General features: G+C 49.0%; 7 protein-coding genes and 2 pseudogenes across 12 annotated transcripts; 5 read left to right on the forward strand and 4 right to left on the reverse strand.

The window, feature by feature from the left end:
- Positions 1–14,071: 14,071 nt before the first annotated feature.
- LOC116478521 (phosphoglycerate kinase 1-like) lies at positions 14,072–16,237 on the forward strand (annotated as a pseudogene).
- A 5,177-nt stretch (positions 16,238–21,414) lies between these two features.
- Positions 21,415–24,758, forward strand: LOC116478523 (deoxyhypusine synthase). The gene is made up of 5 exons (XM_032169798.2): positions 21,415–21,733; positions 22,659–22,823; positions 23,058–23,179; positions 23,261–23,357; positions 23,437–24,758. The coding sequence occupies exons 1-5, from the start codon at positions 21,527–21,529 to the stop codon at positions 23,533–23,535; spliced, it is 690 nt and encodes a 229-aa protein (XP_032025689.1). The 5' UTR covers positions 21,415–21,526; the 3' UTR covers positions 23,536–24,758.
- A 9,153-nt stretch (positions 24,759–33,911) lies between these two features.
- ZNF490 (zinc finger protein 490) lies at positions 33,912–65,850 on the reverse strand. Of its 4 annotated transcripts, XM_032169797.2 has the most exons (6): positions 65,601–65,676; positions 64,912–65,016; positions 64,180–64,224; positions 39,711–39,837; positions 39,126–39,186; positions 33,912–37,993 (listed from the first exon to the last, which is right to left on the reverse strand). In XM_032169797.2, the coding sequence occupies exons 3-6, from the start codon at positions 64,222–64,224 to the stop codon at positions 36,754–36,756; spliced, it is 1,473 nt and encodes a 490-aa protein (XP_032025688.1). In that variant the 5' UTR covers positions 64,912–65,016; positions 65,601–65,676; the 3' UTR covers positions 33,912–36,753. The 4 variants fall into 4 exon arrangements, with proteins under 4 accessions (XP_032025688.1, XP_032025687.1, XP_058281183.1 ...); XM_032169796.2 differs by lacking the exon at positions 64,912–65,016 and having other exon boundaries at positions 65,601–65,850; XM_058425200.1 differs by lacking the exons at positions 64,180–64,224; positions 64,912–65,016; positions 65,601–65,676 and adding an exon at positions 56,533–56,756.
- Positions 65,851–65,974: 124 nt separating this feature from the next.
- ZNF791 (zinc finger protein 791) lies at positions 65,975–89,196 on the forward strand. The gene is made up of 4 exons (XM_032169799.2): positions 65,975–66,119; positions 78,588–78,714; positions 79,545–79,605; positions 82,627–89,196. Exons 1-4 carry the CDS (start codon positions 66,117–66,119, stop codon positions 84,164–84,166), a joined length of 1,731 nt encoding a protein of 576 aa, XP_032025690.1. The 5' UTR covers positions 65,975–66,116; the 3' UTR covers positions 84,167–89,196.
- A 9,348-nt stretch (positions 89,197–98,544) lies between these two features.
- Positions 98,545–119,639, reverse strand: MAN2B1 (mannosidase alpha class 2B member 1). 2 transcript variants are annotated; one of them, XM_032169802.2, is made up of 24 exons: positions 119,437–119,639; positions 118,596–118,698; positions 118,244–118,417; positions 117,682–117,875; positions 116,600–116,732; positions 116,213–116,358; positions 113,537–113,653; positions 110,402–110,484; positions 110,198–110,318; positions 110,037–110,115; positions 109,430–109,539; positions 108,932–109,039; positions 108,555–108,671; positions 107,680–107,865; positions 104,689–104,786; positions 104,479–104,596; positions 102,119–102,237; positions 101,926–102,027; positions 101,361–101,448; positions 101,156–101,236; positions 100,190–100,417; positions 99,450–99,605; positions 99,240–99,342; positions 98,545–98,765 (listed from the first exon to the last, which is right to left on the reverse strand). In XM_032169802.2, the coding sequence occupies exons 1-24, from the start codon at positions 119,596–119,598 to the stop codon at positions 98,653–98,655; spliced, it is 3,039 nt and encodes a 1,012-aa protein (XP_032025693.1). In that variant the 5' UTR covers positions 119,599–119,639; the 3' UTR covers positions 98,545–98,652. The 2 variants fall into 2 exon arrangements, with proteins under 2 accessions (XP_032025693.1, XP_032025692.1); XM_032169801.2 differs by having other exon boundaries at positions 110,402–110,487; positions 119,437–119,630.
- A 1,303-nt stretch (positions 119,640–120,942) lies between these two features.
- WDR83OS (WD repeat domain 83 opposite strand) lies at positions 120,943–122,360 on the reverse strand. Its single transcript, XM_032169824.2, has 4 exons — positions 122,221–122,360; positions 121,996–122,101; positions 121,390–121,487; positions 120,943–121,295 (listed from the first exon to the last, which is right to left on the reverse strand). Exons 1-4 carry the CDS (start codon positions 122,268–122,270, stop codon positions 121,229–121,231), a joined length of 321 nt encoding a protein of 106 aa, XP_032025715.1. The 5' UTR covers positions 122,271–122,360; the 3' UTR covers positions 120,943–121,228.
- On the forward strand, positions 122,307–128,602 carry WDR83 (WD repeat domain 83). Of its 2 annotated transcripts, none has more exons than XM_032169821.2 (9): positions 122,307–122,760; positions 122,844–122,964; positions 123,047–123,152; positions 123,442–123,490; positions 123,574–123,700; positions 125,721–125,788; positions 125,882–125,990; positions 126,075–126,189; positions 128,477–128,602. In XM_032169821.2, exons 1-9 carry the CDS (start codon positions 122,658–122,660, stop codon positions 128,489–128,491), a joined length of 813 nt encoding a protein of 270 aa, XP_032025712.1. In that variant the 5' UTR covers positions 122,307–122,657; the 3' UTR covers positions 128,492–128,602. The 2 variants fall into 2 exon arrangements, with proteins under 2 accessions (XP_032025712.1, XP_032025711.1); XM_032169820.2 differs by having other exon boundaries at positions 122,317–122,760; positions 128,410–128,559.
- A 7-nt stretch (positions 128,603–128,609) lies between these two features.
- On the reverse strand, positions 128,610–130,648 carry DHPS (deoxyhypusine synthase). The gene is made up of 4 exons (XM_032169822.2): positions 130,177–130,648; positions 129,994–130,097; positions 128,903–129,028; positions 128,610–128,820 (listed from the first exon to the last, which is right to left on the reverse strand). Exons 1-4 carry the CDS (start codon positions 130,229–130,231, stop codon positions 128,725–128,727), a joined length of 381 nt encoding a protein of 126 aa, XP_032025713.1. The 5' UTR covers positions 130,232–130,648; the 3' UTR covers positions 128,610–128,724.
- Positions 129,006–130,183, forward strand: LOC116478530 (uncharacterized; annotated as a pseudogene).
- Positions 130,649–130,697: the final 49 nt, after the last annotated feature.

Genomic DNA, 130,697 nt, shown 5'->3' on the forward strand with positions numbered 1-130,697 from the left:
GGGAGAGGGGTGACAACGGGGGGGGGGGCTGGCGGTGGGCGCAGCTCCCCACCTTACCCCCCCCCGGGGGGAAAAAAAAAAAAGTCTCAAAAAAAAAAAAAAAAAAAAAAAAAAAAGAAAGCTAGACAGACTCTCCAAATTCCCACTGTTTACTTCATAAACAATTGGCTGGACAGTTTTGTCTTCACTGATCAGTCAAAACAAAATATCTGTAAATCCAACCTTAATGGTTAAGTTTCTCTCCTCCTTTCAGGCCCTGAACTTTGACCCACCCTCCACAGCCTAAGGAAGCACCCACCCAATCCCTCCTTTATAAACCATCCTAAAAACAGACTAACCTCAGGAAAAATATTCTCTGATCTAGGATCCGATTTTGCACTTTCCATTCTGCCCTCTCTTCCCACCTATTCCTAATCTTATTTGTTCCTCCCTGTGAAGGAAAAACTTTTTTAGGGGAAGAGGAGGAGGGGAGACAGGGTCTTGCTCTGTTGTCCAGGCTAGAGTACAATGCCAGAATCATTGCTCACTGGAGCCTTGATCTTCTGGGCTCAAGGGATCCTCCCACCTCAGCCTTTGCTGGGACTACAGGTGTGCACCACCACAATTTTTTTTAATTTTGTAGAGAGGTGGTCTTACTATGTTGTACAGGTTAGTCTCAAACTCCTGACCTCAAGCAATCCTCCTGTTTTGGCCTCCCAAAGTGCTGGGATTATAGATGTAAGCTGTCACTTCTACCAGAAAACCCTTTTCTGCCTAACCTCTGGGATGCTTGCAGATCTTGTATCTACTACTTTCACCCTTTCGTTATACTCCTTTCACATAAAGTTACTTCTTACCTAACTCCAGATTTCTTGTATTTGAGGATGTCTAGAAACAGCTCTCTCAAATCATGGGAGCCCATGGTTTACTGTTATTATCTGAACAATAACAATTACAACCTCAGACAGGGTATCACTCTCCCAACTATACCTATGTGTGCATCCCCAGCTTTCCAGTGGTCTGTAGCTTCTCTCAGTATAAAGGGCCCCTCCCCTGGTTGGAGTGATCAGGCTGGGATGCCTGCCAAGTTCTACCCAGGAAGAACCAAGTGGAACTTCAATGACCTCCTTTTGCAGGCTCTTAGTTTGGAGTCACTCGGAGGCACACTTGGCCTCAGACCTCTGCTTCCTCAGACAAGACTATTCACTTACTTTTTTTTTTGAGACTGAGTTTCACTCTTGTTGCCCAGGCTGGAGTGCAGCCGCACGATCTCGGCTCACCGCAACTTCCACCTGCTGGGTTCAAGCAATTCTCCTGCCTCAGCCTCCCGAGTAGCTGGGATTACAGGCATGCGCTACCACGCCCAGCTAATTTTGTATTTTTAGTAGAGACAGGGTTTGGGTTTCTCCATGTTGGTCAGGCCGGTCTCAAACTCACCTCAGGTGATCCACCCACCTCAGCCTCCCAAAGGACTGGGATTACAGGCACGAGCCACCGTGCCCAGTTTCACTTACTTTTAAGTAAGAAAATATCTTTTGTTTGAAGAATCCAGCAAAATCACTCAAACTTACTGTTTATGTATATAGGAGGAAAGGAAACTGTAAGACATTTGTATTCTTTTTTTTTTTTTTTTTTTGAGACGGAGTCTAGCTCTGTCGCCCAGGCTGGAGTCCAGTGGCACGATCTCGGCTCACTGCAACCTCCGCCTCCTGGGTTCACGCCATTCTCCTGCCTCAGCCACCCACCAGCTGGGACTACAGGCACATGCTGCCACGTCTGGCTAATTTTTGTATTTTTAGTAGAGACCGGGGTTTCACCGTGTTAGCCAGGATGGTCTCAATCTCCTGACCTTGTGATCCGCCCGCCTCGGCCTCCCAAAGTGCTGGGATTAAAGGCGTGAGCCACCGCGCCCAGCCAATTTTTTGTATTTTTTAGTAGAGACGGGGTTTCACCGTGTTAGCCAGGATGGTCGTGATCTCCTGACATCGTGATCCACCCACCTTGGTGCTGGGATTACAGGCGTAAGCCATTGCGGCCGGCAAGACATTTGTATTCTATCGCTTAAACATGAAAAGCACATTTATCTATCCCTTTCAGACAATAGAGATGTCACATTGTTATTACTTCCATGACAACTTCTTTACTAATATTTAATTCACTAATATTTAATATTTCAAAGTCCCATCTGATAGGATTTAGCATTAATCACCAAAGTCCAGATGAAAGGATACAGAACACTTATCCATTATGACAAAATCTCTACCCTGCAAAGAGAAGATATTTTAGAGAATCTCTGTATTTCACCAGTTATCTACTATACTTTCTTGTGATGTCACATTATTGTTACTTCCATGACAACTTCTTTACTAATATTTAATTCACTAATATTTAATATTTCAAAGTCCCATTTGATAGGATTTAGCATTAATCACCAAAGTCCAGATGAAAGGATACAGAACACTTATCCATTACAACAAAATCTCTACCCTGCAAAGAGAAGATATTTTAGAGAATCTCTGTATTTCACCAATTATCTACTACACTTTCTTGTGGAAATGTATTCGTTTCTCTGTAGCCATAATGGAAGACTGAATTTCCCTACTTATCTGAGGTTCTTATCCCCAGTAGCATTCTCAAGGCTAAGTTCTGGGATTGATCTGAAATCACCCAAAAGAAGAAAATAGACCTGAGAAACCTACCATACATGTTATGGGGAAGAAACTACACAAATAAGATTTTTTAACAAATTGAATGTAAGACTAGATAATTGTTTTCCCTCAAATCTACTTTCTGCCTCTTTCTCCCCCTTGTGACCCTCTCTTTGTAAACACTTTATCTTGTCTTTCAAGCACTACTGATAAAATACATTTTTTTTTTTTTTTTTTTTTGAGACAGAGTCTCGCTGTCGCCTAGGCTGGAGTGCAGTGGTGCGATTTCGGCTCACTGCAGGCTCCGCCCCCCGGGGTTCACACCATTCTCCTGCCTCAGCCTCCCGAGTAGCTGGGACTACAGGCGCCCAACACCTAGCCCGGCTAATTTTTTTGTATTTTTAGTAGAGACAGGGTTTCACCGTGTTAGCCAGGATGGTCTCATCTCCTGACCTTGTGATCCGCCCGCCTCAGCCTCCCAAAGTGCTGGGATTACAGGCGTGAGCCACCGCGCCCGGCCTGATAAAATACATTTTACGTTTAATGAAAAATAGGATCAAATAAGCAAATAAACCTTTTCAAGGGTTTACAAACCCAGGGAGGGGCAGTGCTGACCTGGAATACAGACATTTATCTGATTCCGATGTCAGGTGAGGTCACCCTATCCCCTAGGACATCTCCCAGCCCCATCCTGGCTGAGTGCTCAGTGACCAACCTCCCTGAAGACAGTGAATTGTGCCCTGCTCAGTCTGCCCCAAGCACATTTTAACTTTCAGGTTCTCGCACCATTTCAACGGAGTAGGTTTTCCTTCTCCTTTGAGGTTTTTCTCCCTTCACTAGACTAAAAACAATCCAGAGGTCAGGAATCATTTGTGTCTTTTCCTCTCAATAACAGCCTAAGATTGGGTAACCATCAATGTGACCCTAAGGAACGGAAACTGGGGTTGAGGAAGAAAAGCTGAGCGTCCCAAAGGGTAAACTTTTCAGAGGAAGGGGATACCGGGAGACTCCTCCCACCTCAGGGCATGCAGCTGCTCCCGTAAGAGGCCCCACCCCTGCACCTTAAGCTGTCCTCTGGGAGGAGTGACCCAGGGGTTGATAATCACTAGATCCTCCAAGAGAAGTGGCAGCTGTGGGTATCCTGGGTCAGGCCCAGGCAGTTCTGAAAATCAGGACCAGAAAAAGATGGAGGGCCACATCACCTTGTAAAGTTTCCAGAGGGGAAACTCCACCCAAAGACATTCTGATTAGGCGTCGGGGCTTAGGAAGGATAAAAGGAGGGGAAGCACAAAAATTTTTTACCATGGCCGGGCGCGGTGGCTCACGCCTGTAATCCCTGCACTTTGGGAGGCTGAGGGGGGCGGATCACCTGAGGTCGGGAGTTGGAGACCAGCCTGGCCAACATGGAGAAACCCTGTCTCTACTAAAAATACAAAATTAGCCGGACATGGTGGCGCATGCCTGTAATCCCAGTTACCCGGGAGGCTGAGGCAGGAGAATCGCTCGAACCCGGGAGGTGGAGGTTGCAGTGAGCTGAGATCGCGCCATTGCACTCCAGCCTGGGCAACAAGAGCGAAACTCTAGTCTCAAAAAAAAAAAAAAAATTTTACCGTAGAGTGTCAGGTTCTTATTCTCTGTTTCCCTCTCAGGTTACAAGTACACAAACAAGAGGCCGGGCGCGGTGGCTCACGTCTGTAATCCCAGCACTTTGAGAGGCGGAGGTGAGCGGATCACCTGAGGTCTGGAGTTTGAGACCAACCTGGACAACGTGGCGAAACCCAGTCTCTACCAAAAATACAAAAAGTAGCCGGTCGTGGTGGCGCATGCCTGTAATCCCAGTTACTCGGGAGGCTGAGGCAGGAAAATTGCTTGAACCCGGGAGGCGAAGGTTGCAGTGAGCTGAGATCTTCCCACTGCACTCTAGCCTGGGCGACAGAGCGAAACTCTGTCTGAAAAGAAAAAAAAAATCCACAAACAGAAAACAAATCCTTTCAAAAGAGTATGGTGAAAGAAACTATAAACAACTAAAATACTGTGCCTTAAATGTAAAACAAAAAACAGCTGATAATGTTGATTTGGCGAGGGGAGGGAATGTGGGGAAGGAACCGGAAATTTAGGCATTTATTCCCAGCCCTAGAAAAAGCTAGGCTAAAAAAACGGGAGTCGTAGGTTTGAGATTCTTTTTCCAGTACGTTTGGAAGACTCGGAGGGAGACCAGTCCCCCGGAAAAAAAGAAGATGTACTGGGAAGGCCACAGCCCACAGCTCCTCCCATGCACGAACCCCACACCCGAGACGGGATTCCGCCTTGTGACCCTCCCGTGTCCCAGCACAAACAATCTGGAGAGAGGAGGGGCTGCGAGCGCGGAGCTGCGCAGAGAGGGCTCCGAGGCCGGGGCCGCAGTCGCCGCGCAGGGACGGGACAGGACGCCCGCGGTACTGGCTACGGCCCAACCCACCCTGCGGCCGAGGGGACAGAGGGCCGAGCTGCGCCAGGGAACTCGGGTCCCAGACCCTGGAGTCGCTGCAGGGAGGCCAGGGTGCTTCCACAGCCGGTTCCGGCCGGTTCCCACAAGCCCCTCCCCCAGTCTCCAGACGCCCGGCCCCGCACACGCACCATTTCCTGGCTTCCAGAGTGTCCCGGGGTCCTGCCTACGGCTCTCTCCGGCCTGTGCAGGTCCCGGCGCGCCAGACGCTGCGGTAGAGTCACCCGGGTCACTGGAGAAGCGGAGACCGGAACCCAAACGCAGCGGACACGAAACAGGAAGACCCCGCGGAGTTGTTGAACGTTACCCCCCGTCCCCCTTGCAGAGTTTCTGATTGGATGGTTTGCAGGTCCCCGCCCCAGTGCCCCTGATTGGGTGATGATCCAAGTCCTGCCCCGTTGGTACTGAGTGACAGGAGAAGCAATGCGGTATGTGGCTGAGTAAAGACAGATTGACAGGGCCTTGGCCACTGCCCTTCGCGGGCCGGGCTTCCTCCCTCTGTAACCTTCTGTGCCGGGGGGGATATTTGCATTTTAGCAGAAAGTGTTTCAGGCTCTGCAGGGCTGACACTGGCGTGTTTCTGCGCTCAGGGTGCCCTTCCTGCCTTTTCCTCCCGGACACAGAGTCACAAGTGTGCACAGGGAATGACAGACTCGGCGTCCAGTGGAGCCATCCCCTGGCCTCCTCAGAGTAGGAGGCGCGCCCAGGCCAGGCCAGACCACAGTGTAACAGGAGGGAGGAGGGCTTGCTTCTTTCAGGCAAGAAAATTAAAATGGACAAAGAAATAAAATTATTAAATGCATAGGAAAAACTGGAGTTTTTATGACAGCGATCATCTATAAAGAAACCAAGAGAAGTAAGCAAACATTTGAACTAGCTCAGACAAGCAGCCTGCTTCACCCGCAGTTCACAAGGAAAACCCACAATCATAACGTTAAAAATATTCCCAAGCGCCGGGCGCGGTGGCTCACGCCTGTAATCCTAGCACTTTGGGAGGCCGAGGTGAGAAAATTGCTTAAGGTCAGGAGTTCAAGACCAGCCTAACCAACATGGTGAAACCGCATCTCTACTAAAAATACAAAAATTAGGCAGGCGTGGTGGCAGGTGCCTGTAATCCCAGCAACTCGGGAAACTGAGATACGAGAATCGCTTGAACCCGGGAGGGGGAGGTTGCAGTCAGCCAAGATAACACCATTGCACTCCAGCCTGAGCGACAGAGCGAGACTAAAAAATGAAAGATGAAATGAAAGGAAATGAAATGAAATGAAATATAAAATAAAATAATCCCAAGCTTGGGACCCAGACTCCAACTGCTGAAATGGAACTCCAGTGTGGATCAGAACCTGGTGATGAGACAGGGACACTTAATTCAACTCTGGGGGCTCAAGGTGCCCTCCAGTCCTTTCCTCACAGTGTGGAAACACTCTTTCCTTCAAAACCTTCATTTGTACCAGCAGGAAACTCTCACCTGGAGTCATTGTAAAGTTGTGACCTAAATAAACTGTCATGTTCCCAAACCTTTTCTCCAGGGGACAATGCAAACAAGTCTTTCACTGAGCCTGACCTTCACAGATTTTCTTCATGTATACAAATTACAGCCTGACCCCAGCTACCCCATGAATGCTAAAACCAAAACACTGCCCAGAAAATGGCCCCAGGCCCCAAAGGTACAACCTCAGAAAAGACAGAATCCTCCGCCCCCAACCCAACCACATCTGCACATGGGTCTCCTGCTTTTCACAGCTCTGCAGCTTCTCAGAATCCACATTCCTGGCCAGGCGCGGTGGCTCACGCCAGCACTTTGAGAGGCCAAGGCGGGCAGATCACCTGAGGTCAGGAGTTCAAGACCAGCCTGGCCAAATGGTGAAACCTCCTCTATACTAAAAATACAAAAATTAGTCGGGCGTGGTGGCGCGTGCCTGTAATCCCAGCCACTTGGGAGGCTGAGGCAGGAGAACCGCTTGAACCCGGGAGGCAGAGGTTGCAGTAAGCCCAGACTGCGCCACTGCACTCCAGTCTGGGCGCCAAAACAGTGAGACTCTGTCTCAAAAAAATAATAATAAAAATAAAAAATTAAATAAAAATTAAAATTAAAAAAAGAATCTGCACTCCTTCTGAGCAGCTGGAGGCCACCTGCAAGGGAGGGCAGGCTGCCCAAGAAGCACCCTTTTCCTCCCTTTGCAGGCTCCAGATTGGTTTCAGGCTCTCCTGCCCACTGCAGTTTATTCATTTGCTTCTCACCAACACTGATCACTTAGATAAGAAAAAAGACCTTCAATCCCCTTTGCTGTTTGTTTATTTGTTTTTAAGAAACTAGCAGAGTTCCTGCTTTCCTTCTGTGGTTATGTATAAACTGGAAGACAAAAAAAAATTCTAAAATACTTTATATGGATTTTAAAACTGGCAAGTAATGATTCCTTTGAGAAAACAAAGATATCAGCTATGCTATTATGATTTATACATTGGTTTCCATCCATGGTTCCTGACTCAAAACTCCCACAGTCCTTGTTACAGTAAACAAACTCTCTCTCTCTGACCTTCTCCTGCCCCCCATTCACCTGTCCACTGCAGAACTCTAATGTGATTGTGGGTCATAAGACTCTCATTCCAAAGAGTGTCCTGTCCTGTACGCTGGGGAAAGGAATGCTACACAGAAGCCAAAAATTATCTGGACAGGGGTTGGATGCAGTGGTTCACGCCTGTAATCCCAGCACTTTGGGAGGCTGAGGAGGGAGGATCGCTCGAGCCCAGGAATTCAAGACCAGCCTGGGAAAGATGGCGAGACCCCATCTCTATGAAAAATAAATAAAAAGGCCAGATGCGGTGGCTCATGCCTATAATCCCAGCACTTTAGGAGGCTGAGGTGGGCGGATCATGAGGTCAAGAGATCAAGACCTTCCTGGCCACCATGGTGAAACCCCCGTCTCTACTAAAAATACAAAAATTAGCTGAGTGTGGTGGCGTGTGCCTGTAGTCCCAGCTACTTGTAGTCCCAGCTACTTGGGAGGCTGAGTCAGGAGAATCACTTGAACCCAGGAGGTGGAGGTTGCAGTGAGCCGAGATCACTACTGCACTCCAGCCTGGGCAACATAGCGAGACTCCGTCTCAGAAAAAAATATTTTTCTTTTTATTTATTATTATTATTATTTTGAGACAGAGTCTTGCTCTGTCGCCAGGCTGGAGTGCAGTGGCGAGATCTCAAGTTGCTCACTGCAACTTCCGACTCCTAGGGTTCAAGTGATTCTCCTGCCTCAGCCTCCTGAGTAGCTGGGATTACAAGTGTGTGCCACTACTCCTGGCTAATTTTTGTATTTTTGGTAGAGACGGGGTTTCACCATATTGGCCAGATTGGTCTTGAACTCCTGACATCAAGAGATCCACCCGCCTTGGCCTCCCAAAGTGATGAGATTACAGGCGAGAGCCACTGTGCCCAGCCTAAAAATTTTTTGTTTCCTTTCTTTAAAACTGTTTTAGGCCAGGCCTGGTGGCTCACGCCTGTAATCCCAGCACTTTGGGAGGCCGAGGTGGGCGGATCACGAGGTCAGGAGATCGAGACCATCCTGGCTAACACAGTGAAACCCCGTCTCTACTACAAATACAAAAAATTAGCTGGGCGTGGTGGTGGGCGCCTGTAGTCCCAGCTACTCGGGAGGCTGAGGCAGGAGAATGGCTTGAATCCAGCAGGCGGAGCTTGCAGTGAGCCGAGATTGCGCCACTGCACTCCAGCCTCGGCGACAGAGCGAGACTCCGTCTCAAAAAAAAAAAAAAACAAACTGTTTTAGGTGTGGCATCACATGGCGTGGCAGCACATGGTGTGGTGGCACATGCCTGTAATACCAGCTACTCAGGAGGCTGAGGCAGGAGAATTGCTTGAACCCGTGAGGGAGAGGTTGCAGTGAGCCGAGATCGTGCCACAGAGCAAGAGAGAGAAAAAAAGAAAGAAGAAAAAAAAGAAGGGAAGAAGAAGGAAGGAAGGAAGGAAAAGAAAAGGAAAGAGAGAGAAAGGGGAGGGAGGGAGGGGGAGAGAGAGAAAGGGGAGGGAGGGAGGGAGGGGGAGAGAGAGAAAGAGAAAGAAAGAAAGGAAGAAAGAAAGAAAAAGAAAGGAAGGAAGGAAGAAAGAAGGAAAGAAAGAGAGAAAGAAAAAGAAAGAAAGAGAGAGAGAGAAAGAAAGAGGGAAGGCCGGGCGTGGTGGCTCACGCCTGTAATCCCAGCATTCTAGGAGGCCGAGGCGGGCGGATCACGAGGTCAGGAGATCCAGACCATCCTGGCTAACATGGTGAAACCCGGTTTCTACCAAAAATACAAAAAAATTAGCTGGGTATGGTGGCGGGCACCTGTAGTCCCAGCTACTCCAGAGGCTGAGGTAGGAGAATGGCGTGAACCCGGGAGGCGCAGCTTGCAGTGAGCGGAGATCGTGCCGTTGCAAGAATCATTGAACCTGGACGGAGTTGCAGTGGTCAAGTCCTGCCATGATCTAGCCTGAGTGACAGAGTGAGAATCTATCTCAAAAAAAGAAAGGAAAGAAAGAAGGGAGGGAGGGAGAGAGAGAGAGAGAAAGAAAAAGGAAGGAAGGAAGGGAGGGAGGGACGGAGGAAGGAAGGAAGGAAGGAAGGAAGGAAGGAAGGAAGGGTGGTTGGATGGATGGATGGATGGATGGATTACACCAGTGCTGGGGAGGACATAGAGAAACTGGATCCTACTCCTACTCCTACGTTGGTGGTGGAAATGTAAAATGGTACAGAGAGTGCGGTGAGACGCAGAGCGCGGCAGCAGTCAGATGAGCTGGAGGGCGGGGATGTCCCGGGACAGGCCGCGGCCCCTGCCCCGCAGACACCGGGGCCCTCACTGTGCCGTGCACAGACGAAGCCCCAGCCGAGACTCAGCGCCTCCAGGTGGCTGCGGGAGAGGGGGGGCGGGAAGAGGGGCAGTCGCGCTGGGGCGTCAGGGTGCAGAGGGCGTTGGAGGCGGTCTAGGGACACAGGCTCGGCCGCCTTGCTTTAGACCAGGAAGCCGCGCAGATCTGGGACCTGGCGGACCTCTCTGTGCCAGTTGGGCGAGACCTACCTAGCCCTGACGACAGTGGAGAACAGCCTTAACCGGCCTGGGAGGTGAACGAGTCCCCTGACGACGAGTGGAACGGCTAGCGGCCATGCGGCGGTTCGTCTTCGTTCTACCAGACCTTCATGTGGAAGAGAGAAATGGTAAAATGGCCTGGCACATGTGGTCCTGGGAAATCCCCAACACCCGTTGGGAAGATTTACTGACCGTCTATAGAAGGCCTGTGTAGGCCAGGCGCGGTGGCTCACGCCTGTAATCACAACACTTTGGGAGGTCGAGGCGGGTGGATCACCTGAGGTGAGGAGTTCAAGACCAGCCTGACCAACATGGTGAAACCCGGTCTCTACTAAAAATACAAAAATTAGTCGGGCGTGGTGGCAGGCGCCTGTAATCCCAGCTTCTCGGGAGGCTGAGGCAGGAGAATCGCTTGCAGTGAGCCGAGCTCGCACCATTGCACTCTAGCCTGGGCAACAAGAGCGAAACTCCAGCTCAAAAAAAAAAAAAAAAAAAAAAAGAAGAAGGCCTGTGTATATAATAGGAAAAAGCTGCTCAACTTCCCCCTCAACCTAAATTTTTATTTATTTATTTAATTTTATTTTTTTGAGACAGAGTCTTGCTCTGTTGCCCAGGCTGGAGTGCTTTGGTGCAGTCTTAGCTCACTGCAACCTCCACCTCCCGAGTTCAAATGATTCTCCTGCCTCAGCCTCCCGAATAGCTGGTACTACAGGCCGCACCACCACGCCCGACTAATTTTTGTGTTTTTAGTAGAGACAGGGTTTCACTATGTTGGTCAGGCTACTCTCGACCCCCTGACCTCGTGATCCGCCTGCCTCAGCCTCCCAAAGTGCTGGGATTACAGGCGTGAGCAACCGTGCCCGGGTTTGTTTGTTTGTTTTGAGACAGAGTCTCACTCTGTTGCTCAAGCTGGAGTGCAGTGGTGCAATTTTAGCTCACTGCAACCTCCACCTCCTGGGTTCAAGCGATTCTCCTGCCTCAGCCTCCCAGGCAGCTGGGATTACAGGCGCCCGCCACTACGCCCCACTAGTTTTTGTATTTTTGTAGAAATGGGGTTTCACCATGTTTGCCAGGCTGGTCTCAAACTCCTGACCTCAGGTGATCTGCTGGCCTCAGCCTCCCAAACTGCTGGGATTACAGGCGAAAGCCAAGGCGCCTGGCCTTTCCTAGGAATTTTAAAACAAAATGTGCAAAATATATTCATTTACTAACTCTACATTTGTCATTGCACTCCAGCCTGGGCAACAAGAACGAAACTCCATCTCAAAAATAAATAAATACATACATAAATATAAATAAAAAATAAAATTCCAGGGCCGGGCGTGGTGGCTCACGTTTGTAATCCCAGCACTTTGGGAGGCCGAGGCAGGCGGATCACGAGGTCAGGAGATCGAGACCACGGTGAAACCCCGTCTCTACTAAAAATACAAAAAAATCAGCCGGGCGTGGTGGCGGGCGCCTGTAGTCCCAGCTATTCGGAGAGGCTGAGGCAGGAGAATGGCGTGAACCCGGGAGGTGGAGCTTGCAGTGAGCCGAGATCGTGCCACTGCACTCCAGCCTGGGTGACAGAGCCAGACTCCGTCTCAAAAAAATAAAATAAAATAAAATAAAATAAAATTCCTATGAAATATTGTCTTCTGAAAAATTTGAGCATTTTTGCCCACCGGGTTGATGGAGACAGAAAGGGTTCTAAGCCAGAATGTTCATATTTGGAAGACTTTCAAATTATAACTATTGTTACATGTTTGCAGTTTATCCAAGACTGCTGTTACATAGTGGAAAAATTAACTCCGTACTTCAAATGTCTCGTCTACTTAGATGTTTGGAAGTGTCCCATGTATATTAAATGTAGAGGTAGTGAAATATCACTTCGTAAATATCTTTTTGTTAAAATTTATAGGAAACACTGCCTTTTGGAAACTGAATTGTTTAACCACCTTTGTGAGCAGTGTAGTACTGTGTATAGTTGTTTGATAGTTTAGAGGAGGTGGGAGGGAAGAAATTGCAAAAGTAATAGGCCAGTGTGTTCATACTTGGACATTTTCAGACACTATTTTTCTATATGTTTTGTGCATTTTGTTTTGCTGTGTATACAGCATATATAATGGGCAAATGCATCCTAATTTTGCAACTTCTAATTGCTAGATGTTAAAGAGGTTGCCAGTGTGTGATAAAGTACTTAGTAAATTTAGCATATTTTGTATACTTTGTGTTGAAATTCATAGGAAACTTGTCTTCTGTGAATGACTTTTGGATAGGAGTTTGTTCAACCATCTCTAAGCATTACACATGCCTGTACTTGTCCACTGGATTGAAAGCAGAGAGAAGGGCCGGGCGCGGTGGCTCACGCTTGTAATCCCAGCACTTTGGGAGGCTGAGGCGGGCGGATCACGAGGTCAGGAGATCGAGACCACGGTGAAACCCCATCTCTACTAAAAATACAAAAAATTAGCCGGGCGTGGTGGCAGGCGCCTGTAGTCCCAGCTACTCAGAGAGGCTGAGGCAGGAGAATGGCGTGAACCCGGGAGGCGGAGCTTGCAGTGAGCCAAGATTGTGCCACTGCACTCCAGCCTGGGTGACAGAGCGAGACTCCGTCTCAAAAAAAAAAAAAAAAAAAAAAAAAAAAAAAGAAAGCAGAGAGAAGGAAGTGAGGAGGGAATGGTTCAAGGCCAAAATGGTCATATTTAGGAGATACCTCAGATTATAACCACGGTTACATGTGTGGAATTTTATTTAACAGTGCTGTGTACATGGTGGACAAGTTATATCAAATATCTAGTATTTCTAGATATCTGGAAGTGCTTCATGTATTTAAAAGTAGTAGTAGAATAACACTGATTGTTTTTTGTTTTTGTTTTTATCTTTGAGATGGAGTCTCACTGTTGCCCAGGCTGGAGGACAGTGGTGCGATATCGGCTCACTGCAACCTCCCCCTCCCGGGTTCAAGCAATTCTCTTGCCTCAGCCTCCTGAGTAGCTGGGATTACTGGGGTGCACCACCATGCCCGGCTAATTTTTGTATTTTTAGTACAGACAGAGTTTCACCATGTTGGCCAGGCTGGTCTTGAACTCCTGACCTCAGGCGATCCACCCACCTAGGCCTCCCAAAGTGCTTGGATTACAGGCATGAGCCACTGTACCCGGCGAATAACACTTTTTGTAAATAACTTCTAAAAACTGATGGGGCTGGGCACAGTGGCTCACGCCTGTAATCCCAACACTTTGGGAGGCTGAGGCTGGTGAATTATTTGAGGTCAGGAGTTCCAGAACAGCCTGGCCAATATGGCGAAACCCCATCTCTACTAAAAACACAAAAAGTAGCTGGGCTTGGTGGTGAGTGCCTGTAATCCCAGCTACTCAGAAGGCTGAGGCAGGAGAATCTCTTGAACCTGGGAGGCAGAGACTGCAGTGAACTGAGATCGTGCCACTGCACTCCAACCTAGGTGACAGAGTGAGACTCTGTCTCAAAAAATAAAAAAAGAAAAGAAAAAAGAAAAAAACTGGAGGGAAATACTGTTTGGAAGTAGAATTGTTGAACCACCTCTGTGAACAGTGTACTCCCTGTACTTGTTCATTGGGTTGACGGAGGTGGGTGGAGTGAAATTTCCTGATTGGGACATTGTACTACAGCTATGCAACATGTTACCATTCGGAGAAAATGGCTGTATTATTTCCTACATGTGAATCTGCAATGACCTCAAAATAAATTTTTGTTAAAAAGTACACCACTGGCCGGGTGCGGTGTCTCACACCTGTAATCCCAGCACTTTGGGAGTCAGAGGTGTGTGGATCACAAGGTCAGGAGATTGAAACCATCCTTCCTAACATGGTGAAACCCCCATCTCTACTAAAAATACAAAAAATTAGCCGGGTGTGGTGGCGGGCACCTGTAGTCCCAGCTACTCGGGAGGCTGAGACAGGAGAATGGCATGAACCTGGGAGGCGGAGCTTGCAGTAAGCCCAGATCACGCCACTGCACTCCAGCCTGGGCAACAGAGTAAGACTGCGTCTCCAAAAAAAAAAAAAAAAAAGTACATCACTGGATTCTGCAAGCCTCCCAAGCACACATCGGTAGCGGGCTCCCTCGCTGTCTGAATCACCGCGCTCTCTCCCCAGCTGTATTTCCAAAATGTCGCTTTCTAACAAGCTGATGCTGGACAAGCTGGACGTGAAAAGGAAGCCGGTCGTTATGAGAGTCGACTTCAATTTTCCTATGAAGAACAACCAGATAACAAACAACCAGAGGATTAAGGCTGCTGTCCCAAGCATCAAATTCTGCTTGGACAATGGATCCAAGTCAGTAGTCCTTATAAGCCACCTAGGCTGGCCTGATGGTGTCCCTGTGCCTGACAAGTACTCCTCAGAGCCAGTTGCTGTAGAACTCAAATCTCTGCTGGGCAAGGATGTTCTGTTCTTGAAGGACTGTGTAGGCCCAGAAGTGGAGAAAGCTTATACCAACCCAGCCGCTGGGTCTGTCATCCTGCTGGAGAACCTCCACTTTCATGTGGAGGAAGAGGAAGGGAAAAGATGCTCCTGGGAACAAGGCTAACGCTGAGCCAGCCAAATTAGAAGCTTTCCAAGCTTCACTTCCCAAGCTAGGGGATGTCTACGTCAATGATGCTTTTGGCACTGCTCACAGAGCCCACAGCTCCATGGCAGAAGTCAATCTGCTACAGAAGGCTGGTGGTTTTTTGATGAAGAAGGAGCTGAACTACTTTGCCGAGGCCTTGGAGAGCCCAGAGCAACCATTCCTGGCCATCCTGGGAAGAGCTAAAGTTGCAGACAAGATCCAGCTGATCAAGAATATGCTGGGCAAAATCAATGAGATGATTATTGGTGGTGGAATGGCTTGTACCTTCCTTAAGGTGCTCAACAACATGGAGATTAGCACTTCTCTGTTTGATGAAGAAGGACCCAAGATTGTCAAAGACCTAATGTCCAAAGTTGAGAAGAATGGTGTGAAGATTATCTTGCCTGTTGACTTTGTCACTGCTGGCAAGTTTGATGAGAATGCCAAGACTGGCCAAGCCACTGTGGCTTCTGGCATACCTGCTGGCTGGCTGGGCTTGGACTGTAGTCCTGAAAGCAGCAAGAAGTATGCTTAGGCTGTCACTCAGGCTAAGCAGATTGTGTGGAATGGTCCTGTGGGGTTTTTTGGGGGTTTTTGTTTGTTTGTTTGTTTTTTGAGATGGAGTCTCACTCTGTCACCCAGGCTGGAGTGCAATGGCACGGTCTTGGCTCACTGCAACCTCCGCCTCCCTGATTCAAGTGATTTTCCCGCCTCGGCCTCCTGAGTAGCTGGGACTACTGGTGCGTGCCACCACGTCTGGCTAATTTTTGTATTTTTAGTAGAGACTGGGGTTTCACCATGTTGACCAGGCTGGTCTTGAACTCCTGACCTCATGATCTGCCCACCTTGGCCTCCCAAAGTGCTGGGATTACAGGCATAAGCCACCACGCCCGGCCTTCTGTGGGGGTTTTTGAATGGGAAGCTTTTGCCCGGGGAACCAAAGCCCTCATGGACGAGGTGGTGAAAGCCACTTCTAGGGGCTGCATCACCATCGTAGGTGGTGGAGACACTGCCACTTGCTGTGCAAAATGGAACATGGAGGATAAAGTCAGCCATGTGAGCACTGGGGGTGGTGCCAGTTTAGAGCTCCTAGAAGGTAAAGTCCATCCTGGGGTTGATGCTCTTGGCAATATTTAGTACTTTCCTGCCTTTTAGTTCCTGTGCACAGCCCCTAAGTCAACTTAGCATTTTCTGCATCTCCACTTGGCATTAGCTAAAACTTTCCATGTCAAGATTCAGCTAGTGGCCAAGAGATGCAGTGCCAGGAACCTTTAAATGGTTACACAGAATCTCAGCTCATCTTTACTGCAAAAATTCAAAAAGTGAGGCGGGAGGATCGCTTCAGCCCGGGAGGTCGAGGCTGCAATGAGCCATAATCTTGCCACTGCACTACCTGGGAGTGACACCCTGTCTTGAAAAAAACAACAACAACAACATCAAACTGGCACTCCATATTCAAAGGGAAGAGAATTAAACTCCACTATTTAAAGGGACTAAATGTTTGTCTCCTACCTCCAATAAATTAATATAATAAATCCCTACCCTCCAGTGTGCTGGCATTTGGAGATGGGGCCTCTGGGAGATAATTGGTGAGGTCATGAAGGTGGGGCACTCATGATGGAATGTTAACTTTTCTTTTTTTTTTTTTTTTTTGATACGGAGTCTCGCTCTGTTGCCCAGGCTGGAGTGCAGTGGTGCGATCTCGGCTCACTGCAAGCTCCGCCTCCCGGGTTCACACCATTCTCCTGCCTCAGCCTCTCCGAGTAGCTGGGACTACAGGCGCCCGCCACCACACCTGGCTAATTTTTTCGTATTTTTAGTAGAGATGGGGTTTCACCGTGGTCTCGATCTCCTGACCTCGTGATCCGCCTGCCTCGGCCTCCCAAAGTGCTGGGATTACAAGCGTGAGCCACCGCGCCCGGCCAGAATGAGTTAACTTATAAGAAGAGACACCAGGGCCGGGCGCAGTGGCTCACGCCTGTAATCCCAGCACTTTGGGAGGCCAAGGCGGGCGGATCATGAGGTCAGGAGATCGAGACCATTGTGGCTAACACTGTGAAACCCCATCTCTACTAAAACTACAAAAAAATTAGCCAGGCGTGGTGGCGGGCACCTGTGGTCCCAGCTACTCGGAGAGGCTGAGGCAGGAGAATGGCGTGAACCTGGGAGGCGGAGCTAGCAGTGAGCCGAGATCGCGCCACTGCACTCCAGCCTGGGCGACAGAGCGAGACTCTGTCTCAAAAAAAAAAAAAGGAGACACCAGAACACCAGGCTGGGCACGGTGGCTCACACCTGTAATCCCAGCACTTTGGGAAGCTGAGGCAGGAGGATCCTTTGAGCCCAAGAGTTTGAGGTTGCAGTGAGCTATGATTGTGCCACAGCACTCCAGCCTGCGTGACAAAGCAAGAACCTGCCTCAGTAATAGTAATAACAGGCCGAGTGTGGTGGCTCACACCTGTAATCCCAGCACTTTGGGAGGCCTAGGTGGGTGATCACCTGAGATCAGGAGTTCGAGACCAGTCTGGCCAAAATGGTGAAACCCCATCTCTACTAAAGATACAAAATTAACTGGCCATGGTGGCGGGCACCTGTAATCACAGCTACTTCAGAGGCTGAGGCAGGAGAATCACTTGAACCCAGGAGGTAGAGGTTGCAGTGAGCCAAGATCGCGCCACTGCACTTCATCCTGGACGACAGGGTGAGACTCCATCTCAAATACTACTACTACTAATAAATAATAATAATAATGAAAAGACACCAGCGACCTCTCTTTCTCTCTGTCTTTCTCTCTGTCACCCCCATGCCCTCTTCCCAACTTGAGGACACAACCAGAAAGTAGCCATCTTTGAGCCAGGAAGAAAGCCCTCACCAAGAACAGAATCTACTGTCATTTTGACCTTGGACTTCATGGTGTCAAGAATCATATTTTGTTATCGTATTGTATTTTGTTATTTTGTAATTGTATTTTGTTATAGTGGCTCAAGTAGAGTAAAAGACAGAAATGGCAAGAAAGTTAAACCCATCTCACTAGAGGTTTGTCATGGAGGAGACAGAGCGTTGGGTTTAGGCCTGAGCTTTGGAGTTGGAAAGAATTGAGTTCACACCTAGGCTGGGGACCTTGAACAAGTCCCTTGAGTTCTCTGAACCTCAATAGCCCCTTCTGTAAAATGAAGATAATAAAGCTGTTGTGAATGCACCTTGAAACTGCAAGACACATGTCTAAGCACCAGGTAGGCACTCAATAAATAGAGGTAGTGCTATTCTTTTTATTAATGTCTTTCTAGTTGGTCATGCTAATGATATAGTGGGACAGGCAGAACTGGGTCTTCAAGACTTCAGGTGCCAGGCTGAGGAGCTTGGACTTGTACTTGAGAGCACTAGGGAGCCGTGGGAGGTGTGTGAGCAGGGAAGAGACAGAAAAATGTCCCTTTGGTACTGAGGTGAATGACTAGGAATTGAAGTTTAGGAGACCAAGGACACTTTGACAAGTACCCAGGTGAATGTCTAGACCTGGATGGTGGCAATCGGGATGATGGGAGTGAGAAGAAATAAGTAGGCCAGGCTTGGTGGCTCATGCCTGTAATCCCAGCACTTTGGGAGGCCAAGGTGGGTGGATCACCTGCGGTCAGGAGTTCAAGACCAGCCTGGCCAACAATGGTGAAACTCTGTCTCTACTAAAAATACAAAAATTACCCAGGTGGGGCCAGGCGCAGTGGCTCACGCCTGTAATCCCAGTACTTTGGGAGGCCAAGGCGGGCAGATCACGAGGTTAGGAGTTCGAGACCGGGCTGACCAACATGGTGAAACTCTGTCTCTACTAAAAATACAAAAATTAGCCAGGCGTGGTGGTACGTGTCTGTAATCCCAGCTACTCGGGAGGCTGAGGCAGGAGAATTGTTTCAACCCAGGAGGTGGAGGTTGCAGTGAGCCGAGATCATGCTACTGCACTCCAGCCTGGGCAACAAGAGTGAAACTCTGTCTCAGAAAAAGAAAAAAAAATTATCCAGGCATGGTGGCAGGTACCTGTAATCACAGCTGCCTGGCAGGCTGAGGCAGGAGAATCACATGAACCCGGGAGGTGAAGGTTGCAGTGAGCCGAGATCGCACCACTGCACTCCAGCCTGGGTGACAGAGTGAGGCTCCGTCTCAAAAAATAATAATAATAATAAATAAATACATACATAAATAAGTAGTTAAGTAGTTCAAGATGAGTATTGGGTATAGGGCTTGAATGGTAACTCCACGACCCAGGTCGGAAGTAGCAGTTAAGAGGGGTTGGGGTCAGGGTATCAATGTCAGTTTTCACTTTGCCTAGAATGTTTTTTCTCGTTGTGTCTTCCTGAAATATTCTTACTGGTCCTTGGAGACACTGCCCAAAGATCCCTCCTCTGAGAATCTCCCTGGAACATGTGTGGTCCTGCAAAGCTGCTGCTCATGATGTTATCCTACAAACATCCAAATCCCGGCATATGAGTTTCTCTAGGGCGGTCTCTGGCTGGTTCCATTGTAGGATCTGTCCACGCCCTGCATATGCCTGGTACCAAAAAAGGAAACTGGGTCTGCAGGACGTTGCTGCAGTTCAGGTGCTGGCCGCGTGGGGGCAGAAGTGCACAGGTCAAAGCGTCTGGAAAAAGCCCTCAGGCTGCAGGACCAGCAGAGCATCACCCAGGACGTCCCTGGTTGAGAACTACGTCTTTTTATTCGTTTTAAAGGGGCGCGAGGCACTAGGACCCAGTTTTGTCCACCTAACTCACCCACCCAGCGACACAAGCCCCGCAGCCCATAGCCAGAGGATATTTACGCAAAACCTAAATCAGATCAGTCTTTCCTCTGCTCAGAACATTTTTTTTTTTTTTTTTTGAGGGAAGGAGTCTTGCTCTGTCGCCCAGACTGGAGTGCAATGGTGCAATCTCGGCTTGCTGCAACCTCCGCCTCCCAGGTTCATGTAACTCTCCTGCCTCAGCCTCCCGAATAGCTGGGATTACAGATGTGGGCCACCACGCCCAGCTAATTTTTGTATTTTTAATAGAGACGGGGTTTCACCATGTTGGTCGGGCTGGTCTCGAACTCCTGACCTCAAGTGATCCACCCGCCTCGGCCTCCCAAAGTGCTGGGATTACAGGCATGAGCCACCATGCCCAGCCTGCTCAGAACCATTTGTTTGTGGCTCCCACTTAACCCAGTGGGAGTGCTGAAATAATCTAAACATTTTACATGGCATTTACAGATGCGATATTTTATTCTTTAATCCTTTAAAATCTCTCCATCAATAAAACTCTTCAGAAGTCCTTAGCAGTTGTTAAAAATCTAAAAAATAAATATACAAATAAGTGGTAATGTATGTTCTCTCAAACATTCTGAAACTACTTCTAAACTCAACCAAATTGTGACACACTTTTCCATTTAAAATTACCAGTCTTGGCTGGACGCAGTGGCTCACACCTGTAATCCCAGCACTTTGGGAGGCCAAGGCTGGTGGATCAACTGAGGTCAGGAGTTCAAGACCAGCCTGGCCAACATGATGAAACCCCGTCTCTACTAAAAATACAAAAAAGTTAGCCGTGTGTGGTGGCCAGCGCCTATAATCTCAGTTACTTGGGAGGCTGAGGCAGGAGAATCGCTTGAGCCTGGGAGGCAGAGGTTGCAGTGAGCCAAGATTGTGCCATTGCACTCCAGCCTGGGCAACAAAAGCAAAACTCCGTCTTTTTTTTTTTTTTTTTTTTTTTTTTGAGACGGAATCTCGCTCTGTTGCCAGGCTGGAGTGCAGTGGCATGATCTCAGCTCACTGCAACCTCCGCCTCCTGGGTTCAAGCGATTCTCCTGCCTGAGCCTCCTGAGTAGCTGGGACTACAGGTGTGTGCCACCACGCCCAGCTACTTTTTTGTATTTTTAGTAGAGATGGGGTTTCACCATGTTGGCCAGGATGGTCTCGATCTCTTGACCTCGTGATCCACCTGCCTCAGCCTCCCAAAGTGCTGGGATTACAGGCGTGAGCCACCGCACCCGGCGAAACTCCATCTTAAAAAAAAAAAAAAAAAAATTACCAGTCCTGGCCAGGCGTGGTGTCTCCCACCTATAATCCCAGCACTCTGGGAGGCCGAAGCGTGTGGATTACTTGAGGTCAGGAGTTCAAGACCAGGCTGGCCAATGTGGCGAAACCCCATCTCTACTAAAAACACGAAAATTAGCCAGGGATTGTGGTGCATGCCTGTAATCCCAACTATTTGGGAGGCTGAGGCAGGAGAGTCACTTGAACCCAGAAGGTGGAGGTTGAAGTGAGCCTAGATCATGTCAATGCACTCCAGCCTGGGCGATAGAGCAAGACTCCGTCTCAAAAAAAAAAAAAAAAAAAATTAGCTGGGCGCGGTGGCGGGCGCTTGTAGTCCCAGCTACTCGGGAGGCTGAGGCAGGAGAACGGCGTGAACCCGGAAGGCGGAGCTGGCTGTGAGCCGAGATCGCGCCACTGCACTCCAGCCTGGGTGACAGAGCGAGACTCCGTCTCAAAAAAAAAAAAAAGAAAAAGAAAAAAAGAAAAGGCCCAAAGGCTCCTCGAGGCTTCCGTATTACGGAACACACGCGCAAAGATGGCGGCAACCTGGTTTACAGGCCCTTAAATGGTCACGTGATAAACCAACTTCCGGCCTTTCTCCCAAAGCGTTTCCCCTACTTCCTGTGCCCTTGCAGAGACGCGTGCGTCTGGGTTTAACGCGTTTCTGGGCCGTCGTAAGCCCGGCCTAGGGGCAGCTCTGACTCGAGAGCTGGCTACAGGCTCATGGAAGGTTCCCTGGAACGGGAGGCGCCAGCGGCGGCGTTGGCCGCCGTGCTAAAGCACAGTTCGACTTTGCCGCCCGAAAGCACCCAGGTCCGGGGCTACGACTTCAACCGCGGTGTGAATTACCGCGCACTGCTGGAAGCCTTCGGCACCACTGGCTTCCAGGCAACCAACTTCGGGCGCGCTGTACAGCAAGTCAATGCCATGGTGAGGACGGGGGTGGGACTTCTAGGGACGCGGAGGGGCGTGGCTTGTAGAACCAGTGAGGTACTAGACGGGGGCTGCGTTTCCAGTGAAGGGTATGTGTCTTTTATTTGAGCGGCCCAATAGTTGGAGGAAGGCGGGACCTATTCTGGGAGGGAGTTTCTGTCCTGGGAAGGGGATTTTGCACTCTAGTAGTTACATGCTAGTACGGTAACCTGAGGAGGCAAGGACTGATTCTCGGTGTGGGGGCGGGTTCTAGGTTAATTTAAAGCTTTCTGGAATGGGCGGAGCCTGGGGCAAGACGAGGGAGGATATGGGAGGAGGAGCCTAAGTCTGGGCGGTTATTGAATTTAGATTTGCTTTTCCCAGCGGGGAAGGGACGGAATCTGAAAGGAGATGCTCTCTGATTCCTAAAAGGGTGGGGGCTGGCTGGGCGCGGTGGCGCATGCCTATAATCCCAGCATTTTGGGAAGCCGAGGCGGGTGGATCACGAAATCAGGAGTTCGAGACAAACCTGGCCAACATGGTGAAACCCTGTCTCTACTAAAATGCAAAAAATCAGCTTGGCATGGTGGTGCGCGCCTGTAGTCCCAGTTACTCGGGAGGCTGAAGCAGGAGAATCGCTTGAACCCGGGAGGTGGAGGTTGCAGTGAGCCGAGATCGCGCCATTGCACTCTAGCCTGGGTAACAAGAGTGAAACTCCGTCCAAAAAAAAAAAGGGTGGGGGCAAATCCTGAACGCGTGTCCTAAGATCTGGTCTGGGAAGGGGTAGAGTTTACACAGGAGATGTTCCTTGGTCCCCTGTAGAGCTGGTCCTGTATCCCTGAGTGTGCAGGGCCTGGGGTGAAATCTGTTTCTGGAGCCCACCTGGAGTCCTGAGTCTGAGACTGAAGGCCAGTGCTTAACTCGACTTGGCCCTTACTCCCAGATCGAGAAGAAGCTGGAACCGCTGTCACAGGATGAAGACCAGCACGCGGACCTGACCCAGAGCCGCCGCCCACTTACCGGCTGCACCATTTTCCTGGGATATACATCCAACCTCATCAGTTCAGGCATCCGTGAGACCATTCGCTACCTTGTGCAGCACAACATGGTGGGGACCTGGTGGGGCCGTGGCCTTGGCCTCTGGGTCAGTGGGCGATGCAGTTATTGATCGTTTGAGATGGGGAGATGGGGGTCTGTTATAAGCAGAGGAATAGAATCAAGTTTTGTTTTGTAGCAGAGCTCCTGCATAAGAGTCACTGGACAAGGATGAGGTTAGAAGTCCTGCCCAGAATGAGGGCTGGGGCTTCCTTCTTGGGCCAACTTCACTGCCTTGTGGCTGCAGGTGGACGTATTGGTGACCACAGCTGGCGGCGTGGAGGAAGACCTCATCAAGTGCCTGGCGCCCACATACTTGGGCGAGTTTAGCCTCAGGGGGAAGGAGCTCCGGGAGAACGGGATCAATAGGTGAGAACTCTGAGTGGTGTTGGGCAGGGGAGCTGGACCAAGGGTCCTGGGGCCTGATGCCTACATGCCTCCTGTCCTCAGGATCGGAAACCTGCTGGTGCCCAATGACAATTACTGCAAGTTTGAGGACTGGCTGATGCCCATTCTGGACCAGATGGTGCTGGAGCAGAACACAGAGGTGGGGCTGGGGCAACCTGGAGGGGCCAGTCCAGTGGGAGTCAGGGGAGGCATGGCCTGAAGCTCACATCCTCTCCTAGGGTGTAAAGTGGACGCCTTCTAAGATGATCGCCCGGCTAGGCAAGGAGATCAACAACCCAGAGTCCGTGTATTACTGGGCCCAGAAGGTGAGGACCTAAGCGGGAGCAGAGTAGCTAGACTTTGGCATGTGTTAACTTATTTCATCTTTCCACCCTCCTGGGGATTCACTACTGTTATTCTTAGCATCCTCACTCTTAGATGAGGAGACTCAAACACAGATAGGCATGGTAATTTTTTTTTTTTTTGAGACAGGATCTTGCTCTGTCACCTAGGCTGGAGTGCAGTGGTGCGATCACAGCTCACTGCAGCCTCAACCTCCTGGGGCCAGGCAGTCCTCCTACCTCAGCCTCTCGAGTAGCTGGGACCACAGGCACATGCCACCATGCCCAGCTAATTTTAAAAATGTTTTGTAGAGATGGGGGGTCTCCCTATGTTTCCCAGGCTGGTCTTGAACTCCTGGCATCAGGCAGTCCTCCCACCTTGGCCTCCCAAACTGCTGGGATTACAGGCGTGAGCCACTGCACCCGGCCAGGCTAGGTAATTTTGTCTGAAGTCACACAGATAACTGGTAGGGCCTCAGCATCCTTATGCTCCTCCCAGACTATCTCTAGAACAGTAGGGGCAGCACTTAGCAACTCCACTGGGGCCTGGCTCAGGGTCCCACACTCCCAGACGCTATAAAATAAGAGCTACCCACTCCCTTTAATTAGAGAATCAGAACCTGAAAAAAAAAAAGAAAGCTACGTACTCTTATTTACTTATTTATTTTTTTGAGACAGAATCTTGCTCTGTTGCCCAGACTGGAGTGCAATGGTATGATTTCAGCTCACTGCACCCTCCGCCTCCCGGGTTCAAGTGATTCTCCCGCCTCAGCCTCCTGAGTAGCTGGGACTACAGGCACCCACCATCATGCCCGGCTAATTTTTGTACAGATGGGGTTTCACCATGTTGGCCAGGCTGGTCTCGAACTCCTGACCTCAAGTGATCCACCCACCTTGGTCTCCTAAAGTGCTGGGATTACAGGTGTGAGCCACCACACCCAGCCTACTCTTTCTTTTTTACGAGACAGGGTCTCATTCTGTTGCCCAGGCTGGAGTGCAATGGCACAATAATGGCTCACTGCCGTCTTGGGCTTCTGGGCTCAATCGATTCTTCTGCCTCAGCCTGCTGAGTAGCTGGAACTACAGGTGCGTGCCATCATGCCTGGCCAATTGTTTTTGTAGAGATGGGAACTCACCATGTTGCACAATCTGGCTTTTTTTTTTTTTGAGACGGAGTTTCACTCTTGTTGCTCAGGCTGGAATCCAATGGCGTGATCTTGGCTCACAGCAACCTCTACCTCCTGGGTTCAAGCGATTCTCTTGCCTCAGGAAGTTCCCAAGTAGCTGGGATTATAGGCATGTGCCACCATGCCTGGCTAATTTTGTATTTTTAGTAGAGACATGGTTTCTCCATGTTGGTCAGGCTGGTCTCGAGCTCCTGACCTCAGATGACCCACCCGCCTCGGCCTCCCAAAGTGCTAGGATTACAAGCGTGAGCCACTGCGCCCGGCCACAAGCTGGCTCTTTAAAAAACAGATAGAGTTGGTCCGGGCGCGGTGGCTCACGCTTGTAATCCCAGCACTTTGGGAGGCCGAGGCGGGCGGATCATGAGGTCAGGAGATCGAGACCACGGTGAAACCCCGTCTCTACTAAAAATACAAAAAAATTAGCCGGCTGTGGTGGTGGGCGCCTGTAGTCCCAGCTACTCGGAGAGGCTGAGGCAGGAGAATGGCGTGAACCCGGGAGGCGGAGCTTGCAGTGAGCCGAGATTGCGCCACTGTACTCCAGCCTGGGCAACAGAGTGAGACTCCGTCTCAAAAAAAAAAAAAAAAAAAAAAAAATTAACCAGATGCGGTGGTGGGCGCCTGTAATCATAGCTGCCCAAGAGGCTGGGGCAGGAGGATCACCTGAACTTGGGAGGTGAAGGTTGCAGTGAGCTGAGATCTTGCCCACTGCCCTCCAGCCCAGGCAACAGAGTGAGATTCTGTCTCAAAAAAAAAAAAAAAAAAAAGTATTGAACTGTGGCTAATGATGTGAGCAATGAAGAATTAGGCGGGAAGTGTACAGATTTGTGTAATTTATATTAACATGCATAAAAATCGAGATGGATGAAGCGATACCTACAAAGAGATTAAAACAAGCTGGGCGCGGTGGCTCACACCTGTAATCCCAGCACTTTGGGAGGCCAAGCCGGGCGGATCACCTGAGGTCAGGAGTTTGGACCAGCCTGACCAACATGGAGAAAACCTCTCTCTACTAAAAATATAAAATTAGCCGGGTGTAGTGGCGTATGCCTGTAATCCAAGCTACTCAGAAGGCTGAAGCAGGAGGAGAATCCCTTGAACCCGGGAGGCAGAGGTTGCGGTGAACCGAAATCATGCCATTGCACTCCAGCCTGCGCAACAAGAGTGAAACTCCATCTAAAAAAAGAAATAAAAAACACACAAAAATATGTTCAAATATTAATTGCGTTATCTAGGGGTATGTGAGTGTTTAAGAGAACCTAAATCCTGTTATCCATAATAGCTACACCATTTTACATTCCCACTAGCAATGAAAAGCATTCCAAATTCTATGGATCCTCACCAGCACTTGTTATTTTCTGTGATTTTGATAAACGTGAAGAATTATCTCTTTGTGCTTTTGATCTTCATTTCTCTTATGAGTTGTGATGTTGAACATCTATTCCTATGGGGGGCATTCTTTTTTCTTTTGCATATTTTAGAGACAGGGTCTCACTCTCTCACCCTGGAGTGCAGTAGTGCAATCATAGCTCACTGCAGCCTCGAACTCCTGGACTCAAGAGACACTCCTGCCTCGATCCCAAAATGCTGGGATTACAGGCATGAGCTACTGTACCGGCCAATATCAAGACACTTTTCCAAGTGATGAGACCAGCCATTTAGTCTATCCTTAAAGAACTGAGTCATGGAAATTTAATCATGTCAATAGTCTTTTTTACATTATTAACCAAACAAAAATGAGTTCCTTTTAAAGATTTTTTTAAGATTAGGAAATAGCTGGGCTTGGTGGCTCAAGCCTATAATCCCAGCACTTTGAGAGGCTGATTGCTTAAATCCAGGAGTTTGAAACTAGCCTGGCCAACATGCCGAAATCCTGTCTTCACAAAAAAATACAAAAAATTATCAAGGTGAGGTGGCGCATACCTGTAATCTCAGCTACTGGGGAGGCTGAGGTGGGAGGATCACCTGAGCCTGGGGAAGTTGAGGCTGCAGTGAGCCCTGATCCTACCACTGCACTCCAGCCTGGGCAACAAAGTGAGATCCTGCCTCCCAAAAAAAGTTGGAGCAGGGAGGCCAGGCACGGTGGCTCACGCCTGTAATCCTAGCACTTTGAGAGGCTGAGGTGGGCGGATCATGAGGTCAGGAGATCGAGACCATCCTGGCTAACATGGTGAAACCCCGTCTCTACTAAAAATACAAAAAAATTAGCTGGGGGTGGTGGTGGGTGCCTGTACTCCCAGCTACTCGGGAGGCTGAGGCAGGAGAATGGCGTGAACCTGGGAGTCAGAGCTTGCAGTGAGCCTAGATCGCGCCACTGCACTTCAGCCTGGGCGACCGAGCAAGACTCCGTCTCAAAAAAAAAAAAAAATTGGAGCGGGGAGGAGGAGCCACATCAAGATGGTACGGTGGATGCCTAATGATTTTGGAATAAAACTCTCCAAAATTGTTCTTGTTCGACAAAAGGAATGTGCAGGAGCACTGTCGTGGTGGTGAAGGACCCTCTGGTGGAGCTTTCCTGGATATTTTTCTGCCAAAGCTTTGGCTGACTTTCTCAAAACATTCATAATAAGCAGAGGTTTTTATTCTTTGACCTTCCAGAAGGTCACACGTAGAACTATGTTTTTTGTTTTGGCTTGTTTTTTTTGAGACAGTCTCACTTTGTCATCCAGGCTGCAGTGCAGTGGCCCGATCTCAGCTCACTGCAACCTCTGCTTCCCAGGTTCAAGCGATTGTACTGCCTCAGCTTCCCAAGTACCTGGGATTACAGGCGTGCGGCACCACGCCCGGCTAATTTTTGTATTTTTAGTAGAGATGGGGGTTCTCTATCTTGGCAAGGTTGGTCTCGAAATCCTGGCTTCAAGTGATCCACCCACCACGGCCTCCCGAGGGGCTAGGATTACAGGTGTGAGACACTGTGACCGGCTGGTACTATGTTTTGAATATAGGAATTGTGAGGCCTCTAGCTTTGTTCTTGTTTTTCAAGATTGTTTTGGATATTTGAGATCCTTGGAAGTTTCATATACATTTTGAGATTCTTTTTTCTATTTTTGCAAAAAAAATGCCATGAATTTGTTATGAATTGCATTGAATCTGTAAATCACTTTGAGTAGTGATTTACAATTGGATAATTTCACAATATTAAGTAGTCTAATCTATGAACTTGGGATGTTGTGAGAATATAGAGAAAAACAAATCAACACAATACCTCTGAGTGTTAGGCTTTTCCACATACACCCAGAAAGCGATTTTGCAGAGGATTCTCCAGCGGACACCAGCTAGATATCCTCAAATTCTATTCAATTCCAATACTATCTATCTGGAGATAGCATCACATCCCAAAGATTAAGGACAATGTTCCACAAGACTGTCCCTCATTTTAGATGCCAGTCACAAGCCAGGGCCTCTAGAACTTCTGACCAACCAGCTTAAACATTGGGGTTCCGAAAACCCCTTCCTTGAGTTTAATTAGTGTGATACTTGAGTGTCAACGTGATTGAACGATGCAAAACATTGTCCCTGGTTGTGTCTGTGAGGGTGTTGCCAAAGGAGATTAACATTTAAGTCACTGGACTGGGAGAGGCAGACCCACCCTCAATTTGGGTGGGCACCATCTAATCAGCTGCCAGCATGGCTAGAATAAAGCAGGCAGAAGAAAATGCAAGGAGCTGACTTGTTGAGTCTTTCCGTCTTCATCTTTCTCTTGTGCTGGATACTTCCTGCCCTCAAACATCAGACTTCAAATTCTTCAGCTTTTGGATCCTTGGACATACACCAGTGATTTGCCAGGGTCTCTCGGGCCTTTGGCCACAGACCAAAGGCTACACTGTCGGCTTCCCTAACTTTTGCGGTTCACTCTTGTTGCCCAGGCTGGAGTGCAATGGCGTGATCTCAACTCACTGCAACCTCTACCTCCCAAGTTCAAGCAATTCTCCTGCCTCAGTCTCCCAAGTAGCTGAGATTACAGGTGTGAGCCACTTGCCCAGCCTAGCTTAAATTTTTAAACAAAACTTCTCTCTTCCTTTTTTTTGTTTGTTTGTTTTTGAGATGGAGTCTCGCTCTGTTGCCCAGGCTAGAGTGCAATGGCGTGATCTCGGCTCACTGCAACCTCCCGGGTTCAAGCCATTTTCATGTCTCAGCCTCCCGAGTAGCTGGGATTACAGGCGCCCACCACCGCACCTGGCTAATTTTTGTATTTTTAGTAGAGAACGGTTTTCGCCATGTTGGTCAGGTTGGTCTCGAACTCCTGACCTCAGGTGATCCACCCGCCTCGGCCTCCCAAAGTGCTGGGATTACAGGCGTGAGCCAGCACGCCCGGCCTTACTTCTCTCTTCCTTAACCAATTGCAAATGTGATCTTTGAATCTACCTGTGACTTATGAGCCCCACTTCAAAGTATTCCATCCTTTTAAGCTTATACCACTGTGTAACCTCCATGTACTGACTTATGATTTTGCCTGTAGCCTCTGCTTTCCTGAAATTTACCCCTGCTTTTCTGTGTCTGTGTGTGTGTTTCCTCTGCTGTCTTTACAATACTCCTGCCTTTAAAAACTCTTACCTGCAGCCACGTGCGGTGGCTTACCCCTATAATCCCAGCACTTTGGGAGGCCAAGGTGGGCAGATCACCCAAGGTCAGGAGTTCAAGACCAGCCTGGCCAACATGGTGAAACCCCGTCTCTACTAAAAATACAAAAAGTTAGCCAGGCTTGGCGGCACATGCCTGTAATCCCAGCTACTCGGGGTAGGGGGAGGCTGAGGCAGGAGAATTGCTTAAACCCAGGAGGCAGAGGTTGCAGTGAGCCGAGATTTCACCATTGCACTCCAGCCTGGGCGACAGAGCAAGATTCTGTCTCAGAAAAACAAAACAAAACAAAAAACCCAAAAAACTCTTACCTGCAAGCTATTGGGAGGTCAAGTCAGGCCAGGTGAGGTGGCTCACTCCTGTAATCTCAGCACTTTGGGAGGCGAAGCGGGTGGATCACAAGGTCAGGAGTTCGAGACCAGCCTGACCAACATGGTGAAGCCCCATCTCTACTAAAAATACAAAAAATTAGCCAGGTGTGGTGGCACGCACCTGTATTCCCAGTTACTTGGGAGGCTGAGGCGGGAGAATAGCTTGAACTCAGGAGGTGGAGGTTGCAGTGAGCTGAGATCGCGCCACTGCACTCCGCCTGGGCGACAGAGTGAGAGTCTGTCTCAGCACTTCCGCCTGGGTCATAGAGCAAGACTCTGTCTCAAAATAAATAAATAAATAAATCATAGAGTGTACCTTCTTACATTTAGTGGGATTCCCAGATATAACTGATTCCTGGGATTGATTAATCCCATGAAGGATTGTCAGTTAGTGCATTACAGAGATGTTAAAATTAAAAATTTTAACCCGGGAGGCGGAGGTTGCAGTGAGTCGAGATCGCGCCACCGCACTCCAGCCTGGGCGACAGAGAGACTCCATCTATAAATAAATTAATTAATTAAATAAATGGGGCCTAGCTATGCTGACCAGGCTGGTCTCAACTTCCTGGGATAAAGTAATGCTCTCACCTTGTGTCCTAAAGCACTGGGATTACAGGCATGAGCTACTATGCCTGGCCTCACGTTGAAATCTGATCTCCAAAGCAGCTGTTTTGAGAGGTGCGGCCAGGTGGCAGGTTTTTGGGTCAAAAAGGCAACTCCATCACAATAGATTACCGCCCTTCTGTTATTGCTTTCACAGGAATGGTTCCCACGAGAGTGGGTTATTAAAGGGTCTGTCTTCCTTGATGTCCTCTTACTTCCTGCCTCACAACGTGATCTCTGCACACGCTGGCTCCCCTTCTGCTTTCTGCTGCAAATGTAGGCAGGTGAAACCCTCACCAGATGCAGCCTGAACAAGATTTTACTAATGAGAAGAGCACCAAGTCTTTCATGAGGGATCTACCCTATGACTTAAACACCTCCCAGTAGACCTAAAACCACCACGCTGGACCACATTTCAATGAACTATGGAGAAGACATTGAAACCCTAGCAGGAATTTCCTGGATGACAACAGATGCTTTACATAATTTAAGGATACTGGGATTTATTCAGGTTTAAACTAATACATTTGTTGAGCTACAGGAATGCCACGGGGGTTGTCCCTTATAACCCAGAGGATCAGGGTCTCTGTTGAGATGGAGGCATGGGTGGCGGCAGCAGCAGAGGTACTTAAAGGTCCAGCTGAGTGTGAACTTCAGGACACCATCTAATGGTAGCTTCCCTACCTTCTCTTCTTTCTTTTTTTTTTTTTTTTTTGAGATGGAGTCTCACTCTGCTGCCCAGGTTGAAGTGCAGTGGGGAAATCTTAGCTCACTGCAACCTCCACCTTCCAGGTTCAAGTGATACTCCTGCCTCAGCCTCCTGAGTAGCTGGGATTACAGGTGTGAGCCGCCATGCCCAGCCTTCTTTTTTTTTTTTTTTTTTTTTTTTAAGACAGAGTCTTACCCTGTCGCCCAGGCTGGAGTGCAGTGGTGTGATCTTGGCTCACTGCAACCTCTGCCTCCCAGGTTCAAGAGATTCCACTGCCTCAGCCTCCCGAGTAGCTGGAATTACAGGCGTCCACCACTATGCCCAGCTAATTTTTGTATTTTTAGTAGAGATGGGGTTTCACCATAACGGCCAGGCTGGTCTCAAACTCCTGACCTCAGGTATCTGTCTGCCTTGGCCTCTCAAAGTGGTGGGATTACAAGCGTGAGCCACCGCTATCGCGCCTGGCTCTTTCTCATTTTCAAATGACTGCTCTTTCAGGAATGACCAATAATGGGGCCCCAACATGCACAAGATAAAATCTCACCACCAGACCTATAGGACAAGGCCAACACCTAGCATCAGTCCCAGCTTCATTCTACATAGAAAGGCAAAGTGAAAACTCCTAGCCCCAGACCATTTTAAGGAGGGCCCAAATCCAATACTCCTGCTCTTAAATGCCAAAGACTTATAGAAACTGCCATCTTTGGTTGGCTAAATCTGGAACAGAATTTTGTTCGGCCTCAACAATGGAACACAGAGCAGCAAGCAGCAGCAGCTCAAAAAGCATGCTGGCCACCAGGTAGCAGAGCAAGTTAGCACCTGAGAGAAAGGGAAAGCTGGCCCATTGCGTGGTGACCAACATCTAGACATCCTGCTGACAGTGCCAACTGTTATGGTTGCCTGAAAAGGTGTGCTTCAGATGTTGACACAGAGGGCTATGTGGTGCACATACACACTGAGAATATGAAAAGACTTATTACAAAAATGAGGTCTCAGGGAGAACAATGCAGGGCCCTCAAGCAAGTGTGACATGACGTGAGAGCAAGAAAGATGGCATTCCTGTCCCTTACGAATACTGATGCCAAAATCTTGAAATAAATGCCAGCGAAGCATATAAAGCAATAGATTCAAAGCATTATGCAATATAGCCAAGTGAGATTTGTCCCTGGAACGTAAGGATGGTTCACCATATGGAAATTGATCAGTGGAATATACCATTTTAGGTAATGATGGAAAAATGACAGTCTCGACTGATGCAAAAAAGCATCTGACATAATTCAACACCCATTTATGATTAAAAATCCACAATAAACTAGGAATAGAATTTACTCGAATTGCTACAAGGCATATATGAAAAACCCAACAAAATCTCTGATAGCAAAAAACCATATTTTTAATATCTAATATCAGAAACAAGGATATTTGCTCTCACCAGCTCCATTCAGTGTTAAGGGGGGTGCTCCCAGGGAAATCAGGCAAGAAAATACAAGCATTCCAGCCGGGCCCGATGGCTCAAGCCTCTAATCCCAGCACTTTGGGAGGCCGAGGCGGGCAGATCACAAGATCAGATCGAGAATATCCTGGCCAACATGGTGAAACCCCATCTCTAATAAAAATAAAAAAACTAGCTGGGTATGGTGGCACGCACCTGTAATCCCAGCTACTCAGGAGGCTGAAACGGGAGAATTGCTTGAACCTGGGAGGTGGAGATTGCAGTGAGCCGAGATCATGCCACTGCAGTCCAGCTTGGTGACAGAGCGAGACTCCGTCTCAAAAAACCAACCAATAAACAAACAAAACAAACAAAAAAACCAGCCAGGCGCAGTGGCTCATGCCTGTAATCCCAGCACTTTGGGAGACCAAGGTGGGTGGATCACAAGGTCGGGAGATTGAGACCATCCTGGTCAACATGGTGAAACTCCATCTCTACTAAAAATACAAAAAAATTTAGCTGGGTGTGGTGGCACGCACCTATAGTCCCACATACTCGGGAGGCTGAGGCAGGAGAATCACTTGAACCCGAGAAGTGGAGGTTGCCGTGAGCCAGATCGCGCCACCGCACTCCAGCCTGGCAACAGTGAGACTCCATCTCAAAAAAAAAAAAAAAGAAAAAGCATTCCATATTTAAAAACATATATAAATATATATACACGCAGCCCTCTAGACAAATATACAAAAATCACACACTTTGTCACCGTACATACAGGTGGACAGACACAAATTCACAAACACATAGATGTAACAGCCCAGATACTAAAAGATGCTCCCAAACAGAAGGACCCCAGGTGTTCTGATCTCTTCTCCAGGTTTCTCTGGCTCCTCAGGAATAACCACCACAGTGCCTTATATATTCTCGCTTGCTTTCTTGTCTTCCAGAATGCCAGGATCAAGGGGACAGAGATATTAGCACAGCTTTGTTGACTACACCTATCAGAGGGCGTTGCACAGAGGAAAATACTTAATGAATATGAATAATGTCACACAGACACATACACAAATGAGTTTTACAAAAACATCATCATAGACCCACACATACTTGTCCTTCAAAAAGTGAATGTTCTCACTCCCATTCCTGTAGCAGAGATACCCCTTAGTTCCCCAACATCTATCACAAAAGATGGCTCCTTGAGCCCATTCTGACAGTGAAGGAATCTCAAACTTCCTGACCTCCCACAGTACAATAATCATGTCTCTACAAAAGCACAACATGGCAGCCCAAGAATGTGAAAATAAGGACCTGAAATGCATTGAGTCATAATGTTCCAACCCCTCGAACTACCATAAATGTTCCTGGTGAGAGAAGCAAAGGTGTGCATCTCCTGGCTCAGCCACCAGGTCCTCCACTGCATCTCCACAGTAGCCATCACTTCCATTGAGGCCTCATCGGCCAGCAAACCTTGCTCCAGTCAGCCTCTGGACCCTAGTATCTTCACCGTGGTTTTGGATGCTGCCACCTGACCCATCCCTGCTGTTGGGGGAGGGTGGAGGCCAGAGGCCTAAAGAGTTCCGACTACAGGTCTCCAAGCGACACAAAGATCACTTCTGGGACCCAGGGAGACTGTAAGTTGTTATGAGGGTGGATGGTGACCTAGTTTCCCTCAATGCTGCCACCTCCCTTCTAAAACACACTGACTTGCTCCCTAAGAAAAGGGGGGACTGACTCCAACAAAGGACAGACCCGACCCCTATCATGCCTGTGCAATTCAGGAAAGGGAGAATTCGGTGGCTCCAGCAAGCAGTTTATTGGGAGTCGAGTTCACCTTGCCTTGTGATGTGAAGCAAGGTAGTTCCATGGCTTGTGAACCCTGACACCAGCACCTCCCATACACAACAGAGCTGGCGCTCTGCAGGGTGGGTCCTTTTCCGAAAAGAGCTAAGTGCTAGTCTCAGTGGGAGGCTAGAAAACCAGTCCCGGAGCAGGATGCCTGTGACATGCACTGACGTGAGAAGGCCGGAGCATCATCAGTGCATATGTCACTGAATATCTCAGGGTAGAATGTGCCAGAAAACAGGGAAAGCAAGTTAGGGGAGGTAAGAATTCTGAGCGTCCTACAGCTAAGACATGGCAGAGTGTGTCTGTGACTCCGCCAGCAGTTTTGAGATTATTCTGACTGTGGTGGTTGGTGTAGGGTTGGTAACCGCAGGAGAGTGGATGCTGTGTGGTCAAGGGGCGTGTCCCATGACACAGGTTCTGCTTCTTCAGCCCTCTCACCTCAGAGCCACCTGCGGTTGCCACAGAGAAATTTAGATGGGAATTTTTAAACATGTTTCCCAGTAAGTATCCAAAGTGTAGTTTTGAGATGGGAAATGGAGCTGGAGATGACCTCAAAACAGCCCTGGAATAATGCAATGCTGACACTGTCTGTGAATTAGGATGTCCACAGGCAGATCCCACTTGGGGAGAACTGTAAGATGCAAACCTTTGTTTTAGAAGCACAGCATTCCCACAGTCTGACCCGAGGACACTGATGGAAACTTAAAAGGCAGACTCTGGGGTCTTCTCACTTCTCTCCAGTCATGTGTGTGAGCTGAGGGCAGGCACTGCCCTAGAGGGTGTTTCCTAACTTCTGACTGGATGCCACAAAAGGCCTGCTGGGGCCCAAGTCCTTCTTCCCCATTCCTTTAATTCTTCCTACGAAGAATCTCGACAATGGTTGCAGATGTAACTGAAGATGTTCCCATATTGCTTACATTTAAGAAGGCTGCTCTCCAGTGTGGGTGGTTTCATGGTTTTAAAATGAACTGGAGGCTGGGCGCGGTGGCTCACGCCTGTAAATCCCAGCACTTTGGGAGGCCGAGGAGGGCGGATCACGAGGTCAGGAGATCAAGACCATCCTGGCTAACACGGTGAAACCCCATCTCCACTAAAAATACAAAAAATGAGCCGGGCATGGTGGTCGGCGCCTGTAGTCCCAGCTACTTGGGAGGCTGAGGCAGGAGAGTGCCATGAACCCAGGAGGTGGAGCTTGCAGTGAGCTGAGATCGTGCCACTGCACTCCAGGCTGGGCAACAGAGGGAGACTCCATCTCAAAAAAAAAAAAAAAAAAAAAAGAACTGGTGGCCAGGTGTGGTGGTTCACGCCTGTAATCCCAGCACTTTGGGAGGCCAAGGCAGGTGGATTACCTGAGGTCAGGAGTTCAAGACCAGCCTGGCCAACATGGTGAAACCCCATCTCTACTAAAAATATAAAAATTAGTTGGGCGTGGTGGCACGTGCCTGTAATCCCAGCTACTAGGGAGCCTGAGGCAGGAGGATTGCTTTGACCTGGGATGCAGAGGTTGCGCCACTTTCACTCCAGCCTAGGCAACAGAGTGAGACTCCATCTCAAAAAAAAAGTAAAATGAACACTTTGGGAGGCCGAGGTGGGTGGATCATTTGAGGTCAAGAGTTTAAGACCAGCCTGGTCAACATGGTGAAACACTGTCTCTACTAAAAATATAAAAATTAGCTGGGCATGGTGGTGGGCACTCGTAATCCCAGCTACTTGGAAGGCTGAGGCAGAAGAACTGCTTGAACCCAGGAGGCAGAGGTTGCAGTGAGCCAGGATCACACCACTGCACTCCAGCCTGGGGCGACAGACTCCATCTTGGGGGTGGGGGGCGGAAAAAAGGTTGGGTGCTGTGGCTCACGCCTGTAATCCCAGCACTTTGGGAGGCCGAGGTGGGCAGGTCGCCTGAGGTCGGGAGTTCGAGACCAGCCTGACCAACATGGAGAAACCCCATCTCTACTAAAATTACAAAATTAGCCAGGTGTGGTGGCACATGCCTGTAATCCCAGCTTCTTGGGAGGCTGTGGCAGGAGAACTGCTTGAACCTGGGAGGCAGAGGTTGCGGTGAGCCGAGATCGCACCACTGCACTCCTGGGCAACAGGAGCAAAACTACATCTCAAAAAAAACAAAAACAAAAACAAAAAACAAACCCCACAAAAGATGGGATGGATACAGAATTTTCTTTATAGTTTCTCTCCAGTATATATTCTCAGGTGTCTTTAAAAGATTATGTGAAGTGAAGGCTTTCCCACACTCCTTACATTCATAGGGTTTCTGTCCATGGAGTCCATTCACATTTACAATACTGCAGGAGAGTGGAAGTTCTTCCTCCATTTGTTAAATATTTCATTGCTGCATGAGTCATGTCTTCAAAGTGAATTAGGACAACTGAAGGCTTAATCACACCGTTTACATTCCTTGAATTTCTCTCCAGCGTAAGTGCTCTCATACTTCCAAAAGGAACTAATACAACTGATAGCATTACCACACTCTTTACTTTCTTAGGGCTTCTGTCTAGTATGAGTCCTTTCATGCACATGCAAAGACTTTGAGTAACTGAAGGCTTTACCACATTGTCTACATTGAAAGGGTCTTTCTCCAGTATGAATTCTTTTGTGTACTTTCAGGGAATTTAAACAAGTGAAAGCTTTGCCACACTGCTTACACTCACACGGTTTCACTCCAGTGTGACTTCTTTCGTGCCTTCGAAGGTGACTGAAGTAAATGAAGACCCGACCACACTGTTTGCATTCATAGGGTTTCTCTCTAGTATGAGTTCTTTCATGGATTCGAAAGTGAGTGGAATAAAGAAAGGCTTTACCACATTCTTTACATTCGTAAGTTTTCTCGCCAGTGTGAACTCTTTCGTGCAACTGAAGGTAACTTGAAGAATTGAAGGCTTTACCACATTGTTTACATTCATAGGGTTTTTCTCCAAAATGAGTTCTTTCGTGCACTTCACAGGAACTAGATGACTTGAAGGCTTCCCCACATTTCTTACATGTATAAGGTTGAACTCCGGTGTGGGTTTTCACGTGTTTTCGAAGGCTTGAGTGAGAAAAGAAGGCTCTCCCACATTCCCTACATACAAAAGGTTTCTCTCCAGTATGAGTTTTCTCATGACTCCGTAAGTACGTGGGACAACTGAAGGCTTTTCCACATTGCTTACATTCATAAGGTTTCTCTCCAGTGTGAGTCCTTTCGTGGGTTAGAAAAGGCTGGTAATATATAAAGGCTTTTCCACACTGTTTACATTTGTAGGGTTTCTCTCCGGTGTGATTTTTTTCATGGCGCCGAAGAGCAGTAAGATATCTGAATGCCTTCCCACATTCCTTACATTCATAGGGTGTCTCTCCAGTATGAATTCTTATATGGTTTCGAAAGGAAAAGAGAAATGCAAAGGCTTTGCCGCATTCCTTACATTCATAGGGTTTCTCTCCAGTGTGAATTCTTTCATGGGTTCGAATACTGGAGCTGCGAGTGAAGGTTTTCCCACATTCTTTACATTTATGTGGCTTCTCTCCATATTCGTGACACTCATTTGGTTTCTGTTCAGTGTGAGATCTCATGTGTCTATTAAGGGAGACCTGATGCATGAAGACTTCCCCACACACACTGCAGTCACATGGTTTTAATCCAGTAGGAGTTTCCAGGTTCGTATTAACATCAGGAATCTGGTTAGTGCTTTTTCCACATGGACGATCTTCTTTATTTTCACAGAGTGCTTCAACCATAGGACTTCTGTAAAGAATGGGTACCATATTATTAATAGTTTTGTATTAATGATCTTATATTTATTAGCAAGTACCAGAATTACATTTTAAATATTTTCAGAGAAACTGTATGTTATCTGCCCTGTCTAAATTGTTTTGAAAGCTAATATACTCAATACTCTAGAACAGGCCGTGACCATAGCTATTATCAAAATAGTCAAAAAAATTATTATTATTTTTTTTGAGACGGAGTCTCTCTGTCGCCCAGGCTGGAGTGCAGTGGCGTGATCTTGGCTCACGGCAACCTCCGCCTCCTGGGTTCAAGTGATTCTCCTGCCTCAGCCTCCCAAATAGCTGGGATTACAGACATGCAGCACCGCGCCCCACGAATTTTGTATTTTTTTTAGTAGAGACGGGGTCTCAAACTCCTGACCTCAGGTGATCCGCTTGCCTCAGCCTCCCAAAGTGCTGGGATTACAGGCATGAGCCACTGCGACTGGCCAGGATTTTTAAATGCTGTTTCATAGTGATTTCTTTTCACACTCTGAACATCTATTGCTTTTTTTTTTTTTTTCTCTGTAGAGACAGGTTTTCGCTATGTTGACCAGGCTGGTGTTGAACTCCTGGCCTCAAGCAATTCTCCAGCCTTCACCTACCAAAGGCTGGGATTAGAGGTATTCACTACTTTGCCCAGCCAATGACAGTTTCTTTTTTTTTTTTTTTTTAGACGGAGTCTCACTCTGTCACCAGGCTGGAGTGCAGTGGATCGATCTCGGCTCACTGCAACCTCCACCTCCCAGGTTCAAGCGATTCTCCTGCCTCAGCCTCCCAAGTAGCTGGGACTATAGGCACGCGCCACCACGCCCGGCTAATTTTTTGTATTTTTAGTAGAGATGGGGTTTCATCATGTTGGCCAGGATGGTCTCGATCTCCTGATCTCATGATCCACCGACTTTGGCCTCCCAACGTGCTGGGATTACAGACATGAGCCACCGCACCTGGCTGCCCATGACAGTTTCAATGAAACACCTTCAGTAAAAATTTTCTAAGAATGAATAAACTTGAAACTCTGCTTATTGTTTTGCTTGCTTGGCTTTTGAAATTTATGAAATACTAAGATTCTCTCAGGGGCTATGTAATTATTTGTGAATGCAACTCACCTTAGATTTCTTCCCTGGTTTTTGTGGTCATCTTCAATATCCTGGTCTTTCCATTTTTCTCCTAAAATACAAGCCCAGAGAACTCACTATAAATTATTGGAAATTACAGAAAATTATAACACTCTAAGATCCATGATTAGCTATTGATTAGCTATGACCCTGTCTGGTCTACTTACTAAAGTATTCTGTTCCTACATTTTTTTTTTTTTTTTTTTGAGACAGAGTCTCGCTGTTGCCCAGGCTGGAGTGCAGTGGCACGGTCTCAGCTCACTGCAACCTCGGCCTCCCGGGTTCAAGCAATTCTCCTGCCTCAGCCTCCCGAGTAGCCAGGATTACAGGCACCTGCCACCAGGCCTGGCTAGTTTTTTATATTTTTAGTAGAGACGGGGTTTCACCATGTTGGTCAGGCTGGTCTCAGACTCCTGACCTCGTAATCCACCCACCTCAGCCTCCCAAAGCACTGGGATTACAGGCACAAGCCACCGTGCCTGGCCCCTTCCCACATTTTAAACCTTGGAACACAGTTGTTGTGCAAGAAACACCTGTTCTCTCCTTAATTAAGTAGATAAATTATGTCACCCTTACCTATACAGGCCAGGTTCTTGAAGGTTGCCCGCATCACATCTCTGTAGATATTCCTCTGACCAGGATCCAGCAAAGCCCACTCCTCCAGGGTGAAGTTCACAGCCACATCCTCAAGGGAGATGGAGTCCTAAAACATCCCCCATGTGTGTTTAGGAGGAAGGGAGAGATTTGCAGTAGTGAGGATCCATTCTCAGAATTCCTGAGAAATTATAATCCTGTAGTCTCGGTTTAGTGGTATAACTTGGTTGTCAGAACTCTTGACTCTTTCCACACTCACTTCCTCACAAATTTAACACTATTGTGAACATACAAAAATTATTTCTCTCTCTCTGTACATATATATTCAATATATTGAATATATACATATTTGAAACGGAGTCTTGCCCTGTCGCCCAGGCTGGAGTGCAGTGGCGCTATCTTGGCTCACTGAAAGCCCTGCCTTCTGGGTTCACACCATTCTCCTGCCTCAGCCTCCCGAGTAGCTGGGACTACAGGCGCCTGCCACCATGCCCAGCTAATTTTTTGTATTTTTAGTAGAGATGGGGTTTCACGGTGTTAGCCAGGATGGTTTCGATCTCCTGACCTCGTGATCCACCCGCCTCGGCCTCCCAAAGTGCTGGGATTACAGGTGTGAGCCACCGCGCCCAGCCATTATTTCTATATTTTAACTGTGATCGCTTGAAGCCTTATTGTTCTTTTCTTTTTTTTTTTTTTGAGATGGAGTCTTGCTCTGTCGCTCAGGCTGGAGTGCTGTGGTGCGATCTTGGCTCACTGCAACCTCCTCCTCCCGGGTTCAAGTGATTATCCTGCCCCAGCCTCCTGAGTAGCTGGGACTACAGGCGTGTGCCACCATGCCCGGCTAATTTTTTGTATTTTTAGCAGAGATGGGGTTTCACCATGTTAGCCAGGATGGTCTTGATCTTCTGACCTCTTGATTCGCCCCCCCCTCGGCCTCCCAAAGTGCTGGGATTACAGGCATAAGCCACTGCGCCCGGCCACCTTATTGTTCTTTAAATGCAGACCCAAGACCATCTTGGAGATATGAGAGAAATGCTATACAAATGAAACAAATTGTAAGATCATCAATTCCTTGTGAGAAAAATGCTTTCATTTTGTACCTTATTACATACCATATCACTCAGCATTTCATGAAACTGAGTGATAGATTCGATTGGGGTCGAATCTGGATGAGATTTTAATAAATGAATACACCCTTTAGACTATAAGCTGCACATCTCCCATTAAGGATGAAAAACTGTATTTTTCTTTTTCATAAACAACATGAGAGATCAGGAACTCTGTGAAAAGCCAGAAGTCACTGGCCATGTTGCCCTGAAGGATCTCAGGCCATTAGAACCAAGCAAATCCAGGTGGCTGAATGAAAATATTCTTTTGCATTAGTATTAATTTCAATGTGTTTGTGTAATATTTATCATAGGTTCAGTTTTCCCTTTCTGTCTCATTTCATGGGTCTAGGAGGTTATTGGAAAGAAAGCACAGCAACTTGGACCTCTATAAAACCCCTGTACTCATGAAGGTTTATTACTTGCATGCTTGAGATCTCAGGCAACTCTGTGTAACTCTCAAGCACTTGTGAAATGGCTTCAGAGAGCAAGAAAAAGAGCCTGGCTGAGGATTTTTACTGACATTAGGGGGTGGGCAAGTGTGAGTTCAAGCATACAGGTGGAGGCTGATGTGAATTGGCTCTGTCGCCAGCACCAAATGAGGGTGACCCAGGCTTTCTTCCTACCACATCCATATGTGGGGTACACAGTGGAAACCAAGGAATGAGGTTTTAAAGCTGTGAGCAGTCAAAGGCCAGGTGGGGTGGCTCACGCCTATAATCCCAGCACTTTGGGAGGCAGAGGTGGGCAGATCACTTGAGGTCAGGAGTCCAAGCACTAAACCTCCAGCCCTTTTTCTCTCCCCCGACTTTGGGGGCTAGGGCTAGAGGAAGATCAAGACTGGGTGTCTTTCGGGACGTCAATCCCCACCCTGAAGTTAGGTAGGCATTCCTTCCAATAGTCATTTATTTACAACGAGAGGCTCCATTACGCTTATCACTCATGAAATTCCAAGAGATTTAGGAACTCTGTACTAGGAACCACACACAAAGACCAAATGTCTTTCTTATCATAGCACAGAACATCATGGCTCAGGGGCACAGGCTCACCAGAAGACAGATGATTCATAGGATTATATCATGTTTCCACTCCAGCCACTAGTAACAGTGTGACATTAGAGTTTTGTTTTTATTTTGAGACCCAGTCTTGCTCTGTCACCCAGGCTGGAGTGCAGTGGTGCAATCTTGGCTCACTGCAACCCCTGCCTCCAGCGTTCAAGCAATTCTCCTGCTTCAGCCAACCGAGTAGCTGGGATTACAGGCATGTGCAACCACACCCAGCTAATTTTTGTATTTTTAGTAGAGACGAGGTGTTTCTTCATGTTGGCCAGGATGGTCTCGAACTCCTACCTCAAGTAATTTGCTTGCCTCGGCCTCCCAAAGTGCTAGGATTATAGGAATGAGTCACCACTCCTAGCCTGGGTTTTTGTTTTAAAACAGTAGAACAGGCCAGGTGTGGTGGCTCACGCCTGTAATCCCAGCACTTTGGGAGGCTGGGGGCAGGCAGATCACTTGAGGTCAGGAGTTTGAGACCAGCCTGGCCAACATAGCAAAACCCCATCTCTACTAAAAATACAAAAATTTGCCGGGTGTGGTGGGCACCTGTAATCCCTGCTACGAGGGAGGAGAATCGCTTAAACCCGGAGGCAGAGGTTGCAGTGAGCCAGGATCGCGCCCCTGCACTCCAGCCTGGGCAACAGAGCGAAACTCCACCTCGAAAAATAAAATAAAATAAAATAAAACAGTAGAATACAATGAAACGATATTCTATTTATTTCTGCATGTTTCACAATTGAAGAAATCTCTAGAGAACCCCAAAAATGACAGAACACAGAAAACCAGGGACACCAAAGGCAATTTTATCTGACACCTACAGCTACTGAAAATAGTAAACACAGCCTAAAATCAATAGGATAAACTAAATCCTCACATTTAAAGCCTGTTTACCTCAGTTCCTTTTCAACACCATGCCCAGATTTCAACAAAAATCACAAGATATATTAAAAGACTTAGACGGTTTGAAGAGAGAGTGCAGGCACCAGAACCAGACTGAGATATAAAAGAGATGCTGGAATTATCAGACCACAAATTTATTTCTTTTCTTTTTTTTTTGAGACAGAGTCTTACTCTGTTGCCTAGGCTGGATTGCAGTGACACAATCTCAGCTCACTGATACTGTCATAGTGGATAAAAAAGAATACCTGGCCAGGCGTGTCTCATGCCTATAATCCCAGCACTTTGGGAGGTCAGGAGTGGAAGACCTCTTGAGGTCAGGAGTTCAAGACCAGCCTGACCAACATGGAGAAACCCTGTCTCTACTAAAAATACAAAAATTAGTCAGGTGCAGTGGCACATGCCTGCAATCCCAGCTACTCATGAGGCAGGAGAATCACTTGAACTTGGGAGGCAGAGGTTGCAGTGAGGCAAGATCGCACCATGGCTCTCCAGCCTGGGCAACAAGAGTAAAACTCCATCTCAAAAAAAAAAAAAAAGAAAAGAAAAAGAAAAAAGAATACCTAATATATGTTGTCTGCAAGAAATGCACTATTTTTTACTTTCTTTTGTTTTTTAGAGACAGGGTCATGCTCTGTCACCCAGGCTGGAGTGCAGTTGTGGGATGACAGATGACTGTAACCTCAAACTCCTGGGCTCAAAGGACTTTCACACCCCAGCCTCTGAGTAGCTGGAACTACAGTTGTGCACTACCATCCCTTGATAATTTTGTTGTTTCTTTTTATAGAGATGGGGTCTTACTATGTTGCCCAGGCTTGTCTCAAACTCCTGGCCTCAAGCAATCATCCTGCCTCAGCCTCCCAAAATGCTGGGATTACACGTGCGAGCCACCATACCCAGGCCAACAAATCCACTTTAAATATATCACAAAGATTGGGGGGAGGGGGGAGGGATAGCATTAGGAGATATACCTAATGTAAATGACGAGTTAATGGGTATAGTACACCAACATGGCACATGTATACATATGTAACAAACCTGCGCGTTGTGCACATGTACCCTAGAACTTAAAGTATAAGAATAAAAAGTAATAATAAATATATCACAAAGATATATTAAAAATAAAGGAATAAAGATATACTATGCTAACACTAATTATTATTATTATTTTGAGACAAAGTCTCGCTCTGTCACCCAGGCTGGAGTGCAGTGGCACAGTCTTGGCTCACTGCAACCTCCACCTCCCGGGTTCAAGCGATTCTCCTGCCTCAGTCTCCTGAGTAGCTGGGATTACAGGCGCGCACCACCACGCCTGGCTAATTTGTTTTTTTTTTTTTTTTTTTTTTTTTTTGAATTTGTTTTTTTTGTTTTTTTTTTTTTTTTTTTGAGTTGAAGTTTCGTTCTTGTTGCCCAGGCTGGAGTGCAATGGCGCAGTCTCAGCTCGCTACAACCTCTGCCTCCTGGGTTCAAGCAATTCTCCTGCCTCAGCCTCCTGAGTAGCTGGAATTGCAGGCGCCTGCCACCACACTGGCTAATTTTTGTATTTTTAGTAGAGGCAGGGTTTCACCATGTTGGCCAGGCTGGTCTCAAAACTCCTGTCCTCAGGCAATCTGCCTGCCTCCCAAAGTGCTGGGATTACAAGTGTGAGCCACCATGCCTGGCCAATTTTTATATTTTTAGTAGAGACAGGGTTTCACCACATTGGTTAGGCTGGTCTCGAACTCCTGACCTCGTGATGTGCCCACCTTGGCCTCCCAAAGTGCTGGGATTACAAGCGTGAACCACCATGCCCGGCCAACACTAATTTTTTAAAAGCTGGCACAGCCTTATTAATTTCAGAAAAAGCTGACTTCATAGCATGAAAATATCAGTGATAGAAGGGCATTACATACTGACAAAGGGGTCAATTCACCAAGAAGACAAGGCAATCCTTACTGTGTACGTACATAACCACAGAGTGGCAAAATATATGAGGGGAATACTAATACAACTGCAGGAAGAAATACATGAATGCACTGGTACAGCTGTATACTTCAATAACCCCCACCATTAATTTAGAGATCCAGCAGGCAGAAATCTGGAAGGACATAATTAAATTGAACAGCACCATCAAAACAACTGGACTTAATTGAAAACCAGAATAATTCATTCAGTAACAGCAGAATATACATTCTTCTCAAGTTCACATGGAATAGTCACCAAGATATCTCACATTCTGCTAAATAAAATACTTCCTAGCAAATTTAAAAGACTAGAGAATACAAAACATGTTCTCAGATCCAGAACTGCTAACAGAAAGATAGCTTTAAAACCCACAAATATTTGGAGATTAAATCCTGAACTTCTAAATAATGCATGGATGAGAAAAGTCTCAAGAGACATTAAAAATTATTTTGAATTAAATAAAAATAGAACTTATCAAAACACGTAGAATGCAGCAAAAGGAGTGCCTGGCTGAAATTTATATGACTGAACACATATACCACCAAAGAATGATCTGTAATCAATAATCTCAATGTCTAACTTAAAAAACTAATAACAGGCCAGGCATGGTGGCTCACGCCTGTAATCCCAGCGCTTTGGGAGGCTGAGTCAGGCAGATCACCTGAGGTCAGGACTTTGAGACCAGCCTGGCCAACATGGTGAAACCCCATCTCTACAAATACAAAATACAAAATTACAAAAATACTCTCTTTTTTTTTTTTTTTGAGACGGAGTCTCGCTGTGTCACCCAGGTTGGAGTGCAGTGGCGCGATCTCGGCTCACTGCAAGCTCCGCCTCCCGGGTTCACGCCATTCTCCTGCCTCAGCTTCTCCGAGTAGCTGGGACTACAGGCGCCCGCCACTACGCCCGGCTAATTTTTTTGTATTTTTAGTAGAGACGAGGTTTCACCGTGGTCTCGATCTCCTGACCTTGTGATCCGCCCGCCTCGGCCTCCCAAAGTGCTGGGATTACAAGCGTGAGCCACCGCGCCCGGCAATACTCTCTAATGTACTCTAAAATACAAAAATTAGCCAGGCATGGTGGCACAGGCCTATAATCCCAGCTACTTTGGAGGCTGAGGCAGGAGAATCACTTGAACCCAGGAGGCACAGGTTGCAGTGAGCCCAGGTCACACCATCATACTGCAGGTGACAGAGCGAGACTCTGTCTCAAAAATAAATAAATAAATAAATAAATAGAGAAAAAACAACAAAACCAAAAGGTGGTCTTGTGAACATATCAATAATTAACTGAAAAGTGTCTCCTCAAGTCAACTAACAACAAAAAGACAAAGATTATTAATATGACGAAAGGGGGAAAATGAAGAAGCACTTCACAAAACTGAACATTTATGATAGCAAACTAGGAATAGAAGGGAATTTCTTCTTTTTTTTTTTTTTTGAGACAGGTCTCACTAAGTTGCCCAGGCTGGAGTATATTGGCTATTCAGAGGTGCCGTCATACTGCTACAGCCTCAAACTGGTGGGCTCCAGCAATCTTCTTGCCTTGGCCTCCCAAGCAGCAAAGACTACAGGTGCATGCCACTGCATCGGGCAAGAGGAACTTCTTGAGAAACTACATACAAGAAACCTGCGGTTAACATCATGCTTAATGCGAAAAACTAGATGTTTTCGCAGTAATATGAGGAACAAGGTAAGAAAGACCCTTCTCACACTCTCACCATTTATTTATTTATTTATTTAGTGACAGAGTCTCGCTCTATCACCCAGGCTGGAGTGCACTGGCACGATCTTGGCTCACTGCAATCTCCGCCTCCTGGGTTCACGCAATTCTCCTGCCTCAGCCTCTGGAGTAGCTGGGATTACAGGCATGTGCCACCACGTCCCCGCTAATTTTTTTGTATTTTTAGTAGAGACGGGGTTTCACCATATTGACCAGGCTGGTCTGGAACTCCTGACCTTGTGATACGCCCGCCTCGGCCTCCCAAAGTGCTGGGATTACAGGCATGAGCCACCATGCCTGGCCTTTTGTTTTTTTTTTCTTTGAGATGGAGTTTTACTCTGTTGCCCAGGCTGGAGTGCACTGGTGCCACCTCAGCTCACTGTAACAACCTCCACCTCCCAGGTTCAAGAGATTTTCCTGCCTCAGCCTCCTGAGTAGCTGGGATTACAGGTGCACCCAACCATGCCTGGCTAATTTGTGTATTTTTAGTAGAGATGGGGTTTCACCATGTTGGTCAGGCTGGTCGTGAACTCTTGACGTCAATGATCCCCCCAACCCCTGCCTCGGCCTCCTAAAGTGCTGGATTACAGGCATGAGCCACCGCGCCTGGCCCCTCTCACCATTTCTATTCAACATTGTACAACAGTGAAACTAAGAAAAAGAAATAAAAGATATACCAACTGAGAAGGAAGAACTAAAGCTGTCTTTCTGCATATGACATGATTGTGTATGTAGAGAATTTCAAAAATCCACAACAAAGAAAATTCCTGGAACCAATAAGAGCAAGGTTGAAGGACACAAGCTCAACATACAAGGCCAATTCCTTTCCTATACAGCCACATAAATATAGTCAACTGAGCTTTGATGAAGAACCCAAGGCAGCTGGGTGTAGTGGCTCACGCCTGTGATCCCAGCACTTTGGGAGGCTAAGGTGGAATGGATCACTTCAGCCCAGGAGTTCAAGACCAACCTGGGCAACATAACAACACTCCATCTCTATTTCTTCAAAAAAAAAATTTTTTTTAAATAAAAGAAAAATTAAATGAAAATGGATCAAAGATGTAACTGTAAAATACAATAAGACTCCTAGAGGATAACATAGAAAATCTAGATGACCTTGGGTTTGATGATGAATTATAACATAACATAAATTGTAAGTTTGACTTCATTAAAATAAAAAAGTCCTGCTTTGGGGCCGGGCACGGTGGCTCATGCCTGTAATCCCAACTCTTTGGGAGGCCGAGGCGGGCGGATGACTTGAGGTCAGGAATTCAAGACCAGTCTGGCCGACATGGTGAAACCCCGTCTCTACTAAAGATACAAAAATTAGCCAGGCGTGGTGGTGCATGCCCGTAGTCCCAGCTACTTGGGAGGCTGAGGTAGAATAAATCGCTTGAACCCGAGAGGCTGATGTTGCAGTGAGCCGAGATCACGCCACTGCACTCCAGCCTGAGTAACAGAGGCTCCATCCCCACCACCGCCCAAAAAAAAAGTCCCGCTCTGGGAAAGACCATGTTAAGAAAATGAAAAGACAAGCTACAGACAGGGAGAAATTCTTTGCAAAACACCTATCTGATAAAGGACTGGTATTCCAACTACTAAAAGAACTATTAAACTCAGTAACAGGAAGACAATCCAATTAAAAACGGGCAAAAGATATGAACATACACATCACCAAAGAAGATTTAGAGATGGTAAAGAAGCACATGAAAACATGCTCAAGGCCGGGCGCGGTGGCACACGCTTGTAATCCCAGCACTTTGGGAGGCCGAGGCGGGCGGATCACGAGGTCAGGAGATCGAGACCATCCTGGCTAACATGGTGAAACCCCAAATTAGCCAGGGTGGTGGGGGGCCTGTAGTCCAGTACTGAGGTGAGGCAGAGAATGGGTGAACCGGAGGGGGGCTGAGCGAAAAAAAATGCTCAACATCACACAGCATTAGGGAATAAAAAAAAAACTAAGATAAATAAAACTGAGTAAGACATTACCACACTCACTAAATAGCTAAATTTTAAAACACTAAAAACACCAAATGATGAAGATGGAGAACAGTAAGTATCATCATTATTTGCTGCTGGCAATGGAAAATGGTACTCCCACTTTGAAAGGCAGACAGTTAGAAAGCAAAACACACTCTTAAATTGTAATCTAGCCATCATGCTCCTAGGTATTTACTCAAAAGAGTTGAAAACTTATGTTCATGCCAAAACTTGCACATGAATGCTTATAGTTTTATTCAAAACCTTAACCTTAGAGTGAACCAAGATACCTCTCAATAGACATATGGATAAACCATCTGGTTCACCCATAGAATGATAAAAAGAAATCATGTATCAGCCGGGCGCGGTGGCTCACGCCTGTAATCCCAGCACTTTGGGAGGCCAAGGAGGGCGGACCATGAGGTCAGGAGATCGAGACTATCCTGGCCAACATGGTGAAACCCTGTCTCTACTAAAAATACAAAAATTAGCTGAGTGTGGTGGCGCTTGCCTATAATCTCAGCTACTCGGGAGGCTGAGGCAGGAGAATCAGGTATCAAGCCATGAAAAGACATGGAGGCAGGCCGGGCGCGGTGGCTCACGCTTGTAATCCCAGCACTTTGGGAGGCCGAGGCGGGCGGATCACGAGGTCAGGAGATCGAGACCACGGTATACAAAAAATTAGCCGGGGTGGGGGGCCTGTAGTCCAGTATCCAGAGGGTGAGGCAGAGAATGGGTGAACCGGAGGAGGTCTGTCTCGGAAAAAAAAAAAAAAAAAAAGACATGGAGGCTAGGTATGGTGGCTCCCACTTGTAGTACCAGCTACTCAAGGCACTGAGGCAGGAGGGTCACTTGAGTCCGGGAGTTCAAGACCAGCATGGGTGTTATGATGAGACCCCATCTCAATTAAAAAAAAAAATAATAAGAGGTGGAGGAACCTTGACTTGAACATATATTATTAAGTAAAAGAAGCCAATCTAAATGGTTATATACTGTATAGTTTCAAAGATGACATTCAGGAAAAGATAAAATTATGACAGAGTAAAAAGGCTTCTGATTGTCAAGAATTTGGGAAGAGGGACGGATTAATGAATAGGAGAAGCACAGGCGATATTTAGGTGAGGGAAAGCATCCTTACATGATGCAGCTATGATGAATAGCAGTTATTATACATTTGTCAAAACCTATAGATTGTATAACAGAGTCAGCCCTAATGTAAATTGTGGAGTCTGAGGCATCAATATTGGTACATCAATTATAACAGATGTATTAAAGTAATACAAAATATAAAAAGGATAAACTATGTGGAGGCAGAGGGATCAAGTGGGAACACTACACTTCCTCATCAATTTTTCTATAAGTCTGAAATAGCTCTACAAAAATAAAGTCTACTAGAAAAAGAAAAACAATGAAGACAGGATAATGACAATTCACACCATGACTGGTTGATGAATGAAACATACAACCTTTCACTCAATTCATGAATTTTATTTTAGTAAGCCTTTATGGTGCTTTGTGAGCCAGAGACTGGTAAAGGCGATGAAGTTCCACAGGATGCCTTGTTCAAAAGCCCATCACTCTCTATTTTGAGAAGTGCAATAAGAGCTTTGATTAGTATCAGTAGCCTCTGGAACTCTTGCACGAATATGAGTGTCCAGGCGGAGCCTTGGATTGTGGGATTACCCTGGGTGGTGGTGTGTATTATCTTGACTTATATGGCTAGCCATGAGGTAAAAAAAAGATTCCCAGAGTTTTGTGGGTTTTTTTTTGTTTTCCCTTTGAGATGAAGTCTCGCTCTGTTGCCCAGGCTGAAGTGCAGTGGCGCAATCTCGGCTCACTGCAACCTCCGCCTCCCAGGTTCAAGCGATTCTCCTGCCTCAGCCTCCTGAGTAGCTGGGATTACAGGTGCAAGCCACCATGCCTGGCTAATTTTTTTGTATTTTTAGTAGAGACAGGGTTTCTCCATGTTGGCCAGGCTGGTCTCGAACTCCTGACCTCAAGTGATCCACCCGCCTCAGTGTCCCAAAATGCTGGGATTACAGGTGTGAGCCACCACACCCAGCCTAATATTCCCAGAGTTCTTTTACTACAAAGGTGCAACTCTTAGACAATCACTCAAGAGTGTGTAAACATGTACAGGTGGGATTTATTGTTGGCCAGTGCTAAGACGACTAACTGATGAGCTGCCCCTTGAATCCAGTCCTTTATCAGGTCCATTTTAATTAAGGGATAAAAAGCAGCAGCTCTTCACCGAGAGCTCCAACGTGTACAAATGTGGCCATGTCAGCCATCAAGTCTACACACTCCCCACTGCTATTCACTCAGTAGCAAAGGATCTAGGACAAGGTAGACCTCCTCCAGCACCATGACATCTGGCAAGGAGGTAAGAAAAGAAGCCACCCTCCCACCCCAACTCCTACAGAGAGGATATGCTGAAGGCTAACATTTGGCTCTGTAATTTTGAAAGGAGGTCTGTGTAGGTTGCTGTTTCCAGGACCCATGGCAAAATGAGCAGTTGAGTAAAGTCACATGCTCAGGGCCTGGGGAGAGCCTCAATGTTCAGGATAACCTAGTACAAGGTGATCATTGCAGCTCTAATGGCATATAGTGTGGGGCCAAGGGCTGTTTGTTGCATCAGAGCCCTACGGACAACTTATGGTCATCATGGATAATTACAAGAGGCATGAGAGGAGGTTTCTAAAGCCACTATAGTGGCCAGGAATGGTGGCTCATGCCTGTAATCCCAGCACTTTGGGAGGCCATGGCAGGCAGATCACCGGAGGTCAGGAGTTTGAGACCAGCCTGGCCAATACGGTAAAACCCCGTATCTACTAAAAATACAAAAATTAACTGAGTGTGGTGGTGCACACCTGTAATCCCAGCTACTCTGGAGGCTGAGGTAGGAGAATCGCTTGAACCAGGGAGGCGGAGGTTGCAGTGAGCCGAGATTACGCTACTGCACTCCAACCTGGGAGACAGAGCCAGACTCAATCTCAGAAAAAAAAAAAAAAAAAAAATCCTCTATAGTACTCTGGAGGCACTAACAGGAGTGCCTGCCGTATGGCAATTTAAACAGTGTCTAGAGCCTTTGTGGTAGCGATATCCAGGCAATGATGACCAATTTGCAAGTCACAGCATAAATGGGCTTAAGGAAACTTTATAAAGGACTGTGTTACCTCCTGAACATCAAAAAAGCCCAAATGATGTTGTGGGTGCCAACAGGAACAATAGCAGTAGGCAGAGGTTGCAGTGAGCTGAGATCACACCACTGCACTTCCGCCTGGGTGACAGAGTGAGAGTCTGTCTCAGCACTCCCGCCTAGGCAACAGAGCAAGAAGACTCCATCAATCCATCCATCAATCAATCAATCAGTGTACCTTGCTTACATTTACTGGGATCTCCAGATATAACTGATTCCTAGGATTGATTAATCCCATGAATGATTGTCAGTTAGTGCATTACAGAGATGTTAAAATTAATTCAGAACTAGGCTGGGCCTGGTGGTTTATTCCTGTAATCCCAGCACCTTGGGAGGTCAAGGCAGGAGGACTGCTAGAGCCCAGGAGTTTGAAACCAGAAATATATATATATATATAAATGATTTAAAAAATGATAAAATTCAGAATCAATGTCGGAGAGGCCTGAAAGCCATGCACATGCAGCGTCCTTTTCTTTTTTTTTTTTTGAGACCGAGTTTCGCTCTTGTTGTCCAGGCTGGAGTGCAAGGGCGTGATCTCGGCTCACCGCAACCTCCACCTCCCGGGTTCAAGAAATTCTCCTGCCTCAGGCTCCCTAGTAGCTGGGATTACAGCCATGCGCCAACACGCCCAGTTAATTTTGTATTTTTAGTAGAGAAGGGGTTTCTCCATGTTGGTCAGGCTGGTCTCCAACTCCCGACCCGCCTGTCTTGGCCTCCCAAAGTGTTTGGATAACAGGTGTGGGCTACCATGTCCGGCCTTTTTTTTTGGTTGCATAATTCTTTTACTATATTTTGGAGTTGGAATTAGGTCAAAACCTAGAAAAATGCTTCATTTTTTTTTCTTTTGTGCCCTTCCTTCTTTAATCTTTCTCTGTTTTGTTTCTGTGGTCACTTGATATACTTCCGGGCAGAAGGGTTATTTTCCTACCTTAATATTTATTAATACATTTTTTCCTCCAGAGAACCTCAAATTGTAGGTTATGGGCCTCACCCATGGCACTGGTGGCGTTAAAAGGTTTCAGGGCTGGGCGTGGTGGCTCACACCTGCAATCCCAGCACTTTGGGAGGCTGAGGTGGGTGGATCACCTGAGGTCAGGAGTTTGAGACCAGCCTGGCCAACCTGGCGAAACCCCATCTCTACTACAAATACAAAAATCAGCCAGGTGTGGTGGCAGGTGACTGTAATCCCAGCTACGCAGGAGGCTGAGGCAGGGAGAATTGCGTGAACCTGGGAGGCAGAGGTTGAAGTGAGCTAAGATCATGCCAATGCACTCCAGCCTGGGCAAAAGAGCAAGACTTTGTCAAAAGAAAAAAAGAAAAAAGAAAAAGAAAAAAAAAAAGGTGATTTGGGCCAGCGCAGCAGCTCACACCTGTAATCCCAGCACTTTAGAAGACTGAGGCAGACAGATCACTTGAGGCCAGGAGTTCGAGAACAGCATCAATGAGATGCAATCCCATCTCTACTAAAAATACAAAAATGGGCCGGGTGTGGTGGCACATGCCTGTAATACCAGCTACTCAGGAGGCTGAGGCATAAGAATTGCTTCAACCTGGGAGGCAGGGGTTGCAGTGAACCAAGATGGTGTCACTGCACTCCAGCCTGGGCGACAGAGAAAGACTCTGTCTCAAAAAAAGTGATTTGATCAAGGAATCCAAGGGAAAGAAACGCAAACGTTTTAATCTGTTTAGATAAGGAATTGCTTCTCCACCGTTAAAATGGAAAACTCACAATCGAAAGGTAAATACATTCACAAGGGCCAGGCATGGTCACGCCTATAATACCAACATTTTGGGAGGCCAAGGCAAGAGGATCCCTTAAAGCCAGGCGTTCGAGACTAGCATGAGCAACATAGCAAGACCCTGTATCTGCAAAGTAAAAATTTGAAATTAGCCAATAGTGGCAGATGCCTTTAGTCCCAGCTACTCAGGAGGCTGAGGAGGGAGGATCGCTTGAGATGCGATGAGGTTTGATGGCTCCACTGCACTTCAGCCTGGGCGACGCTGCGAGACCGTCTCAAAAACAAATTCCCAAACTTGAGAACGGTAACCCAGACAGTGGGTCAGTGCCTGGTGAAGACAGCAGGGGCATCTGAGCAGCCACAGGAACGAACTCTGGGAGCTCCACACGCCCTCCTCTCCCCTAGCTACAAAAAAAAATGTTCCCTCTTCCAGGCTTCAATTCTCACAGGTGGATTCACCTTAATGTTCTGACCCAAATGGATTCTCAAACGCACGAGAATCCCTCATGACTTTCCCGTGGCCCCTGCGCAATCTTCGGAGACGCGGGGCTGCGGGCGCCCAGCTGCCCGGAAAGGGCTCCGGGGCCGGGGCCGCAGTCGCAGGGACGGGACAGGACGCCTGAGGTCCCAGCTGCCGGCCCAGCCCCACGCTGCTGGGAGACCCTCGGGTCAGCTGCGCCAGGGGGGACTCAGGTCTTCCCACAGCCGGTTCCGACAAGTCCCCTCCTCAGGTCTCGGGACTCCCGGCCCCGCACACTCACCATTTCTCGGCTTACGGAGGCTCCAGGAGTCCTCCCTACGGATCTCTCACTACCTGCAGGTCCCAGTGCGACAAAGCATATGCAGAGCCCCAGACAGTCCGAGGCTGGGACGCAATCCTAGCGAACCGCTAGAATAAGGACGTTCACACGCGCATTCAGAGCTAGGGTGCCAGCGCCTTTTCAACACCGATGCTGATTGGACAGTTTGCGTGGCCCCGCCCCCTCACCCCTGAGTGACAGCCATGCAGTAGGGCACGTGGTTGAGCCGAGCTAGCTTCCCAGAGTGGGTTTTCCCGGCGGGGATATTTGCATGTAAGAGGAATTTGTTCTTTGCCCGAGGTCCATTTTTAAGTGGCCTATTCAGTAGTATTAAGTGTAGTTACATTGTGAAACCAATCTCTAGAACTGATTTAATCTTGCAAATTTGAAACTCTTTATCGATTGAATAACATCCCATTTACCGCTCACCCTTAGCCCCTGACACCCACTCTTGGGACTTTTTGATTGTATGAATTTCATTGTGGGTACCTCATATAAGTGGAATTATTCTGTATTTGTCCTTTTCCGACTGGCTTATTTCACTTAGCATAATGTCCTCAATCTTCCCGATGTTGTAGCATGTGTCAGAATTTACTTCCTTTTAAGACAATTAAAGGCCGGGCACGTTGGCTCAAGCCTGTAATCTCAGCACTTCGGGAGGATCCCTTGAGGCCAGGATTTCCACACCAGCCTGGGCAACATTGTAAGAACCCGCCTCCACAAAAATAAAAATTAAAAATTAAAAAATATAGATTCCGGCCGGGTGCGGTGGCTCTCGCTTGTAATCCCAGCACTTTGGGAGGCCGAGGCGGGCGGATCACGAGGTCAAGAGATCGAGACCATCCTGGCCAACATGGTCAAACCCTGGTGGCAGAGCGAGACTCTGTCTCAAAAAGCAAAAACAACAATTAAAAAAGAAATAGTTATTGCAACAGAAGCTACTCAGGTTTTTAAGAAAAAGTGTGGTTTAGACACTTAGAAATGTCTTTGGGAAAAAAATTGTTAAGTGTACTGTAAAAGCATCACATGGTCTAGCCTCATAATAATTCTCTCTTTTTTTGGAGGCAGTTTCTCTCTTGTTGCCCAGGCTGGAGTGCAGTGGCGCGATCTCCGCTCACCACAACCTCCGCCTCCCGAGTTCAAGCGATTCTCTCGCCTCAGCCTCCCAAGTAGCTGGGATTACAGGCATGAGCCACCACGCCCGGCTAATTTTGTATTTTTAGTAGACACGGGGTTTCTCCATGTTGGTCAGGCTGGTCTCGAACTCCCAACCTTAGGTTGGGCTCTGCCCGTCTCAGCCTCCCAAAGTGCTGGGATTACAGGCGTGAGCCACCATGCCCGTCAATAATTCTCCCTTTTTAAAACCTAGGATTCTGCCGGGCGCGGTGGTTCACGCCTGTAATCCCAGCACTTTGGGAGGTCGAGGCAGGCGGATCATGAGGTCAGGAGTTCGAGACCAGCCTGGCCAACACAGTGAAACCCCATCTCTACTAAAAATACAAAAATTAGCTAGGCATGGTGGTGTGCACCTGTAGTCCCAGCTACTAGGGAGGCTGAGGCAGGAAAATCGCTTGAACCTGGGAGGCGGAGGTTGCCGTGAGCCGAGACTGCGTCACTGCACTCCAGCCTGGGCAACAGAGTGAGACTCCATCTTAAAAAAAAAAAAAAAAATTAGCCGGGTGTGGTGGCAGGGTGCCTGTGATCCCAGCTATTCGGGAGGCTGAGGCAGGAGAATCGCTTGAACCTGGGCAGTGAGCCAAGATCACGCCACTGCACTCCAGCCTGGGCAACAGAGTGAGACTCAAAAAAAAAAAAAAAAAAGAAAGAAAGAAAAAACAGAGACAGAAAGAAAGTTATAAAAATAAATAAGTATTTTTGGTTAAAGAAAAGATATTTTATATAAAAAAGGATCTTGTATGATAGATTCTTGTCCTAAACAAAAATGACTGGTTGTTTAAAAAGAGGGATGTTTAGGACAAGTCAGAAAGTCAAGGCCTATCACAGAGTGTAAGTCATGAAAGAATTTATGAAAGGGAATTTATGCAAGAAATGCTGTACAATTTAAAGGTGTTTAGGCCTCCTGAATGCTTCATAAAATGCCATTATGACTCTTAACTGTACAACTTGCCTGCTTTAAAGCTAGGGAAGGCCTGGGACACATGAAGTTAGATGCTAGAATGAGTCAGACCTTATCTGCACTTCTGTCTATGTCCTAGGCTCCCCACCTGGTACATAACTAAAATCACTTATCAGGTTTTTCACCAAAAGTAAAAGTTGCTAAGAATCAATATTATAACATGTAACTGAGACTACTGGAAAAAACAGTTTTACATGCAAGGTGTGTGAGTAAAGTAGAGTATACCTTTGGTAAAAAGATTATAAGAAGGCATGGGGCCGGGCGCGGTGGCTCACGCTTGTAATCCCAGCACTTTGGGAGGCCGAGGCGGGCGGATCACGAGGTCAGGAGATCGAGACCACGGTGAAACCCCGTCTCTACTAAAAATACAAAAAATTAGCCGGGCGTGGTGGCGGGCGCCTGTAGTCCCAGCTACTCGGAGAGGCTGAGGCAGGAGAATGGCGGGAACCCGGGAGGCGGAGCTTGCAGTGAGCCGAGATCGCGCCACTGCACTCCAGCCTGGGCGAGGGAAAGTCGCGACACCACGTCAAAAAAAAAAAAAAAAAAAAGAAGGCATGGGAATGTGGATTTTTTTGCCTAAATTAAAAGGTTAATGGATTTAGATAAAATAAAGCTGAAAGTTTAAGCAAGTTGTGGAAGGTTGATTGTAAAAGAAATTATGTGTGTAAACATATTGGCTAAAGTTAAATTGGGTATTATCCAGTTTTTCTATAAATTGAATATTAAAAGCACAACGGGTTTCTCTTAGAACACTAGCCTGCTCTTTAACAAAAATTGTAAAGGGTAATAAAAAACTATAAAAATTGCCAAACATTGGCATAAATATGTCTATAACATTGGGTAAATATATCTATAAGGTTTTATTAAGAATTGGGTTTAGGCCGGGCGTGGTGGCTCACGCCTGTAATCCCAGCACTTTGGGAGGCCGAGGCAGGCGGATCACAAGGTTAGGAGATCGAGACCATCCTGGCTAACATGGTGAAACCCCATCTCTACTAAAAAAAAATACAAAAAATTAGCCAGGCATGGTGGCGGGCACCTGTAGTCCCAGCTACTTGGGAGGCTGAGGCAGGAGAATGGTGTGAACCCGGGAGGCGGAGGTTGCAGTGAGCCGAGATGTGCCACTGCACTCCAGCCTGAGCAAAAGAGCGAGACTCCGTCTCAAAAAAAAAAAAAAAAGAAAGAAAAGAAAAGAATTGGGTTTAACAGTAATAGTATACTAATGTAAACGTGAAATTTGGCTTATTTGGTACAAAAATCATAGAGGAAGCAATGTCAAATATAAAATGGGGTGTGGCTTTCTTTGGACTATATCTGTATATATATGTTATTGGTATGTGTTCCAAAATGATGGAAATCTCTTGTAATTCTGATATATCTTAGTGTATGTTATCAGTAATAATTATAATTGTAATGTTAAATTATTGTGTGCCACAGAGTAACAGATTTCCTTGTCAATTGCATCTTTAACTATGGCTACCCTAAAACTTTGTCATCCATAAACAATTGTTGTCTTGTCTTGGTCCTCTTTAGAAGGTGGTTTTATAATCAGCTATAAAGCTCTAACAGGTGCTCCTGAATGCAAGTTTTAGATAACTTTGGAGATTGTGACATCAGAATAGAGAAAAAATGTTCAGGACTCTTGTCCTAGCACTTTGGGAAGCCAAGGTGGGTGGATCACTTGAGCCCAGGAGTTCCAGACCAGCCTGGCCAACATGACACAACCCGTCTCTCCAAAAAATACAAAAATTAGAGAATATCCAAGTTACAATTGAGTCAAACTGCAGAGAGAGGGTATCATTTTGAGTACCACCCCCCAGTTTGGTGGAAAAGAAAGTTGTGATATTGTGAAATATATAATTTGGGTTTTGTCCAGGGTTCCTGGCTCACAGTTGCTAAAAATCTTGTAATTTCCTAAGCGACTAGAGCAATTGGAGTATCTTTTGTTAAAATATTTGGGCTGCCTGTAATCCCACACGTTGGGAGGCTGAGGCAGGCAGGATGCTTGAGCCCAGGAGTTCAAGACCAGCCTGGGCAACATAGTGAGATCCTATCTCTACAAAAAATACAAAAATTGGCCAGGCATAGGGGTGTGTGCCTACAGTCTCAGCTACTTGAGAGGCTGAGGTGGGAGGATCACCTGAGATCAGGGAAGTCAAGGTTGCAGTGAGCTGTGATGACACCACTGCACTCCAGCCTAGGTGACAGAGTAAGAATCTGTCTCAAAAAACAAAAAACAAACAAAAAAAGGCTGGGGGCTGGGGCTCACATCTGTAATCCCAGTACTTTGGGAGGCCAAGGTAGGTGGATGCTTGAGCTCAGGTGTTTCAGACCAGTCTGGGCAACATGGCGAAAACCCATCTTTACTAAAAATACAAAAAAATAGCCAGATGTGGTGGTGTGCACCTGTAGTCCCAGCTACTCAGGAGGCTGTGGTGTGAGGATTGCTTGAACCTGGGGGTGGAGGCTGCATTGAGCCAAGATTGTGCCACTGTCACTGGGTGACAGAGTGAAGGAGACCCTATCTCAAAAAAAAAAAAAAAAATGGCCTTTTGTATTCAGTTCTTAAAATAGCTCTAGAAGAGTTCCAGAGTGAAAGGTGGAAGAAATGTCTTTACTTATTCATAACCATCCCCTTTCCGCCACAGCTAAGTTTATGTTACTGAGGTGATTTTCGGAAAGCTCCTACAAACCACAGGATGTGAGGCTAGTTGCCAGGGGAACCAACCATGTGACTGGAGCTTTGAAACTTTCAGCTCTGTCCCCAACGCCAGGGAGGGAAGAGAAAACTGAAGGTTGAGTTGATCACCAATAGTGAATGATGTGATTAATCGTGTCACCATAATAAAGACATCATAAAAACCCAAAAACAGGGCTCAGAGAGCCTTCTGGTTGGTAAATAAGAACATAACCATGTGCCTGGAGGTATCTCTTCATCTGGCTGTTCATTTGTATCATTTAAAATATCCTTTGTAGGGCCAGGTGCGCCTGTAATCGCGTCTGTAATCCCAGCACTTTGGGAGGCTGAGGCAGGTGGATCACTTGAGGTCAGGAGTTCAAGACCAGCCTGACCAACATGGTGAAACCCCATCTCTACTTAAAATACAAAAATTAGGCCAGATGCAGTGGCTCACACCTATAATCCCAGCACTTTGGTAGGACAAGGTGGGCAGATCATGAGGTCAGGAGTTCGAGACCAGCCTGGCCAGCATGGTGAAACCCCGTCTCTACTAAAAACACACACACACAAAAAAAATTAGCTGGACCTGGTGGCGTGGGCCTGTAATCCAGCTACTTGAGAGGCTGAGGTAGGAGAATCGCTTGACCCTGGTAGGCAGAGGCTGCAGTGAGCCGAGATCGTGCCACTGCACTCCAGCCTGGGCAAAAGAGTGAGACTCTATCTCAAAAAAAAAAAATTAGCCAGGTGTGGTGGTGGGCGCCTATAATCTCAGCTACTTGGGAAGCTGAGGCAGGAGAATTGCTTGAACCCAGGAGGCAGAGGTTGCAGTGAGCTGAGATTGCGCCATTGCACTCCAGCCTGGGCGACAAGAGCAAAACTCCGTCTCAAAAAAATAATAATAATAATAAATAAAATAAAATATCCTTTGTAGGCTGGGCGCAGTGGTTCACACCTGTAATGCCAGCACTTTGGGAGGCCAAGGCAGATGGATCACTTGAGGTCAGGAGTTCGAGACCAGCCTGGCCAACATGGTGAAACCCCTTCTCTACTAAAAATACAAAAATAGCTGGGCATGGTGGAGCATGCTTGTCATTCCAGCTACTCGGGAGGCTGAAACACGAGAATCATTTGAACCCAGGAGATGGAGGTTGCAGTGAGCCAAGATCGTGCTGCTGCACTCCAGCCTGGCAACAGAGTGAGACCTGTCTCAAAATAAGAGTAAATAAATAAATAATAAAATACCCTTTGTAAGACTAGGTACAGTGACTCACTCCTATAATCTCGGTGCTTTGAGAGGAGCAAGGTGGGAGGATCTCTTGAGACCTGGAGGTTGAGACTAGCCTGGACAACAGAGCGAGACCCTAACTTTACAAAAAATAAATAATTAGTTGAGTGTGGTGGCACATGCCTGTATTCCTAGCTACTTGCAGGACTGATGAGGGAGGATCGCTTGATCCCAAGAGTTGAAGCCTGCAATGAGCTATGATCCTGCCACTGCACTCCAGCCTGGGAGACAGAGTGAAACCCTGCTCTATTAAAAAAAAAAGCCCTTTGTAATAAATGGGTGAATGTAAGTAAAGTGTTTCTGTGAGTTCTGTAGGCTGCTATATAGCAAATTAATCAAACCCAAAGAGTGGGTCATGAAAACCCTGATTTACAGCTTGTTGGTCAGCATAGGTCACATCCTGGGACTTACAACTGACATTTGCAGTGAGGGGCATTCTTGTGAGCCGTTAGCTTCTGGTATTGGACTCTGTCTCCAGGTAGATACTGTCACAATTAAATTGAATGATATAGCACACCCAGCTGGTGTCTGCTTGAGAAGTGGTTATTGGTGGACCAGAAGTGAAGTATTCTGTTAAATATTTTGTTAATGGTTTTCCTATTCCTTTAAGAAAAGTGTATTTGAGACCCTTGAATAGAATTTTTTTAAATTAATTTATTTTTTTTTTTTTGAGACAGAGTTTCACTCTTGTTGCCCAGGCTGGCGTGCAATGATCTCGGCTCACTGCAACCTCCCCCTCCCGGGTTCAAGCAATTATCCTGCCTCAGCCTCTCGAGTAGCTGGGATTACAGGCATGCACCACCCCGTCCGGCTAATTTTGTATTTTTAGTAAGGGGGGGGTTTCTCCATGTTGGTCAGGCTGGTCTCGAACTCCCGACCTCAGGTGATCCACCCACCTCGGCCTCCCAAAGTGCTGGGATTAAAGGCGTGAGCCACCGCGCCTGGCCTAAAATAGGATTTTTTTTTTTTTTTTCCATTTTAGAAACAGAGACTCACTCTATTGCCCAAGCTGGAGTGCAGTGGCACAATCATAGGTCATTGTAGCCTCCAACTCCTGGACTCAAAGGATCTCTGCTATGAGACTACAGGCACATGCCACCACCCTGGGTAATTCTTTTTTTTTTGAGACAGGGTCTCTATCTGTTGCCCAAGCTAGAGTGCAGTAGCACGATCTCAGTTCACTGCAACCTCTGCCTCATAAGTTCAAGCAATTCTTCTGCCTCAGCCTGCCGAGTAGCTGGGACTACAGGTGTGCACCACCACGCCCAGCTAATTTTTTGTATTTTTAGTAGAGATAGGGTTTTAACATGTTGGCCAGGCTGGTCTTGAACTCCTGACCTCAAGTGATCTACCCACCTCAGCCTCCCAAAGTGCTAGGATTACGGGTGTGAGCCACTGCACCTGGCCAATTTTTTTTTATTTTTATAGAGACAGGATTTCACTCTGTTGCCCAGGCTTTGATGTCCTTTTATAAAAGGAATCACTGGAAGATTTTTATTTTAATGATCAGCAAAGGCCTAAAAGTCCATGACCATTCCCAAGTGTCATTTCCATATGGTAGATTTCCAGCACATGTTAGGAAAGAAAAAAAATGAACAGCTTTGTGTTTTACTAAAGAACAAGTAAAATCCCATTTTTATTCAATATCTCAATAATTTATGTTTGCACATCACTGTGGTGACTAATGTGATTTCATAATCATTAGTATTTCATTTGATTAGCCCCACCCAATCATACCTCCCATCTTGCAAATGAAAAAAGTTAAGTATGGAGAGCACAAAGTCTTGTCTAAACTCATATGGCTCATAAGTAATAATGAAATTGGCCAGGTGCGGTAGCTCACGCCTATAATCCCAACATTTTGGGAGGCTGATGTGGGAGCATCACTTGAGTGCAGGAGTTCAAGATCAGCCTGGGCAACATAGCAGGACCCTGTCTCTAAAATTTAAAAAATTTAATTTTTTTCTTTTTTTTTTTTTTTTTTGAGATGTAGTCTTGCTCTGTCACCCAGGCTAGAATGCAGTGGCACCATCTCAGCCCACTGCAACCTCCACCTTCCGGGTTCAAGCAATTCTCCTGCCTCAGCCTCCCAAATAGCTGGGATTACAGATGTGCACCAGCACGCCTGGCTAAAAAAAAAAATTTTTTTTTTAAATTAGCCAAGCATGGTGGTGCACACCGAGTCCTAGTTCCAGCTACTAGTCCCAGCTACTAGGGAGCCTGTGAAGTCGAGTCTACAGTGAGCTGTGATCTTGCCACTGCACTCCAGCCTGGGTGACAGAACATGATACTAATAGTAATACAATATAATAACAATAATAATAATGGAACTTCTCAGTATTAAAGTCCAAATGTGTGCCACCATATATACTGAGCACTGTCAAAAACTGAAAACTCAGGCCAGGCATAGTGACTCACACCTGTAATCCCCGCACTTTGGGAGGTTGAGGCAGGAGAATTGCTTGAAGTCAGGAGCTTGAGACCAGCGTGGGCAACACAGCAAGATCCCTGTCTCAAATGAAAAAAGGAACGAACAAGAACAGCATAGCATCTGCAGACAGAGAAGCAGCAGCAAATCAGTGGAGGCCAGGATTGATACCTTCCCCATTTCGGGTTTTAGTAGACAGGAAGGACGGTGACCCAGACACTGAAAAATATCAGCATGCTGAACTTAAGGACTGGCTTATTGAAAATGTCAGACAAGTTCCTGGCCAGAAAAGCCACAGTGAAGCTCCCATAAGCCAAGGAACCCAGGATTCACAGAACAGTCAATAACCAAATCATGGTTTTATGTGAAGATGACATATTCAGGCTCAGATTATGTATCCACATGCATGAAGGCTGTAGTCATTCCCCATGAAATTCCTCCCACTTCAGCAGTCCAAAGTGTTGGGATTACAGAGTCACCTAGATCAGGGAACTGATAGCAATGACAAAATTAGGTACCCCGATACCAACCCATGCCTTATCCGTCTCTCGCACGGTTACCTTGAAGGTCAGAACTGCAGTGATCGTTTTGTCCAAACTATGCAAACAAGTAAACATAACTCCAAATGTGTGTTTTTTGTGTTTTTTTGAGACAGTGTCTGGCTCTGTTGCCCAGGCTAGAGTGCAGTGGCACCATCACAGGTCACCACAGCCTCAGGTTGAAGCCATCCTCCCGTCTCAGCCTCCCGAGGAGCTGGGACTATGCCACCATGCCCAGCTAATTTTTTATCTTTATTTATTTATTTATTTTTGAGACAGAGTTTCGCTCTGTTGCCCAGGCTGGAGTACAGTGGCACGATCTCAGCTCACTGCAACCTCCTCCTCCCAGATTCAAGTGATTCTCATGCCTCAGCCACCCAAGTAGCTAGGATTACAGGTGTGCTTCCCACCATGCCCAGCTAATTTAAAAAATATTTTTAATAGAAATGAGGTTTCAGCATGTTGACCAGGTTGGTTTCCAACTCCTGGCCTGAAGTGATCCACCCACCTTGCTTCCCAAAGTGCTGAGATTACAGGTACGAACTACTACACCTGGCCATTTTTTTTATTTTTTGTAGAGACAGAGTCTCACTACATTGCCCACACTGGTCTCAAACTCCTGGACTCAAGCAATCCTCCCACCTCAGTCTCCCAAAGTGCCAGGATTACAGGCATGAGCCACTGCACCCTGCCCAAATGTGATATTCCAAAGGATGCAGGTGGCTGTGTTGGGATAGCCAATGAAGGTAAGGGACAATGGAAGTACAGGGTGAGGGCAATAAACAGGACATACCTGAGAGCCTGGTTATTGGGCTTGACTATGAGAGTGTCTTCACAAAGACCCCAAAGACCCCCCACAAAGAGGTCATAGAAGCACAGACCCAAATGGTCATTATAAATAAGGAAGGTCGCCACACTGACAGGTAGTGATCTCACTTACAGTTTGAGTCTTGATGCTTTGTCCATGGTGTTCACTGTTCTGCATCTAATTAGAAATAAGAGGATGTATTTTGTGAGTTTCAGCAATTTAGAACCAAACACTACATTTGACAACCTTGGAAGCATTGTTCCCCCTACATCTACCTGTACACACAGAGCTACAAGAAGGGTGGATCATGGGAGTTTTCAGGATTACACTGTCTCCTCTATAATGGGAAAAATGAAATATGTTTCTACTTTAAAAAAATATGTTTCTACTTAAAAAAAAAATTTTAGAGACAGTCTCTCTCTCTCCCAGGCTGGAATGCAGTGGCACAATCTTGGCTCACTGTAACCTCAAACTCTTAGCCTTGAGATCCTTCTGCCTCAGCCTCCGAAGTAGCTAGGACTACAGGTGAACACCACGCCCAGCTAATTTTTAAAATTTTTTTTAGAAATGGGGTCTCACTATGTTGCCCGGGCTGGTCTTGGACTCTTGGCCTTTCAAAATTCTGTAGGGACGCTCTAGAAAACTTATTTAAGATAAATTTCCTTCCACTTTACAGCAACACGGATAGAACTGGAGGCCATTATCCTAAGTGCAATGACGCAAACACAGAAAGTCAAAAACTGCATCTTCTTACATATAAGTGGGAGCTAAACAATGGGTAAACATGGACATACAGAGTGGAATAATAGACACTGGAGATGCCAATAGGTTGCAGAGAGGGGGGGATAAGGGATGAAATATTACCTATTGGGTACAACATACACTCTTTGGGTGATGGGTGCACTAAAAGCCAGACTTCGCCACTATGAAATATATCCACGTAACACAAGTGCATTTGTAACCATAAATCTACAAAAATAAAAATAAAAATGAAAAGCAATAAAAACATGCTTAAACTAAAAACAAACAAAAAAACAACAAAAACAAACCATTTCCTTCTAGAGTAAAACGCAGTTTACTGAGCAAGTCTCATAGATCGTGATTGGTCTGAAGAGTCCCTGTGCCCAGGTTAGGGTTGCAATTTACCACCAGAGCCAAGTGCTCGGGTGTCCTACGGATTCTTTTTTCTTTCTTTCCTTTTTTTTTTTCTTGGGATGAGTTCTGGCCATGTTGCCCAGACTGAACTCAAACTCCTGGAGTCAAGCGATCCACCCGCCTCAGCCCACCCACCCCCCCACCTCCCCCACCGCCCCCGCCACGCAGTAGCTGGGACTACAGGTGTGCGCCACCAAGCCCTGGCTTGGGGTTCCTTTTCTAAAGTGCCAAAATGTGTGGAGGTGGGGAAAAGAAAGGTGGACGCCTCAACGCTGTTATGGTCAAAGATTAAAATGCAGCCACACTTTTTATTACACATGATGGGGTAATCGTCTGTTTATAAACAAGGGTCACTATTCCACGAGAGGCCTTACAACATTATGCCAAGCCCCTGGTACCTGGAGGACATCAGACTCTCCTGTTCCTGTGCGGCCTTGACTAGACGACCACTTGCTCTGGACTTGCTCCTCGAGGGGTCGCTCCATCTGGAAACTGAGACTGGAATTCCTGCGCATCCCTGTCCCCGCATCCAGAAACACTGCAGAAAGACTTCCGTGTCCGACCCGAGATCCGGAACAATTTCTGCTTCAACACAATTGTCCACGGAGGGCACCAGTTCCGTCCCACCGGCGGAAGCGAGGTCTGCCTAGCTACTAGACCTGCCGCCTAGCTGTCATTCGGACAAAAGGGGGCGTGGCTGCATAATTGTCCAATCAGGGGCGGCGCCGGAAAGGAGGGTACCGCTACGCTGCGCAAATGCGTGCTACGTCACTAAGCGATCGGTTTGTGCCTAGCTTGGGGTCTCCTGGCGCCTTGACGCGTCGGGTTGCTGTGTCCCTGCATCGGATACGCTGTACCCTGCGCTGGCTCCGTGAACCGTAGCGACAACACCGAGACACCCGCGAGGCCGGAAAATGGTGAGTGTGCAGGGCCAGACTAGTTGGAACCGGCCGTGATCGCGGGACCCGGGCCTCCCCACGGTCACCTCCGGCCGCAGTGTGGGGCTGGGCTGGCAGTTGGAACTCCAAGCGTCCTGTCCCATCCCTGCGCGGCGACCGCGGTCCCAGCCCCGGAGCCCTCTCTGGACAGCTCCGCGCCCGCAGCCCCGCGTCTTTCCCAGATTGTGCAGGGACCACGGGAGGGTCATGGGGAGAATCCCGCCTTGTGTGTTTGGTTTGTGTGGGAGGAGCTACAGTCTGTGGGGTCCCCAGTCCCTTCTTTCTTCCCAAAGGCGGTTTCCCCCTGAGTCTTCCAAAGATGTTGGAAGCAGAGTCTCAAATCCACGACCCTGTCCCCCAGCCTAGCTCCTCCCACGGCGGGCCATTGATCCCTAGATTTCCGGATCCCTCCCCGCATTCTCAAACGCCTATTTCCGCTCTCCAGTGGAAAACATCGTCACCAACTCTTTGTCCCGCGTGGTGCATTTCAAACACACGCAGTATTTTAATAATCTTTTTTCCAATAGATGCCTCTTTTAAACGATTTATTTCTTGTTTGTGGATATTTTACATCAGAAAAATCAGAAAAATTATTCACTTGGAACTAATCTGCATAAAATGCTGTGCCCCTCATCCTGGTATCTTTCCAGGGCACAGACATCCTATGGGAACTCCTTTGCGTTGAGGTAACTTTTTGTAAACTTTCCTGGGTAATCTATCTTTTCAGCACAGTTTCAGATTGGCACTGTCCCGCCTTGGGTTTATGACCTTGAAAAGATTTATTCACTTGAATGTCATTTTTCCAATAAATATAAAATATATGTTATCAGAAGAACTTGAGAGACAGTACAAAATATTTCCAAAGGGCAAAAAAGAAATGAATCTCAGAAAACAAAAAACATCCCAATATTACATTTGTTAAAAATTCTTTGTTCTTTCCCTGAGCACATGGAATATGTTTCTGAGGTCTATTCTTTTAGTTTGATGTTTCAGATGATATTCCAGGACTTAAACTTGCAACATCTAGAAGCATTCAGATAGGAGTAATACTTTTGTAAACTATTTATTGCCATGGAAATAATTAACTGACATCATTTTCTTACCGTGGTCGATCTCGTGACCTCGTGATCCGCCCGCCTTGGCCATCCAAAGTGTGGTTACAAGGTGAGCCCGCCCTTTTCTTATTTTAACAGACGGGGTCTGGCTGTGTTGCTCAGGCTGGTCTTGAACTCCTGGGCTCAAGTGATCCTCCACCCTCAGCATCCCAAAGTGCTAGGATTCCAGGCATGAGCCACTATGCCTGGCCCGAAGTTCTCATTTTCTGAAAGCAATAGTGGGTTTTCTTGTTAAATGCCTTAAAATTTTCTTCCTTCCTTCCTTTATTTATTTATTTATTATTTATTTTTTTTGAGATGGAGTCTAGCTTTCTCACCAGGCTGGAGTGCAGTGACACGATCTCAGCTCACTGCAACCTCTGCCTCTCAGGTTCAAGCGATTCTCCTGCCTCAACCTCCCAAGTAGCTGGGATTACAGGCACAAGCTACCACGCCCAGCTAATTTTTGTATTTTTTTTTTTTTTTTTTTTAAGTAGAGACAGTGTTTCAGTATGTTTCCCAGGATGGTCTCGATCTCCTGATCTCCTGACCTCATGATCCGCCTGCCTCGGCCTCCCGAAATGCTGGGATTACAGGCGTGAGCCACCGCGCCCAGCCTTTTGCTTCCTTTGTACGTAAACACTGTGTTTAAGTAATTCTGCTGGGATTTTCTTTTTTTTTTTTAAGACCAAGTCTTGCTCTGTTGCCCAGGCTGGAGTGCAGTGGCACAATTTTGGCTTACTGCAACCTCCGCACTTGGAAGCTGAGGATCCACAGGCAGATGCTGTTAGGGGAAGAGGGGAGGATGTCTGAGGTTTTCATTGTGGTTTCCTTGGGTGTGTTTTTAGACATTACATTTGAGTTTCACATCTGTAATGTAGGTGCACTGAGTGTAATTGGTGCATATTGACAGCCATTCTCCTACCTTAGCCTCCCGAGTAGCTGGGATTACAAGCACGCACCACTATGCCTGGCTAATTTTTTTGTATTTTGAGTAGAGGCGGGGTTTCACCATGTTGGCCAGTCTGGTCTCGAACTCCTGACCTCAGGTGATCCACCCTCCTCAGCCTCCCAAAGTGCTGGGATTACAGGCGTGAGCCATTGTGCCAGGCCTTCTGCTGGATGTTTAAGGAACAATCCTTAAGAATTTAAGGGCCAGGCGCAGTGGCTCACGCCTGTAATCCCAGCACTTTGGGAGGCCGAGGAGGGCGGATCACAAGGTCAGGAGATCGAGACCATCCTAGCTAACACTGTGAAACCCCGTCTCTACTAAAAATACAAAAAATTAGCTGGGCATGGTGGCGGGTGCCTGTAGTCCCAGCTACTCTGGAGGCTGAGGCAGGAGAATGGCGTGAACCCGGGAGGCGGAGCTTGCAGCAAGCTGAGATCACGCCACTGCACTCCAGCCTGGGTGACAGGGTGAGACTCCATCTCAAAAAAAAAAAAAAAGAATTTAATTAAATTGTCTCATTTAAAATTACTAGTAGTGTTCCAGAGCCTTGTGACTGGGGAGCAGAGGCCTGAGATAAGTGATTCCAAGTCCACCCTTGAGCCTGCAAAGAAAGATCATTGAAGGCCCAATTGGTTCTTCCTAGGGAGCCTCCCCTACAGGTCTGCCAGCACTCATGCCCACCATGGAAGGATCCCCTTGTACTGAGAGAAACTGCAGAGCACTTGGAAGCTGAGGATGCACAGGCAGATGCTGTTAGGGGAAGAGGGGAGGATGTCTGAAGTTTTAATTATGGTTTCCATGGGTGTGTTTTTAGACATTACGTTTGAGTTTCAATTCCGTAATATAGGTGTACTGAGTGTAACTGGTGCATATTGACAGTGTCTGTGAAGGTCAGGACTTATGTTTCCTAGAGACAGGGTTAATGAATTGGGGAGCTCATTTGCATCAGAACCTCAATCTCAATCTGGTTGAGAGTTTTCCTCACTTGGGAAAACGGAAACCTAGGGAAGCTAATGTTTCTTTGCTGCCATAGGAGAGAAAGAGGTGTGGAGCTCCCATAGTTCCTTGCTGATCAGGTGCTTCTATCCTCCATTACCAGGTACTGACCCACTCTAGGGGTTACATTTTTCTTTATTTTTATTTTTTTTTTGAGACCGAGTCTCACTCTGTTGCCCAGGCTGGAGTGCAGTGGCACGATCTCAGCTCACCGCAACCTCCGCCTCCTGGGTTAAAGCAATTCTCCTGCCTCAGCCTCCAGAGTAGCTGGGATTACAGGCGTGTGCCACCACGCCCGGCCAATTTATTTTGTATTTTTAGTAGAGACAGAGTTTCACCATGTTGACCAGGCTGGTCTCGAACACCTGACCTCAGGTGATCTGCCTGCCTCAGCCTCCCAAAGTGCTGGGATTACAGGTGTGAGCCACCACGCCGGGCCGGGGTTACATTTTTCAAGCTGGGAGAGTCTGGGTCCAAGCTGGGGAATATGTTTAATTTTTTTTTTTTTTTTGGAAATGGAGTTTCACTCTTGTTGCCCAGGCTGGAGTGCAATGGCACAATCTCGGCTCACTGCAACCTCCGCTTCCCAGGTTCAAGCGATTCTTCTGCCTCAGCCTCCCAGGTAGCTGGGATTACAGGCATGCGCCACCATGCCCAGCTAATTTTGTATTTTTAGTAGAGATGGGGTTTCTCCATGTTTGTCAGTCTGGTCTTGAGCTCCCAACCTAGGTGATCTGCCCACCTTGACCTCCCAGAGGGCTGGGATTACAGGTATGAGCCACTGTGCCCGGCCTTTTTTTTTTTTTTGATACAGTGTCTCACTCTGTTGCCCAAGTTGGTCTGGAACTCCTGGCCTCAGGCCATCCTCCCACCTTAGTCTCCCATGTTCAACTATTTTTTTTTTTTTTTGAGACAGGGTCCCACTCCGTCGCCCAGGCTGGAGTACAGTGGTATGATCATTGCTCACTGCAGCCTCCACCTCCTGGGCTCAAGTGATCCTCCTGCCTCCTCTGAGTAGCTGGGACTGCATGCATGCACCACAATGCCCATCTAATTTTCGTATTTTCTGTAGAGATGGGGTTTCGCCATATTGCCCAGCCTGGTCTGGAACTCCTGGGCTCAAGCAGTTCTCCCGCTCTGGCCTCCCACAGCACATGGCCTCCCACAATTTCTTGACATCCAAAGATACTTTTGCTGTCTTAAGGTTTTATATTTTCCAGAATGTAATAAACTTGGAGTTATTCAGGATATATAGCCTTCTCAGATTGGCTTCCTTCACTGGGCAATGTACTTTTAAGGTTCTGTGTCTTCATGGCTTGATACCTGATTTCTCTTATCATTGAACAATATTTCATCATAAGATTGTACCGGCCGGGCATGATGGCTCATGCCTGTAATCCCAGCACTTTGGGAGGCCGAGGCGGGTGGATCACAGGGTCAGGAGTTTGAGACCAGCCTGGCCAACATGACAAAACCCTGTCTCTACTAAAAATACAAAAATTAGCCGGGTGTGGTGGCACACACCTGTAATCTCAGCTACTTGGGAGGCTGAGGCAGGAGAATTGCTTGAACCTGGAAGGTGGAGGTTGCAGTGAGCTGAGATAGTGCCATTGCACTCCAGCCTGGGCAACAAGAGCAAGACTCCGTCTCAAAAAAAAAAAAAAAACATGGTACCACAGATTGTTTATCCATAAACCTGTTGCATGATGTCTTGGTTAAGTCTTAAATTTGGCAGTTATGAAGAAACCTCCCGTAAATATTCATGGGCAGGTTTTTGTATGAACAGTGGTTTTCAACTCATGTGAGTAAATAGCAAGGAATGTGATTGCATGGTCCTCTGGTAAGAGGATGTTTTGTTTTGTTAGAAACTGCCTATCTTCCAAAGTAGACATACCATTTTCCATTCCCATTGGCAAGGAATGAGAATTCTTGTTGTCTACATCTTTGCTATCCATTACTGTTCTCAGCATTTTGAACTTTGTACATTCTAATAAGTGTAAGGTGATATCTCTTCAGTTTTATTTGCAGCTCCCTAATGACATATAATGTTGAGCATCTCTTCATATGTATATTTGCCATCTGTATATCTTTCATTGGTGAGGTGTGTGTTCAGGTCTTTTGCTCATTTTTCACTGGTTCATTTGTCTTATTGTTGTTGAGATTTAAGAGTTAGAATTGGAGGCAGGCATGGTGGCACACGCTTGTCATCCTAGCTACTCCAGAGGCTAAAGTGGGAGGATTGCCTGCACCCAGGATTATAAGCCCAGCATGGGCAACATAATGGATCCTGTCTCAAAAAAACAAAAAGGACGCTAGGCATGGTGGCTCATGTGGGGCCACCCAGGCTGCTGGGGAGCAGGACTGAGAAGTGGTGGGGCCGAGGCTGGGGCTGGAGCTGCCAAGGGATCGGAGAAAAAAAATTAGCCCAATGTGGTGGCACACCCCTGTAGTCCCAGCTATTTGGGAGGCTGAGGCATGAGAATTGCTTGAGCCTAGGAGGCGGAGGTTGCAGTGAGCCGAGATTGCACCACTGCACTCCACCCTGGGCAACAGAGCAAGACTGTCTCAAAAAAAAAGAAAAAGAAAAAAAGAATTCTTTGGATATTTTAGATACTAGTCCTTAATCAGATAAGTGCTTTTCTGAAGATTTGCAAAAATTTGTCTGTGCCTTTTATTTTTATTCTTTTAACACTTTCTTTCACAGAGTAGGAGTTTTTCATTTTAATGAAGTGAAACTTATTTTTTCCTTTCATAGATTGTGCTTTTAGTGGTTTATCTAAAAATTCATCACCAAAGCCAAGTGGATAGTTTTACATGTTACATTTACATCTGTGATCGATTTGGGCTTAATTTTTGTGAAAGGTGTAAGATCCATGTACCAATTTTTTGTGGGTGTGTGAGAGTTTAATAGTATAAATTTCACTTAGGTACTATTTTTGTTGCATTCCACAAATTTTGATAAGTTCTGTTTTCATTTAATTCAAATTTAATTTTTCTTTTTTCTTCTTTTTTTTTTTGAGACAGAGTCTCACTGTGTCACTCAGGCTGGAGTGCAGGGGTGCAGTCTCAGCTCACTGCATCCTCCACCTCCTGGGTTCAAGCGATTCTCCTGCCTCAACTTCCCAAGTAGCTGGGATTACAGGCACGTGCCACCGTGCCTGTCTAATTTTTTTATTTTTAGTAGAGACGGGGTTTCACCATGTTGGCCAGGCTGGTCTCGAACTCCTGACCTCGTGATCTGCCCACTTCGGCCCCCCAGAGTGCTGGGATTACAGGCGTGAGTCAGTGTGCCCGGCCCAAGTTTAATTTTTCTTGAGATTTTTTTTGATTCATGTTTAGAACTGTGTTGGGTTTTATTTCCAAATATTTGATGGTTTTCTAACTATTCTTCTGTTACTGATTTCTAGATTAATACCATGGTGGTCTGAGAGCATATTTTATATAATGTATATTCTTTGAAAATTGTTAAGGTGTGTTTTTGTCCAAAACATGGTTTATCTTGGTGAATGTTCCACATGAACTTGAGAAGAATGTGTGTTGTTCTGTTGGATGAAGCATTCCATGGATTTTAATTAAACCCAGTTGTTGCCTTTCAACTAAACTTTGTCCTTTCTGATTTTCTACCTGCTGGTACTCTTTTTTTTTTGAGACAGAGGATTACCCTGTCACCCAGGCTGGAATGCAGTGGCATGATCTCAGCCTACTGAAACCACCACCTCAGCCTTCTGAGTAGCTGGAACTACAGGTGCATGCCACATACAGGGCTAAATTTTGCTTTCTTTTTCTTTTTTTGAGACGGAGTTGCGCCCTTGTCGCCCAGGCTGGAGTGCAGAGGCGAGATCTCAGCTCACTGCAACCTCCACCCACTGGGTTCAAGCGATTCTCCTGCCTCAGCTTCCCAAGTAGCTGGGATTAGAGGTGCACACCACCATGCCCGGCTAATTTTTGTATTTTTAGTAGAGATGGGGTTTCACCATGTTGGCCAGGCTGGTCTCAAACTCCTGACCTCAGGTGATCCACTCACCTTGGCTTTGCAAGGTACTGGGATTACAGGCATGAGCCACCATGTCCACCAACCATCTATTCTTTTTCACAAGTATTTTTTTTTAAATTTTGCCTCCTTTGAACATTTAATGAGTATTAATGGAATGACACTTAAAGGGTTTTTTGGAGCCTAGGCAACATAGTGAGACCCATCTTTACAAAAAATGAAAATATTAGCCAGGCATGGTGATGCACACCTGTAGTCCCAGCTACTCAGGAGTCTGAGGCGGGAAGATTGCTTGAGCCCGGGAAGTCGAGACTGCTGTGAGCCGTGACTGCACCACTGTACTCTAGCCTGGGCAACAATGAGACCCTGTCTGAAAAATAAAATAAAGGCCGAGCGTGGTGGCTCACACCTATAATCCCAGCACTTTGGGGGAGGCCAAGGTGGGCAGATCACCTGAGGCCAGGAGTTCAAGACCAGCCTGGTCAACATGGTGAAACCCTGCCTCTACTAAAATACAAAAAATTAGCCAGGTGTGGTGGTTCGTGCCTGTAATCCCAGCTACTCAGGAGGCTGAGACAGGAGAATCGCTTGAACCCGGGAGGCGGAGGCTGCAGTGAGCCGAGATCATGCCACTGCACTCCACCCTGGGGAACAAGAGCAAAACTCCACCTCAAAATAAATAAATAAATAATAATTTTATGGTAATTTGTTTACCTCTCTGTGTGTGTGTGTGTGTGCGTGTGTGTGTGTATTTTTTTTTTTTTTTTTGAGTTGGAGTCTCACTCTGTTGCCAGGCTGGCGTGCAGTGGTGTGATCTCAGCTCACTGCAACCTCCGCCTCCCGGGTTCAAGCAGTTCTCCTGCTTCAGCCTCCCAAGTAGCTGGGACTACAGGCATGAGCACCATGCCCAGCTAATTTTTGTATTTTTAGTAGCGATGCAGTTTCACCATGTTGGTCAGGATGGTCTCAATCTCGACCTCATGATCCACCCACCTAAGCCTCCCAAAGTGCTGGGGACTACAGGCATGAGCCACCATGCCTGGCCACCTCTCAGTATATTTCTCACATGCTAGTATCTGAAGCTGCAGGCTATCCATTCCAATGGTTGTGGTGTTTACACTTTTTCACAAGGTTTTGCTTTTGTTTGCTTTGTGGAAAATAATGCTCCTACTATTTTTGTTTCAGTCTGCAAGTGCAAACGCACAATAAATTCTCTGGTAGTTGGATAAAAATTACTGGATCTTGGTCAAGTTTAAATTTACAAACTTAAAAAAAGTGGTGGAGTGTATCAGTTGATCCTCCGTTTGTACATGATTGTTCTCTGTAGTCATCAACACTAATGTTATCTTTTTTTTTTTTTTTTTTTTTTTGAGACCAAGTCTCGCTCCGTCGCCCAGGCTGAAGTGCAGTGGCGCGATCTTGGCTCACTGCAAGCTCCGCTTCCCGTGTTCACACCATTCTCCTGCCTCAGCCTCTCGAGTAGCTGGGACTACAGGCGCCCGCCACCACGCCGGGCTAATTTTTTGTATTTTTAGTAGAGACGGGGTTTCACTATGTTAGCCAGGATGGTCTCGATCTCTTGACCTCATGATCTACCCGCTTCGGCCTCCTAAAGTGCTGGGATTACAGGCGTGAGCCACCGCGCCCGGCCACTAATGTTATCTTAATTGACTAGTTTTGTCTTCCTACTCAGTTTGAAGTGGGAACTATTTGACATTTATATCCTAATTAGCAAGGAGATAAACCTTTTTTTTTCTGTTTTCTTTTTTATTTTTATTATTTAGTAAAAGGCTATATATGAAATCTTTATTTTTTTTTTATTTTATTTTTTTGAGATGGAGTCTCACTCTGTTGCCCAGGCTAGAGTACAGTGGCGCAATCTCGGCTCACTGCAAGCTCCGCCTCCTGGGTTCACGCCATTCTCCTGCCTCAGCCTCCTGAGTAGCTGGGACTACAGGCACCCGCCACCACACCCAGCTAATTTTTTGTATTTTTAGTAGAGACGGGGTTTCACTGTGTTAGCCAGGATGGTCTCGATCATCTGACCTCGTGATCCACCCACTTCGGCCTCCCAAAGTGCTAGGATTACAGGTGTGAGCACCGCACCTGGCCTATCTTTATTTATTTTTGGCTGGAGTGCAGTGGTATAGTTATGGCTCACTGCAGCCTTGACTTTGCTGGCTCAAGCAATCCTCCCACCTCAGCCTCCCAAGTAGCTGAGACCACAGACGTGCACCACCACGCCTGGCCAAGTTTTGTATATTTTATAGAGACGGGGTTTCACCATGTTGCCCAGGCTGGTCTCGAACTCCTGGGCTCAAACGATCCGCCCACCTCAGCCTCCCAAAGTGCTGGGATTATAGGCATGAGCCATCACGCCTGGCCAAAATATTTATTTTCTATTAAATGTAAATGTAAATAAACCTTACAGAGAGCACCCAGGCATGCAGATGGACTTGTCACAAGGCAGAGCTCCCTGGAGCCAAATTTCTTCCTGCTCAGACCATAGTCCTAATTACTTAAGAAAACCCCCTCTAACTGTGTGGATCTTTTAATGTATGGTGCACATGAGTGCATGGAAATGAGAGAACCTGGGACAACAGCCCCTAGAGTGTCTGTCTGGGATCACTTCCTCCTGAAACTGGAGAAAGGAGATTTTATGTTCTTTTTTTTTTTTTTTTTTTTTTTTTAAGATAGAGTCTCTCTCGGCCGGGCGCGGTGGCTCACGCCTGTAATCCCAGCACTTTGGGAGGCCGAGGTGGGCGGATCACCTGAGGTCGGGAGTTCAAGACCAGCCTGACCAATATGGAGAAACCCCGTCTCTACTAAAAATACAAAATTAGCCAGGCATGGTGGTACATGCCTGTAATCCCAGCTACTTGGGAGGCTGAGGCAGGAGAAGCGCTTGAACCTGGGAGGCGGAGGTTGCGGTGAGCCAAGATAGTGCCATTGCACTCCAGCCTGGGCAACAAGAGTGAACTCAGTCTCAAAAAAAAAAAAAAAAAAAGAGAGATAGAGTCTCTCTCTGTTGCCCCACTACGCCCAACTAATTTTTGTATTTTTAGTAGAGACAGGGTTTCACCATGCTGGCCAGGGTGGTCTCAAACTCCTGACCTCAGGTGATCCACCCGCCTCGGCCTCCCACAGTGCTGGGATTACAGGCATGAGCCATCCTGACCCAGATTTTACGTTCTTTTGGAGGTATGAAATTACCTGTTAATTTTATAATCATGGGCAAATTAACCATCAGACCATTGTGGACGTCAATGAAGTCCCCTGAAAAGTGATACTGTCAATCTATTCTTCAAGGTCAGCAAAGCCCAGATGACATGATTATGGATCTTCCAGAAAGTGCTCTTCTGACATTTTATCTCAATGTGTATATGTATTTGTGCTAAAAATTGGTTGCAAGCAGTTCTGAGGCTCATGGGTATAAGGATTTTGTGAAGGTCTAAGTTGTGAGGGCCCCTTCCTTGTGCCTGAGCTCTGTCTTCCCAGTAACTTCCTAGCCTCATGAAATGGGACAGAAAGTAAAAGGAAAGGGCCGGGCGCGGTGGCTCACGCTTGTAATCCCAGCACTTTGGGAGGCCGAGGCGGGCGGATCACGAGGTCAGGAGATCGAGACCACGGTGAAACCCCGTCTCTACTAAAAAAATACAAAAAATTAGCTGGGCGTGGTGGCGGGCGCCTGTAGTCCCAGCTACTCGGAGAGGCTGAGGCAGGAGAATGGCGTGAACCCGGGAGGCGGAGCTTGCAGTGAGCCGAGATTGCACCACTGCACTCCAGCCTGGGTGAAAGAGCGAGACTCCGTCTCAAAAAAAAAAAAAAAAAAAAAAAAGAAAGTAAAAGGAAAAACTGGGTCTATGATAGATATTACACACACAGCCAGGCACGGTCGCTCATGCCTGTAATGCCAACACATGGGGATATATATATATATATCGGAAACAAGTTGAAATTAATACGTCTCTAAAAGAGTATTTCCATTCAGTCAGCAGAATCTGACTGCTTCTAACGGCCTCAAATACTTCAGGACTATATGGGCAGCCAGACCTTCTTACAAGTTGGATTTCCACAAGCCTCCTGGCCTCTCATGTATAACAAAAGGGGATAGAAGAGTCTCAATGTGTATTTACTTATTAAAACCTCCACCTCATTTAATCCCACATCTTAAGGAATGCTGAATGATTTGGGTAATAAGAAATTAGGCTGTGGGCTGGGTGTGGTTATTCATACCTGTAATCACAACACTTTGGGAGGCTGGGGCAGGAGGATCACTTGGGGCCGAGAGTTCAAGATCAACCTGGACAATATAACAAAACCCCGGCCGGACGCGGTGGCTCACGCCTGTAATCCCAGCACTTTGGGAGGCCGAGGAGGGTGGATCACGAGGTCGGGAGTTCAAGACCAGCCTGGCCAAGATGGTGAAACCCCGTCTCTACTAAAAATACAAAAAATTAGCTGGGCGTGGTGGCACGCACCTGTAATCCCAGCTATTTCAGAGGCTGAGGCAGAGAATTGCTTAAACCTGGAGGGGCGGAGGTTGCAGTGAGCCGAGATCGCACCACTGCACTCCTGCCTGGGTTAAAGAGCGAGACTCCGTCTCAAAAAAAAAAAAAAAGAAAGAAAAAGAAACCATTTATCTGGGAGCGGTGTTGCACATCTGTAGTCCTAACTACTCGTGAAGCTGAGGCAGGAGGATGTCTTGGGGGCCCAGGGATTTGAGGCTACAGTGAGTTAGGATTGCTGCACTTGAGCCTGGGTGACAGAGCAAGACCCTGTCTCTTAGAAAACAACAAACAAACACACAAGAAATAAGAATTTATCTCATAAAGAATTGAAGATCTTGCCTGTAATCCCAGCAATTTGAGAGGCCAAGGCTAGTGAATCGCTTGAGCTGAGGAGTTTGAGACCAGGCTGGGCAACATGGCAAAACCCCATCTCTACAAAAAATATACACAAAATACTTACCCAGGTGTAGCGGTGTGTTCCTGTAGTCCCAGCTACTCAGGAGGCTGAGGTTGGAGGATTGCTTGAGCCGGGGAGGTCTAGGCTCCAGTGAGCTGTGATTGTACTACTGCACTCCAGCCTAGGTAGCAGAGCAAGACCATCTATGTCTCAAAAAGGAAGAAAAAAAAATTGATCCTAAAATTTGTCTCATTTGTGTAGGATTTTTTTCATTTTTCCAAGTTGAACTGGATACTACCATTAGAGAACAGTAGGACTTACAGTGACCACAGTGAAGATGTAGCTACAAGTTTATGTGTTCAATGTGCTGTTAAATTTCTAACAATCGAGTCATACACGGAATGTTTGGAGACCACAAAATCGTGTGTGAATTTCTTATGAATTGAGTATACCTCTCATCCTTGTCAATCTCACCTATTCTCCTTTACTTATATTGGATATTTCAGGACTCAGTGGCTTTTGAGGATGTGTCTGTGAGCTTCAGCCAGGACGAGTGGGCTCTGCTGGCTCCTTCACAGAAGAAACTCTACAGAGATGTGATGCAGGAAACATTCAAGAACCTGGCATCTATAGGTAAGGAGGACATCATTTTTTCTTTTTCTTTTTTTTTTTTTTTTTTTTGAGATGGAGTTTCACTCTTGTCTAGGCTGGAGAGCAATGGCACAATCTCAGCTCACCACAACATCAGCCTCCCAGGTTCAAGCAATTCTCCTACCTCAGCCTCCCGAGTAGCTGGAATTACAGGCATGTGCCACCATGCCTGGCTAATTTTTCTCTTTTTAGTAGAGACGGGATTTCACCATGTTGGTCAGGCTGGTCTTGAACTCCTGACCACAGGTAATCTGCCCACTTCAGCCTTCCAAAGTGCTGGGATTACAGGCGTGAGCCACTGTGCCTGGCCTTTTTTTTTTTTTTTTGAGACAGAGTCTCGTCCTGTTCCCCAGGGTGGAGTGCAGTGTGCAGTGGTGGGATCTTGGCTCATTGTAACCTCCGCCTCCCAGGTTCGAGCGATTCTCCTGCCTCAGCCTCCCGAGTAGCTGGGATTACAGGTGCCCACCACCATGCCCGGCTAATTTTTGTATTTTTAGTAGAGACAGGGTTTCACCATGTTGGCCAGGCTGGTCTCAGACTCCTGACCTCAGGTGATCCACCCGCCTCAGCCTCCCAAAGTGTGGGGATTATAGGCATGAGCCACCGCACCCCGGTAACATCATTTTTTCATATTGTCAATTAGAGAACTGGCATTTCTTGCTCATAATCACTGTTCCGAGATTTGGAATCTGAGAAGGGAACACTTCTGTAAATAAACCACGCATGGTTACAGCTCATTGTGAACCTATAATCTAATAATATTTGTATAATTTTTAATAATTTATCATGATTATTCTTGATCTACATTTTAGGGGAAAAATGGGAAGACCTGAGTGTTGAAGATCAACACAAAAACCAAGGACGAAATCTAAGGTGAGTTGCACTCACAAGAAATAGCAGTGTTCCTTGAAAGAATCTTAAAAATGTTATGGCCGGGCACGGTGGCTCACACCTGTAATCTCAGCACTTTGAGAGGCTGAGGTGGGTGGATCATGAGGTCAGGAGTTCAAGACCAGCCTGGCCAACATGGTGAAACCCCATCTCTACTAAAAATACAAAAAAAGTTAGCCAGTTGTGGTGGTGGGCGCCTGTAATCCCAGTTACTCTGGAGGCTGAGGCAGAGAATTACTTGAACCCAGGAGGCAGAGGTTGCAGTGAGCCGAGATCGCGCCACTGCACTCCAGCCTGGGCAACAGAGCGAGACTCTGTCTCAAAAAAAAAAAAAAAAAAAACTCATGACACTTTTAAAACAAGAAGCAAGCTCAGCTCCAAATTTATTTATTTATTTATTTATTTTATTTTTTCTTGAGATGAGGTTTTGCTCTGTCACTCAGTCTGGAGTGCAGTGGCATGATCTTTGCTCACTGCAACCTCTGCCTCCTGGGATCAAGTGATTTTCCTGCCTCAGCCTCCCGAGTAGCTGGGATTACAGGGACGTGCCACCACACCTGGCTAATTTTTGTATTTTTAGTAGAGACAGGGTTTCGCCATGTTGGCAAGGCTTGTCTCAAACTCCTGACCTCAGATGATCCACCCGCCTCAGCCTTCCAAAGTGCTGGGATTACAGGCACAAGCCACTGGGCCCCAAATTTATTTATTATCAGAAAATGTTTACCAAAAATGTTTTCTCAAGTGACACAGATGTCCACTGGCTGAAAAATATTACACTTGGGCCGGGCACTATGCCTCACGCTTATAATCCCAGCACTTTGGGAAGGTGAGGTGGCTGGATCACCAGAGGTCAGGAGATCAAGACCAGTCTGGCCAACATAGTAAAAACCTGTCTCTACTAAAAATACAAAAATTAGCCAGGCGTGGTGGCACACACCTGTAATCCCAGCTACTCAGGAGGCTGAGGCAGGAGAATCACTTGAACCTGGGAGGCAGAGGTTGCAGTGAGCCCAGATCACACCACTACACTCCAGCCTGGGAGACAGAGTGAGACTCCATCTCAAAAAAAAAAAAAAAAAAAAGAAAGAAAAATATTGTACTTGGGAACAGTTTTTTTTGTTTGTTTGTTTTGTGAGAGAGAGTCTCGCTCTGTCACCCAGGCTGGAGTGCAGTGGTGTGATCTTGGCTCACTGCAACCTCCAACCCCTGGGTTCAAGCAATTCTTCTGCCTCAGCCTCCCAAGTAGCTGGGATTATAGGCACACACTACCACACCGGGTTAATTTTTTTTTATTTTTTATTATTATTATTATTTTTTGAGACGGAGTCTCGCTCTGTCGCCAGGCTAGAGCGCTGTGGTGCGATCTTGGCTCACTGCAACCTCCCACTCCCTGGTTCAAGGGATTCTCCTGCCTCCGCCTCCCAGGTAGCTGGGATTACAGGCATGCACCACCATGCCCAGCTAATTTTTGTGTTTTTAGTAGAGATAGGGTTTCACTATGTTGGCCAGGATGGTCTCGATCTCCTGACATCGTGATCTGCCCGCCTCGGCCTCCCAAAGTGCTGGGATTATAGGCGTGAGCCACCATGCCCAGCCAATTTTTGTATTTTTTAGTAGAGATGGGGTTTCACTATGTTGGCCAGGATGGTCTCAATCTCCTGACCTCGTGATCTGCCTGCCTCGGCCTCCCAAAGTGCTGGGATTACAGGCGTGAGCCACCACACCCAGCCAATTTTTGTATTTTTTAGTAGAGATGGGGTTTCACCATGTTGGCCAGGCTGGTCTCAAACTCCTGACCCCAATTGATCCACCCACCTCAGCCTCCCAAAGTGCTAGGATTACAGGCATGAGCCACCATGCCTAGGTGTGGAAACAGTATTTTATTTTATTTTTATTTTTATTTTTGAGATGAAGTCTTGCTCTGTCGCCCAGGCTGGAGTGCAGTGGTGCCATCTCAGCTTACTGCAAGCTCCGCCTCCCAGGTTCACACCATTCTCCTGCCTCAGCCTCCCAAGTAGCTGGGACTACAGGCACCCACCACCACGCCTGGCTAATTTTTTTGTTTTTTTAGTAGAGACGGGGTTTCACCCTGTTAGCCAGGGTGGTCTTGATCTCCTGACCTCGTGATCTGCCCATCTCGGCCTCCCAAAGTGCTGGTATTACAGGCGTGAGCCACTGTGCCCGCCTGGAAACAGTATTTTAAAGCCTCACATATAACTTCCAGAAGCCAAGGTGAGCAGATCATTTGAGCTCAGGAGTTCGAAACCAGCCTGGGCAACAAGACAAGACCCTGTCTCTACAAGAAACAGAAAATTCAGTCAGTCGTGGTGGTGCATGCCTGTAGTCCCAGCTACATGGGGGGCTGAAGTGGGAGGATTGATTGAGCCGGGGAGGTCAAGGCTGCAGTGAGCCATGATTGCATCACTGTACTCTAGTGTGGGCAACAGAGTGAGACTCTGTCTCAAAACGAAACCAAAAAAAAAAAAAACCCATACATCAATATTACTGTTTTGATAGTAGCTATCAGTGACACAAGCCCTCTTGCAGAACATTGAGTATATTCGTTTTTAAACAAGTCAGACGGGGCAGAAAACTATTTCCCTGAAAATGATAAAAATTTAGTTCTGCTGCTGGGTGCGGTGGCTCATGCCTGTAATCCCAGCACTTTGGGAGGCCAAGGCGGGCAGATCACTTGAGGTCAGGAGTTCAAGACCAGCCTGACCAGCATGGTGAAACCCTGTCTCTACTAAAAATACAAAATTAGCTAGGCGTGGTGGTGCATCCCTGTAATCCCAGCTACTTGGGAGGCTGAGGTAGGAGAATCACTTGAAGCTGGGAGGTGGAGGTTGCAGTGAGCTGAAATCATGCCATTGCACTCCAGCCTGGGGAACAAGAACAAAACTCCGTCTCAAAAAAAAAAAAAAAATTTAGTTCTACTACCTGATAATAAATATAAAATCATTAATACACAACCAGTATTACTGTGCTTCTAATATTTTACAGAAGCCATATGGGAGAGAGACTCTGTGAAGGTAAAGAAGGTAGTCAATGTGCAGAAACCTTCAGTCCCAATCTCAGTGTGACGAAGAAGACTGCTGGAGTAAAACCATATGAATGTACTATCTGTGGAAAAGTCTTCATGCGTCTTTCATCCCTTACTAGACACATGAGGTCTCACACTGGATATGAGCTATTTGAGAAGCCATATAAATGTAAGGAATGTGGGAAAGCCTTTAGTTATCTCAAATCCTTTCAAAGACATGAAAGGAGTCACACTGGAGAAAAACCCTATAAATGTAAACAATGTGGAAAAACCTTCATATATCACCAACCCTTTCAAAGACATGAGCGGACTCACAATGGAGAAAAACCCTATGAATGTAAGCAATGTGGAAAAGCTCTTAGTTGTTCCAGTTCGCTTCGAGTTCATGAAAGGATTCACACTGGAGAAAAGCCCTATGAATGTAAACAATGTGGGAAAGCCTTCAGTTGTTCCAGTTCTATTCGAGTACATGAAAGAACTCACACTGGAGAGAAACCCTATGCATGTAAGGAATGTGGGAAAGCCTTCATTTCCCACACAAGTGTTCTAACACACATGATAACACACAACGGAGATAGACCTTATAAATGCAAGGAATGTGGGAAGGCATTCATTTTTCCCAGTTTTTTACGAGTACATGAAAGAATTCACACTGGAGAGAAACCCTATAAATGTAAACAATGTGGTAAAGCCTTCAGATGTTCCACCTCCATTCAAATTCATGAAAGAATTCATACTGGAGAGAAGCCCTATAAATGTAAAGAATGTGGGAAATCTTTCAGTGCACGCGCAGCCTTTCGAGTACACCTGAGAGTGCATACTGGAGAGAAACCCTATAAGTGTAAAGAATGTGAGAAAGCCTTTAGTAGGATCAGTTACTTTCGAATACATGAAAGGACTCACACTGGAGAAAAACCCTACGAATGTAAAAAATGTGGGAAAACCTTCAATTATCCTCTAGATTTGCAAATCCACAGGAGAAATCACACTGGAGAAAAACCCTATGAGTGTAAGGAATGTGCAAAAACCTTCATTTCTCTCGAGAACTTTCGAAGACACATGATCACCCACACTGGAGACGGACCTTATAAATGTAGGGACTGTGGGAAGGTGTTCATTTTTCCTAGTGCATTACGAACACATGAAAGAACTCACACTGGAGAGAAACCCTATGAATGTAAACAATGTGGAAAAGCCTTTAGTTGTTCTAGTTACATTCGGATACATAAAAGAACTCACACTGGGGAGAAACCTTATGAATGTAAGGAATGCGGGAAGGCCTTTATTTATCCCACAAGCTTTCACGGACACATGAGAATGCATACTGGAGAGAAACCTTATAAATGTAAAGAATGCGGGAAGGCCTTTAGTCTTCACAGTTCCTTTCAAAGACATGCAAGAGTTCACAACTGTGAGAAATCTCTTGAATGTAAGCAATGTGGAAAAGCCTTCAGTGTGTCCACATCCTTAAAAAAACATATGAGAATGCACAATCGATAGAAACTATAAATGTGAGAAATAGGGGAAAGTTTTCAATTCTAACAGATACTTTCAAAGTTGTGAAAATTCCCACTGAAGAGAGAAATCCTATCAATGTAAGTAATATAGAAAGCGAGATACAAGATAATTCATGTACAGTCAGGTACCACATAGTCATGTTTCAGTCAGCAATGGACCATATATAGGTTGGTAGCCCCATAAGATTATATAACACCTAAAACATTTCTATCAACTGCAATTTAGTAGCAGTAGTAACACCACAGTGCAGCACATTATTTAAGTGTTTATGGTGCTGGTGTAAACCTGCTGCACTTTCAGTTGTATAAAAGTACAACACAGCGGCCGGGTGCAGTGGCTCACGCCTGTAATCCCAGCACTTTGGGAGGCCGAGGCGGGTGGATCACGAGGTCAGGAGATTGAGACCATCCTGGATAACACGGTGAAACCCCGTCTCTACTAAAAATACAAAAAATTAGCCAGACGTGGTGGTGGGCGCCTGTAGTCCCAGCTACTTGGGAGGCCAAGGCAGGAGAATCGCTTGAACCTAGGAGGTGGAGGTTGCAGCGAGCTGAGATCTATCACTACACTCCAGCCTGGGTGACAGAGCGAGACTCCATCTCAAAAAAAAAAAAAAATTACGGCACATATAATTATGTGCAATATATACTTGATAATAAATGGCTAAGTTACTGGTTTATATATTCACAATACTGTTGTAGAATGTATTCCTATTTTTTTTTTTTAACAGTAAGACAGTCTCAGGCAGGTCCTTAAGGAGATATTCCAGGAAAAAGGCATTGTTAATGATAGGCGATGATGGCTCCATGTGCAGGACTGCCCCTGAACGTATTCTGGTGGGACAAAACATGGAGGCGGAAGACAATGATATTGGTGATCCTCACCCCGTGTAGTCCTACACTAATGTGTGTTTGTGTCTTAGTTAGTCTTTAACAAAAAATAGTTTAAAAAAAATGTAATAGAAAAAGCTTATAGAATATGGACATAAAATATTTTTGTACAGCTGTACAATGTGTTTTAAGCTAAATTACTACAAAGTTTTTAAAAATAAGTTTATAAAGAAAATAATGTACAGTAAGTTAAGGTTTATTCATTATTGAGGAAAAATGTTTTTATGAATGTAGTGGAGTCCAAGTGTACAGTGTTTATAAATTCTCCATTAGTGTACAGTAACATCCTAGGCCTTCACATTCACTCACCACTCACTGACTCACCCAGAGCAACTTCTAGTCCTGCAAGTTTGTTCATGGTAAGTGTCCTATGCAGGTACATCCTTTCTTATCTTTTATACTGCATGTTTACTGTGTGTATTTTCTGTGTTTAGACTCATAAATACTTAACATTTTGTTACAGTTTCCTACAGTGCTCAGTACAATAACATGTTGTATGGTTTATAGCCTAGTAGCAATAGACTGTACCATATAGTCTAGATGTGTTGTAGCTATACCATCTAGATTTTTGTAAGTTCACTTTGTGATGTTTGTACCATGAGGAAATCGCCTACGACACGTTTCTCAGAACATATACCCATGATTAAGCAATCTCTGCCTATAAAATGCTCCAGAAAATTCACAACATGATACAAATTCATCACACATGATATAAAAGTTAAGGCAAGGCATGGTGGCTCATGCCTGTAATACCAACACTTTGGGAGGCCAAGGCAGGCAGATCACCTGAGGTCAGGAGTTCGAGACCAGCCTGGCCAAGAGGGTGAAACCCCATCTCTACTAAAAATACAAAAATTACCTGAGCGTGGTGGCATGCACCTGTAATTCCAGCTACTTGGGAGGCTGAGGCAGGAGAATCATTTGAACCTGGGAGGTGGAGGCTACAGTGAGCTGAGATTGTGCCACTGCACTCCAGCCTGGGCAACAGAGCAAGACTCCATCCCACACACCAAAAAAAAGTTAAAAAATTTTTATCACTGGCTCATTCTTCAAGTACATCTCTGGATTATCAATTGTAACTTACTACTTTTCCAAGAAGTCTTGGAAGTGAGATAATTCTGTAAGTACTCTTTAAGCAGTAGTCAAAAGTTTAAAAGGTTGTGTTTTCTCATTAAATCAGTTAGTAAAACTTTTCTCTTGATGTCTTGATTCATGAGTAAATTGAAGTGTTTTTTTTTGTTTGTTTTTTTTGTTTGTTTTTTTTTGAGACAGAGTCTTGCTTCTGTTGCCCAGGCTGGAGTGCAGTGGTGCGATCTCGGCTCACTCCAAGCTCCGCCTCCCGGGATTACGCCATTCTCCTGCCTCAGCCCCGCCACCATGCCCGGCTACTTTTTTTTGTATTTTTAGTAGAGATGGGGTTTCACCGTGTTAGCCAGGATGGTCTCGATCTCCTGACCTCGTGATCCGACCGCCTTGGCCTCCCAAAGTGCTGGGATTACAGGCTTGAGCCACCGCACCCGACCTGAAGTGTATTTTTTTTTTCTTTTAAAGACCAGTATTTGTAGAAGTGTATTTTTAATATACAATTAGTTTTAAATTGTGTATAGTTTTTCAGTTCTCTGAATAAAGAGATTGTTGTTGAATACTGACACACTGTAACTGGGATTTTTCCTACTGGCCTCATGTGGAAGGTGGTGCATATATTACCCATTATATATTTATTTCACCTTGTTTTTCCAAAAAACTACTTATTAAATTTCTTGGCCAGACACAGTGGCTCACTCCTTTGTAATTCCAGCACTTTGGGAAACCAAGGCAAGCAGATCACTTGAGGTCAGGAGTTCGAGACCAGCCTGGCCAACATGGTGAAATCCCATCTCTACTAAAAATACAAAAATTAGCTGGGCATGTTAGAGGGCACCTGTAATCTCAGCTACTTGGGAGGCTGAGGCAGGAGAAATGCTTGAACCTGGAAGTCAGAGGTTGCAGTGAGCCAAGATCACGCCACTGCACTCCAGCCTGGACAATAGAACGAGACTCTGTATCGAAAAAATTAAATTAAAACATAATAAATTTTTTGCCGGGCGCAGTGGCTCACACCTGTAATCCCAGCACTTTGGGAGGCCAAGGTGGGCGGATCACGAGGTCAGGAGATCGAGACCATCCTGGCTAACACGGTGAAACCCCGTCTCTACTATAAATACAAAAAATTAGCTGGGTATGGTGGCAGGCGCCTATAGTCCCAGCTACTCGGGAGGCTGAGGCAGGAGAATGGCGTGAACCCGGGAGGCGGAGCTTGCAGTGAGCCGAGATCATGCCACTGCACTCCAGCGTGGGCAGCAGAACGAGACTCCATCTCAAATAAATAAATAAAATGAATTTCAGCTAGAAGAGCCTTATTCCATTTTCCTTTATATTAAACATCTGGCATAAGTTGGTAAGTATGTGAAGTTTATCATATATTCTTATGCGAATTACTGTTTTCACCTTTTGTTCTTTGTAATTCTGTCTGGGATTTGAATAGTAGAGTTTGAATTCAGGAAGGACATCTGTGATAAGACAATAAAATCTAGAGCTGGACATGGCCCTCCTGCTACCTGTCGACACAGGTAAATTTCCTAGAATCTTTTCCCTTTATAGATCCATGTTGAAATTCACTAATAGCCTCACTTGCATGAGATTTGCCAGGCAGAAGTGAAGAAGACATTAGTCAGGTATTGGAACCCCACCATACAGGGAGACAGCCTGCTTCCTGCTCATTTTCCTGGTTATTTTCTCTGCCAATTCAAAAGTATCCTGAAAACACCCTGAGCTGCTTGACTTCCATTCTCAAAGAGATGTGTTGGTTTCCACAGTTGTCTCCACAAGCTCCACATCAAAGATCCACGTACAGTTTGGATTTTCCTTCTAGCCTTCGTGTGTGGCCTGGGCATCTAATTCAGACTGTCATGGTTGGCAGTGTTCTCTGAGGTTCTGTCTTCCCTCTTGTGTTTCTATGAGGTTTAATTTGTATGGTTCTTGTTCTGTTAATGCCACTAGAGACTATGTATTCCTGATTCCACCATGAGAACTACAGTGAAACAGTCAAAAAAAAATACATGGGAGTTTGTTCTCCTACTGCGTTACACAGTGACTACTCTCCCCCATCCTTCCATTTGAGAATAATCACCTTCCTCATATTGGACAAATTGTGGGTGTTTCCAACTATTCCTGAATATTCTCCATCGGTTTATTTTCATTTATGTTTGGTTGTATGCAACTAAAATAATGCATTTTTTTATTTGTTTGAAGCAAAAGCTTCTTAGATGTTTCTTAGAAATATTTTGTTAACTGTTTCCAAACAACATGTATACTGTCAAATATTATCTGGGCGCAGTGGCTCACGGCTGTAATCCCAACAATTTGGGAGGCTGAGGTAGGAGGATTGCTTGAGGCCTGGAGTTGGAGACCAGCCTGGGAAACATAGTAAGACCCCATGTCTATTAATTCAAAAACAAATAATTGTATTGTCTTCCCTGTTTCCTGAAAGGCTATATTAAAATATCCCATTACAGTTATGAATATTCAGATCAACTTTGTCATTTTGTCAAGATACATTCTGACTCAATATTAGCATGTGCATAAAAGTTCTGGTATTTTTCCCTTAGATGTTTTTTATTCTTGTACTTACACATTTTGTCATAAAACAAAATTTTCTTCCTTTTTTTTTTTTTTTTTTTTTTTTTGAGACGGAGTCTCACTCTGTCTCCCAGGCTGGAGTGCAGTGGCACAATCTCGGCTCACTCCAAGCTCCGCCTCCTGGGTTCACGCCATTCTCCTGCCTCAGCCTCCCGAGTAGCTGGGACTACAGGCGCCCGCCAACATGCCCGGCTAATTTTTTGTATTTTTGGTAGAGACGGGGTTTCACTGTGTTAGCCAGGATGGTCTCGATCTCCTGACCTCGTGATCCGCCCGCCTCGGCCTCCCAAAGTGCTGAGATTACAGGCGTGAGCCACCGCGCCTGGCCAAAGCACCATTCTCTAAAATCCCCACAAAGCCTTTGTCTCCTTGCAGTCAGCTCCTCTCTGGGCGTGCTGCCTGGTGGAACCCTGTAATGTTCTTTTCTTTTCTTTTCTTTTTTATTTTGAGACGGAGTCTCACTCTGTCGCCCAGGCTGGAGTGCAGTGGCGCGATCCCGGCTCACTGCAACTTCTGCCCCCAGGTTCAAGCGATTCTCCTGCCTCAGCCTCCCGAGTGGCTGGGATTACAGGCGCCCACCACTGCACCCGGCTAATTTTTATATTTTTAGTAGAGACGGGGTTTCACCATGTTGGCCAGGCTGGTCTCAAACTCCTGACCTCAGGTGATCCACCTGCCTCAGCCTCCCAAAGTGCTGGGATTACAGACGTGAGCCACCGTGCCCGGTCAACCTTGTCTCTTAAAAGTAAAAATAAAATAAAATGAGAGATAAGAAGAAATATTTTTGGAAGGCACACGGGAATGAAACCATTAGGGCATTTTAATCATAAACTCCTTGTCCCATCAAGGCCATCCCTACCCTTTGTCTTACCCTCCCCAAGACCTACCCTGCCCCGCCCCATCCTGGCCCCCTCCAGCCTTCATCCCCCCTTTTCCCCTCTTTCCCCACTTTGTCTCCTCTTCTCCACTTTATCACCTCTTGCCCCTGTGCGGCCCCGCCGAACTGGAAACGTTTCCAGCAAGTGATTCAGATGCACCTGTGCAGGACTGTGACCAGGTGCAAGTCGCCCTCCCCTGACCTCCCTGTTTAGCCTGCATGATCCTTCCCAAGTGTGTTGCTCCATTCTCGCGCTGCTATAAAGAACTACCTGAGCCGGACGCGATGGCTCACGCCTGTAATCACAGCACTTCGGGAGGCTGAGGCGGGTGGATCACCTGAGGTCAGGAGTTCGAGATCAGCCTGACTAACATGGTGAAACCCCATCTCTACGACTAATAATAAAAAAAATTAGCCGGGCGTCATGGCTCACGTCTGTAATTCCAGCTACTCAGGAGGCTCAGGCAGGAGAATCCCTTGAACCCGGGAGGCAGAGGTTGCAGTGAGCGGGGATCACGCCATTGCCCTCCAGCCTGGGCAACAAGAGTGAAACTCCGTCTCAAAAAAAAAAAAAGAAAAGAAAAGAAAAGAACTACCTGAGACTGAGTAATTCACGAATAAAAGAGGTTTAATTGACTCACAGTTCTGCAGGCTGTACAGGAAGCAAGGCTGGGAGGCCTCAGGAAACTTTATCAAGGCGGAAGGCTACTGGGGATCGAGTCAGTCTTCACTTGAAGCAGGAGGGATCAGGAGAGAGCGCGAAGTGGGAAGTGCCGCACATCTTAAACCATCAGATCTCCTGAGAACTATTACGAGAACAGCAGGGGGAAAGCTGCCCCCATGATCTAATCACCTCCCAGCAGGTCCCTCTCCCGGTATTAGAAATTAAAATTGAACATGAGATTTGGTTGGGGACACAGAGCCAAACCATATCATCAGGGTTTTCTGTAAGTGTCTGATGAATACGCAGCTGAGCTTTAGGTGGTATCCTAAAAGCCTCTTTGTTAGCCTGAGCCCGTGTCCTCTTAAGAGGGAGAGTTGGGGCTGGGTGCGGTGGCTCACGCCTGTAATCCCAGCACTTTGAGAGGCCGAGGCGGGTGGATCATAAGGTCAGGAATTCCAGAGCAGCTGGCCAACATGAAGAAACCCCGTCCGTACTAAAAATACAAAAATTAGCCGGGCGTGGTGGTGGGTGCCTGTAATCCCAGCTACTTGGGAGGCTGAGGCAGGAGAATCGCTTGAACCCAGGAGACAGAGGTTGCAGGTGAGCCGAGATCGCACCACCGCACTCCAGCCTGGGCAACAGAGCGAGACTGTCTCAAAAAAACAAAACAAAACAAACAAAAAAAACTTGGGGGTGGGCAGAGTTGGAAAAGATTTCAGGACTCACTCTCAGCGACGGTGCCTCACGTGAGTTGGAGCAAGGTGCCTTCCTGGGCCTCCCTGGCTGCGATCCTGTCCTCAGGAGGGCGACCCCGGTCACGTGCGACCGCTCAAGGCGGTCCTCAGAAGCGGAAGGCCAGTAGGCCTTCAGAATTCTCAGAAATCACTCACCCCCGTCCTGCAGTGACAATCTCAGGAGAGCCTGTCTACAAACTGGCGCCTGTAGAGAAGATCCTGCCATTGCCCCCGGCCTCCAGGAACTGAACTGCATTCTAAGCACCATGGCAGAATCTTATCCCACCTATGCAGCAGGCTAGCTCCAGGAAGAAAATATAAACGCCAGGCCGGGCGTAGTGGCTCACGCCTGTAATCCCAGCACTTTGGGAGACCGAGGCAGGCGTATCACAAGGTCAGGAGATCGAGACCATCCTGGCTAACACAGTGAAACCCCGTCTCTACTAAAAATACAAAAACTTAGCCGGGCGTGGTGGCGGGCGCCGGTAGTCCCAGCTACTCAAGAGGCTGAGGCAGGAGAATGGCGTGAACCCGGGAGGCGGAGCTTGCAGGGAGCCAAGATGGCGCCACTGCACTCCAGCCTGGGCTACAGAGCGAGACTCCGTCTCAAAAAAAAAAAAAAAAAAAAAGAAAAGAAAAGAAAAGAAAAGAAAATATAAACGCCAACAAACAGGTAATGCCCAATCACCGGCAAGACCCCGCTGGATTGGACCCCAGCCCTCAGCAGAGGCCACCTTGTCCAGGTCTCACTCTAACCTGTACCTCGGCCCCAAGATATCAGAGGCTGCCTTGGTGGACCTGGGGCACTCTCCACAAAACTCCCTGAATGGCCAAGGCTGGTCCTGGCCTCCATAGGCCAACGCAGAAAATGTGGAGAAGGCAGGGAACGGTGGCTCACGGAAGTCATCCCAACATTTTGGGAGGCCGAGGCGTAATATCGCTTGAACCCAGGAGTTCAAGATCAGCCTGGGCAATATAGCAAGACCCCATCCTTTTTTGAGACTGAGTCTTGCTCTGTCATCCAGGCTGGAGTGCAGTGGTGCAATCTCAGCTCACTGCAACCTCTGCCTCCCAGGTTCCAGCGATTCTCCTGCCTCAACCTCCTAAGTAGCTGGAATTACAGGTGCCCACCACCACGCTGGGCTAATTTTTTTGTTTTGTTTTGTTTTTTGCTTTTGAGACAGTCTTGCTCTGTCACCCAGGCTGGAGTGCCGTGGCGCAATCTCGGCTCACTGCAAGCTCCCCTTCCAGGGTTCATGCCATTCTCCTGCCTCAGCCTCCCGAGTAGCTGGGACTACAAGCACCCGCCAACACACCCGGCTGTTTTTTTGTATTTGTAGTAGAGACGGGGTTTCACCATGTTAGCCAGGATGGTCTCGATATCTTGACCTCGTGATCCGCCTGCCTCCGCCTCCCAAAGTGCTGGGATTACAGGCGTGAGCCACTGGGTCCGGCCTTTTTTTTTTAATTTTTAGTAGAGACAGGTTTCACCATGTTGGCCAGGCTGGTCTGGAACTCGTGACCTCAAGAGATCCACCCACCTCGGCCTCCCAAAGTGTTAGGATTACAGGAGTGAGCCACCGCACCTGGCTACCATTTCTAATAAAAGCAAACTTTTGTTCAAATGTATTCATCAAAAAGGCCCCTTGCATGTGACCACAGCCAAGCCAGGAAGCCTTCTTCAGGTATCCCTAGCTAGCCTGCAGGAGGTCTTGGAAATTTGTTCAATGGATAAATATAACTGGGCCCACAAAGGATCACAGGAATGCTTAATCCCTCCAGCCTCCAGGGCCAGCCTGGCCCCAGCTGTGTAGGGAGGCTTAGAAGCGTTTTCAGGACTCATCCAACTACCAGGCCCAATCTGGCGGTGGGCAGAACGTGGGGCCCTTCCCACAGCAGTCCCAGGACCTTCCTGACTGTGATCCTGGCCCCAGCAGGGGGACCTAGAAAACGCCAGTGAAGCTGTGGGCAAGCAGGCACCAGGTGGGAAAGCGGCCAAGCTCAGGGCACCCTACCCCGTTCACCTGCGACGGCAGCAGCCAGTCTCCACGGGCGGAGGGGACCTCCATACGACATTCAGCCCGCGAGATTCTCAGAGACTGCTCGCCCGCAACACGCAGTAATGATCTCAGGAGAGCCCGTGAAGGGGCGGCGCGTGTCGTAGCCGAGAAGACTCTGTCATCGCCGGCGACCTCCTGGAACTCTCTCCTGCGGTTTGCAGCCAGATCACTTCCCATACCTGCGGCAGCCAAGCTCAGGGGACGGTATCAGACTGACCCTAGGTGGCGCTCGAACCCCCGCCGGACCTCACCAGACAGGCACTTTCCCCAGCCTACACCGTCTGGTTCGGGTCCCACATGAACCTGTAATACACTCGGCCCAAAGCGGTCAGAGGATGGCCTGGTGGGCCCGGGGCACCCTCCACAGAACTCCCTGAATGGCCAGGGCTGATCCCAGCCTCCATATGCAGACTTAGAAAATGTGAATGAAGCCCGGCTGGATGCCTCATGCCTACCACCTCAACACTTTGGGAGGCCGAGGCGGGAGGATAGATGTGCCCTGGAGTTCCATGTTGCAGTGCGCTATGATCGCATCATTGCACAGCAGCCTGGGTGACAGCGAGACTTGGTCGCAGGAAAAATAAAAAACAAAAACAAACAAAAAAAATGAAAGAGAGGGAGAGGGAGGGTGGAGGGAGGGAGGGAGGGAGGGAGGGAGGGAAGGAGGGAAGGAGGGGAAAAAGAGAAAAGAAAAAAGAGGCCGGGCACGGCGGCTCGTGCCTGTAATCCCAGCACTTTGGGAGGCCGAGGCGGGCAGCTCACCTGAAATTGGGAGTTCGAGACCAGCCTGACCAACATGGATAAAACCCGTCTCTACTAAAAATACAAAAATTAGCCGAGTGTGGTGGCGCATGCCTGTAATCCCAGCTACTCGGGAGGCTCAGGTAGGAGAATCGCTTGAACCAGGGAAGAGGAGGTTGCAGTGAGCCGAGATTCCGCCATTGCACTCCAGCCTGGGCAACAAAAAAAAAAAAAAAACAAAAAAAAAAAAAACAACCAAAAAAAAAAAAAAAAAAACACCACAAGAGTGAAAGTCTGTCTTAAAAAAAGACAAAAGAAAATGAAGAAGAACATTCAGGATGGAAGGAAGGGAGGGAAGGGAAAGAAAGAGAGGAGGGAGGGAGTGAGGGAGGGAAAGAAAAAGAGAAAAGAAAAAAAAGGAAAGTTTGGGAAGGCCCACAGGGGAATGAAGCCACAACAATATCCTACTCAGAACCTCCTTCTCCCATCAAAACCATCCCTCTACCTCCCCTTCCCCCCGCTTTCCCCGCCACTGCTTCTGCGGCTCCCAGTGATCCTCCTCCTTTTACCCTCCCCGTCCTTCTCTTCATGCCCCTATTCCTGTCTCCTATCACTCAGAATTGGCAACGTTTTCAGCAGGTGCTTCAGATACGTCTGCACACGACTGTGACCAAGTCCAAGTCGCCCACCCCTAGCCCTCCCTGTTTGGCCCGAGTCATCCCTCCAGACGTTTTCTGAAGGTGTCCGATGAATGGTCACCATGGAAACTGCAGCTGGGGTCTGGGTGCCCTCCTTCATCCTCCCTGTACGCCTGGGCCAGCGTCCCTTCTTAAGAGGGGCCTTGGAAAAAATTTCAGGACACACTTTCTGCTACAGTACCTTATGTGAGTCAATGGTCAGGAGCTGTGCGCCCTCTGGGGTCCCTGGCTGCGATCCTGGCCCCAGGAAGGGGACCTAGAAAACTTTTCCAGTAGGCTGGGCGTGGGCTCATGACTGTAATCCCAGCAGTTTGGGAGGCCGAGGCAGACAGATCACTTGAGGTCAGGAGTTTGAGACCAGCCTGGCCAACATGGTGAAACCCCGTCTCTACTAAAAATACAAAAATTATCCGTGCGTGGTGGCACGGCCTGTAATCCTAGCTACTCGGGAGGCTAAGGCAGGAGAATCGCTTGAACCCAGGAGGCAGAGGTTGCAGTGAGCCGAGATCATGCCATTGCACTCCAGCCTGGGCAATAGAGCGGGACTCTGTTTTCAAAAAAAAAAAAAAAAAAAAGAGGCCGGGCGCGGTGGCTCACGCCTATGTAATCCCAGCGCTTTGGGAGGCCAAGGCGGGCGGATCACGAGGTCAGGAGATCGAGAACACCCTGGCTAACATAGTGAAACCCCGTCTCTACTAAAAATACAAAAAGTTAGCCGCGCCTGTAGTCCCAGCTACTCGGGAGGCGGAGCTTGCAGTGAGCACCACTGCACTCCAGCCTGGGTGACAGACCGAGACTCCATCTCAAAAAAAAAAAAAAAAAAGAAAAGAAAAGAAAAGAAAAAAAAGAACGAAAATATATCCAGTGATGCTGTGAACAAGCTGGCATCAGATGAGAAAGCGGCTGAGCCCAGGGCGCCCTACCCCATTCACCTGCGACGGCACCAGTCGGTCTCCAAGGGCAGAGAGACCTTCATACGCCACTCTTCTTCTGCGATTCTCAAAGACCGTGGACTCCCATCCCGCAGTAATGATCTCAGGCTCCCCCGGATCCCACAGTAACTATCTCAGGAGAGTCCGTTATGCAGCACCGCGTGTGGTGGCCGAGAAGACCTTGCCATCTCCCTCGGTCTCCTAGAACACTGTCCTGGGCTCTCCGGCCGGATCTTGTCCCTCACACGCGACAACCGAGCTCCAGGGACGATATCAGAGTGATCAAGTGGCGCCCGACCACCGGTGAGACTTCGCTGGACCTGGACCTTCCCCTACCCCACCAGATGCCACCTGGTCAGGGTCTCACTCCAACTTGTATCTCCGCCCAAAGCAGTCAGAGGATAGCCTGCTGGGCCCGGGCCACTCTCCACGGATTCCCCGAATGGCCAGTGCTGATTCCCAGCCTCTACAGGCGGCCTTAGAAAAATTTGGGAGATGCTGGGCATGGCAGCTCAAGCAAGTCATCCCAACAGTTTGGGAGGCTGAGACGGGAGGATTGCTTGAGCCCAGGATTCTGAGGTTGCAGTGTGTTTTGATCAGGCCAGCACACTCCAACGTGGGTGATAGAGGGAGACCCAGTCTCCCATCCCGGGTTCATGCCATTCTCCTGCCTCAGCCTCCTCAGTAGCTGGGACTACAGGCACCCGCCACCATGCCCAGCTAATTTTTTGTATATTTAGTAGAGATGGGGTTTCACCATGTTGGCCAGGATGGTCTCAATCAGAAGGAGACATTTTAAAGTTTTCAGGGGGTTCATCCTGTGGCCAGATTCTATGCAGCAGGACAACTCTCTGGCTCACCTGTAATAATCCCTGTCTTTAGAGGGTGACTTAGACAAATTTTCAAGGAGCACATCCAGGAACCAGGCCCCATGTGTGACCAAAACTAGGCCTGGGGTGCTCTGCCCTAGGGTTCCCAGCTGGCCTAAGCTCTTTCCTTATCCCCACCCCATCCCCAAGGACTTACAAATATTTCCTGGAGGCACATCTCACAATCAGAGGCCTCTGCAGGATGGCAGCCCACCTGTGATCCTTCTGCTGGCCTCCTTCTTTGGCTATGACCAGTCCCTACCACTGGCTGGGACACAGGAACCTTTGCACTCAGAGCCTCCTATGACGGAGCCCACATTGGGCTGTGGGGAAACTCAGGTCACCCTCTCCAGGCCTCTCTGGTTGGCCAGGTCCAATCTCTCTTCCTGGAGAGGGACTTATAAAAGTTTTTTTGTGGGGGTCACATGTTAAAACAGGGACGCACGTGGGACCAGGCCTGAGCCTGGAGAGTACTACACAGTCCTTATTACTCAGCCCAGGCCAGTCACTACCATAGGAGGGGACTTAGAAATATTTTTGGTGGGGGTGATACCTCCAGTAACAGGTCCAATATGGCAGATGGGTGCAGGGAGCCCTTTTCAGGCCTCACAACCTGGCCCAGCCCTCCATCAAGAAGGAAACCTGAAAAAGAGCACATCTGGGCCGGGCGCGGTGGCTCACGCCTGTAATCCCAGCACTTTGGGAGGCTGAGGCAGGCAGATCACGGGGTCAAGAGATCAAGACCATTCTGGCTAACACAGTGAAACCCCGTCTCTACTAAAAATACAAAAAATTAGCCGGGCGTGGTAGCAGGCGCCTGTAATCCCAGCTACTCGGGAGGCTGAGGCAGGAGAATGGCGTGAACCTGGGAGGTGGAGCTTGCAGTGAGCCAAGATCGCACCACTGCACTCCAGCCTGGGTGACAGAGTGAGACTCCGTCTCAAAAAAAAAAAAAAAAAAAAGAAAGAAAAACAGCACATCTGGTGACCATGCCTCAAGTGGGACCACAGCAAAGTGTCCCCTGGCACCCCACCCTGGCATCCCTAGGTGGCCCATGCTAACTGGCCCATTGGAGGGGTTCTCAGAGGAAACATCAGAGGGCCAACATGATACCACCCTCCCTGGGCTTCCCTGTCCACCCTGGGCCAGTCCTTGTCATCAGAGGGGGCCTAAGAAACATATGCTATTGGTGCTTCCAAACTGACCCCAGAACACTTAAAAACTTTTTATTTTTATTTATTTATTTTTTTGAGATGGAGTCTCGCTCTTTCACCCAGGCTGGGGTGCAGTGACACGGTCTCACCTCACTGCAACCTCCGCCCTCTGGGGTTCACGCCATTCTCCTGCCTCAGCCTCCCGAGTAGCTGGGACTACAGGTGCCTGCCACCTCGCCCGGCTAATTTTTTGTATTTTTAGTAGAGACGGGGTTTCACTGTGTTAGCCAGGATGGTCTCGATCTCCTGACCTCGTGATCCGCCCGCCTCGGCCTCCCAAAGTGCTGGGATTACAGGCATGAGCCACCGCGCCCGGCCAATTTTCTAATTTTTAATTTTTTTTTCAAGAGATAGGATCCAGGCTGGTTGCAGTGGCTCATGCCTGTAATCCCAGCACTTTGGGAGGCAGAGGCAGGTGGATCACTTGAGGTCAGGAGTTTGAGGCCAGCCTGGCCAACATGGTGAAACCCCATCTCTACTAAAAATACAAAAATGAGCCAGGCATGGTGGGGGGTGCCTGTAGTCCCAGCTACTCGGAAGGCTGAGGCAAGAGAATCGCTAGGAATCTGCCAGGAGGCAGAGGTTGCAGTGAGCCAAGCTTGCGCCACTGCACTCCATCCTAGGCGATAGAGGGAGACTCTGTCCCCCCAACACACACACAAAGAGGTAGGATCTGGCTCTCTTGCCCAGGCTCGAGTGCAGCGGTGTGATTATCACTTACTGCAGCCTTGACCTCCTGTGCTCAAGCAATTCTCCCAAGTAGTCAGGAATACAGACACTTCACCCAGCTAATTTTTTAAATTTTTTGTACAGACAGGGCCTCATTTTGTGGCCCAGGCTAGTCTAGATCTCCTGGGCTCAAGTGATTCTCCCTCCTCAGCCTCCAGAGTTGTTAGGATTACAGGAGCAAGCCACCACACCTGGCTCTGGGTCATAAATTCTGTCCCCCTCCAACAAGCAAATAACAGACAAAAAAAAATCCACACCCAGCCACAGAGTGACCTGAGTCTTAATAGTAGCATTTTAATGGCAGCAGCCCCAAGAGGAGAGTGAGAGTCTGGTCTGCCCCCAGAGCAGGAGGCTTGGGCTTGGAGGGCCCATCCCAGCAGACCTAACCATCCACCTCCTTCCATTGAACTGAGGCCAGGAAAGTGCGGATTTCCATGGGTTCCAGCGTGATGTTGGCCGGATCCAGCTGGTAGGGAGTTTGGTGGGGAATGGGGCCTGGAGAGGTGCAGGGGGAAGGAGGAGTGAGGAGGTGCAGACTTCCTCTGACTCACCCCACTATGCTTCCTCCCCTGGGTCTAGACACAGCTGCACATCTCCAAATCTGTATCCAGGGCCTCAATCCCAGACTCTTAACCTGCTTCCCCAGCCCTGAATACCACCCCCAGGTCCAATGTCCTCATACCCTCAATCTGACCCTAGGGGTGATGAACACCCTCCCAGAACTAGACAGGGATGGGGATTTTCAAATCTTGTTCTTGGGACTAAACACCACCCACAAACCTCAAGACGCATTCCTGGTTTGCCGCACCCATTTCAGATCCTTTAAGCCCCTAACCTGGGTCTGGACTCTGCACCATACCCTCATGACCTTTTTGGGGCCTGGCCAACATCCCATGCCTCACACATTGCCCCCACCTGCCGGCCCCAGGTAAGACTCCACCCCTTCCCTACCCCTGACCAGGGCCCCACCTGTGTTTGTTGTCCACTTGAGCCTGGAGGCTGCCTCGCGGAGCTGGTTGGCCACCAGCGTGGTCTCCTGCAGGCGGGTGATGGTGAAGGTGGAGAACAGGTCCTGCGGGGAAGGGGATGGGCCCAGATGAGTTGGGGCAAAGCCAGGTTTCCCTTCTCTCCCTCTCTCTTGCCTCTCTCCGATCTCCTTCTCAATTCTGCCCTTCTCACCCTCAAGTTCAAGGTAACGGGGGCGCTCAGGTTACGTCCGGAATCCTCTCCTACGGCAAACTGGTGCTCCAAGCGCAGCAGCACCATCTCGGGGCCCCAGCTGGCCAGCGTGAGCAGGTGCACCGAGGGCGGCAGGTCCCTGCGCAGCCCTGAGAACTGCGGGAGAGAGGGCGGGGCTGAGTTGGAGAGGGGCGGGGCCTGGATGGAGAAGGGCGGGGCCAAGCCAGGTGAGGAGGCAGGGCTAGGTTGTAGGGGCGGGGTTTCGCCGGAGACTGGCAGGGCACAGCCGAGAGGAGCGGCCAGGGCCATGACAGGGAGGGCTGAGCCAATGGGGAAATGGGTCGGTCCCAGGCTTAGGGTTCGAGTCCCGACGGAGCAGAACTGATGTGACCTGAAACTTTGGGAGTTACGGCGGGGCTGAAGCCGCGGGGCGGGGTGAGGCGGGACAGAGCCTGGGGGAGGTGAGAGGGCGAGAGGGCGGGGCTAAAGTGAAATGGGCGGGGCCGAAGGTGAGTTGGTGGTTTAGGGTCATGAGCTAGGGCTGTGCCTCTACACAGTCCAGGGAGGTTGGGACTGGGCTGGCACTGGGCGGGGACTGCCCAGGGGATGGGGCTGGCCCGAGGGTTTGGGGCTAATTATGGCCAAATGGATCCCCGCTGAGCCTAGGAAAATCCGCACCCAAACCCGGCTCCCTGGTAGACTTCATTCCGGTCCTCTCTGCCTACCCCGCTGCCCCTCACCTGCGTGCGCGGAGGAGCCCCGAGATTGTAAGCCGCGCCGCCATCCTGGGCCAGCACCACCTGAGGGGCCAGGACCTCCTGCTCAGCCAGGAGCCGGTGCCCAGCGGCTGCAGCCTGGGCTGTGTCCAGCAGCACCAGGTGGCGCCCTCGCACCCACGCCCCCGACCCGTTCTCCATTAGTGGCTCCGATACTCCGCGTCCATCGTCCTTCAACAGCCTTCTGTGCACCTGGGGGGAGAGTGGCCAGGAGCGGGTGAGAGTCGTGGGTTTGTGGGTGTCCTTGGGCCAGAAACTGGGTAAGGGCGTGTGGGAATGTCAAGAGAAATTAAAGGGTGGGAGGAACGGATGAGGATGAAGGTGAGGGTCTGGTAGGGCAACCCCAGCAGAGGTAGGATCCAAGTAGGCATGCGAACCAGGCCGGAAGGAGGTAAGTGCCTAACAGGGGGGCCTGGATATGGCACGCCAGAGACTGGAGGGAGCCTGGGTAGGAAATGGAGAAAAACGGAGAGGAAACGTTGCACACAGAAATGGAGTCCTTGGCCGGGCGCGGTGGTTCACGCCTGTAATCCCAGCACTTTGGGAGGCCGAGGTGGGTGGATCACCTGAGGTCAGGAGTTTGAGACCAGCCTGGCCAACATGGTGAAACCCCATCTCTACTAAAAATACCAAAATTAGCCGGGCATGATGATGTGTGCCTGTAATCCCAGCTACTCAGAAGGCTGAGGGAGGAGAATCGCTTGAACCCAGGAGGCAGAGGTTGCAGTGAGCTGAGATAGGACTATTGCACTCCAGCTTGGACAATAAGAGCAAAACTCCGTCTCAAAGAAAAGAAAAGAAAAGGAAGAAACGGAGTCCTCAGCTTAGTGGGGCCCGAAAGCAGAGCACTGGGCTAGAAACAGCCTTCAAGGTCCAGCAGGGGGCCGGGTTGGGAGGACCCTGGCTTGGATGGGGCTCTGACCCACTCACCATGAGCTCCAGCGAGCCATCTCTCAGGCTGCTGCCCCCCTGGGAGCGGTCAGTCAGCACAGTCAGCTGCATGTTTCCATCCTGGGGGTTGAAGGGTAAAAGTGGAAGGCAGTCAACCCCAACCCCAGGCAGCTTTGAGATGCTGCAGATAAGGGGTGATTCCCTTTCTATCGAGGTGGGGAGGTGCAGGGTGGGGGAGAGCTACCGTGATGTAAATCCGGGTGTTGACTGGATAGTAGTTTCCTGCCACAGGCTCTGTCTGGTTCAGTTTCCAGGTGGGTCGATAATCTCGCCTGGGGTTGGGGGTGAGCTGGTCAGGCTTGGGATCTGGCTCCCCCACTCTTTTTTTTTTTTTTTTTTTGGAGATGGAGTCTCGCTCTGTCGCCCAGGCTGGAGTGCAGTGGCGTGATCTCGGCTCACTGCTCTGCCTCCCAGGTTCACGCCATTCTCCTGCCTCAGCCTCCCGAGTAGCTGGGACTACAGGTGCCCGCCACCACACCTGGCTGAGTTTTTTGTATGTTTAGTAGAGACGGGGTTTCACCATGTTAGCCTGGATGGTCTCGATCTCCTGACCTCGTGATCCGCCCACCTCGGCCTCCCAAAGTGTTGGGATTACAGGCGTGAGCCACTGCACCCGGCCTGGCTCCCCTGCTCTTCACCCTTCCTTCATCCTCTGTCTCCCACACTCATGTAATCAGCAAATTCCGCCACCACCCCTGGGCCCCAACACACCACAGACCACCCCCTCAGTGTTCTCAGTCACCCCCAACCTCCTCTCCAGGATCTCCCGGCCATTGCTGTCTGTGTAGAAGCATCCCTTTGTCTCCAGCGGTGTGTCAAAACGGCTGATGACCTCCTTCCCCCAGGTGTCGCTGTACCCAATGGGATGGCAAGGTTGTGAGCCTTGGATAAACCCCACTCTGCCTTTGCTTCCACACCCCTCTCCCAGCCTGTGCCACTCACCCCACAGGTATCGGCCCCACCGACCACTCTAGCTCCAGGTGCTGCTGTCCCGGGTACAGGCGAACCACCTGGGAACACCAGGCTGAGAAGTTCTGGTGCACCTCCTGCACCAAGGGCGTCTGCGGGCACACGGGTGAGGTGGGTGTCAGTCTGTACCTGAGCAGAGGTGAGTCCTACAAATGTCCCCCAACCCTGGCCATAAACCCCATTAAGGCCTACATCAAGGTCAACCTTCAGTCACTGCCACATAATTCTTTTTTTTTTTTTTTTTGAGACGGAGTCTTGCTCTTTTGCCCAGGCGGGAGTGCAGCGGTGCGATCTCGGCTCACTGCAAGCTCTGCCTCCTGGGTTCACGCCATTCTCCTGCCTCAGCCTCCCAAGTAACTGGGACTACAGGCGCCCGCCACCACGCCCGGCTAATTTTTTGTATTTTTAGTACAGACAGGTTTTCACCGTGTTAGCGAGGATGGTCTTGATCTCCTGACCTCGTGATCCACCCGCCTCGGCCTCCCAAAGTGCTGGGATTATAGGCGTGAGCCATCGCGCCTGGCCCACATAATTCTTTTTTCTTTTTTTTTTTTGAGACAGAGTTTTGCTTTTGTTGCCCAGGATGGAGTGCAGTGGCACAATCTCACCTCACTGCAACCTCCGCCTCCTGGGTTGAAGCAATTCTCCTGCCTCAGCCTCCCGAGTAGAGGGATTGCAGGTACCTGCCACCACCCCCAGCTAATTTTTATATTTTTAGTAGAGATGAGGTTTCTATCCATGTTGGCCAGACTTGTCTCGAACTCCTGACCTCAGATGGTCCGCCTGCCTCGGCCTCGCAAAGTGCTGGGATTACAGGCATGAGCCACTGCACCCGGCCTCTTTTTTTTTTTTTTTTTTTTTTTGAGACAGGGCATCACTATGTAGGCACCTGATCAGCAAATGCTCCCACCTGGTCTTGAACTCCTATGCTCAAGTGATCCTCCTGCTTTAGTCTCCCAAAGTGCTGGGATTACAGGCATGAGCCACTGCACCTGGCTTGCCACATCACTCCTGAGTGTGGCATAAATGCCTCCTGTTAACCATTGCCCCATAGAACAGGATTCTAGCTTGGCACATGGTTACCTGGGATAAAGACTATATTGTCCAGTCTTCCCTGAGGCTATCAGTAGCTGAGTGACCACAGTTTGCCCCATAGAAAGTGATCCACGTGGTGTCAACAATGTTCCTTGCCCCTGTCCCTCTGCTACTGACTCAAACACAGATGTGGCGGCTGGAGCTTCAGCAGCCATCTTGGACCATGAGGTGGAAACTGAATATTGGGGAAGGCAGAGCAATGAGATAGAAGAGGAGGTCCCAGGCCGGGCGCGGTGGCTCACGCTTGTAATCCCAGCACTTTGGGAGGCCGAGGCGGGCGGATCACGAGGTCAGGAGATCGAGACCACGGTGAAACCCCGTCTGTACTAAAAATACAAAAAAAAATTAGCTGGGCATGGTGGCGGGCACCTGTAGTCCCAGCTACTCAGAGAGGCTGAGGCAGGAGAATGGCGTGAACCCGGGAGGCGGAGCTTGCAGTGAGCCGAGATTGCGCCACTGCACTCCAGCCTGGGCGACCGAGCAAGACAACGTCTCAAAAAAAAAAAAAAAAAAAGAAGAGGAGGTCCTGGGTGATTACGGAACCACCCCACCTTCTCTGGACTAACAGCCAGACTTTTTGTTAGAAGAAAATATTCTTCTCTTATTCTAGTCACAGTTAATTTGGCTAACTCTGTTAGAACAGGCAAAACTATATACAGATATGCAGACATTCATCTCAAAGGGACTCACATGAAATGCGAGGCTCTTGAATGTGGACAAATGTGAGTTTTGTCATCTATGAAAGTCAAACATCAATGAGAGGCCCTGGGAAACCACTGTTCCTAGACAGATGCACCCACAGGCATTCACCCTGAGACTCGCCCAAACCCAATCAATCCAAGGGTGGACTCTCAAATATCCACTCCAGATAGAAGCTCCTCTTACTATATAGACTTTGGTGAATTCTTCAAGCAGTGATATTTGGCTGTCCTGATTCATGGGCCAAGTGGGAACGCCCCGCCCCCAATTTCCAACACTAAGTATGTAAATGTCCACAGCAGATGTGAATGGCTTTGTATGATGTGTCCTACGGGGAGACTCTCATACAACCAGCCATGAATATCAACTCTATGGAAGGACCCTCAAATATTCCCCCTGCCGATCTGTGGGTCTCAGCCCACTGATCAGAAGGAAAAGTAAATCCTCCCCTACCCTCACTCTACACATGGCCCACCACCCTCCTGGGCTCCATAACTCCCCCATTCCCAACTGCCCACTCATCATTCCTAGTCCCTGACCTTCACCAGGTGGATCTGAGCCCAGCGGCTCACAGGCAGTGGTTTCTGTTGGTTGGGTCTGAAGATGTAGGCACCTGAGGCCTGGTCACTTTCGTTGTCACCTATACTTGCGTTGTACCTGGGGGTGGGGCAGGTGAGAGTTAGGTAAGGGGCCCTAGCTCCATGCTGAGCACCACCACCCCACCCTCAGGCCTGGTGATCTTCCCTTACCAGAAGAAGGTCTGGCGAACAGGCAGCAGGAGTTGCTGATTCATGTTCATAATCTCCATCAACAGCCCTGTGTCAGGATCAAACGTTGCCCGGATGTGCTGGGCAGAAAAGGGTCCACAGGTGGGTTTGTGTGTGTGCATGTGTTTTTTAATTTTTTTTTTTTTTTTTGAGACTGAGTCTCACTCTGTAGCCCAGGCTAGAGTACAGTGGTGCAATCTTGGCTCACTGCAACCCCCACCTCCTGGGTTCAAGTGATTCTCGTGCCTCAGCTACCCAAGTAGCTGGGATTACAGGCACCCACCATCCCGCCTGGCTAATTTTCATATTTTTAGTAGAGACCGGGTTTCACCATGTTGGCCAGGCTGGTCTCAAACCCCTGACCTCAAGTGATCTGCTCACCTTGGCCTCCCAAAGTACTAGGATTACAGGCATAAGCCACCACGCCCAGCCGGATTTTTTTTTTTGTTTTGAGACAGAGACTTGCTCTGTCGCCCAGGCTGGAGTGCAGGGGTGCAATCTCAGCTCACTACAGCCTCTGCCCCCAGGTTCCAGCAATTCCCCTGCCTCAGCCTCCTGGGTAGCTGGGATTACAGGCGCATGCCACCATGCTTGGCTAATTTTTGTATTTTTATTAGAGACAGGGTTTCACCATATTGGCCAGACTGGTCTCGAACTCCTGACCTCATGATCCACCCGCCTCAGCCTCCCAAAGTGCTGGGATTACAGGCATGAGCCAACGCGCCCGGCCCCCTTTTTTTTTTTTCAATTAAAATTCTTTTTAGGGCCAAGCACGGTGGCTCACACCTGTAATCCCAGAACTTTGGGAGACTGAGTTGGGTGGATAACCTGAGGTGAGGAGTTTGATACCAGCCTGGCCAACATGGTGAAACTCCATCTCTACTAAATTAAAAAAAAAAAAAAATTTAAATTTGTTTTCTAGAGATGGGGGTCCCACTATGTTGCCTGGGGCTAGTCTCCAACTCCTGGGCTCAAGCAGTGTGCCACACCCAGCCATTCAACCTGATTTTCTTTTTTTTGTTTGTTTTGAGACAGAGTCTTGTTCCAGGCTGGAGTGCAGTGGCATGATCTCGGCTCACTGCAACCTCCACCTCCTGGGTTCAAGCAATTCTCCTGCCTCTCCCTCCTGAGTAGCTGGGACTACAAGCATGTACCACCACGCCCAGTTAATTTTTGTATTTTTGGTACAGACGAGGTTTCACTATGATGGCAGGCTGATCTCAAACTCCTGACCTCAGGTGACCTGCCCGCCTCCAAAGTCCTGGGATTACAGGCATGAGCCAACGTGCCCACCCCAGGCTTTTCTTTTTTTTCTTTTTTTTTTTGAGATGGAGTCTCGCTGTGTTGCCCAGGCTGGAATGCAGTGGCGCCATCTTGGGTCACCGCAAGCTCTTCCTCCCGGGTTCACACCATTCTCCTGCCTCAGCCTCCTGAGTAGCTGGGACTACAGATGCCCACCACCATGCCCGGCTAATTTTTTTGTATTTTTAGTAGAGACAGGGTTTCACCGTGTTAGCCAGGATGGTCTCGATCTCCTGACCTCGTGATCTGCCTGCCTCAGCCTCCCAAAGTGCTGGGATTACAGGCGTGAGCCACCGCGTCCGGCCCCCCCAACCTTATTTTCAATCTCGCCACCTCTTACCAGGGCCTTCCAGGGCTAGTGCAGTCAACCCCTTCCAGGTGCCTGCACTTCCACACTGGCTGCCTACAATCTGTTCCCCACAACAGCCAGAGCACACCTGTGATACCCTAAGTCTCATCAAAGCCCTCCTCTGCTGCGGACCAGGGCCAACTTGGGCATCTGATGTGTGAACCACAATGCCAGAACTCACAAGACTTTTAGGGGCCTGTGGGAATGTTTTAACTTCTTTTCTTTAATTTTATTTTAATAAAAATATAAAAAAGATGTTTTCTTCCTAACATGAACAGTCCTACTGCAGAACTTATTTTATTTTATTTTATTGAGACAGGGTCTCACTTTGTCACCCAGGCTGGAGTGCAGTGGCACGATCTCGGCTCACCGCAACCTCTGCCACCTGGGCTCAGGCAATCCTCCTTCCTCAGCCCCCAAGTAGCTGGGATTACAGACATGTACCACGACGCCCAGCTAATTTTTTGTATTTTTTGTAGAGACTGGGTTTCACCATGTTGCCCAAGCTGGTCTCAAACTTCTGATCTCAGTAGATCCACTCACCTCAGCCTCCCGTGGTGCTAGAATTACAGGTATAATCCACCATGCCCGTCCTATTTTACTATTATTCTTTTCAGACAGGGTTTCACTCTGTTGCCAGGATGGAGTACAGTGGGACAATCATTGCTCACTGCAACCTCAAACTCCCCAGCTCAAACAAACCTCCCATCTGGGCCTCCCAATTAGCTGGGACAACTCCTGGGCTCAAGTGATCCTCCCGCTTCAGCCTCCCAAAGAGCCAGGATTAGACACATGAGAAACAACGACTGGCAAAAGCCAAAGTCTTCCTGTTGGTCCTCAAGGCCCTCAAGGTCTGACCTGTCACCCGTTCACCCTGCTTCAGCCACACTGAGCTCCTTGTGGCTCCTGGAATTCTGCACACTCTCCTGCTTGAAGGCTTTTGTGCCTGTTATTCTCTCCCCATCTGGATCTCTCTTCCTCCAAATAGCCACATGGCTCCCTCCCTCAGGTCATATCTTAAATGTCACCTTTATCGGGAACACCTTCCCTGAAACGTCCCCACCAAAATTGCAAACCACCACCTGCCACCAGCTCTGACATATCTTTCAAGTGTCACCCATGATCACACTGGGTCCTCATAACAGTCCCAGGAAAAGACACTGAGGCTTAGACAAAGGTCACTTGCTCAAGGACACACAATGAGGGGAGTTGTGACAGGAGGTCATGAGCCTAGGGACCTGCTGACCCAGAGTCCACACAGCTCACCATGACACTTCAAATTTGTCACAGGAGCAGGAAAGGGGATTGAAATGGGGTCTCACCTCATTTTCGATGGTTAAAGCAGGGGACCAGGATCTCCTGGGGATGGGCTGTGGTGCACGGGCCTGGGGCTTCCAGCGAGGCACCTGGGCTACTGAATAGGTGCTGAAGCCCAGGGCGGGCAGTGAGGCTGAGAACAGCAGCTCCGGAGGGTGCACCTGGCTGTCTGAGCTGGGAAATATCACCACCTCGGATAAAGGAGGAGGGAAACTGAGTCAAGAGTACCCATGGAAAGCTATACATGCATGGAGACAAAAAATTCAAGGAAGGAAAAGAGTCCTGAGATGGGGAAAGGAAATGGAGTTGTGTGTGGTGGGGGGACAGTCAGATTCCAAGGAAATGATTGCAGAGAAGATTCACCAGGTGGAAAAAAACCCACTGAGAGGGCGGAGAGACTACGGAGTCGGGGTAGTGAAGGAGGAAGTAGGGTAAGAAACCCTTGAGGCAGGTTCTCTGGGGAGGAAGAGGTTTAGGGAAGGACGTTTTCTGGAATGAAGGAGATGTCCATAAACAGCAATAAATTTTCCTGGGCAAGCGGGGTATTAAAATGGAGGACTAGCCAGGCACGGTGGCTCATGCCTGTAATACAGGAGGCGGAGTTTGAAGTGAGCCGAGATCGCGCCACTGCACTCCAGCCTGGGTGACAGAGCGAGACTCCGTCTCAAAAAAAAATAAAAAAGGGAGGACCACTCACAGGAGGCAGATGTTCCTAAGGGGAGACTGATATTAAGGGGCAGAGGGTGAAGATACAAGAGGGGGGAAGAGATACGCATGAGTGGGAAATATTCATGGAGGCAGGCGGTATCCATGGGGGCGATGAGGAAATGCCCATTGGGGGAGGAGTTCCAGCGGGGAAATATTCGTTGTCTGGGCTCACATCGCTGGGCACTGTCCTGCCATTGGGGTCCTTCACAATGAAAACGCCTTCGCTGACCGGCAGCCGTACCATCCAATTCACCTTCCGCCCCAGGGGATTATAAACGATGACCTGGAACTGGGGAGGGAGGGTCAGAGAGGGCATGGGTCACAGCCGGCCTTCTCCAAACCCACCCACTTTGCACAGAAACACCCCTGGGTGGTCCTGGTGTGGTCACGGCACTTAAGGCCAAGCCCCCTCGAGATGCGTTGTTCTCTGTCCTGACCCAGCTTCGCAGCCCACGTAATTTCACTCCTGTATAGTCCTCCAAAAACATTTTCCAACTACCCCCTGTAAAGCCCGTCTGACCTAGATCCACCCCTCCCGTCCCGGCTCACGCGCGCCGCCGTCTGGCTGAGCGGGCAGATGCTGATGTTTAGCTGTCGGCAAAAGGTGAAGTGATCTTTGAAGCCTCTGAGCCGCGCCAGCGCGTTGCTCAGAAGAACCTGCGGAAGAGCGCAAAGGGATCGGTGGGTTCTGGACGCCAGGCCTGACTCCTCCCCTCTCCTCAGGCCCCGCCCCGTTCCGGTCTCTGTCCCGCCTCCCTCAAGACTCGCCCCAAAAGCCCTTCTAACCCCACCCTGCTGCCCTTGACTACACCCCATAGCTGTCTCCGCCTCCTCTTTGCCCACTCTCCGCCTCCTTTTCCCCTCCAAAGCCCCGCCCCGTTCCTGTATCTTTCCCCGCCTCCTACAAGCCCCGCCCCCACGAGCCCTTCTAGCCCCGCCACATGGCTCTCGGCTACGCCTCACACCCGTCTCTGTCCCCTTTCTCAGGCCTTGGCCCCGCCCCTTCCTGTCTCCACCCCCGTGTCTCCCAAGTCTCGCCCCGCGCACCTCGCAAGGCCCCCAGCCCGCAGCAAGCTGGCGCGCGTAGTCATTGGCCACGTGCTGGCGGGAGGTGCCGCTGACGGCGTCGTGATGCTGGAGCACAGCCATCGCCTCATCTGCTCATAGACAATGAGTCCGGTGAGGTTCTGTGGGACTCAGCTCTGACCCCAAGGGGAAGCGAAAGGTCCGGTGCTGGCGGGCAGGATTCTTAGAGGCTTTAAGAAGGAACTCGAGGACGGCCGGGCGCGGTGGCTCACGCCTGTCATCCCAGCACTTTGGGAGGCCAAGGCGGGCGGATCACGAGGTCAGGAGATCGAGACCATCCTGGCTAACACGGTGAAACCCCGTCTCTACTAAAAATACAAAAAATTAGCCGAGCGTGGTGGCAGGCGCCTGTAGTCCCACTACTCGGGAGGCTGAAGCAGGAGAATGGCGTGAACGCGGGAGGTGGAGCTTGCAGTGAGCCGAGATCGCGCCACTGCACTCCAGCCTGGGAGACAGATTCGAGACTCCGTCTCAAAAAAAAAAAAAAGAAGAAACTCGAGGGGGGCGGCCTAGGGGTGGTTTCCAGCTTCAGCCGCAAACCTTTTCCCCTCTTGGGCCCGACACTTACTGAGGGCTGCACTGTCTCCTGAGCCATAGGGTCCCACGTTGGCCGCCAGGCCCACCAGTGCCTCCAGCTGGTTGCACACCTGGAGGCAGAGGGGTATGTTGGGGCGCCCAGCCTGTCGGGCCTCAGGGGTGCATGCCCCCTCTAGCCCAGCTCCTACCCACCTGCAGGAAGTTGTAGCTGAGGCGCTCGTAGCGTTTGAGGGCCGGCCGACTGGAAAAGTAACCGGTCCAGAACTGGTGGGGGCCATCCGCGTAAGGGAAGAAGTCATCATGTTTCACTGACCTACAGCGGCAGGGGCATTGAGGGCAGGGTCGTGACCCACGGGGCATGCCAACCCCCCCAAGCTCCCCAGTTTCCCCAAATACCAGGTGAGGTTGGCCTTGTTCAGCTCCCAGAGGTAACAAGCGGGGGTGGAGTAGAGAACATGGACACTGCTTCCTTTTGCCTGCTGCTGGGGGAGGCGACGGAGTGAGCCCTCGGGAGTCCGCACCTTCCTGGGGGCCCACACTTCCACATATGTGTGCACATTCATGCATCCCGTAGGTTCAGTTTCTCTAAATACATATTTGGCGTGCAAGCCAATGGTCGGGTGTGAAAATGAATTTTGGCTGAAGTCAAACATGACCACTAGCCTTTTTTAAAAGGATTTCAGAGATGCAAGAATAAACCTGAAATTTTACTAAACTTTTACAATAATTCCAACTTTATTATTAAAAACTTTTGTGGAGGCCGGGCGCGGTGGCTTACGCCTGTAATCCCAGCACTTTGGGAGGCCGAGGCGGGCAGATCACGAGCTCAGGAGATGGAGACCATCCTGGCTAACACGGTGAAACCCCATCTCTACTAAAAATACAAAAAATTAGCCGGGTGAGGTGGCGGGCGCCTGTAGTCCCAGCTACTCTGGAGGCTGAGGCAGGAGAATGGCGTCAACCTCAGGGGGCGGAGCCCGCAGTGAGCCGAGATCGCGCCACTGTACTCCAGCCTGTGCAACAAGACTCCGTCTAAAAAAAAAAAAAAAAAACTTTTGTGGAAAAACTCAGTGTGAGATTATAGGGCAGGAATAATCGTTTTGCAGGACCGTCAGATTGTTACCAAAAAACACAACTTTTTTTTTTTTTTGAGACGGAGTCTCTCTTTGTCGCCCAGGCTGGAGTGCAGTGGCTCAATCTCGGCTCACTGCAAGCTCTACCTCTCAGGTTCATGCCATTCTCCAGCCTCAGCCTCATGAGTACCTGGAACTACAGGTGCCTGCCACCACGCCTGGCTAATTTTTTGCATTTTTTAGTAGAGACGGAGTTCACCGTGTTAGCCAGGATGGTCTCGATCTCCTGACCTCATGATCCGCCCGCCTCGGCCTCCCAAAGTGCTGGGATTACAGGCATTAGCCACCGTGCCCGGCCTAGACACAATTTTTATAATGAATGGAGGTGCACTTTCACCTGAGCAAGGTGGAGGAACAAGAAAGTGATCCATGTGAGGAAAAGGATGTTTGTTTTGTACGTGCTGTGTCCCCAGTGTACACAGTAGGTGCTCAATAAACTTTTTTTTTTTTTTTTTGAGACTGAGTCTCACTCTGTCGCCCAGGCTGGAGTGCAGTGGCACGATCTCGGCTCGCTGCAACCTCTGCCTCCCAGGTTCCAGCGATTCTCCTGCCTCAGCCTGCGGAGTGGCTGGTCTTACAGATGAGTGCCACCACGCCCACCTAATTTTTGTATTTTTAGTAGAGACAAGGTTTCACCATGTTGGGCAGGCTGGTCTCCAACTCCTGTCTTCAAGTGATCTGCCCACCTCAGATTACAATCCCAGCACTTTGGGAGGCCCAGGCAGGCAGATCACTTGAGGGCAGGAGTTTGAGACCAGCCTGGCCAACATAGTGAAACCCTGCCTCTACTAAAAATACAAAAATTAGCCAGGGTTGGTGGCACATGCCTGTAGTCCCAGCTACTTGGGAGGCTGAGGCAGGAGAATCGCTAGAACCCAGGAGGCAGAGGTCGCAGTGAGCCAAGATCGTGCCACTGAACTCCAGCCTGGGTGACAAACCAAGACTCTGTCTCAATAAATAAATAAATAAATATAAAATTTTAAAAAGAAAAAATAAATAAAAATACATGATATAAAAGAGCTGTTTTGGTGAAATAGCAGTGCTGGGAGCGAATGGAGATTGTACCGTAGTGAGGACAAGATTGATGGGAAGGGATGTCTGAGATGGGAGAGGGGAGACAAGTTTCTGTGCTGATAAGAGTGACTGACTGTGCCCACGGCCACAGCCACAGCCACAGGCCACTTAGTGCGAAACACTAACACATCTGTGTTGGGTAAAATGATAACTGCCCAAAAGTGTCCATGTCCTGATCCCCAGAACCTATTACCACATTAGACTACATGGCAAAAGGGGAATTAAGGTTGCAGATGGAATTGAGGTTGTTCATCAGCTAAACTTAAAGTAGGGAAATTAGGCCACCGCTCACATCTGTAATCCCAGCACCTTGGGAGGCCAAGCGGGGTGGATCACGAGGTCAAGAGATCGAGACCATCCTGGCCAACACAGTGAAACCCTGTCTACCAAAAATACAAAAATTAGCTGGGCGTAGTGGCACGCGACTGTAGTCCCAGCTACTTGGGAGGCTGAGGCAGAAGAATCGCTTGAACCCGGGAGGTGGAGGTTGCAGTGAGCTGAGAGCACGCCACTGCACTCCAGCCTGGGCGACAGAGCGAGACTCCATCTCTAAGTAAGTAAGTAAGTAAATAAATAAATAAATAAATAAATATGTAGAAGAGGGAGGCAGAAGAGGTGAGAATGAGAGAAAGGGATGTGATTACAGAAACAGGGTCAGAAAGATGCTATGTGGTTGGCTCTGAAGATGGAGCCAAGACTTTGAATGTGGGCAACTTCTAGATGTTGGAAAAAGCAAGGAAACGATATTCTCTCCTAGAGACTGCAGAAAGAACACAGCCTTGCCAACACCTTGATTATAGCCTGGTGAGACTCAGGCTGGACTTTTTTTGTTGTTTTTTTTTTGAGACAGAGTCTCTCTGTGGCCCAGGCTGGAGTGCAGTGGTATGATCTCGGCTCACTGCAACCTCCGCCTCCTGGATTCAAGTGATTCCCCTGCCTCAGGCTCCCGAGTAGCTGGGATTACAGGCGCGCACCATCACACCCAGCTAATTTTTGTATTTTTAGTAGAGACAGGGTTTCACCATGCTGGTCAGGCTGGTCTCGAATTCCTGACCTCATGATCTGCCCGGCTTGGCCTCCCAAAGTGCTGGGGTTACAGGCGTGAGCCATCGCGCCCGGCCTCATGCTGGACTTCTTACCTACCAAACTGTAAGACAATGTATTTCTGTTGTTTTGAGCTGCTAAGTGTGTGGTCATTTGTTATAGAATGACCACAATAGAACAATAGAAAACAAAGACAGCACTGAGAGCTATGCACATGACCCAAGGCCCCCGGATGCAAGCGCACATGTGCACAAGGGTACCACAGGGTAGGCACACTGACCTGCGCATTTACCAGCCGGATGAGCTTGTCAAGGTTCTTAAACCACATGTTGGCATTCTCATATTGGAAGTCCGAGCCCATGGTCATCACAATGTGGTTGGTGCGGTAATACCGGCCCTGCAGGCAAGAGGGGAGTCCTGAGGCCAGAGAATCCTGGGCCATCCCTGTGTATAGTTGTGTTTTGATGTATATGGGGTCAAGGATGTTGGGTGCACATACAGGCATGGGTGGGGGTATGGCACATGGGAGCGTGGGGACACAGATAAAAGTAGCCACTGGTTGTTGAGCAGTTCTCTTGGACCCACTACCTAGAAGAGGGCATCCAGGCACCATGCCATGCTATCTCTTGCCCAGCCTATGCTATCTCTTTTTTTTTTTTTTTTTTTTTTGAGATGGAGTCTTGCTGTGTCGCCCAGGCTGGAGTGCAGTGGCGCAATCTCGGCTCACTGCAAGCTCCGCCTCCCGGGTTCACGCCATTCTCCTGCCTCAGCCTCTCCGAGTAGCTGGGACTACAGGCGCCCGCCACCACGCCCGGCTAATTTTTTTGTATTTTTTAGTAGAGACGGGGTTTCACCGTGGTCTCGATCTCCTGACCTCGTGATCCGCCCGCCTCAGCCTCCCGAAGTGCTGGGATTACAAGCGTGAGCCACTGCGCCCGGCCTATGATATCTCTTCTAATGAGGAATGCACATAAATCCAGGAGGGGGATATTGTGATGGTGAATAGAATAGCATCTTCCTCCAAGGGGCATGAGAACATGATTACAGGGGCTCACACCTGTAATCCCAGCTACTCAGGAGATTGAGGCAGGAGGATCGCTTGAGTTTAGGAGTTTAAGACCAACCTGGGCCACATAGCAAGACCCTGTCTCAAGAAAAAAAAAAATTAATCTAAAACAATTTTTTTTTTTTTGAGACAGAGTTTCACTCTGTTGCCCAAGCTAGAGTGCAGTGACATGATCTCGGCTCACTGCAACCTCCACCTCCCAGGTTCAAGCGACTCTCTTGCCTTAGCCTCCCAAGTAGCTGGGATTACAGGCGTGTGCCACCACACCTGGCTAATTTTTGTATTTTTAGTAGAGACAGGGTTTCGTCATGTTGGCTAGGCTGGTCTCAAACTCCTGACATCAGATGATCTGCTCATCTCGGCCTCTCAAAGTGCTGGGATTACAGGCATGAGCCACCATGCCCAGCCATCAATTTTTAAAGAAAGGAAAAAAAATGTTTTAAGGAGAACGTGTTATGCCAGGCATGGTGGCTCACACCTATAATCCTAGCACTTTGGGAGGCCAAGGCAGGAGGACCATTTGAGTTCAGAAGTTTGAGACCAGCCTGGGCCACATGGTGAGACTTTATCTCCGTGAAAAAATAATTTTTTTAATTATAAAAATGTTAAAGGCTGGGCGCAGTGGCTCACGCCTGTAATCCCAGCACTTTGGGAGGCCGAGGCTGGTGGATCAAAAGGTTAGGAGTTCGAGACCAGCCTGGCCAATATGGTGAAACCCCCTTTCTACTAAAAAGACATAAAACTTAGCCGGGTGTGGTGGTGGGCACCTGTAATCCCAGCTACTCGGGAGGCTGAGGCAGAAGAATCACTTGAACCCAGTAGGTGGAGGTTGCAGTGAGCCGAGATCGTGCCACTGCACTGCAGCCTGGGCGACAGAGTGAGTCTAAAAAAAATAAAAAAGGAATTCTCAATAAAAATGTTAAAAATAGACTGAGCACAGTGGCCCACACCTGTAATCCCAGCACTTTGGGAGGCTGAGGCGGGCAGATCACCTGAGGTCGGGAATTCAAGACCAGCCTGGCCAACATGACGAAACCCTGTCTACTAAAAATACAAAAATTAGCTGGGCGTGGTGGCAAGTGCCTGTAATCCCAGCTTCTCAGGAGGCTGAGGCAGGAGAATGGCTTGAACCCGGGAGGCAGAGGTTGCAGTGAGCTGAGATCATGCCACTGCACTCCAGCCTGGGTGACAGAGCAAGACTCTGTCTCAAAAAAAAAATAATAAATAAAAATGTTAAAAATAGAGGCCAGGTGCGGTGGCTCATGCCTGTAATCCCAGAACCTTGGGAGGCCAAGGCAGGCGGATCACTTGAACTCAGGAGTTTGGGACCAGCCTGGACCACATGGTGAAACACCATCTCTACTAAAAATACAAAAAATTAGCTGGATGTGGTGGTACGCGCCTGGAGTCCCAGCTACTCGGGAGGCTGAGGTGGGAGAATCGCTTGAATGCAAGAGTTGAAGGTTGCAGTGAGCTGAGATCTGCTCTCCAGCCTGGGTGACAGAGCAAGACTCCATGTCAAAAAAAATGAATTAATTAAAAATAAATTAAAAATAAAGAGGCATGGTGGCTCATGCCTGTAATCCCAGCACTTTGGGAGGCCAAAGCAGGTGGATCACTTGAGGTCAGGAGTTCAAGACCAGCCTGGCCAACATGATGACACCCCAGTGCAAAAATACAAAAATTAGCTGGATGTGCTTGTTTGAACCCAGGAGGCGGAGGTTGCAGTAAGCCGAGATCATACCACTGCACTCCAGCCTGGGTGACAGAGTAAGACTCTGCCTCAAAAAAATTAAAAATAAGGAGAACGTGTTAGGGGATGCCTGTACCATGGAAAGGGCTCATTGCATTGTATATACTGGACTCGAAGGTTCTGGACACCAGGGTTACCTGGGCAGTGGCCACATTTAGGAAGTAATCGACCAGCTCCTTGGCGTTGTACTCGGGGCTGCGGGGGTCCTCCACCACTGGCTGATCGACACACAGCACATCCCAGCACAGATTCCTTGGCGGGTTGTAACCATTGGGAAGCACACCTGCAGGTCACACCACGTTCAAGGGGTGGCCCATCACCCAGACCTGCCCTGGTTTCAAAGCCGGCCATGTCCCACCCAGGATGGGCTTCAGAATTTGTGTCCCAGTGCAAAAGGAAATGCAGGGCCTTTATTCCCAGACTATAGGAATTCCAGGACAGTGACAGCAAAGCAGATATCAAACCCAGGACCCTTCTGAGTGTGTGGCACCATGGCTGGCCTTGCCCTCACCAAGCCCCCTCACCAGTGAAGAGGTCCGCGGTCGGGGGCTTCAGGCTGGCGCTGGCCCGCCACACCTGCTCCATCTCCAGCTTCTGCATCCGTACCCACTTATCTTGATAATCAAGGCGCCCAAAGAAGAAGCCATCAAAGCCCATCTGGGGATGAGGGAGGAAAAGGCAGTGTGAATTAGCGCCCAGCCCTCTCACCACCAAACTCCCCTCTGCTTGGGAGGGGCAGGTCAGAGCACAGGTTAAAAAGCAGCGCTAGGTCGGTGTGATGGTTCTTGCCTGTGATCCCAGCCTTCTGGGAGGCCAAAGCAGGAGGATCACTTAAATCCAGGAGTTTTTGAGACCAGCCTGCACAACACAGGCAGACTGTCTCTACAAAAAAATTAAAAATTAGCCAGGCGTGGTGGTGCGCTCTTGTAGTCTCATCTACTAGGGAGGCTGAGACAGGAGAATCGCTTGAATCCGGGAGATTGAAGCTACAGTGAGCTAGGATTGCACCACTGCACTCCAGCCAGGATGACAGAGCAAGACTCTGTCTCAAACAAAAACAAAAAACAATAAACAAAACAAAAACACGTAGGGCTGAAACAGAGAGGCCTCCAGCTTATTTCCAAGCTTGGGGAAGTTTCAGAACTCACCACCCTGGGCTAGCAGGGAGAGGGCAGGTCCAACATCAGAACCCAGGTTCACCTCCCCAGCGCTGTCAAAGCTCAGAGCAGGCCTGACTCCACGAATGAGGTTCCCCCTTCCATAGCCTGAGGATGGGTAGGGTCTGAGCACAGGTAATGAAGCTGTTTTTAAGGCAGCCTAGGCATCCACTTGCCACCCAGTTTAGGGAGGAGCCAGGATCCTAGCTAGTAGGTGGGGCCAGAACACCAAGAGGGGCCTATTAGGGGAGAGGGCGGAGCCAGCTGGAGCTGGGTCAGCCTGGGGCTGGGCATAGCCGGCTGAGGCCAGAGGTCAAAAGTCACTGGCCTTACGGCTCACTCAAGGGGCAGGTCCTTGTGAGATTGCAGGGAGGGGGCGGGGTTTGAGTGGGCGAGGAAGGAGCCAGAGTGAGTGAAGGAGTGGGCCCAAGAGAGGTCCCGGGTCGCACCTGCGCAAAGAGCGAGGCCTGCTCCCGAGAGTGGCCGAAGGGGTCAATGTGCCAGGCCACACGGGGTCGCCCGTCATTGCCAAATGTGTCCTCCAGAAAGCGCAGCCCGAGTGTCATCTGGTCCACGATGGCACCATAGTGGGTGGTTGCCTCATCGTTCATCACCCAGCCACCGTTGGCGAACTCCAGGCGCCCTGTGCCAGGACAGGCAAGGTCAGGGTCAGCGGTCAGAGCCAGAAGTGGGAGCAGGGTGGCTGATACTGGGAATGTGAAAGCCTGCCTGTGTACTCATTTCTGGCGGAAGGACAAGAGGGGTCGCTCCCAGGCCATAGTTCCCAGATATGGGAAAGAGGCCTGCCTGCATGGCAGGCTTTCCAGAGGATGCACGGCAGGTGGGGCCTTGTGGGATGTATAGGAGTTCTCCAAACAGAGAGTCCAGGCAGGCGGAGCGACACGCATGTTGTACAGTTTGCAGATGGCATGATAAAATCTCAGAAACCAGAGATGCAGAAGCAGAAGCTGGGCTGGGCTTCCTCTTTTCACTTCCTTGGGGCAGGCTCACCCTGGCGCACAAGGTCTCGCACGACTTCCTGTGTGGCATTTGTCTGCTGGTGCCACCAACGGGAGAAGAAGGCAATCTCCACGTAAATGAAGCGACGGGTGGGATCTGCCAGCAAGGCAGAGATGACCGAGTCCAGGATGTACTGCACACCGGCGTGCTGGATGTCATTCTTGACTGTGGATGACAGGGATAAGGCTCTCAGGGCACAGCAGAGCCAAGGGGGTTATTCCTAGACACAGGAGCCCAAGCCCTGGATATTAGGGTGACACTGGCCCCACCCTAATGTCCAGGACCCAGAAGGGATTACCGGGACCATGGGGATCCCAGGGACCAGTCCCCATCCTCTACTCACTTCCATAAAAGTACTGGTCCACGGTTTTGAGCCAGCCCACGTCATCATGTGTGTGAGGCACCAGGTGTACGTTCAGCATGTTCGGCTGCACTGTGGGGCATGTCTGCACAGGGACCCCAAACACACATACCTTGTCAATAACCCCGGAGGTCGGGGGCTGCAGAGTAAGTCTTGATCTGGAGGTGAGTGACTCAGAGAGGCCTGATCTCGCCTATGTGCAGAGGAGGCCAGGCCCTCCCAGGCAGGACACACACATACATAGTTGTGCTCACAGATACAACTCCCACTTTGCACAATCCCACAGGGCAGCTCTCATTCACACTCTGGGAAAATAATAATAGAAGTAGCTGATGTTTGTTCAGCATTTGCCAACAGCAGACGGCCACCCTGGGAGGTGGGGTGATGTTATCCCCAGTTTCCAGATGAAGGCACTGAGGCTCAGAGAGGATAGGTGACTTGCCCAACGTCACACACTCAGGAAGTGTAAGAGCTAGGCTGGAATTTCAGGCAGACTCCAGAGTCCCAGCTCTCGGCCAGCACCTCCCCCCACACATACACTGCTCACCCCCTGCCACCTCCTGCCCCTCCAATCCCACAGTTAAGTGCAGACAAAGTCTAGGCAAGCATCCCGGAGACACGGAGGCAGGTACAATCAGACACAGTCCTATACTCAGATGCGCACAGCCAGACCTCGCAATGACACAAAGCACGCACTCAGACCACACTGTCATATCATCATCCATTCACTAGACACCCACAGGACAGACCCACCCACACCTCTAGACTGTATTCGGGGTTTCACTCTGCCTACTGTACGTTTCCGCTTGGAGGCCCCACTCACCTCGTATCCCCCGGCCCGAGCACGGGGAGCCGCCAGCAACAACAAAAGGAAAAAGCAGAGAGGCGGGAGCGGTGGCCGCAGGGCGCGGGAGATGGTCCAGGGGCCTGCTGCATCCAGGCAGCCGCGAGCGCAGACCCCCGAAGCCCGCGCGTAGGCGCCCATGGCTCAGCAGCTTCCTCCTGGGGTTCCCGGGCCCTGGAAAGGCCGGGAAAACGCCCCGCCCCCAGACCTGGCCGGGCCAATCGGGGGGACGGGGGCGGGGCCAGGGTCTGGCGGCTCACGGGACAGAGGCTGTAGCCCTGGGCAATCCCGGGGGTCGTTATAGGAAGGTAGGAAAATGCCACCTTTAGGGCACTGGTTGGGCTAAAGGTGACATTGGCGTCTCACGGGCTATGAAGAGTCTTGGAATGCCTGTTAATGCCAGTAGGAGCAGAAGTGCTTTTCCTAAGGGGGCCAGGTTTTCCTAGCCGGTGTAGTGTGTCCATGGGAATTCAGGATGTCCCATGGACCTTCAGTGTTAGGATCCTGGAAGGACCTAGCTTGCCTAAGAGGAGGATTTGATGAAGAGTCCTATACTGTGGGGATTGGGACGTTGGGTAAATACCCTTGGAGTACTGGGGATGGGATCCAGCCTGGTTGAGAAAGATGCCTGGGTGTTCCGGAGAGAAAAGAGGGTCTGACAAGTGGGGAAGGACCCCGAGTCTCTCATGCCTTTCCCAATTCCTACCAGTTCATTCTCTGATAAGAAAACAAAGCCCAGGCCAGGTGCAGTGGCTCAAGCCTGCAATCCCAGCACTTTGGGAGGACCAGGCTGGTGGATCACTTGGGCCCGGGAGTTTGAGACCAGCCTGGGCAACATGGGTTCTTTTGTAGAAACGGATTTGAAAACACAAAATTCGCAATTTTACACAAAATGTAAAAATACAAAAATTAGCTGGGCATGGTGGCACATGCCTATAATCCCAGCTACTTGGGAGACTGAAGCAGGAGAATCACTTGAACCTGGGAGGCAGAGGTTGCAGTGAGCCGAGATCAAGATCGTGCCATTGCACTCCAGCATGGGCAACAAGAGCGAAACTCTGTCTCAAAAAAAAAAAAAAAAAATTAACTGGGCATGGTAGCACACATTTGTGGTCCCAGTTACGTGGCAGGCTGAGGTGGGAGGATTGCTTGAGCCCAGGAGTTTGAGGCTGCAGTGAGCATAGATTGTGCCACTGCACTCAGCCTGCACGACAGATCAAGGCCATTTTCTTTTTTTCTTAAAAAGAAAAAAAAAAAAAGGAAACCAAAGCCCAGATTATCTAGGTCAGCAGGCCATCTGGTGAGTTGCCAGAGGGCAGAAGTCACTGTCTTGTCCCTAGCACCTGACTTAAGACACAAGGTTTATGAAGTAAGCAAGTGAACAGCCAGAAGCCTCCAGACTGGGGCCCCACGCCAGGGCTATGGGGCTAGAGCCCTTCCTGCCAGCTAGGAGGAACACCCCAATGAACAGAAGAGGCTGACAGCCAGAGTGAAAAACTTTATTATTAACAAGTTTCAACGAGAAAGCAAATGAATACCCCTAAAAACATGGACAGCATCTCCCCCAGCAGCAGGCAGGGGAAGGGAGGCAGGAGGGGTAGGCCTAGGGTGTTCCCTAGGAAAGGGCCAGGTTCCCTCCATCCAGCTGGGGGCACTGAGACAGCCTCATTCAGGGAAGTCCAGGATGGCAGCTGAGGGCAGCAGGTTGAGCAGCCAAAACCCAGGCCTAGTGGATAGACAGGGTCCAAAATGTGACCTTTCTAGGCTGATATCACCATGGGGGCGTCATGGGCTGAGGATTCTGCAGATAGGACATCACCACGGCAGAGATGGACAGCCTGAGACAGGAGAGAGTTGTCAGTCTAGGATGGGCAGGCTGGGGTCCCCCCACCCCTTACTCAAGAGTCACTTGTTCTGTAGGCCAAGTCTCACATGAAGCTACTCATCATTTGCTTCGTGTCCTCCGAGCTCCGAGAGTTGGCAAAGCTGATGAAGGAGCAGTAGACAGCGACCCAAGCACACCACTTCAGCTGGGGAAAGGTAGGTGGGTGGGCAGGTCAGTGAAAGGCGTAACAATGAGTCCCCGAAGCCACCTTTCCAGACACCAGTTCATGCCCACTGATTCCATCCCATGCAGCTGAGACCTTGCCCCCCTGGAACTCCTCAGTCCCACCTGCTCATGGCATACTCCAGATACATGGTTTCTAGTTCTACTGTCTGGCCTGCGTCTCTCAGGGCCAAGAGAGACTCTGACATCCCACATGCTTAAGACCCTGCCCTTTTTCCACGAGTCCTCTCCAAGTTGCTTCAAAGCCTGGCCCCACCCGCAGACCAATCTGCCACAACCCCACCCTGACCCGAATCCTTGACTTCACCAAAGACTGGGGCTTTCTTGGCCCAGCGTCATCCCAGCCCCACTCCCGGCCGATCTCAGGTCCCGCCCCATCAGCAAAGACAAGACGCCGGCTTCATTCCAAACCCGCCCCTGGGTCTCGTTCTCAGGTCCAGCTACACCCATAGAAGCTCAACCCCGCCCACCTTCAGCATAAGGCCGCACATGCTGAAGATCATGCCCAGCAGGTTCATGTAGTCCGGCGTCGGGTCGTCCAAGGCCGGGTTACATTCGCTCGGCGGGGGCTTGTACCTGCGACAGGCTCGAGGGTCAGGGGCGCTCAGGTCGTGCCCCCAGGATAGACAGGCGCTTCCCAGGGCCCCGATCCACACCCACAACCCGAACCGTGGCCATGACGCTGGGGTCCTCACCTCAGCACTTTGTTCGGCCTCCGTGGGTCCGACATATTGTTAGCAGACATAGCGAGTCGAAGGCCAGGTCACGCCTCTTCCGCTGCAGGAATTGAAGCTTCCGGCGTGCAAGCTGAGGGCGGATTTTGGAGTAACACTCGAGGCCCTCGCACTTCCGTTCCTCGTAACAGAGGCTTGGACTCCCCCTACCCAGAGAACGGAGATTTCGGAGAAGCCAGAAATCTTCCTTGCAAAGGGGAAATGGGGAAAAGAACCTGAAAGCGGGCTTCAATAGTTCCAACCCGATCACCCAAATGCCAAAATGATGAACCCGAAAGTGATAAACAGGAAGTAGGTCAGGAAGAACAATAATAAGGTTACACCCAAACGTGGGTTTCGAAGGCGCGGAATCTTCCGTACAGACCGATTTAAAGCTGCGAGGAAGGGGTCATGGGAGCATGGCTTTCCCTGAGCCAAAGCCGCGGCCTCCGGAGCTGCCGCAGAAACGGTTGAAGACGCTGGACTGCGGGCAAGGGGCGGTACGAGCCGTACGATTTAATGGTGAGCGCCTTCGTCTTCATTCCGGGTCCTCCTCCCGCCTCCTGAGGTCGGCGGCCCAGTAACCCCCGCCTGGTGTTCCCCAGTGGATGGCAATTACTGCCTGACGTGCGGCAGTGACAAGACCCTGAAGCTGTGGAACCCGCTTCGGGGGACGCTGCTGCGGACGTATAGCGGCCACGGCTACGAGGTGCTAGATGCGGCCGGGTGAGCCGGGGACCAGGCTGGGATGGGAGCGCTGAGGCTGGGATCCGAGGTCGATGCTGATCTTCCTCCTCCTGTACTCCAGCTCCTTTGACAACAGCAATCTCTGCTCCGGCGGCGGGGACAAGGCGGTGGTTCTGTGGGATGTGGCATCAGGGCAGGTCGTGCGCAAATTCCGGGGCCACGCAGGGGTGAGTGAAAGCCTGGAGACCCTTATTCGAGCGGAGGGGACCCGTATTAGCGCATAGGTGGTGACAAGGCCACCCCCATTACACCGTAAGGATCCCTTCCCCAGATGACGATCCCCCCGCTCCGCATGCCAGGCTAGGCAGTCACCAACCCCTATCCTTGCTGTTCCCCCAAAACCTTTCACCTCCCCTTCTCCTAGCCTTTGCCCTTGCTTTAACTGACACTGGGAACCCTGCCTTTATCCCAATCCTCCAAAGTCCAGCCTCCTCTGAGTGGCAATAACTTTCTCAGAAGGTGAACACGGTGCAGTTTAATGAAGAGGCCACAGTTATCCTGTCCGGTGAGTCTGGGGCCTAAGCAGGGGGGCCCAGGGTGCTGCCCTCCCCCTCCAAACCTGACCTCACCATCATGCTGGCCTCACAGGCTCTATTGATTCCAGTATCCGCTGTTGGGATTGCCGCTCACGGAGGCCTGAGCCAGTGCAGACGCTGGACGAGGCCAGAGATGGCGTGTCCAGCGTGAAGGTGTCAGACCACGAGGTCCTGGCAGGGTGAGTGGAGCCAGGACCTGGTCTCACCCCAGGTGCTACTGGGAATCATAGCTGCCCCCATGCTCAGATTAGAACCTACTCTCAGCTGGGCACAGTGGCACACAGCTGTAGTCCCAGCTACTTGGGAGGCTGAGGTGGAAGGATCAGAGTCCAAGAGTTCGAAGCACCACTGCACTCCATGCTGGGTGAAAGTGAGACTGTCTAAAAAAATAATAATAATCTGGCCGGGCACAGTGGCTCACACCTGTAATCCCAGCACTTTGGGAGGCCGAGGTGGGCAGATCACTTGAGGTCAGGAGTTTGAGACCAGCCTGGCCAACATGGTGAAACCCCATCTCTACTAAAAATAGAAAAATTAGCCGGGTGTGGTGACGGGAGCCTGTAATCCCACCTACTCGGGAGGCGGAGGCAGGAGAATCGCCTGAACCTGGGAATTGGAGGTTGCAGTGAGCCGAGATTGTGCCACTGCACTCCAGCCTGGGCGACAGAGTGAGACTCCATCTCAAAAAAAAAGATAAAATAAAATGATTTTTAAAAATAAATAAAAATAGGCCGGGTGCGGTGGCTCATGCCTGTAATCCCAGCACTTTGGGAGGCTGGGGTGGGTGGATCATGAGGTCAGGAGATCGAGACCATTCTGGCTAACATGGTGAAACCCCGTCTCTACTAAAAATACAAAAAATTAGCTGGGCATCGTGGCAGGCGCCTGTAGTCCCAGCTACTCGGGAGGCTGAGGCAGGAGAATGGCGTGAACCCGGGAGGCAGAGCTTGCTGTGAGCCGAGATCGCGCCACTACACTCCAGCCTGGGCGTTAGAGCGAGACTCCGTCTCAAAAAAATAAATAAAAATAATCATAAGGAAGATTTTTTTTTTTTTTTGAGACGCAGTCTCGCTCTGTCGCCAGGCTGGAGTGCAGTGACATGATCTCAGCTCACTGCAACCTCCAACTCCTGGGTTCAGGGGATCCTCCTGCCTCAGCCTCCCGAGTAGCTAGGACTACAGGCAGACGCCACCACACCCGGCTAATTTTTGTATTTTTAGTAGAGACGGGGTTTCGCCATGTTGGCCAGGAGGGTCTCCATCGCTTGACCTCTTGATCCACCCGCCTCAGCCTCCCAAAGTGCTCAAATTACAGGCGTGAGCCACCGCGCCCGCCGAAAAAATATATTTTCTATTCATTAAGTGAAAGTGAAGAGATTATCATAAAGATCTTCACATTGAGAAGGCAGAGGAGGAGGAGGAAGAGAAGGGATTGATCTTGGTGTCTCAGGGCTGATAGAGGCAGAAGAAAATCCACATATAAGTGGACGCGTTCAGTTCAAACCGTGTTGTTCATGGGTCAACTGTACTTTGAAAAGTGCTCCCTCTGGTGGCTGTGGGGGTGCAAGGAGACCAGAACAGTCTAGATGCTGGTGCTGGGTAGTGGGGAAAGTGGTGGGACTGAGTGGTGGGACTGAGGAGGAGGAGCTGAAGAATGCAGGAAAAGGGGGAATTGGGCCAGGTGAGATGGCTCACACCCGTAATCCCAGCACTTTGGGAGGCTGAGGCGGGCGGATCACCTGAGGTCGGGAGTTCGAGACCAGCCTGACCAACATGGAGAAACCCCGTCTCTACTAAAAATACAAAATTAGCCGGGCATGGTGGCGCATGCCTGTATTCCCATCTACTTGGGAGGCTGAGGCAGGAGAATCGCTTGAACCCGGGAGGCAGAGGTTGCGGTGAGCCAAGATCACGCCATTGCACTCCAGCCTGGGCAACAAGAGCAAAACTCTGTCTCAAAAAAACAAGAAAGAAAGAAAAGGGGGAATTGGAAGGACTCCAAGGGTTTGGAAAGGGGGTGTGGGTCTTGGAAACGATGGAGTAGGATGTAACTGGCCCTGGGCCTGAGTGTCAAGGCCAGAGCTTTAGAATTCCACTCCTGTGCACTGGAAGAGCAGGCCCAGCGGGCTGGGAAGGCACAGGGCTGCCTGGAGCCATGGAGCCTAGGCAAGGCTCCCGCTGGATCTACCCTCTCCTGCAGCTCCGTGGACGGCCGCGTGAGACGCTATGACCTGAGGATGGGGCAGCTCTTCTCAGACTATGTGGGCAGTGAGTGTGGCCGGGGATGTGGGACAGGCAGGGAAGATGGGGGGCCAGCCAGGGGCATCCCACTCTCATTCACCTACCCCCTCCTCCCCCAAGGCCCCATCACCTGCACCTGCTTCAGCCGGGACGGGCAGTGCACCCTGGTGTCCAGCCTGGACTCCACGTTACGCCTCCTGGACAAAGACACAGGGGAGCTGCTGGGCGAGTGAGTCCTTGTGGTCATGGGGATCCCCTTCCCTCCTCTCCCACCCCTGGAGAGGACCAAGCCCCCGATCCTGTCCGCCCTTAGGTACAAGGGCCATAAGAACCAGGAATACAAGCTGGACTGCTGCCTGAGCGAGCGTGACACACATGTGGTCAGCTGCTCTGAGGACGGGAAGGTGTTCTTCTGGGACCTGGTGGAGGTGAGGTGCCCCAGCCCAGCCCTACTTCATACCTAGGTGCCTGCCCCATCTCAGCCCTGTCCTTACCTCAGTCACTGCAGGGCCTGAAGGCTAGGATCTTTTTTTTTTTTTTTTTTTGAGGTGAGTCTTGCTTTGTTGCCCAGGGTAGAATGCAGTGGCGCAATCTTGGCTCACTGTAAACTCCGCCTCCCAAATTCAAGCCATTCTCCTTCCTGCCTCAGCCTCCTGAGTAGTTGGGATTATAGGTGCGTGCCACCACGCCCAGCTAATTTTTGTATTTTTAGTAGAGACGGAGTTTCACCATGTTGGTCAGGCTGGTCTTGAACTCCTGACCTCATGATCCACCCACCTCGGCCTTCTAAAGTGCTGGGATTACAGGCGTGAGCCACCACGCCTGGCCCTTTTTTCTTTTTTTGAGATGGAGTCTCACGCTGTTGCCCAGGCTGGAATGTGGTGGCGCCATCTCAGCTCACTGCAACCTCTGCCCCCCAGGGTTCAGGTGATTCTCATGTCTCAGCCTCCCGAGTAGCTGGGTTTACAGGCCCCCACCACCACACCTGGCTAATTTTTGTATTTTTAGTAGAGACGGGGTTTCACCACGTTGGCCAAGCTGGTCTCAAACTCCTGACCTCAAGTGATCCACCCACCTCGGCCTCTCAAAGTGCTGGGATTACAGGCCTGAGCCACTGTGCCCAACTTGGGCTAGAGAGAAGATGAGGCAGGAAGGGCATTCCAGGCAAAGGGAACAGCATATGTTAAGGTGTAGAGGTGTGGCCTGCGCATGCATCAGTCAGGAAACAAAGGCTTCAGGGTGGTGGCAGCTGGGGCAAGATCCGGATCAGGCTGGGCCGCAGATGCCAGGCCGAGCAACTGGCATTGACCCCTGGGCAAGGGGGAGCTGACGGCCATGTCTAACCTTGGGTGAGACAGGGCTGTAGTCATTCAAGAAACTGGAGCTACATCTTAGCATCCCTGTGCATGGTTTCAAGCCCTGAGCCCTGTCCTTTACATGTCCCAGCCTGGTGGGGAGTCAGGCCAGAAATAGACCATCCTGGTGTAGTGGGGTCAGAGCTAGGGGAATCTTGGCAAAGGAGACATCAGCGCTGGGCTTGGTCAGGGGAACTAAGGCCCATAAGAGGATGGAGGGAACAGGGGGAGCCCTGGAGGCTTGATGGACAAGCTCTTGCTTTAGGAGCTAAGATAGCAAGAATGTTCCACCTATTTCTTACGGGCCCAGTAGAACAGAAGTTGCCTTGGGAGGGCAGGCACATCAAGGGACATTTTCAAGGTGGAAAGAGGAACCATGACTTGCTTGAGGAACTGTTTACATTGTGCTGTGACCAGGGAAAGTGGGGATCATTGGGGCTGCCAAGCGGACAGGATGGAGCCCAGCTGGTGGCAGGGAACGGGCAAGCTGCGAGCAAGGCATGCTCCAAGCATGGTAGTGGCAGAAAATCAGTGGTCTCTGGACACAGTCTAGAAGCAGAGCCAAAAGGAATGACTGATAGAGGAACGTGTGGTACAAGAAAAAGACTCCTGGCCAGGCACGGTGGCTCACACCTGTAATCCCAGCACTTTGGGAGGCAGAGGGGGGTGGATCACGAGGTCAGGAGATAGAGATCATCCTGGCCAACATGGTGAAACCCCGTCTGTACTAAAAATACAAAGATTAGCTGGGCATGGTGGTGTGTGCCTATAATCCCAGCTACTCGGGAGGCTGAGGCAGGAGAATCCCTTGAACTAGGGAGTCAGAGGTTGCAGTGAGCCAAGATCGCACCACTGCACTCCAGCCTGTCAACAGAGCGAGACTCCATCTCAAAAAAGAAAAAGAAAAGAAAAGACTCCTAAAGTCAGGCGTGGTGGCTCACACCTGTAATCCTAGCACTTTGGGAGGCCAAGGCAGGAGGATCACTTGAGGCCAGGAGTTCGAGACCAGCCTGGGCAACATGGTAAGCCCCCATCTCTGTTATTTTAAAAAATCAATAAGAGGCTCCCAAGACTTGCAGCCTGAACACCTGGTAGGACGGAGCTACTGAGGGGCTCAGTCTGGGGTAGATTAATTTTGCAGTGTCCAGGAGGCAATTAGAGGCAGGTGGCTGAAGGTCAGGGGAGAGGTGACTGAGGGCTTCGGGCAGGACTGAGATGGGGGGTGCCCAGGGACCTCAGGAACCAGGGGACAGCCCAGCCACAGAAAACCACTCCCTACCCCTCGCTCCACAGGGTGCCCTGGCTCTGGCCTTGCCTGTGGGTCGCGGTGTGGTGCAGTCGCTGGCCTACCACCCCACAGAGCCCTGCCTGCTGACCGCCATGGGAGGCAGCGTCCAGTGCTGGCGGGAGGAGGCCTATGAGGCAGAGGATGGAGCAGGCTGAAGACAGGGGACCCACCAACAGGACCAAGGACCGAGACACAGACGCAGAAGGACTTTAGAGACCATCTTATTCTAGACACATGGCAGACCAAAAAGTAGGGGAGGGGCTGGGTCTGCAAATTAATAAATAGAGGACGGGGTAAGACCTTCCTGGGACCGCAGCCGCTCAGTCCTCATTCTTCTCATGCATGAAGGCATCCATCTTCTGGGCAAAGGTTTCAGCCACAAGCAGGGGGAAGACCAGGGAGGCGTCAGCATAGACCTGGGTGGGGGGAACCTGGTTAAGCCATGGGACCCACGCCCATCGTCCCAGAGACCCTGTGCCCCACCCAGCCAGCCCTTACCTTGACGGGCTGTGCATCCACCCGGATCTTGCCCCAGGAGACAGCCTCGTCTGGTCGGGCACCTGAGTCAGAGCCATCAAACTCCTGGGCTGTGTTGATGTAGATAGCGTAGTCAGCCCCGTTCCGCTGTGGGGAGGAGAGGGGCACCAAGGGCCCAGTCAACCAGACACAGGAGACAGACAGACACAGAGGGAGGACACCATAGCCAAACAAGCTGAGAGGTGTGTCCCAGATGAAGAAAGCCCTTCACAGACCCTCGCTCCCAGACAGGGCCCATGTCAATGTCTGGGGTCACTAGAGCTGCTGGGCAACGATGGCCGTGTTTCCCCAGACCCAACAGCCAGGTGTCAACAACCCTGCCCCATCTGCAAGGCAGGAGCTGCCAGCAACTCTTATCTTCAGAAGCCCTCCAAATCCAACCACCGCCCGCCTCCACGGGGCCCACCCTGATCCCTGCATGGTCACCACTGTCCTGGACTGGAGTTCTCACTCACCTGCCGCCATCTGTTCACCACATGGCCACCAGGGGGAGCATGGAAACCCGAGTCAAGTCCTCTCCCACCTCCCTCAGTGCAAAAGTCAAAGCCCCGCCTCAGTCCACAGGGCCCAGCAGGCTCCCTGTGGCACCTCCCTGCATCACCTCCTGGCCCTCACCACTCCACTTTCCCCTCACCAGGTACCCAGCTGTTCCTGGATTACTTCAGGCACCCCAGAGTCTTTGCAATGGCTGTTCCCTGTCCTGGGAACTTTGCGATCCAGCAGCAGAAACTCCTGACATGGGAGACAACCACATGGCTCCTGGGAGATGCCTCCCCAAACCCCTGCTCCCAACTCACGCTTCCAGAAGCCTCCTTCCAAACCCCTCGTTGGACAGCACCCCTTTCTCTTCTCATCCCATCATCTAGTATTCTCCGTAGCAATGACTGCCCCCTGACATGGATGTCCCTTGTTTGCTATCTCCCCTACTAGAACATCAGTCCCAGGGAAGCAGGGATCCTGGCCTGTCTAGTTCATGCTGTCTCCCCAGCACATGGCATAGGCCTAGTACACAGCACATCTGCACAGTGGGCCAAAGCGTCACCCCCACTCACCATGAGGTTGGCATTGGCAATGTGGTGCTTGACCACGCCCCCGCCCAGAATGATCATCCCAGTGCACTTGGCAAAGATGGCCTGTGTGTTGATGAGCCTGAGGTCTGGGGGAAGAGGGCCGAAGTCAGGCCTTGGACTCAGCCGGCCCTCCTTCCCCTCTCCTCTGTGGCCCTAGCACCTCACCCTCAACGATGTCCAGGACCAGGCCTGGGTTCTTGTAGGAATGGAAGAAGATCATGTCACCCAGCGAGCCGTCTGTAAGTGCGGGACTAAACACAGGGATGTGGTTCTGCAGAGAACATGACAGGACAGTGGCTGGAGCTCAGAGCCTCGTCCCTGTGCTGGCTACATCACTACCTGACTGTGGACGGGGTGCCTAATTTCTCTAGGACTGTTTCCTCAATTGTAAGCATAACAGAAACACCTCACAGATGAGGCCTATACGAGAAAACCCACAGAAAACACTTAGGATAGTGCCCGGCACATAAAGAACCAGCCTATTCTTAGCTTGCTGAGCTGTTTCTCTGTCTCTCTCTCTCTTTTTTTTTTCCTGAGACGGAGTTTCACTCATTGCCCAGGCTGGAGTGCAATGGCACAATCTCAGCTCACTGCAACCTCTGCCTCCTGGGTTCCAGTGATTCTCCTGCTTCAGGTAGCTAGGATTACAGGCGTGTGCCACCACACCCAGCTAATTTTGCATTTTG

Source organism: Hylobates moloch, unplaced genomic scaffold, assembly GCF_009828535.3.
Source record: "Hylobates moloch isolate HMO894 unplaced genomic scaffold, HMol_V3 SCAFFOLD_12, whole genome shotgun sequence".
Lineage (NCBI taxonomy): Eukaryota > Metazoa > Chordata > Mammalia > Primates > Hylobatidae > Hylobates > Hylobates moloch.

Bases quoted from the DNA above. Each gene is read 5' to 3' on its own strand.
- LOC116478523 (XM_032169798.2), top strand. From the start codon at position 21,527: ATGGAAGGTTCCCTGGAACGGGAGGCGCCAGCGGCGGCGTTGGCCGCC. The intron at 21,734-22,658 runs GTGAGGACGGGG...CCTTACTCCCAG, and splicing joins TACAGCAAGTCAATGCCATG to ATCGAGAAGAAGCTGGAACC. The intron at 22,824-23,057 runs GTGGGGACCTGG...TTGTGGCTGCAG, and splicing joins ACCTTGTGCAGCACAACATG to GTGGACGTATTGGTGACCAC.
- ZNF490 (XM_032169796.2), bottom strand. From the start codon at position 65,717: ATGCGCAGGAATTCCAGTCTCAGTTTCCAGATGGAGCGACCCCTCGAG. The intron at 64,225-65,600 runs GTACCAGGGGCT...ATTTCTAATTAG, and splicing joins GAGAGTCTGATGTCCTCCAG to ATGCAGAACAGTGAACACCA. The intron at 39,838-64,179 runs GTAAGTGAGATC...GGGATGTTTTAG, and splicing joins AAAGCATCAAGACTCAAACT to GACTCCATCTCCCTTGAGGA.
- ZNF791 (XM_032169799.2), top strand. The intron at 78,715-79,544 runs GTAAGGAGGACA...TCTACATTTTAG, and splicing joins CAAGAACCTGGCATCTATAG to GGGAAAAATGGGAAGACCTG. The intron at 79,606-82,626 runs GTGAGTTGCACT...AATATTTTACAG, and splicing joins AACCAAGGACGAAATCTAAG to AAGCCATATGGGAGAGAGAC.
- MAN2B1 (XM_032169801.2), bottom strand. From the start codon at position 119,598: ATGGGCGCCTACGCGCGGGCTTCGGGGGTCTGCGCTCGCGGCTGCCTG. The intron at 118,418-118,595 runs GTGAGTAGAGGA...TGTCATCCACAG, and splicing joins GGACCAGTACTTTTATGGAA to TCAAGAATGACATCCAGCAC. The intron at 110,488-113,536 runs GTCAGTGTGCCT...CGCCTCCCCCAG, and splicing joins TCCGGCTGGTAAATGCGCAG to CAGCAGGCAAAAGGAAGCAG.
- WDR83OS (XM_032169824.2), bottom strand. From the start codon at position 122,270: ATGTCTGCTAACAATATGTCGGACCCACGGAGGCCGAACAAAGTGCTG. The intron at 122,102-122,220 runs GTGAGGACCCCA...AGCCTGTCGCAG, and splicing joins AGGCCGAACAAAGTGCTGAG to GTACAAGCCCCCGCCGAGCG. The intron at 121,488-121,995 runs GTGGGCGGGGTT...ACCTTTCCCCAG, and splicing joins TGTGCGGCCTTATGCTGAAG to CTGAAGTGGTGTGCTTGGGT.
- WDR83 (XM_032169820.2), top strand. From the start codon at position 122,658: ATGGCTTTCCCTGAGCCAAAGCCGCGGCCTCCGGAGCTGCCGCAGAAA. The intron at 122,761-122,843 runs GTGAGCGCCTTC...GGTGTTCCCCAG, and splicing joins ACGAGCCGTACGATTTAATG to TGGATGGCAATTACTGCCTG. The intron at 122,965-123,046 runs GTGAGCCGGGGA...CCTGTACTCCAG, and splicing joins GAGGTGCTAGATGCGGCCGG to CTCCTTTGACAACAGCAATC.
- DHPS (XM_032169822.2), bottom strand. From the start codon at position 130,231: ATGATCTTCTTCCATTCCTACAAGAACCCAGGCCTGGTCCTGGACATC. The intron at 130,098-130,176 runs GTGAGGTGCTAG...CTCTTCCCCCAG, and splicing joins GGTCCTGGACATCGTTGAGG to ACCTCAGGCTCATCAACACA. The intron at 128,821-128,902 runs GTAAGGGCTGGC...CCCCCCACCCAG, and splicing joins TGGATGCACAGCCCGTCAAG to GTCTATGCTGACGCCTCCCT.